The 144179-nt window shown below is 46.4% G+C and overlaps 1 protein-coding gene and 2 long non-coding RNA genes across 9 annotated transcripts; all 3 read right to left on the reverse strand.

The window, feature by feature from the left end:
• Nucleotides 23146-52110, reverse strand: LOC106502752. Of its 4 annotated transcripts, none has more exons than XR_001919010.1 (5): nt 50891-52110; nt 34696-34884; nt 33979-34025; nt 33341-33414; nt 23146-23754 (listed from the first exon to the last, which is right to left on the reverse strand). It is a non-coding gene; the product is annotated as an uncharacterized LOC106502752 (long non-coding RNA). The 4 variants fall into 4 exon arrangements; XR_001919011.1 differs by lacking the exon at nt 50891-52110 and adding an exon at nt 47794-48638; XR_001296398.2 differs by lacking the exon at nt 50891-52110 and adding an exon at nt 31526-31823 and having other exon boundaries at nt 34696-35439.
• LOC108637390 lies at nt 66129-76822 on the reverse strand. Of its 2 annotated transcripts, none has more exons than XR_001919013.1 (2): nt 76800-76822; nt 66129-66337 (listed from the first exon to the last, which is right to left on the reverse strand). It is a non-coding gene; the product is annotated as an uncharacterized LOC108637390 (long non-coding RNA). The 2 variants fall into 2 exon arrangements; XR_001919012.1 differs by lacking the exon at nt 76800-76822 and adding an exon at nt 66848-67010.
• FOXA2 (forkhead box A2) lies at nt 79582-83943 on the reverse strand. 3 transcript variants are annotated; one of them, XM_018057272.1, is made up of 3 exons: nt 83740-83943; nt 82679-82748; nt 79582-81582 (listed from the first exon to the last, which is right to left on the reverse strand). In XM_018057272.1, the coding sequence occupies exons 2-3, from the start codon at nt 82745-82747 to the stop codon at nt 80266-80268; spliced, it is 1386 nt and encodes a 461-aa protein (XP_017912761.1). In that variant the 5' UTR covers nt 82748; nt 83740-83943; the 3' UTR covers nt 79582-80265. The 3 variants fall into 3 exon arrangements, with proteins under 3 accessions (XP_017912761.1, XP_017912760.1, XP_017912762.1); XM_018057271.1 differs by lacking the exon at nt 83740-83943 and having other exon boundaries at nt 82679-83005; XM_018057273.1 differs by lacking the exons at nt 82679-82748; nt 83740-83943 and adding an exon at nt 82029-82303.

The raw sequence follows: 144179 nt of genomic DNA on the forward strand, positions 1-144179 counted from the left end.
TAGCTACAAATAAGTCTTGACATATGATAAACTGATGTCTCTGTTCTTCTTTTTCAAAGTCATTTAAACTATTTCAATTGCTTTGCCTTTTCATATACATTTTAAAATAATCTTGCTTATAGATGTAAAAATCCTTGCTGAAATTTTGGTAGGAATTTCATTAAACCTCTAAGTGAATTTGGGGAGAATTAATATCTTCACCATTTTGGTCTTCCAATTCATGAACACAATATGTATTCTCCATTTATTTATATCTTATTGGCTTTTTAAATCAGTATTATACAGTTGCCAGCATAGGAATCGTGTATATACTTTGTTAGATTTATGTCTAAGAATTTCTCTATTTTTGGATAATGATGAGTGATATTATATTTTAATTTTGGTATTCAGATGTTCATTGCTGTTATAGAGAAATACAATAAACTTTTGTGCATTTATCTTCATCCTGCAACTTGCTGAACTGACTTGTAAGTTCTAGGAGAATTTCTGTAAATTCCTCGGGATTTTCTATGTACCAATAGATAAATCATGTTGTCTGCAAATAGAGACAGTTTTATTTCTTCCTTTCTGATCCATATGCCTTTTGTTTACTTTTCTTGACTTATTGTACATGCTAGAAGTTTCAGCACCAGGTTGAATAAGAGCAGTTAAAGTAAGCATTCTTATCTTATTCTCAATCTTAGGGGAAAGTTTTCAGTTTTAATATTAAATATAATGATAGGTATAGATTTCTGTAAATGGTCTTTATCAAGTTGAAGACATGCTATCTATCCCTTTTTTTTCTGTGAGTTTTTACGTGAATGAATACTGAATTTTGTTAAGAACATTTTCTGTGTATATTTATATGGTCATGTGATTTTTCTCCAATGATCTGCTTGTGGCAAATTACACTGATTTTCAAACCTTGAACCAGCCTTGCATTTCTAGAATAAATCCCTTTTGGTTATGGTATACAATTCTTTCTGTGTTTCACTATATTCTATTTGCTAATATTTTGTGAAGAATTTTTGGTCTATATTCATTAAGGATACTGGCTTGTAGTTTTCTTTCTGAAATGTCTTTGTCTGGTTTTGGTATCATAAAATGAATAAGGGAATATGTTTCTTCTCTTCTGTTTTCCAGGTGAGATTAAGTAGAACTGATATTAATTTTTCTTTATATATTTTGTAGCATTCTCCAGTGAAACTATCTTGGACTGGAGATTTTTTTGAATGGGAGAGTTATTAAATTACAAATTCAGTTTCCTTCATAGGTATAGGGCTTTTCAAATTATTATAAATTGAATGAATCGTGGTAGTTTGTGTTTTTCAAGAAATTTGTTCATTTGGTTTAATCTGTCAAATTCGTGTGTTGTTTTTAGCATTTCTTTATTATTCTTCTGTTGCCTGCATGATCTATAGTGATATTGCCTGTTTCATCCTGACATTAGTGATTTATGTTCTTTTTCCTTTATCAGTATTGCTAGAATTTATCAGTTTTATTATCTTTTCAAAGAACACACTTTTTTCATTGGTTTTCTCTATTGTCTGCTTTCAGTTTCATTGATTTATCTTCATTATGTCTTTCTTTTGTTTGCATTGAATTTATTTTCTCTAAGTCCTTGAGGTAAAAGCTTATTTTATTGCTTTGAGACTAACGCTTTTCTAATGTGCACACTTAATGCTATAAATTTCCCTCTCAGAACTGCATTAGCTGTGTACCATGCATATTGATACGTTGTATTTCCTTTTTTATTCAATTCACTCTTTATGACTTGAGAATTCTTCTTTCAATACATTTTTGTTTGTATGAAAGTGAAAGTGAAGTCGCTCAGTTGTGTCTGACTCTTTAGTGACCCCATGGACTGTAGCCTGCCAGGCTCCTCTGGCCACGGGACTATCCAGGCAAGAACACTGGAGTGGGTTGCCATTTTCTTCTCCATGGGATCTTCCCAACCCAGGGGTTGAATCTAGGTCTCTTGCATTGCAGGCAGACTCTTTACCATCTGAACTACCAGGAAATCTCTCTGTATAAGATATCAATTTTTCTACAATTTTTGAGATTTGTTTCATGTCACAGGATATTGTTAAAATTAGCATATGTCTCATGAGCAGTTGAAAATAATGTGTCTCCTGTGTTAATTGGTAGAGGGTTCTCTAAATGTCGAAGTTGTCCCATGGATTGATAGTGCTGTTCAGTCTCTCTTTGTTTCTTCATCAGTCTAGCTGAAGGTTTGTTGATCATTACATAGCACCAACTTTGGATTTTGTTTCTTTCCTCTACTGTTTCTCTATTTCATTTATCTTCACTGTAACAATAATTGCTGTCTTCTTTCTGATTGCTTTTGACCTAGTTTCCTATCCTGTAAGTTATTGATTTGAGATCTTTCTCCTTTTACAACATAGAAAAACACTGACAATTTTCAATTTTTGCAAATATTTTAAGGGGAATAAAAAGGATTATGTACAGATAGATTTCCGCCTTTGACCAGAGATTTCATATGTCCCTTATAGCCTGGTTTCTCTAAATATGCTGGTCAAGAGTCCATTTTAACTGCTGAAGTAAGAAATAAATCATGTCCCTGCTTTTTAAAATGAATTATAAGTTTGAATAAAATTAGAGCAGTGAGAAGGGAAAGTTCCGTTTCTGTGGAACACTCCTGAACTTGGCCCTCTGAACGTGGCCTCCCTCAAGGAGGGACATTTCCTGAATGTGGGTGCCATCCCACCCAGTCTAGGATTTATGTTCTGTTCCACATCACCCATGTTTGTCTTGTCCTTTTCTTCCCTTCCTGATCCTCCATTGTTTACTTGTTCCCAGGAACATTCATTCATTCCTAAGTTCACTCAGTTATTCACTGAACCAAACTTACAAAGCGCCTCTGCAAGCAGGTCCTAGGGATTGAGGACACATGAAACAACCTGAATCTTGAACTTGAGAAGCTCACGGTCCATGAGGGTCCCACATGTTCCCTTGTCAGGAACCACCCAGGAGCAGAAACATCCCACCCTTAACAGTCTACTTATTCCTCAGCCACAGGTTCATATGCTTAAGGTTGCTGGACTACAGGACATAACAATAAGGGTCTTTTATTTTATATATATATATATATATGTGTGTGTGTGTATATATACATATATGTGTATATATATATATATTTTTTTGTTTGTTGTTGTTGTTTTTTTGCCACACCATGCAGCATGGGGAACTTATGCAACCACAGGTTGAATCCTCACCCTCCACAGTGGAAGCATGGAATCTTAGTCACTGGACCGCAGGGGAAGTCCTAAGAGTCATTTATTTAAAAAAGAAAAAAAAAAGAACCAAAGGATGTCTATTGAAGTGAATATAGAATTCTTCAGAACAGTCACTTGGAAAGGCTAAACTCTGTTGGTGTTTACAATGGTTTAGGAATTTGCAGTACACCCATCAGTACCTTGGCTCTCTCCCAGAGGTCACCTGCCAAAGGATCTAAGCATGCAGGAGGCTTCACCCTTCCTCTATCTGAAGGAATTCTCTGGTGTACTTGGGGCAGGCTGGATATGTGGAGGTGCCAACACCGTAGAAGCTGTCACTAGTTGAACAGAGCAGGGCAGGGTGGGTCTACACCCAGCTTCTCCCCCTTGGAAGGAGAAGGGGGAGGCATGTTCTACACAATCTCAGGAACTCCCCAGTTGATCTGAACCCTAAATTTGCAAATATTTGAAAACACAACTGCTTCATATTTTAGAATATTTATATACTTATCCATGCCTTATTATGAACTAGAAGGATATCCTGGTGAGCCCTCAGGGACTGGGTCACTGAGGTGGCAGGAAGAATATCTGTATTTTTGGGGGGCAACTTGATTGTCTGGATTTCAGTCTCAATTCTGTAACTAGCTGTGTGATCTTGGGAAAATTATTTAGTCTCTTTGTAAAGTGGGGATAATGACAGAACAGACTGTAGGGTTTACTGGGAGCAAACACATGACAAGTGCATAAAACAGTGTTTGAGGCACGGTAGCACATTCTAGAGTTGTTATCATTATTATCATTGTTCCTATGCCTTTTTTTTTGTCATTTTGAAATTTGTGCCATATTTATGTATGAAAAAAAATACATAACTTGAAAATTTCCGTAGACAAAACTACTTCTGAGTAGTTTTCTGACAAAAATCAGTCAGAAATTTTTATTTGCATTTGATCTGTGCATGCTAGAGGATACCTTATCTGTACCTTTAACTTCATAAAGAATTTTAAAATGCCATGATCATTAAATAACATAAAGAGAGGAAAAGCCTTTGGGAATAGGCCAATAGCTGGTTTTTCCATTCGGCTGCCATAAGAATCTGCCTCTGTGCCAGTATTACAAAGTGCTCCTTATAGTCATTTATTTCTGGTTTGACGACTGGAAGGTTTTTGTTTGACTATGATTCCTGGGTCCTGAGTAATTTAGGCAACAGCGATATCAACTGCATGCAAGCCTTTGTGAGGGAAAACCAATTATTTATCAGCTGAAAAAAAGGTGAACCATTTCCTAAAATTGTTTGCTGACTATGAAACCCACACTGGGTGCTTGCACCGAGTGGGGACCTGCAACCCTAACATTCTCTGAAAAAAAAAAAATCAAGTTTAGGAACAATGCGGAAGTATACAGAATAAACACCCCCCTGACTCCCAATAAACACCACCAACAAATGACAGTAGCCTGGTGGGGCCATGCAGGGACTATAGGCTGTTCCCATTCATTCTGTGGAAAGCAGCACCCCACACCCCACCCCACCCCACCCCACACCCTAGCACGGCAGCTGTGTTTGAGCTGGCATTCACCAACTCTGAACAGCATTCAAGTAGAAAAACCTCACATGGCTTTTTTTTCTCTCCCCCTAACTAGGAATCCGGCAGAGTGCTATATTGAAATATCAAACACTGGTAATCGTTTTAGCGGTACTGTTAGTTTGGATAAAATGTCTTTCCTATGGTAGCTAATTGCTTAAATATCTGCAAACTGATATCCTCTTTGTAGACATTTATGCTGTCCTCTTTTTATAACTTTATTTCATTTTCTGTTCATTTCTGATGTTGACTCAAAGGGCCTTTATCACCTCGCACTGATAATCTGTGCTTTATGGCCGCTAGTGTGATTGCGAGCAGTTGAAGCCGCGTGCAAAAATACACACATATAAATATTTGAACAGGAAAAAGAAAGTCTGATGTAGGCCAAGGAAGAAATGCATGCATTTCAACAAATAATGCCACTAGAAGGAACTTGACTCTAAACCAGGACCAGGCAAGGTCACCCTGTCCTTGTACCACCTGTCCAGTGGTTACAAGTGCCAGGGTCGATTCCAAAGAGCTGGGTCACTCCAGGTCCTGCGACCCAGGGTGCCCAGCCAGAGGCCACGCTGGCAGCCCTAGGACATCACTGTGGTGCCCTCTCTTGGGTAAGGATCACTCACGTCATTCCCTCTATGCAGAGCAAGTTCGCTCTTACAGGGAGTTAAAGACCTGGGAGGTTGGAACGAGTTTCTCGGGCCATGCCTCTGGCACCAAACCTTATGGGGGTTCAAAGGACATGTTGCATTGTGGCTGCCTTGCCCATTTTTGCGAGGGGAACTTCCCTGGTTTTTCATGCTTCTGAGCTGAAAATGAGCGCAAAGTGGCATTCGACTTGGAGAGGAAGAGCACCCAGGAAGCAAACGTGCAAGCAAACAGAGCAGCTAGTTGGGCAGCATAGCTGCCGCTGGCCGCCGTTGTCCCTGACAGCCGGGCGACACGCCACCACCTGTGTTTGCACACCAGCTTTCCCCGATCCGCGAGAAAATGGCCCGGCCGGTCACATGGCAGCCAGATCAGCCGGCACCATGGGAATACAAAAGCGGAGCTTTTAGCAGAGTTAATCATTAATGCGCCTCTCTTTGTCCAGCCCGGAGTGCTGACAGCGCTTTGATAGCCGTGTTTGCCATGGGGGGGCTGGGTCGCAGCCAGGTACTAAAGAGCCCAGCTCCCCTTGCCGTGCCCGCAGGCTTGAGACCAACCTGCACGCTGCCCTCCACCCCAACCCCCCAGCGCACCCCTTGGGCTGGTTCCTGGACACCCACCACGAGGCCCATGGGAGCCCCAAGGTTGGGAGAGGCATGATTAGAAACGACCGTGATCCTCCCCACCCCACGAGTCATCTCTCCCCTCAACCAGAAAAACACACAAGCACAAAACTAAACTGAGGATGTTTTTCATTTGCTTTAATGTTGGCCAGGGGTGGCCTATTTTGGTATAATGGCAAGGGGCATGATAGTCCCAAAACTTAGCTTAGAGACTCACCTGCAAGTATATTCTGGTATTTCCATTGCAGCAACTAAAATACAAGTGTCCTTGACAATTTTTTTTAAATGGAAAATCCCATTTTAACAACCGTGAAGGTAAGTAGCTTGTATACCAAAGGACTGGACTGGAGTTAGGGTAAATGCAAACCAGGTTAAGACCCCCTGGCTACCTGTTTTTTCCTGACTCTGTGAAGCTGCCCCTTCCCAGGTATAGAAATATCCAAACCTCCCCAGATTCCTGCTTTTGCCTTCAGCTTGCCGAGAATGTCCTTTGGATTCATGCGGTCAAGTCACTTTGCCAACCCCCTTGAAAACATGATATAAACCATGAATATCCCATTGTCCTTTATGAACAATTGAAAACAAGCAAATCAAAAGTCCATCTTTGAAGTTTGGCTTACAAAGGAGCAGAGATTTTTAAGGTTGGGGCCATTGAAAAGCAGAACTTTTTTCAAGGAATTTGAGCATATGAAAATCCTGCTGATGGCAGTTGATTGCGCATGAAGACATGCTCAGTGAAGAAATTAACCTCAAAAAGTGGTCCTGCTGTGTGTACCTGTGTCCCCCCTGGGCAGAGTTAAAATACCTTTAAAGATTTTATCCAATTGATCTTTACAACATCTAGGGCATACTGGAGAATGACAAATTTTATTGCCATCTTTTTTTTTTTTTTTTTTAGATGAGGAAGTGAAAGTTGACTGGCTTTTGCTTCATCACCTTGGAACTGTAACTACAGACGAATGATTGGAATGATTCAAATCCCAGAAGGATTAGATTGTGCAACCCATGTCTTAGGATAGACTAAGTGCTTGCTTTTTGTTGTTGTTTATTTATTTGTTTGTTTGTTTGTTTGCTTGCTTTTGCACTTTGCACTCTGCATTTTCAGCCTGGCTTTACTCAAGGAAATTGTTTAACCCTGCTCAAGCTTCTTGGTCATCTACTAGGTACTACAAAGTTCTTGGCTCTGGAGGGAATACAAGTGGATACAATGTGGTTCCAGTTGTGAAGAACCAACTCAGGAGGAGAGTCACACATCACAAATAAATCCAGCACCAGAGAAAAAAGTGGGCAACACTTAACTGCCACAGGATGAAACGCCCAAGTCCTGGGATCTTGGTGGAGTTTTGCCCCAGATCTGAGAACCCTCTACAGTGTGGAAAAGCAGGTGATTTCAGTACATGTGGATGTTAGAATGTGGAGAGCATCCAATTCAAATAGTGTTATCAGTTTTAACATAATGAGGAGGGACTGTGGTATTATTTAATCAGCCTTCCCTTTTAAAAATGCTCTTTGTCCAGCGAGCACAATCAAGATTCACATCCTACCTTGTTCATTTCATCCCAGGCTCATCAGCCAGCATTTTGTGGGTAAAGTTAGAGTTGACGTTATTATAAAAATCCATCTCTGTTCCTCTACTAAATACATGTGTGCATGCTAAGTTGCTTAAGTTGTGTCCGACTCTTTGTGATCCCATGGACTGTAACCTGCCAGGCTCCTCTGTCCATTGAATTCTCCAAGCAAAAATACTGGAGTGGGTTGCTGTGCTCTGCTCCAGAGATCTTCCCAACCCAGGAATTGAACCCACGTCTCCTGCATTGCAGGCAGATTCTTTACTGCTGAGACACAGGAGAAGCCCCTACTATATACAGTTGGTCTACAGTATAATCTCTGGTTTTGCAAGAGGCAAAGCTGTTATCTAGGCATGCATTCATTCAAATATATTTCAATGCATTCAAGGGGCAAAAGAGAAAAATATGCTATTATTTTAGAGGCCAAATTATTTGAATTAAGATGTTATCAGAAATTAAATGGTCATTTGGGGAAGATGGTGGAGGTCAAATGATGCCTTGATGTTGATATATTGATATTACCTGATACTGACATTTTGCAGTCAATGCTGAAGTGGATTCAATCCAGAGAGAAGGCTGGATCTGTAGCGTGTGTTGTTTCATCTCCTGTGGGGGTGGAGACAGAAATCCTAGTTCACCCTAAATGTGATGCAAGAGTACAGATAGTGGATTTGGAATGTGATTCCAGGAAACAGGGTGAGAAGAGAAGTGAAAGATAAGGGAGCATGTGTTAGTGATCCAGCCACCACCGTGAAGCCTGCATCTTAACCCAAGACGGTACCTGGTTATCTGTCCACCAACTCCTGCCTTTCATCGAATCCCGGTACAAACAACCTCTGAGAGGCCAAGGAGGGAGAGGCAGGAGTCTACAGCCAGGACAGACTTTGCTGAAGCTGAAGTAGAGAGAAGAGAAGGGAGGCTGACACTTGGAGCCGACTGAGGTCAACACAGCTTATCAGCAGAACCCTAGGTATGGACACCATTAAACATGGGGTAGACAGATGCCACTTCTTAGGGCAGCTACAGTTCTCTCTGGTGCCTTCTGTTTGTTATGCAAGCATACTTGAGTAGGGAGAGATAGTCTCCCAAAGACCCACATGTCCGATCTTATAAGTCTTATAACTGAAAGTCACTCAGTTGTGTCCAAGCTTTTGTGATCCCATGGACTGTAGCCTGCCGGGCTCCTCTGTCCATGGGATTCTCTAGACAAGAATACTGGAATGGGTAGCCATTCCTGATCCAGGGATTGAACCCGTATCTCCTGTGACTCCTGCATCGTAGGCAGATTCTTTACACTTGAGCAGGGAAGTCCAAGGTGGTGTCCAAGGAGATGTCCAAGAAATTGATTTTAAAGGTGCAGGAAAGCCATGGTCAGCTCTGGGAGAGTCCCCTGCCAAGGGTTTGCATGTGTCCATGTGGATGGTGAGCTTCTCCAGTAGAGTGATTTGCCCAGAATTTGGGGAGCTCTCCTGGCTTGGCCACACTTGTTTTGGAATGAAGATTCAGGAAGTGGCATAAATGCATTTATTTATTTGTGTTTGTAGCACGTTTAGAGTCCTGATGCTTCTCTTTGCAAGGTCACTTTTCTATGCTCTGCTCAATGAATCCAAGCCCCTTGCAACTCAAGCCTGCTCCCTGTCCTGCCCAGCAGAGTTGGGGGATTTTGGGGTCATCATGGGGAGAGGTTGGTGCAGCCAGTAGGGCTGAGTGAATGTGTGAGGTAGATAGTCTCAGAGTGTGGTCCCTGCTCAGGCAGCAGCAGCAGCATCACCTAAAACTTCTCAGGAATACAGGTTCCCAAAATCTACCCAAGACCTACTCACTCAGAAACTCTTGCAGGGGCCCAGGTATCTGCGTCTTAGCCCACCCACCAGGAGATCTTGAGAGTAAGAAAAGAACCATAGCTGGGGCTGCTCTGGGGGCTCCACTTTGATGACTTCTGTTTCTCCTTCCGCCCCCACTATTCTGTTTTATACACTCTTCCCTGTGTATTCCTCAGTTTTCAGTAATATTCAAAGTTACAATTGTTGTTCAATCACTCAGTCATGTCTGACTCTTTATGACCCCCATGTACTGCAGCACGCCAGGTTTCCCCATCCTTTACTATCTCCTGATGTTTGCTTAAACTCATGTCCATTGAGTTGGTGATGCCACCCAACCATCTCACCTTCTATTGTCCCCTTTTCCTCCTGCCTTCAGTCTGTCCCAGAATCAGAGTCTTAGCCAATAAGTTGGCTCTTCTCATCAGGTGGCCAAAGGATTGGAGCTTCAGCATCAATATCACATTACTAACAGCTTTGCAGAAAGAGAAATTATCCTGGTCCTATACATATCCCCATTAAAAACTGGGTGAATCAAAACCCACGGGAAACAGGAAATCCTAGGAAACATGAAATCCTAGGAAACACAGGTGCTTGGGTTGCCCCGCATTGGAATCTAACAGCCCGAAGGTGTTTGAAAAGCTGGCAGTCTGTCCCAGGAGAATATTTTCTTCCCTGTGTTCTCTCTGGACTGATCTTGAGCACAAGAGGAGAGTCAAAAAAAAAGTCCTTCTCCTCCTGGAGCAGCGTGGAAAAAAGCAGATTCAAGTGTGTATTTAGGGCAGTGAGGAGGGAGATGAGGACAAGCCTGCAACATTGCCCCACCTTCTACTCCCAAGATTATACTCTCTGCAAGTTGTGGGCGGGGAACTTGCATTTTCCTGCCTCCACCCCCAAGTCTGTGTGCCTCTTGGGATGTCCATATCTCATCCTGGGTTTTGGAAAGCCATCCTGAATATACAATGGCCTCGAAAGGCAAACCAATGTATCTTCCTGTGCTCCATGTCAGCTGAAGACCCCTTACCTATCACAAAGCCTGGCCCCTTGCAACCACCGAAAGGAACAATGTCAGTCTGCAGGGAGACCTCTTCTGATGGGATGGTCAGGGATAAATTTGGCTACAAAGACATCACAGGTTGGGTTCCTTGGGAAGCGGACACTGAGCTGGAAATTAGCAGGATGTTTATTAGGGAGTGAGCTCCACACTTGGGCAAAGAGATCATCCCAAAACCTTAGCTGTCCCCAAGGGTGGGCCTTCCACGTAGTTCCTACTGGGTACAAGGAGTGGCCTGCCCCTCCATGCTGAGACACTGAGTGGGAGATGCTTGGGCAGGGACACAACCTGAAGATAAGGTCTGCCCTGGAAGGACCCCCTGTGATGCCTCCCCAAATCTAGCACAGTGGAGTCTGCCTTGCCTGTGGACTTAAGGATGGACCCCCACAGCAGAGGGACCTGGCAACGTTCAGATCTCCACTCATGATTTTGGAAAATCATCTGATATTTTATTCTTATTGCCATAAAAAAAAAAAATCAACGAGGGCTTCTCTGGTGGCTCAATGATAAAAGTCTGATCTGCCTGCAAATGCAGGAGACACGAGTTCAATCCCTGGTCTAGGAAGATCCCACATGCGGTGGAGCAACTAAGCCAGTGGACTGCAAATATTGAGCCCATGCTCTAGAACCTATGCTCTGCAATAAGAGAAGTCACTGCAATGAGAAGCACATGTACTGCGACTAGAGTGGCCTCTGCTCTCCCCAACTAGAGAAAAGCCCACGCAGAAATGAAGAGTCAGTACAGCGAAAAATAAATTAATAAAATTATTTAAGAAATCAGGTAACAAGTAAGACTTCATTTTCCCTAGTTTAAAAAAAAAAAAAAAGCACAAAGAAAGCATACTTTCATGCCTTTTTTTGCAGGACTTCTTAGGGGCACTCATTTTCTCCCTCAACAGTTAAGTGGAGGATAATTTCTCATTCCCGATCTCACTTCCTCCCCAGAGTAATGTTTCAAATACAAAACATACATTTTGAATCATTTCATGCCACAACAAGATTTGAAAGTTTAACCTGTGGTGGGGTTTGGTGGGTGTTTATCAACCATTAGGATCCTTATGTTGTTGTTCAGTTGCTAAGTCGTGTCCAGCTGTTTGCAACCCCAAGGACTACAATATGCCAAGCCCCCCATCCCTCACCACTTCCCAGAGTTTGCCCAAGTTCTTGTCCATTGAATCAGTGATGCCATTCAGCCACCTCATCCTCTGTCATCTCCTTCTCCTCCTGCCTTCAATTTTCCCCATAATCCAGGTCTTTTCCAATGAGCTGGCTCTTCACATCAGGTGGCCAAAATATTAAAACTTCATCTTCAGTATCAGTCCTTCCAATGAATATTCAGTATTGATTTCCTTTAGGATTGGTTTGATCTCTTTGCTATCCAAGAGACTCTCAAGTCTTCTCCAGAGTCTTCTCTTAGGATCCTTAAGATAACCCTAAAACCATTAACCTGTTCATAACAGCAGACTGGGATAGCCTATGTTGTCCACCAGCAAATGACTTATTTCCTCCAGTGGTCATGTATGGATGTGAGAGTTGGACTATAAAGAAAGCTGAGCACAAAAGAATTGATGCCTTTGCACTGTGGTGTTGGGGAAGTCAAGGGACTCCTTGAGAGTCCCTTGGACTGCAAGGAGATCAAACCAGTCTATCCTAAAGATCAGTCCTGGGTATTCATTGGAAGGACTGATGTTGAAGCTGAAACTCCAATACTTTGGCCACCTGATGCAAAGAGTTGACTCATTTGAAAAGACCTGGATGCTAGGAAAGACTGAGGGCAGGAGGAGAAGGGGACGGCAGAGGATGACATGGTTGGATGGCATCACCGACTCAATGGACATAGGTTTGGGTGGACTCCAGGAGTTGATGATGGACAGGGAGGGCTGGCATGCTGAGGTTTACGGGGTTACAAAGAGTTGGACATGACTGAGTGACTGAACTGAACTGATTACTGAACCTACCCACCTGCTTGGTCATCACAATCCCCAAGCCATGATGGAAAAACCCTTTGCTTCTGCATGAGACTCTTGGAGGCTTTTACACGAGTGAGGGGAGAATGTCATGAACACTTCAGAAGCACATGATTACAGGCACAGCTTGGTGTGGACCAGAACCAAGTGATGCATCTGTTTAGAAGATGTTGAGTCACTCCCTCCAGCTAGGTCATTGAGAGCCCAGCATGGACAGGGAGGGTCTTCTATCATCTCTGCACTCGGCCAGAGTGTGCATTTCCATCTCCAGTGATGAGAATACCTCATGGAGCAAACCCATGAGCTATGTTCTGTGTCTTAAATGAAGATAATTCTTACTTATGAACTGGGTATTCATGCTCTGTTAAAACTCATCATTTGGTACCCTAATCCCCAAGATGATGGTATTTAGAGGGAGGGTTTTCCTGGTGGCTCAGACAATAAAGAATCTGCCTGCAATGCAGAAGACCTGGGTTTGATCCCTGGGTTGGGAAGATCCTCTGGCGAAGGGAACGGCCAGCCACTCCAATATTCTGGCCCGGATAATTTCATGGAAGGAGGAGCCTGGTGGGCTATAGTCCATGGGATCACAAGGAGTCGCGCAAGCCTGAGCGACTTTCACTTGGGGAAATAATTAGGTTTAGATGAGGTCATGAGGATGGGGGTCCCCATGATGGGATTAGCGTCCCTGTAAGAAGAGATTGGAGACCTTGCTTTCTCTCTCTCCTCTCTCTGCTTCTCTCCCACATGAGAATACTGAAAGCCAGGAAGTTAGCATTCAGACATAAAATCTGCCAACACCTTGATCTTGCACTTTCGAGCCTCCAGAGCTGTGAGAAATACCTGTCTGATGTTTAAACTACCAAGTCTCTGGCATTTTGTTTTGGCAGCTCAAGCAAAGACATCATCGCTCTGAACCTATTGCAAGATTCAGGTTCATTCTACAGACTAGGCTGTAGTAAATGGCCTTAAGATATCTCATTGTTTTACCCACAAGGTGTTGGTGGGAACACATGTCCCTAAGTGCATTCACTATGGACAAGGGAGGATCCAGGAGAACAGGGGTGGGAGGGACAAAGGATCTAGGTCTAGTGTTGTGAAGGAGACGTGGTTGGTTGTGGAAACCTCCAAACGCTGCGGCACATGAGGCCGAGCTGCTGTTGCCTAAGATACTGGTTTACAAAGGTGAGTAGGGGTGGTGGGCTCACAGTGGAGACCTTTGGAAAGCTTGACAGAGAAGGGCGAAAGGGACACGAGCAGTAAAAACTGCTAATATTTACTGGACTCTTACTGGTGCTAAGAACGACTCTACAAGCTTTACAATTAATTCTTAGAGCTCACAAAAATTCTATGAAGTAGGTGATTATCTCCTCCACCAGACAGCCCAGGAGACAGAGACTCACAGAGTTGAATAGGGCTCAGAGTCCCGTAGAGAGCACACTGAGGGATGGGAGTCTGCCAGGGGCCAGACCTGCTGGGCTTTCTCATGAGTTCTCGGTACAGCTCTGACCCTCGGCTTCTCCCATGGTCAGTAGGGCTCATGACAGCTGCCCAGGAGTGGGGCTGGGGGACTCCATGGAATGGGGTGAAAGCATGAACATGTTTTAGAAAATGAAAATCTCCCCAAACATCAGAAACTGTGATAGTTGTCCTTCCCATCTCTTCTACAGAAGAGAGGTCCCTCTTTGATCAGTTGAGGTAGCATCCCAGGCACTGAGCGATGGAAGCTTCTCTGTATCAAAAGGGACAAGCAGCCACCAGCACACGAGTGGAGTTGAAGCCTCAGATCCTCACTGGCATGAGTCATGGTTTTGCAGGCAGGTGGCCTTGGCAGTGAAAGGCTGGGAGTTTCTAGAGAACACCTGCCTACCGGGGAGGCCCCGGACACTCATCTTCCACAGGGGCCCTCAGCGGCCAGAAGGCCCAGGTGATGTTTGACAGCCTCGTTCATCTTCAGCAAGAGGGTCTGGTGCTGCACTGGCTCATTGATGGGCCCCTCGGCCTCTTGACAGCGGCAGCTGCCTTTCCCATGTGGCCTCTGTCCTCACTTGGAACGTGGGTGGTGAGGAGGGACCCCGAGTTCCCAGGCTGCTTGGGGCCACCTGCTCCATCCTTGTTTGCAGACCTACTTGTTCCCCACCCTGCAGGGCCTCTGCGTGCTCAGCAGATGTTTTTCTGTTTTCACCGGCAAAGCTTTTTTCCTTCCCTTTTTTAGTATCAAGGGCCCAGAAACAGCTGTCCATTTGACCACATGCTACTATGGACATAAACTATTAACTATGAACACCTTTCCTCTGCAAATAACTGCTTTATTTAGAGCTGTCCTCAGATGCCATCATCCCCTCCTGGGTGCCCCATCCCTGGCCTCTTCATTTGCCGAAAGTTTCCCCAGGAGGGTGCCTGAGGAAGTCAAGCTGAAGATGCATCTTTGGGCCAAGTTCTGCAGCCTCCTGCAGCTCGACAGGGACTTGGTGAAGCCCCTGCTCACCCAGCTTGGGGTGGCCTCTGCCTTCTCGCCACCTTACCGTGGCCCTGGTGCCTGAAAGAGTCATTCTTGCCATTGAAGAAACCAGAGGGAAATTTGAGGAAACTTGAATCACCTGAATGTAACCTCTCCATCCTATATAACAGATTTTTGTCCTATAACCTCTATACCTACAGCTGTCTTTTCTATGCACCCAAGTTCTGCCCGTCTCTAAGACCTTGGTATGAAAGTGTTTCCTCTGTGATCAGAGACGTCAGTAAAGCAAGAGGGCCTAGGATACCCAGGCAGGGAAAATTTCAGGGAAGGAGGAGTGTAAAGAGGCCAGGGAGGTGTGTGAAGATGATATTGAGAAGCCCAAAGCCATAGTTTTTATGTCAACTTTGGAATGGCCGCCATTTTCACCTGCACTGTGGACAAGCTCTGGAGTAGTGACCTTGGGCCTTGACCCTTCCTTCTTAGGGTCAGTCTGCCCTGGAGGCTGAGCTACAGGCTTGGACTTGACATCTCATTCAGCCCAAGGAAGCTTTCTTTTTCTCACAGGGATACTGTCATTGGCCTATTTGCAAAGGGCATAAAAAGAAAACTATGGATAAAAGCAGAGTAATCCATTCTCAACACAGGAAAACCAGTTTTAAACCTTGCTGAAATAACTGGAGTGACTCTTCTGTTGCTTAGGGAAGCAGCAGACAGAACATGACAACTTCTGTCACATTTGGACCTGGTGAAATGGACAGAGCCCTGGACTTTGAATAAGGACCTGTGGGTTTGGGTTCCGGCTTTGTCAGTGGACTGTGTCTTGGGAAAGTTATGGATCTGTCTCTTTAAGTGCCTCTAGAATAAGAGGTATGATTACGACAGCCACCACTGACACCACCTCTGCATCTTGATTAATCTTCCTAAGTTGGGAGGCAGGTGTCTAGGGTTCAGGTGTGAAAACCAAGGGCACAGAGTGGGGCAGGTGGGGATGGGATACTTAGGGAGTCTGACATTCCCTGGGGGTCCTCCTGGAGTCACCCCTCCAGGAAAGCATTGATCTGTCTGACAACAGAAACCACTAGTAGTCAACACGTGACACTTGCCTTCCAGCTGTCAGCCTGAACCGTAGCCCTCCATGAGCTCCATCACCAAAGGGGGAGACATGTCATGTCAAGACCCATGGTCTTGGCTTTGCTCCGCTGCCTCAGACCAGCGAACCCCCATCTCCATACTGACTTGCTGGTGCCCTTCTCTACACTCTTGTCTTCTCCGCTGGCTCCTGTCAGCAAAGCCCCTGTTCTCTGCCTGGGCTCTGCTATTTCATGCCGTGTCAGCTCGGTTTACCTTATAATTATCTCCAGAATGCCTTCCCCTACATTGTTCTGGGTTAGAGTTGGCCCAAACGGACATGCGCACAAGGTTAGAGCTGCAGAAGCAAAGCAATGGCCGTCACCAAGGGGTTGGATAAAACAGGCATGACAATGGACAGATCTACCTGGTGAGGCTCAGCTTGTCCTGGTTCTCTGCCTTTGTCCAGTGCATCTTCCAGATGCTCAGCCCTGCTGACCAAGAACCAGACTGGATGTCCAGAGCAGAGATGATACAGAGAAACAGCTTCCTCTAGATCTTTTCTGGAACTCCTCCATCACAATCACTCTTCAGTGACAGGATGTGCTTGTCTTTTCAGATTGACTGGTTAAAGCATCTCTGATCATCCAAGCCCCTTCCAAATCTTCACTCCTCCAGCTACTCCCAGAAGCATGAAAAGTCCAATCTTCTCCTTTAACATCCACTGTAGCCTTGCTTTCTGTCCACACAACATCCCCAAGTCTTCCCAGGACCACAAGACAGGACGAGTAAAGAAAATCATGAGATACCCTGGATGAAAAAGAGAATTTATTCCGCTGCACCATTTTTATAACAGAAAGCTCTATCATGAGTGACTCATCACTGCATTTTTCAAAATACAGGAATCCCCTCACAAGACCAGCAGACACATTGTTCAGTCCCTTACTTTCTGAAACCTTTGGGGTGATCCATCAGAACAAAATAGAACTGAGGGCTAAAGCCTAAATCAGGAACATTCCCAGAAGAGAGTAATGATTCCTGACACCTGCAGGGCTCCATAAATGTCCAACGACGTGGCAAAATTCTAAAATGATAATTACCTAAATTCACTTCTAACATAAAGGGCTGGGAAAAAAGAAGCCCGATGGGAAATGAAGAAAGAGAAATTACAAAATCAAATGAGCCAGAGGACACCTCCCTATAAGACAAGGAGGCAGGTTATGAGACGAGACAGTGGACCCTCTTGAAGTGTTCTAGAAGAAATGCCCATGGTCTGGGTGGCTGGTGCCCAGACTGTAGTGGCTGTAAGGAGAGCGTGTCAGGTGACAGATGGACTCCAACACTCCTGGGTGACCTTACCTGGGGCACAGGGTGGGGCCTGCGCTGAGGGGCCTTGAGGAGAAAGATCAGCAAACAGGAAGGAATTAAAATGTCTCCTACCAGCCCTGGAGATAAGCCTTTTATAGGGGCAGGCTGAGCAAGATTTTTTTTAAAAAAAGTTTGTCCCAGAAGAACAAAGAAGTCATTCTATTCCTTTGTTGCATGGTGGATGGGGGTGGGGCAGAGTGAGGAAACCTACTCAGAGCTTTCAGGAAACTAAGGCAGCCTTTGAAATTTCCATTTTGAATTTAACCACTGACATTTTTATCTGGTAGGTGTGATGCAGGGGACACAAAGAAACCCAAAAAGTGGCTGAGGGGACCGGGCTGCAAGCCACCCCACATGACACGTGTGAGGGCTGCTGAGGCCAAGTGGGGCTCAAACAGGGCTCTGAACCAGGGAAGGGGGCCCCGGCCTGGGGGTGACACTGGCGGAGGCACAGAAGTGAAGAGGGATATTTTGAGACAACAAGAGTTTGCCTTGCCCCGCGCATTCAGAAGAGTGAAAGGAGATGAGATGGATTTAGAAGACAGGGGTCATTTGGTGAGAGGCTCACAGGTCCAATGAGGATGGCAGGCTTGGTCCTGGGGACACGAGGCTCTGGACACCGACCATGGGCATCTTTTATGTGATTTGGCCTGCTTTGGGAGGCCAAATTTGCTCAAACGTAATACCACCACTGCTTCATCTTTGAGTTTTTAAAGCATTAAATTGAGATACCTGAAAATTTGAGGCTCCAAGTGTCATTCCTCTTTGGAATTAGCTAGTTGGTAGAGGTCCAGTCCTCACAAATTGATGGAGCTTCTCTCCCTGTGGGGGTCCAGCAGAGCAGAGGGGCTGGATGCCCCGGCTACAGAGAGAGGTCGCAGAGGTGAGGCAACATAGAAACGCTGGCCTGAGTCAGGGTCCTGGGGGGCCAGGGATGGTCCAGAACTCAGCTTGGATGAAGAGAGAAGAAATATGAGTAATCAACGATATAAAAGCCCACTTCCAGGTCTCCGGAACTCCAGCTCCCTTGGCCGCGCAGGACAAATGCAAATCATCTTCGCCAAGACAGGAGGGCCTACGGGACGAAATGGCCCTTTTTGCTAACCTCTCACAGCATCACAAACGATAGGAAACAAGTGTTTGATATCACCTCCCCACACCCCACATAGCCTGTTTTTCATTAAATAGGGAATTCTAGAATCATCCTGGTGCCTGGGGAGCCTCTTCTGATTGGCTGGTCTGATGTCTAGGAGTCCAGTGTCCTTTTCTCACCTTGTTCATATCGGTGTGTTCACGGTCTATACATGTCTTCTGTGTGCATGCCTACATGTGTAAAGCAGGGTTCACTTTCATGCTACATTCTAGGCAGAACTAAACCACATCCTTTAAACAGGCTGAAAAGTTTTTCATAATTTCCAGCGAAGAGGTTGAACTTGCTCACTGCCCAGGCAACACTTAGTGTTGAATACCCTGGCAATTTTTCTGGGGCCTCTCCAGACCATGTCTCATTTCTGTTCTGAACACAGTAGAGCTGCAGCTTGGGAATTCTTAAAGCAGGGGTGCAGGTCACAGGTAGGGCTCAAAGTAACCCCTGGAAAACCTCTGAAATGACCCCAGAACATAATGCTACATTGAGTCTGGCTATGTATATCCTCTCCTGTCCCTCTGCCAGCACCAGAAAATGGTCAGCTCTTCACAGAGCAGCTGGGAAAGGATAGGCTTAAGTCCGGGATCCATTTGTCCAAAGCACAAGAAGCTCCTTGATAGTTGGTGAAGCAGCTCCCGCCTGGAGAAACAGGTTGGGGTCGGAACCAAGGGAGAAGTAGGCGTGCAGGCCAGCAGCCAAGGCCCGGGGAGATCTCAGCCTAGAGGTGCTGGACTCAGGGAGGCTGAGGACACACAGGGTGGTGCGTCACCTGTTGCTGCCCTGCCAGCTGCCCAAGCAGAGCACAGTCACCCCCATGTTACACCCCCCACCTCTCAAAGCCAAACCCCGGCCAGGCCATTGGGCTGGACCTCCAGAGTCCGGGTTGCCAGGTGTCCACAATGGGTATCTTTAGCCCCACAGAGGTAACGAGCAGGCTAAGTCACTGCAGTCGTGTCCAACCCTTTGCAACCCCATAGACTGTAGCCCACCAGGCTCCTCTCTCCATGGGGATTCCCCAGGCAAGAATACTGGAGTGGGCTGCCATTTCCTTCTCCAGGGAATCTTCCCAACCCAGGGATCGAATCCAGGTCTCCTACATCTCCTGCATTGGCAGGCAGATTCTTTACTTCTTGTACCTCCTGGGAAACCCAATAAGACTTATGTTTGAACCAACTGCTTCTCACCCCTAAGAAGCTCAGAAATAAGCTAGGTTTTCAAATTCACTTCTGAAATAAAAGTACACGGGGTACTTTTCTGTAGCAGGCTAACCAAAAATGCATAATATCTTAACACAAAATAAAATAATTTTTTAAAGTGGTAAAGGCTAACTGAGATACCAGCCTTTAAAATGGCTTGTAGATAAGTGGCCAGGCCTCTACAGTACCCATGAGCCACTGTGGGGTCAGGCACCCTGCAGGCTCAGAGCCCACAGATCAGCAATCTTGGCCAGCAAGTGGGAGTCAACGTCCTCACCTGCTCATCACCTACCTAAGGCCACCCGAACACATTTTGACCTGGATAAAAACAGTAAAAGAAAAGAAAGGAAAGGAAGAGAAGAAAGGAGGAAGGAAGGAAAGCAGAGGAAAGAAAAAAAAAAGAAATGAAGGAAGTTTGGAGGGAAGGAGTAAGGAAGGAGAGAGAGTGGGAGGGAGGGCGGAAAGGAAGGAAGGAGAAAAAGAATGTTCTCTTTGAACAGGAGAGGAGGTTGCCTGGGACTGACAGAGGGAAATAAGAGGAGGAATTTAAATGGCACAGTGACTAACAAAGCCGCAGGTGTAAATGGCTGTTTGAGATCCTTGTACATGTCCAGCACCTACAGTCTACGGGCAGCTGCCTGCTTCCCACAGCTTGTGAGAGGCAGCAGAGGATTGTGACCACAGCCCAGAGGGGTCAGTATACCTGGCCTGTGAGCTGCTCTGTGACTGAGGGTCCTTCGGCCTCCCAGCCCTATACATGATGGAAGCGGAAAACACCTAAGCATGAAAAGGTGCCTTTAGGTCAGTAATTCAATGCTCCTGAATTTTGTCCAACCACCAGGCAAGAGAAGCAGGACAGAAACTGCCGTCTGTGTTGCAGGTCAAAGATATGGAACATTCCTAAAGTTGCACAGGGTGTTGACAATCAAAGAGACAAGCCCCCAGCTCTCCCCTGTCCTGTTCTCTCCATCACAATGACTAGAAGAAGCTCTAAGTGACAAGGAGCTCGTGTATCCGATCAACTTAATGTATCTGGAGGCTGGAGAGCTTGGGAAACTTATGTCAAACTAGCAAAGACTCAAGCCATCATCAGAATAACTCCACATCTGAGAGGCAGGGTTTTCTCCACTCTCTTTGGCCGTTCTGTGACCACCCAGGTGGGCTCTGGGTATCACTGGTGACCTGTCTCCGTGGTTTTTGCTCTGCTCCTGTTTACCTGTTTTATCAAGAAGGGGACAGTGTGTCTGTTTGTGCTTTGCCGGGCATTAATAAAGATAAGAGAGGCCGTAGCTACCAAACAGAGTTTTCAAAAACCCTCCCTGGTTTCCCTGGCTGCCAGGCTGCGTGCACAGACATACAGAGTCACTGATGCAGGAACTATTATCACCATCCGATTATTGTCATTGTAATGCCTATTCAACGGCCCCTTTGTAAGTTCCTAGAGGGCAGGGACCGTGTCTTGGGCTGCTTTTCATGAATTCATGCCTTCCTGCTCCCATTCACTGATTCTACAAACGTTTATTGAGTGCAGACCTCACCGTGCCTGCCACAGTGCTGGGGACACAGAGAATATATCATATGCTGGGTGTCCTCAGTGGCACAGCCCTGCCCTGGAGGCCAGCCCTCTTTCTGTCCACTCTTCCAGGAAAGAAGCCCCTCATCGGGCACGGGTTGGGCTGTCTACAGCTGCCTTCAGGCCACAAGACCTATCGATATCTTTATTCCATCTGAACTTCTACAGTGTGACCGTATTTCTTTTATGATAAAACCAAAAAAACCGAATGAAGTCTAGTTTTTAAACCTATCATTTCAAAACTAAACTTCTACTTCTCTCATCCTTGACCGCCCACTTGAATCTCCTTGGGGATGTTCAAAGACGCATGCCGGGCCCCATGTACAGCATGGGCGACCTCACTGGCCAGGGCACCAGGGATCTGCAGAACTCCTAGATGATTTGAACACGTGGCCAAGTTGAAAGACACCCGTCAAAGAAGGGACAGAGGAAAGAAAGCCTCAGGCTCACAGGTGGGGGCTGCTCTCTCTCAGATTTGTCTTTTGTGCCTCTGCCTGTGTATTGAGGTGAGGAGAGAATTCTGACTCCCTGTCCTGAGCCACTTGCTCCCCATACCCAAGATGTCCGTGACTTCCTAGCTGCCCTTGCCTCAGGATACCCTCCTCTGCCTGGGACATGCTCCTGTCACCTCTGGGCCAGATAAGGCTCTGGACTCTGGCCCAACAGGGAGTCATCCATCTCTTTCAATTCTGGCTTCCATACCCTGGACTCCAGGATCTCACCCTTCTGTTTTCTATGACTCACACGGTCGGATAAATCCTCTCCCTTTCCTGGTGGCAATGACGTCCTTTAGGAAGGGGTACCTCTTGGAGGCATCAATCCTTACACCAATATGGGGGCTTTGGGGGATGCTAGGAGGGAAGGGCCCCAGAGCCTTCCTGACACATGGTGGAGGAGCACACCCACACCTGTGTCCTTGAAGTTCATCCCCAAGGAAGTGCAGACCAAGAAGACTCCTGTATTTGTGAATGGGCAGTCCTGCCCACTCAGAGGGTGAGCTTTGTTTAGAAAAAGGAAACTGAGTTTTGGCAAGGATGTCGAGAAACGGGAACTCTGGTACCTGTGTGGCTGGTGGGAAAGTAAAATTGTGTAGCTTCTGTAGGGGTGAGCTCCTCAAAAAATTTCTATAGAATTCTCCTGCAGCTCTGAAATTTTACTGCAAGGTACGTGCCCAGGGAACTGAAAGCAGGGACTCAGAAACATGTGCACATGTGTCCATAGCAGCATCATTCACCACGAGCAAAAGGCGGGAATAGCCTGGATGTCAGATAAATGGATACATTGATGAATAAATTATATATATATATACACACACATGTATGTGCATGTATAAATGATTATCTAATGTGTAAATATATATTTATTCAATGAACAATACACATATTAGGAGACAACGTGTTAATACAATAGGCATTAAATATTAGATGATGTTACAAAACACATAATGTAATCAAAATTGAAACTTAAGGGTGAAATTAAGAATGCAAAGAAGACGACTTCTCTGGCAGTTCTGAGAATCTGCCTGCAATGCTGGAGACCCCAGTTTGATTCCTGGATCAGGAAGATTCCCTGGAGAAGGGATAGGCTACCCACTCCAGTATTCTTGGGCTTCCCTCGTGACTAGCTGGTAAAGAATCTGCCTGCAATGTGGGAAACCTGGGTTCAGTCTCTGGATTGGGAAGATCCCCTGGAGAAGGGAAAGGCTACCCACTCCAGCATTCTGGCCTAGAGAATTCCATGGACTTTATAGTCCATGGGGTTGCAAAGAGTCAGACACGACTGAGTGAATTTCACTTCACTGGTGGTCCGGTGGTTAAGAATCCACCTTCCAGTGCAAGGGGCATGGGTTTGATCCCTGGTCAGGAAACTAAGATCCTGCGTGCCACAAGGCACAGTCTTAAAAAGAAACGGAAGAATTCTTACTCAAGCTCCCAGTGGTGACCACCCATCTCTGAAAATTGCCCCCGATTGTTTCCCTTTTCCTTGCTCTTCTTGACTCCCATGAAAATTTAGATTTAAGGATAAAGTTCTTTGTGCAGCCATTTTTAAGGTGTCTGTTTTGTTGCTCTGGAAAGACACTGTGGGTATCTGAATTCCTTCCAGTGGGTCTGTCTGCCCTGAAGACAGGATTTGTTTGGGGTGAACCCATGAGGATGACATGAGGCTGGACCATCACCCAGATGCTGAGAGTCTCTAAACACAAAGTGTTTTCCACTTTATACCTGATGCTCTTGGGAGCCCTCGCATGCATCTAACTTGCTGTTTGTTTCTAATAAATCCAGTCCCTTGGATAGATAAGAGTCTAAGTGAGACCCAAAGATAACACAGCTGGGTGGTGACGGGGTTGAAGCCTCAGGTCTCAGGGCTGGAAGGGCGAGCTTCAAGAGCAGCTTCAAGGGAACTGATTCCTGAGATTGCCAACATGAAGACATGCCCGAGACAACCATCATTCCAGCAACATCATGATGCCTGTAAGACAAAGATGAGGACATGTTACTTTTGAGCAAGGAAGGCAGAGCAGGAGAAATCAATGTGAATTCACAATGAAATTTTTAAATCAGAGAATTTTAATAAAGCATAGTTTTTTTTTTAACAAAACAAAATCCGTGAATTGATTTCGTTATTGTCTCACATCTCTACTCCAACGTGGGCAGTTGTACAAGGATATCGATCTATTGAGTCACATGACAATGCCTAGATGTGAGTGTTACAGACCTCAGAAAACATGAAGCTCAAGTGGTTGAACCCAAGTCTTCAGTGACATAATGTGCAAACTCCTGAAACTGTGATATTTAAGGGGAAGATCTTTTCCAGGGGTATAAAAAAATATATCTGAAGGGGAGGGAGCTTCTAATTTCAAGGACAATAATGAAAAGAAAATCAGCAGTTAGTGACACTGGAGTGAATATTGGAATTCCCCTAAAAGAAGAAAAATTGGGGGGGAGAAATCAAATAAATGAATAAAGTTTTTATGCACATGCTGCTGCTACTGCTAAGTCGCTTCAGTTGTGTCTGAATCTGTGCAACCCCATACACATGAAGCCATGCAAAATGATCGATGGACAAATACAAAATCCATATGCCCCTTCCAAATGTCCTAGGGCACGACCACAACACATCATGGAGCGAGGTGTGAAATTCACGTGAGACAGGAAAGAGCTGAGGGTCTCCAGCCAGTGAGCAGCCAGTGGACGTGCTGGACGGGGCCAGGGTTCCAACAAAGGCTGCTGCACTGTGGAACAGGTACAAGACAGATGGCTCGTTAAACATTGCCAGCATACTTGAGTGGTGCCATTCCGCGGTCAGAGCCTGGATAATGGTCGCAAGGACATTGTGTAGCAGCAAGTTGGCTAATTTCAACCAGGCTAAAGCTCTTGCTTATCTTTGTTGGTTTTGCAAAGATTAAGGCCCTTTCTCTGCTTTGAATGCACCACAGCTGCCCAGCAAAGCATTCCTGAAGTTTTGTCTGAATTCCCGCTGTTAAGAGGGGGCCCTGCAGAACTTGGCACATGCAAAGACTTGTTTGCTTCGTCCTTGGAGTTGCTTCTCCCCAGAAGATCTGGGCCACTCTTTCCTCTGAATTCTGGGCGGAATGATCTGGAGTCATGGGGGTCTTTGCAAGAAAATCTCCCCCTTGGGGCTTCAAAATGCATCTGCTGTGGATTTCTATTTCAGATTAAGACTGATCCATTCACTACTTTTGTGGAAAAGGGTAAACACTGTCGTAAATTCCATCCAGTGAATCACGAGGAGATGGTGGTTCAAATTCAATGTGTTTGCTTTCGAAAGGGGGCCCTTGGCTTCTTATCTTTATGTACAAAAGAAAATCAGACTCAGCCTGGTCCTGCAGCCAATGGACATACACCTGGGCTGCTCAGCTGCTGTGGGGCCTCCAACCTGAAGCTCCTCTCCCCTGTTTGCAGACAAAGGCAGAGGGCGAGGGGCTGATGCAGAGGGGGCTGGGCCAGGGTCTGTGCCCACAGGCCCAGAACAGAGCTAGCTGTGGGCATTATCTGGGTACGTTATGAAAAGTGATGCCTTGACTGATTAGGTGTTTCTGGCAGCTCAGATGGCGTCTTCTCTTAGAGGTGGTGTGTGGCTATCCCACCTTGCTAAGTGCTATATTTGCCTGAAGCAGCCTCCTCTGCCCAATTGATCATTTCCAGCTATATGCACTTGAGAATTTGTGCCCAGTAGATAAGCTTTAAAATTAACCTTTTTGACTACATCTATAGAAGCAAAGAAGGAACCAAGAAAGTTGATTTTATCCTCCCTCCCTCTCTCTCCCTCTCTCTCTCTCTTGCTCTTTACACACACGCACACACATGCACCCTACATCGCAGTGTCTCTCTGCAGTGTCAAGTGTTGTCAGGATTAAGCAGTAGCTTCTGGTGAGCAACTAAGTTCTGAGGATGCACTTGAGAAAATGAAAGACATTTCATTCTAAAGAACTTTCCATTTGGAAACTTCAAATGGGAGAAACCAGTGAGAAGTGGGATGTTACATTTTGTGTTATTGTATGTTTGGAATTCAAGAAAAGAGAAAAGCATCAGCTTGGGAGGTCACCACAAATTTTTTATAACATTTAAAAGAACCTTCTATATCTCTTCAAATGCAAAAAATTAGAATTTTGGGGGGCTCAAAAATCACTGCAGATGGTGATTGCAGCCATGAAAGGACACTCGCTCCTTGGAAGGAAAGCTATGATACACCTAGACAGCGTATTAAAAAGCAGAGACATCATTTTGCTGACAAAGGTCTGTATAGTCAAAACTATTGTTTTTCCAACAGTCATGTATGGATGTGAGAGTTGGACCATAAAGAAGGCTGAGCGCCAAAGAATTGATGCTTTCAAATTGCAGTGCTGTAGAAGACTCTTGAGAGTCCCTTGAACAGAAACGCAATCAATCCACTCAATCCTAAAAGAAATAAGTCCTGAATATTCATTGGTAGGACTGATGCTGAAGCTGAAGCTCCAATACTTTGGCCACCTGATGTGAAGAGCCAATCCATTGGAAAAGACCCTGATCCTGGGAAAGATTGAAAGCAGGAAGAGAAAGAAGTGACAGAGGATGAGATGGTTGGATGGCATGATTGACTTGATAGAAGTGAATTTGAGCAAGCTTGGGGAGATGGCGAAGGATAGGGAAGCCTGGCGTGCTGCAGTTCATGGGGTCGCAGAGTCGAACACGACTTAGTAACAAAACAACAGCAAAGGGGCAAGGCATGTCCACCCAGGGCTCTTCTGTTGATTTATTCTGTTATTTTCCCACCGTCTCCCATCCGTGTTCTGGCTCCACAGCACACACTGGTGTTCCCCCTGCACCGTGGGGCATGAGCAGGTCCTCCAGATGGGAGGGGCTACCTGTGCTATAGTTATCTACTTGCTTCCCCGGTGGCTCAGAGGTTAAAGCGTCTGCCTCTAATGCGGAAGACCTGGGTTCAATCCCTGGGTCGGGCAGATCCCCTGGAGAAGGAAATGGCAACCCACTCCAGGATTCTTGCCTGGAGAATCCCATGGACGGAGGAGCCTGGTGGGTTACAGTCCATGGGGTTGCAAAGAGTCAGACACGACTGAGCAACTTAACTTAACTTAACTTAATCAAGTAGTTATCTACTTGATTCTAGGTAAGCCTTCTTTGATTCCTCTCGTCAAGAATCACTAGTTTCCCTTATGACATGGTCCATTTACCCTGGTTCAAATATGTATTGGTATATAGAATGTCATTCCCACCATTGTTCACTCACTTTTCAAAGAATCAGATTTTAGTGGAGATTTAGGCTGTTTTATTGATTTCTCTCCCTGTCTTCTTTATGTTCTTCTTTCTCACTACTCTGGTTTTATTCTAATTCTCTTTTTTCCCCTAGTATGTTTCATTTTGCTTTTAGGTCTTTGGTTTTCAATGTGTCTTGCTTATGATCATGTACTCAAAATGACACGAAACACGAAATGCCACCTAAGTATTGGCCACAGAGTTTGACGTGATATTTTCATTCTTGTTCCTTTATAAAAATTTTGCAATATCTTTTAATTTTGTCCCTTGAATACCATTGCCTATGTGTTATTTAATTTTTGAGCTCAAGAGATATTTGACACTTTCTTCTTATTATTTCTTATATCATTATGATCAAAGAGCATAATCTGTGTATACTGATAATTTGGCAATTGTTCTTTTGTTCCGTGAGAACTTATAAATGAATATTCTGTTTGCAGGTATATGTTTATGTATACCTATTAGATCAGCACTATCTAATAGAAATGATGCAAGTCATATATATGTGTGTGTGTCTCTGTGTGTGTGTATAATTATATATATATATTTTAGCAGCCATAGTAGCAAAGTAAAAATACACCTGAGTGTCAGTGACTCAGTCATGTCCAGCTCTTTGTGACTCCCATAGACTATAGTCCCCAGGCTCCTCGGTCCACAGGATTTCCCAGACACAGTTACTGAAATGGGATGACATTTCCTTCTCCAGGGGATCTTCCTGACCTAGGGATCAAATCCAAGTCTCAGGTATTATAGGCAGATTCTTTACTGCTGAGCCACCAGGCAAGCCAGAGAATACAAATACCAAGTTCCAATGAGAAGTTAAACAGAAGACAGTGGTTCGGAGACTCCAACATATTTGGCTAGTATTAGCATAAGACTTTTCAAAGTGGTTTCTTTTCCAGATACCCCATTCCCTGAGGACACCTCCACTTGTAAGTGTAATGGGCGTGTGCCCAGCTGGCCTGTCCCCAGCAGCAGTGACCTGGGTGAGGTTGGATTGATCTTGGGCACCAGCTCTCCTTCCTCAATAAAAATCTATTGGACCAGAAGCCAAGGGGTTTTATTCCTACATCCTCTGAGAGGGATGTTTTTCTAGGATTTTGCTTCTTAAAGGCAAGTTCACTTTCTTGGACAAGTGGGTGTCCCAGTGATAGAGCCCAGCTTTCCATGAGTGGACAACAAATTGCATCCTGGACCTGTGTTGCCAGGATTCCTGAATTTGAGTTGGAATTTTAGTGTTAGAAGCAAAGCTACAGAATTGATTGTAGAGAGAAAGAGTAAACGAACTTGGGAAATTCCCATGTCCTTCCTGGTGAGGATCAGCAGGACAGGAGGTTGGGAAGAGGACTGAGTGGAGGTGAGCTCTCCTGCAGGCATCTCCATCCAGCCCCAGCTATCAGCTGCTGCCCTGGAACTGGAAGCTTTCAAAGTATCTTAAGCAACTACATTAAATCCCCAGTCTGTCTTCTGTATCCATACGATCCCTTTTGTCTGAGAACTATCTTCTAAAGATTACGAACAGAGCCTCAGAACTATCTTGGACTCTGGGGTGACTGAAGCCATGATGTCAAAAGACGCTTGCTCCTTAGAAGGAAAGCTATGACAAACCTAGGCAGTGTATTAAAAAGCAGAGACATCACTTTGCCAACAAAAGTCCGTCTAGTCAAAGCTATGGTTTTTCCAGTAGTCATATATGGATGTGAGAGTTGGACTATAAAGAAAGCTGAGCGCCAAAAGGATTGAACTGTGGTGCTGGAGGAGACTCTTGAGGTCCCTTGGACAGCAAGGAGATACAACCAGTGAATCCTAGAGGAAATCAGTCCTGAATATTCACTGAAAGGACTGGTGCTGAAGCTGAAACTCCAAAACTTTGGCCACCTCATGCAAAGAGCCAACTCATTGGAAAAGACCCTGATGCTGGGAAAGATTGAAGGCAGGAGGAGAAGGGGACAACAGAGGATGAGATGGTTGGGTGGCATCACTGACTCAGTGGACATGAGTTTGAGCAAACTCCAGGAGATAGTGAAGGACAGGGAAGCCTGGCATGCTGCAGTCCACGGGGGTCACAAAGAATCAGATAAGACTTAGCAACTGAGCAAGAACAACAACAATGTTCAAACTCCATCCTTGTCCAGTTAACAGTGGGCTTTTGGATGGTTCAAAGAATGAAGATGATTCATTCTTCCTCTGTGTAGCAGTGATAGGACCCACCTCATAAATTTTTCAGAACTGGAAGATATAGGGACTGACAAACTGCCATGGACAGCTCTTGATAGTATTAAAGATTTGCTCTAGAATGGCTGCCATCATTATTGCTGCTATGGATCATTCTTAACTTTCCTGTGAGTCCAGTTGCTAAGTAAAAACTATGGCCCAAAGTGTGAAAGGCAGACATCTACCACTGGGGTCCCAGGGCAGGGGCTCAGAGTGACTCAAACGCCAGAGGCTCCACTGGCTTCTTTCAAGAAAAGTACTGGACCATTGAGAGACTTCTAGATCCATGTAGCCCTCTCCCAACCCTGTGACCCTAGATGGATGTGCAGGAAAAAAACGAATTAGATGGGTCCATCCAGTCCCTCTGGCTCAGTACTCTTGTGGTCCTAAACCTAAGACTCTGGCCTTGATTAACTAATCCTCCCAGTGTTCTGGTTGACTAAGAGAAGCGTAATGGGAGGTTCATGCACCATAATCTTCCTAAAGAATGCTAAGCATACCATCCCAGAAGAAATCCAGTTTTCTCAAACCCTGAGCAGCCCACTCTAAGACTCCTACCTCCAACATTGCCCTTTTGGCTCGCCTGCTTAGGAGGCTCTGAAGAGGTCAGGGGAAACAGGATGCCACCTCCCCATCTCAAGAACATCTTTTGGGGAATATCCCTGGTGGTCCAGTGGTTAACAATCTGCCTAGCAATACAGGGGATGCAGGTTCAATCCCTGGTTGGGGGAACAAAGAATCCCTCATGCTGGGGAGCAGCTAAGTCCAAGAGCTACAACTACTGAAACCTGGACACTCTGGAGCCCATGAGCCACAACTCTGGAGCCCATGCACCACAAAGAAGAGGCCACATGATGTAACGAAGATCCTCCATGCCACACCTAAGACCCAACACAGCCAAGTAAATAAATATTTTCTTAAAAAGGAGAGGACATCTTTCAACTGAACTAGGGTCAGCTTCATTTTCAACTTGGGGTACATTCCAGACTGATATAAAGAAAATGGATTAGGCTGGCAATTCCTTGATTCCATTCACAGACCCTGAGAGCCTGTGGTGGTGAGTGCTGTGCTGGCCCCTGGCTGAAGCTGAACGCTGTCTAGAAAAACAAAGCAGGTTTTAAAAAATAATAAACGTCATTTAGGATGTGACTAACCAATGCCCACTCCCTATGTGTGTCTCTATGTCTATAATCTTTCTGCTTGTAACTTTCAGGCAGCTTTCCTCTTACCCACCTTCCACCTGGGCCCAAGAAGGCATATGCCAGGAGAAGGACAGTGATTCCGGCCAACACAGTGAGTCAGGGACATATGGTGTCCTGAGCTCTCTGTTTACTCTTGTACCTGGGAGATTAGTCAGCCAGAAGCGCAGAATCAGCCTGAATGCCATCTGCTGTTCTTCAGTGCAGGCTGAAGGGGACAGGTCAGCCCTACATATCTTGATAGCTAGGGGAGGGCCTGGACCATCCAGAATGCAAAAGCCGCAGTCTGATGAAGGCAAGGCTTCTGTTCTTCCTACTGTTAGGCTGTCCTTTCTCACCAAACAAGGGAAGAGCTGCATCTGGGAAAGGAAGATGGACCTTGAGCTACTGTGGTCCTGGTTTGTCCCAGGCTCCTTGGTGGACTCTTCACAGCCCCAAGACACCAGGCAACTGTCCTCACTCCACTCTGGCTGGTCTACAGCCTTGGGAGTTGGTCTAAGAACTCAAGGTTTCCTGCACAGAAAGCTGCTGATTTGTCAGTGGAAAGATTCTAGTCTTTGGCCCCTGCTTCCGCCTACTTTTAAGGTCAGGTCTTGAGGTCTTGGGTAACTTTTTCAACCTCCCTAAGTCTCCCTTTCTTTGTCTGTTGAATGGCGATCTTCACAAGGCTGTTGCCTAGGATGAACTGATCTGAGATAATCTATGTAAAGCACCTGGATTTAGGAGGAGTGCAATAAAAGTGAGTGCCCTTCCCCCTCCCCTGGATTATGTGCCTTTTCCCCTCACTTCATGGAGATTCCTTGGTGAACAGAAAGCTGTTACGTCATTTGCTTGTAATCCTCATGATAAAATAAAATTCCCATCAAAATAATGTTAACGGCCCATTGGCATGTCTGGATCACAGAAATAATGATGTGGTGAAAATAAAACTGAAGCTATTGGCTCAAGGAAAGAGGTTAGCAAGTCACAGTGTGCAGAGAAAGAGAGAGAGAAAGAGTAACTGGCCCTGGGGGAGCCTGAATCATTCTCCATCAACAGCAAAATTGCACATACAGTGCAGGACTCCTGTGAGCTCTCAAGACATGCTTTGGACAAAATGCTCCGTAGTCTCCAGCATTCTAAGTTCACTTCTTGGGAGTCTTCTATTCCATCAACACTGACTCCAGTTCCCAGCCTACCAGCCCCGAAAGGAGGCTGATGTGGCTGTGGGTTTCATAAACTCCTTGTGGGAGATTTTCTCTCATTTGGCTGACAACAAGGTATGAAGTTGCAAGTCACAAAATTCCAAATTATGAAGGCATCTCCATCAGATTTCTGGGCTTCCCAGGTGGCTCAGTGGTAAAGAATCTGCCTGCAATGCAAGAGACACAGGAGACGAAGTTTGAGTTCCGGGGTCAGGAAGATCCTCTCTAGGAGGAAACCACAACCCACTCCAGTATTCTTGCCTGGAGAATCTCATGGACAGAGGAGCCTGGTGGACTACAGGGTTGCAAAGAGTTGGATACAACTGAGTACACACCACCGGATTTCTACTAGTGCTATGGGTTTTGTTATAAAAATTGTCCCATTTGCAGCCACCAGCTCCCAGGTGCAATTTTCAGCACAGAAATTCCCTGCGGCCAGTTATAAGGAAACTGTGACAACATCCGGCCAACTTCAGAGAAATTGATTTGGGCTGGGAGGGTGGACTTTGTTCACCCACGGTGTTCCAATGAATATTTTCAGGCTTAAGGAACAGACCGTCCAAAAATAAAATTCATTGATTTTTCCAAAGGGCAAGGACAAGCAGATGGCCCTAGTAAAGGAGGTCTCCGCCATGGCTTTCCTGCACTCACGCTGTATTCTTGATGTTGAACAGATGCTCTTCTGGAGGATGAAGAGAAATCAAGACAATCAGAGACAAAGTTACGGTTGGCTACCATGGAATACGCAGTGGGCATTTTTTGGTAGAAAAGCTGGAGAATCCCCACACCCCATGCCCTGAGCACATTCATCTCCAGCTCCAGGGACTGTTGGACCTCCGGTTCTGACTTCCGTTCTCCACACCAGCAAAAGATGGCTGGGACCAGGACAGCTCTGTTCATGCAAAATAAGATGGTCAGCAGAGTCCAGACAGCACAGGCAGGAGGGGAGCCCAACTGCACAAGCTTCTCCTTGTTGATGCAAAATGGTCCCCATGGTCTGGGTGAAAAATAACGGCCTTCAGGGTCCATGGGAATGGGCTCCAGCACCAGCGAGGTCACTTCTGAGATGAGCTGGTCTCTTCTGAGATGGTCGTGCTCTCGATTCTTCCTGGGCTCTATTGCTTCATCCATAAACGGAATAACAATGCCTGTGTTGAAATGGGTTCTCAGTGCACATTAAATATGTTTTTAGAGCAAATGTGGAGACAGTTGACTTGCACTGATGGAGGAATTTAAAAAAGGAAGCTAGAGAAGGGTAGGCTGAAGAGCCAGTGAGGATCCCTCCTGCCCCAGATCCCATGGGCACTTTGGCTGGTGGTGAGGCCCGGATCCCACTTCAGTGTCTTCTTTGAGCATTGAAGGCTGCTTTCCAGGTGGAACGTGGACACCAGAGTATGGGCCATTCTGGAGAAGCCACTGTTTCTGGAAATAATCCACATTTGAGCCGTAAACAGGGCCTGCCTTTGCTAGTGTCAGACGGAGACATGGAGAGGGTGGTGTTAGTGGTTACTTTTCAGAATCATCCAGAATCTTTCTGAATTCTCCAATGGAGACAAACTAGCTCGTGTACACAATTGCTTTTGGGGTCTAATTGTTGTCTAAATTAGCCTTGCTTCCACAGACAATGATAAATGGTATCTTGAGAAAAGCATAGGGATTCGATGGAGGTTCTGAAATCACTTACCAGCTGGTCTTTAATCCTCACATTGACATTTATGGTGGCTGGACTCCAGTGACGCATGCCCTTGCCTTCGATTGCTAAAAAGATCCAAAGTCACAGACAAGCAAAATCAGGGAGCTGAAAGCATTACAGAAAACCTGTCATTAATTACTACGTTGATAAATTAAGGGGAGACATTTCTGTAGGAGCATGGCTCAGCTGAGAGCTCAGCATTGGTATTGCAATGGCACCTGTATTGCTGTGTGGCCCTAGGCAGTCTCCTTAACCTCTCTGATCATGCATTTTCTCATCTGTAAATGGACAGAGGACACCTGATAACACCTGCCTCAACTATACCTTATGGATGTCCAGGATCCAGTAAGAAAATAGGCCTGAAGGCCTTTTGAAAAATCAGAAAGGCTATAAAATTTAATAACAGTACACTATCATGGTTATTATGTCCAAGGAACACCAGCTGGAAGATGACAGATCGTCCTCTATCTACTGGTTATTGCTGCTCAGCATCTTCTAAGATGTATGTTTGTGCTCAAAGGTCACCCTGACTCAGTCTGTGTGTGTCAATTATAAAATTCATCCAACTTTTCTGTACATTTGAAAATTGTTCTAATAAAAATGTTGGCATATGAAAAGAATCACCTTACCTGAACACAGTAGTCTTGCACAGGTCTAGAGGCAATGAGTTTGGAGTCTCCATTTTGAACAAAAAGAAAAAAAAATGGCAACATTATCAAAATGGGAAATAAAACAAGTCATAAATTCTGGCACAATGAAATGTGTCACAGTCTATGATATTCACCAGTCTTATATATAGGAGCACATCATTCTCTAAAAGGAAAAATGCTGAGTTTGTCATGGCACATGACTTTGAGCAAATGCCCTTTACCTGTTAAAACAATATGTAAGAAGATGGTACAGCAACTCTGTACCTGTAATAATGTTCAGTGAAAGAAGCAGCAGAGAGGCAGATTTTTATATACTTAATGGCAATTGTGTTCAATAAAAAAGAAAACAGAATGACTAGAGGTAGAGGTACCCAAAAGATCACAGCGGTTTGGAGTGAGAGGGTTAGGATCACAGGAGGACTTCTTCTTTTGTGTAAAATTGTCCTTTGATGTAGTTATACTCCATTTATTATAGAAAAGAAGAAATACGATTTTCATTGAGTGTAATTGTTTGATATTAAAAAATAAGTAAATGGCAATTTGTGTACACAGGTCCTCTGCCTGGCATGGCTGGCAACAGCAACTTTGCTTTGAAAGAGGACCTCGTGGGTGCCAGGAGCATTGTTCATCTGTGGCTGCCCCGTGACTTTGGACACAATAGTTGCCAGGTTAAGGAGTACCCGCTGGGAGCCCAACCTGGTTTAAGTCCATTGTTGCTTTGAACGCTCCTTGGAGGAGCCCACATCGCCAAGCTTTGAAGTTGTGTTCCCAGAGCCTGCTTATACTGGAAAGGCACAGACTTGGTGTCGGAGGTGGGGAGATGTTCGAGATGATCCCAAAGATCATGATGGTCCCCACATGTGGCCAGGGAGCGCTGAAGACCCCCTGCAAGAGGCCAGGATGTTACCAGTTAGAAAGCTGGACGCAGCTGGGGCATTTCTTTCAAAAATCTAGCCAGGGATCTGCCCAGCCTTTAGGGAAACAGCCCTCAGATAACACTAAGCTGCCTCTCACAAAGGAGCCCAACTCGTTCCTTGTTCTCAGGAGGCAAGAGGCAAGGTCACTTCTCAGAAGATCACATGGAAAAATCTTGGTTTCCCGACCAGGGCCAGCCAAGGCCAACAGGCTGCGGGGCACCAGGTCAAGACTGTGGAGTCCTACCTCTGCCCTGCTCCCAGTCTCCAGTGACCTCTATCTCCAGAGTCTCTGCTCCAGCCCCTACTTCCCTGGGGAGAGGTCCTCAGGGCCTTCTTTTGCTTTGGAAAACCTAAGATTCTTCCCAAGGCACTAAGCTCAACAAGTTAGCCGCAGTATTTTCTGAAGACCATCTATGTGTAAAGAGCTAAAGTGATAAATATAAATGCACCATGACCTTCACAGAGGCATCCACTGTGCAGTATTAACCACTAATAGTTCTTCCCTGATGGTCCAGTAGTTAAGATGCAGGGGACACAGGTTTGACTCCTGGTCCTGGAAGATCCCACGTGTCTTCAGGCGACTAAGCCCGAGCACCACAACTACTGAAGCCCGAGCACTCTGGAGCCTGTGCTACACAGCTAGAGAAGCCACTGAAGCGAGAAGCCCAGGAACCATAACTAGAGAGCAGCCCCTGATCGCTGCAACTACAGAAAGCCTGCACGCAGCAATGAAGATCCTGCCCCGCTCAAAATAAATAAATAAATAAATAAAATTTAAAAACAGGTGTCAGGGAAGATGAGGTTCTATAAGCAATAGAAAAATGCTACAAGTCGAATGCATTCAATTGCTTTAGTTGTGTCCAGCTCTTTGCGACCCCATGGGCTATAGCCCACCAGGCTCCTCTGTCCATAGGATTCTCCAGGCAAGAATACTGGAGTGGGTTACCATGCCCTTCTTCAGGGGATTTTCCTGACCCAGCTATTGAATCCGTGTCTCCTGTGGAAAAAATCACTGATATCTTCCAACCTCACCACTTGCAAAGCTTTTTTCTATGGACTTTCCCTGAATAAGCTCATTTAAGCCCCACCACAGCTCTTTGACATGGATATTATTTTTATGTGCATTTTACAGAGAAGGAAACTAAGGCACAGAGAAACAAAAGCACTCTGGCTGCAGTGCCTAGGGTCCTGATCACCCGCTGTAGCATGCCCCTGCCACCTCCCATGCAGTGACAGCTGTCATGAGGCCTTAGCCAGGCACTGGGGCAGGGAGGCAAGAGCACTTGTCCAGGTGTTATGGAAGCTTTCTACTCCAATTTGGGCTTTTTGACACCGTCGTAGAATAAAATTCTTCATCCATTTATTTCAAACTCTCAGAGTGACACTAAATAAAAATATTTGGTGTCCATGATAAAAACAATATAAACAAACTACAAAGAACTTTCCTTAATTGAAGACAGGACCAGAACAAATTCCTACAACCTCAGTGCCTGCCCTACCCCAATCGCAGTAACGGTGGGGTGTTTTTTCTTTACCGTTTCCCCGCGTGTTTTCCCCTGCCATAAGGCTGGATGCTTTGTCAATGCTTGATCCCTGGCACACAAAACTTAGAGAATGGGTGAAGGATGTGAAGACAAGCATATAGGAGAATCCAGGCAGAAGGAAGGGAGTTTTATTTTTATTATTAAAGATTTTTGATGTGGACCATTTTTAAAGTCTTTATTGAATTTGTTCCAATATCACTTCTCTTTTATGTTTCAATTTTATGGCCTCAGGGGATATGAGACCTTAGTTCCCTGACCCAAGTTCGAACCCATGCCCCCTACATTGGAAGGCAACATCTTAACCAATGGATCGCCAGAGAAGTCCCTGAAGGAAGGGAGGTTTTAAGCAAAGTCCCTGGAGCCCTGGGAGATGGGCCACTGAGAGGAGGTAGGGGAGGAAGACACCAATAGGAAGCGCATCTCGCACTCCGCGCCGCAGGACTAGAACTCAGCTGTGGAGGCAGGGGGGCCAGTGGGGTTGCTTGCTGCAGAGCCTGCGGGGTCTGACTTTCTTGTATGAAGGGTCCCCATGGAGGAAGCATAGGAGAGGAAGGACCAGAGGTGGTGACGAGGAGGCAGTTCTCCCAGGAACAGACAGAAGAGTGGGGGGTGATCTCCTGAGGATGAGGCCTAGGTAATGGGATGGAAATGGTCTGGCTGCGAGGGAGGAGTTCACTTGCCTCCCGGGTTGCTTGTATGATGTCACCCAACGTACAAAAGGCACATGAAAGAAGGGCATAGAAGGGATCCTGGCTGTGACTCTTCTGGACTTTACAGGACTCACATGCAAGTGAACTCCCGAGAGAGGGCCAAGGTGCTGCCCAAATATTCTGGCCAGAGGACACTTTCCACAGAGCACTTGGAAGGGTCAGTGCTTGCAAAGCCCACTTTGGGGAAGCTCACATTAGGTACCACAGCGTCTGCACTGGATACAACAGCGTCCATGTAACCAAGCTGGGGGTCAGTGAGCATTGATTCTTTCCTCACATCAGGTGATGAAAATGGAAGTCATTCTAAAAACCGAAGAAGCTCAAATGCATACAGAAGATCTCAGAAGGCAACTGGGACCCTACATCTGCAACCTCGTCTGAGAAATAGCTGGGATGTGGGCTCAAGTGCCAGATTTACAGCGTCCTGGCTGTGTGATCTGGCAAGGGTTACTTAACCTTTCTGAGAAGCGATACAGGGCACAAAGTCAGGTAATCTAGTGTGTACCACTAGTTACCTGCTGCTCAGTAATGAGCTACCCCAAATTCAGTGGCTTAATCAACTCATTTTTTGTCTCTCACGTATTATCTCCTACCTGTTGGTAGAAAACCAGGTAGGTTTAGCTGAAACCTTGGCTTCAGTCACAGCGTTGGCCAGGATGGGGTCTCATGTGAAAGCTTGACTGGAAGAAGATGGCTTCTCAGCTCAGCGTGGTGGTTTGTAGAATCAGGTTTCTTGAGGCTCAGTTCTTTACTGGCTATTGACTCACCCTCGTTCTTTCCCCTGGGGACCTCCCCAGCACAACTGGCAGCTTGTTCCGTCAGAGCGGCGAGACCCAGAGTTTGCCAGGGAGATGAAGGCCACAGTCTTTTGTAATTTAATCATGGAAGAGATGCCCCCTCACTGTGTTCATATATTTATCTATTTGTCAGAAGCAAGTTACTCAAGGGGAGGAGATGACATGAGGCCATGGTTCCAAGAGGTGGGAGCGCTGAGGATGGTCTTGGAGACTGCATGCCACATAGATGCATTGTCGTATGGGACCTTGTTTATACTTATGTTTATACTTATGTTGTTCCCGTACAGCGATTGGTTATTCTCAGTCTAAATGTTTAAAAACTTCCTGTGAAAATTGATCAGTCAGTAATATCAGCTGATCATCACCTTAGAGACAGCCAAAACATCTCAAAGAATGCCAGTGGGAGAAGGAAAAAAGAAACTCAAAATCAGAACAGTGGCTATGGTACTTAGCACCTTGAAATGATCTTAGGCCAGGAAGGATCCAGAAAGCCACTGTCCATATTTTTCACTCTCAGGGACCAACAGTCTTAGAATTATGCCATTAGCTACCTCTTTTTCAGAAAGCAAAAATAATGATAATTCATTGTTTTTAGGACTTTATACATAGGAACTTATTTAATCCTCAGAACAACCTTGTGAATTAGGTTCTATTATCCCCATTTACAGGTGAGAAAATGAGTAACAGAACAATCACAGGACAGAGCTGATTCCCTTGTCCCTAGTGAGTGGCAAGCAGAATCCTGACCCTTTTTGTGACTCCACTCTTCCACCTCAACCACTTCACGGTGTAACCTGTTAAGGGTGGGGGTACATGATCTCTGGTCACTATTAATTAGGAGAAACCAGAGACCAGACTCCAGAAAAACTCTAGAGATGTGAGGCAGGGAGAATGGGGTTGGGGGTGGGGACACCAGGAAGATTCACTCCCTTGTCAATTTGCTAAGATCCTCACCTCCATTCTGCATCTCTCTGGATGCCTGTTGGTCAAGGCTAGCTGAGTTCCTGCTGAAAGCTCTAAAGGATCAGGGTCCTAGCTACCCTCCTGGGAGCTTAGGTGAATTTCTTGGACTTTCTAAACTCTGAGGTAAAGAAGAAGATACTTTAAAACAACAGCAACAAAAAAAAAAAAAAAAAAAAAAAAAAAAAAAAACCTCTAAAAATTGCCTTTCCTGTGATCAAGAGCCCACAAACAAGCAGGCCTGGGTGACATTCAGAGGCAAATTTGGGCCCCAACCTATAAAGACCACAATGGCCCTCTTCACAGATGGATGGTCTATGTAAGTACAAAACAAAGCTTGGAAGTCTGACAGCACGTGTGCATGTTCTAAGCCTGGGCAAGCCAGGGTCACGGCATGCCACCTTCAGGGGGTGTTCTGGGAGAAAAAAATGTTACCACGGGGTGTCAGAGTGGTCCCCTGGCCTTCTTCTCCCTTACAGAGCAGAGCAGCAGTTTACCTCCAAGGAGAAAAGAAAAAAACTCCAACTTTCTCACAATTGGGTCCTGGTGGTGACAGGGATAACCATGGACATTCTAAAGATGCCACAGAGTGAACAGTTGAGTTTAGAAAGAGACAGAACTCACCGTATCATGTGACCATGGGAACAGATTGGAAGTGGGGCTGAGAAAGCAGGATGGTCTACCTCCCTTCCTCACCTCCTAAATAACTGAGAAGCCAGCTGAGAAGTCCAGGATTTTTGCCATTGTTCTGCTCCCCTCTGGGACTAATTAGCACCCCTCCTCCCCCAGGGCTAAATTAGCTCCACCAGAAATAAAGAAGGTTGGGGTAGAGGGTGGAGAACAAAGCCCTTCCCAAGGACTGGAGGTTATGCTCCTGGCCTGAGGCTGGGAAAGTGAACCAGGGGGCCATGTGACCTGCAGAACTGGGGTCCAGCTCTGGGAATCCTGCCCTGGGGAGCCTCGATGGGCTCCCCCACAGCATCCTCTGAGAAGAGCACCAGGAACCCGCACATGCACCTTGCCTTCACACAGCGCTGTCGGGGTGGACCACGTTCCCCTCGAGGACTCCACACACCCAGAGCCCCGTGAGGGGAGCCCTCCTCCAGAGACGAGGAACATGATCTGACAGATAGTTGCCTGCAAAAGTCCCCCAGCTCTAAAGAGCCTGCCTTGACTCTAAATCAACGTCTTATTATCTCTGGTCTTGATACCTTTGAGGAGAAAAGAACGCTTTTGAGAAGTCTGGGGACCTGAGAAGCTCTCTCCTCTTTCCCTAATCATGGGAGTCTGGGCCTCCCTCCAAGTTCCCCATTTCCTAGCTGTGTGGCCTAATGCAGGTGCTCGCCCTCTCTGGGCTTCAGTAGCATCCCATGAAGATCAGAAGCATCACAAACAAGATAGCTTAGCTTTGAGTGCTGAATCGTATAAAGTCCTTGATGACGTGCCTTGTGGTTGGCCCCTCACTTCTGAAGCATCTCTACAAAGATTTTCAAAGGCACTTATGTCTCAACTCACACAATCAGACATGGACAGGCTCAGGCCTCCCAAGGCTGCCCTTTTCACGTCCTTCCTAGCATCTCCTGATGACCGGCACTCAGGCTCACTCCAGACTCACGGGGGAACTGCCCACACGGTCCAGCCTCTTGGAGCGCAAGCTACCGGCCAACTCAGCCCATGGAGCAGGGCCTTAGGATTTGACTGGCAACACGAGAGAAGACAGGGTGGATGGGTTTAGAGGGAGAGGAAGTGAGTTCACATTGCACCCTAGGTCGCCGTGGGCTGGGGAGGACAGGGGTCCTGTGCACAGGTCACATTTACACCTGGAGTTTCAAGGAAGGGTCGTCCTTGGAGATGCTGAGTGGGCAGATGTCCGCAAGTAGCTTGAGGAAGCTTCAGTGGGGACGTTAGGAGTCACCAGACAGCTCATGTACATAGGCCTTATCCTGCTGCCTGACGTTGGTCACGTTGCTCAACCACTTGAGCCCCACTCAGTTTGCTCATCTGTTGAGGGAGAGTCAGGGCCCTTGTGACCTTATTCAGGAATGAAATGAATATAGACAGACCTAAAGGCTCATAGAAGGCAGGACAAGCACTCCAGAACCTTCCCTGCCACTAGGAAAGGGGTGGGGGGGGCGGTGCTAAGGGGAGGGGCCAGGAACAGCCCCTGGTGAGGGAAGAAGGGCTGAGGAAGGGTCTTCACAAAGGAGGGAATCTCTGGAACACAGTGGGGAGCCAAGTGAGGGGCCTCCGAAGCATGACCCTGGACCATTTCACAAGATCCAGGGGGGAGCCGAGGAGGGATCCACAGGTGAGACAACCCAGAGGCCACTGGCATCACTGGTAGGTGGGTGACTGCAGTGGGGAAAGAGAGACCAGAGGGGCCAAAGGAGATGATGGCTCAGCTGGAAAAGAGAGGAAGCAGGCCGTCCTGAGAACAGTTAAAGCAGCTGTGCCAGTGAAACCCATCAGCTCGTGTGATACAGTGCATCCAGGGGAGTCCTGTGCTTGTGGTACAGCTGAGCAAACCGAGGCTAGGAGAGGCTGGGAGACTCACTCAAGGTCTGCTCCCTCCTCTCTGTCCCCTGCACCATCGCTCAGTTTTGCGGCCCTCACTTCCTGCCTGGACTTGCCACGTCGCCTAACCACTCTCCCTGCCCCATTGGACCTCCTGCGATTTGTCTTCCGGCCAGATGTCCAGGTGCTTTTTCTAAAATTCTGCACTCCTCGCTTAAGCCCCTGCCCTGGTTAACCATTACCTTTGAGATAACAACCACATTCCTCACCACCCAATCCTGGCCCCTTTCTCATCCATCCCCCCCCCTCAAGTCTCCTCCTCCACCCTCTGCCCCAGACTAACTGGATTGCTCGTGTTGTCAGGGTAATTACAAAAACAGCGTAGACTCTTGGACTCTCACCAGGGACTGCACAAGCGTCTCTCTCCTTCCTTGCATCCACCTGAGATGGACAAATTATTCATCCCTCATAATTAAGGCAGCTGATGTTAAAGAGGCTGAGTCACTTGCCCAGAAACTGGTTTGTTCAAACCCAGGTCTCAGTAGCTCTAAGACCCATGCTCTTCACCATCAGGCTCCAGGAAACCGGCTGGCTGCCCCGTGAGGACCACCTTCTGTGTCCTTCCCCAGCCCCACCCAGGCAGATGCCTTCTGGTCTGAATGCAAGGCTCAGCCCTCTGGAAAGCCAGGTGGAGTTCTGGCTCCCAGGCTGGCTCCAGTGGCTCAGAAGACTTCCCTTTATCATACTCCTTTCAAGTGATGATCCCATCTTCTGTAGGATGCATCCTGGGCTTAATATTATCTCTTCAGGAAGAGAGAACTCCCACCATGGGAACTGGATACATCCTCAAGCCTGTCTCACACTACACACACACACACACACACACACACACACACACATACCAACTCGCATGCAAACAGCTAAGTCATTTTCTGGGAGCCTGTCTGCTTTGGTCCAATTCCTGATGCTACTAATCTGGGCCTATGGAGGGATTTTAATCCCATTTTGATACCCTTGATACATGGTAGAAGCTCCATGGATGAAACTTGAGGGAGTAAATAATGAAGAGCAAGAAAAACAGCTAGTCTTTTTTTGTTTTTCGAGAACTTACAAAACACCAGGCATCAAGCTAGGCATTTGGCATGGATTATCTTATTTTGATTGCTGACAATAAAAGCTATGAGATAGGGAGTTTTCTTATCTACAGTTTATTGACGTGGAAACAAAAAATCAGAGAGGTTAAGCATGTCACTTAAAGTCCCACAGCTACAGTGATAAAGGATTGAGATTTTTAAACCAGTTTGGCTGATGTCAGAGTTTGAGGTCTTAACCTTGGGCTGCCTTTTCAGAGAATGAAGAGTTTTACTGCTCCTAGAAAATGCCATTCAGCCCCCCACCTCCCTCCTTCCTGTCCCCACCCCTAGGTCAAACCCATCAAGATCATGTCATACTGCTTTCTTTTCTCAGTGTCTCTCTTAAAAAAAAAAAAAAATCACATACAACTAGGACAGTAATTTAAGCATGGGACTTCCCTGGTGGCTCAGCAGTAAAGAATCTGCCTGCAACATGGGTGATGTGGGTTCGATCCCTGGGTTGGGAAGATCCCTTGGAGAAGGGCATAGCAATCCAACTCCAATATTCTTGCCTGGAGAGTCCCATGGACAGAGGAGCCTGGAGGGCCACAGTCCATGGGGTAGCAAAGGAGTCGGACACAACCGAGCAACCGAACAACAGCAACATATACATAACTTGTCCAGTTTGCAAAATTAGTGTGTCCTTTGACCTGGATGCCTTGATTTCAACCTATTCAACAACTGAGACACACTGTTATGTCTTATGCATATGTCTTATGCTTCTTTCAACTGAAGATTCTATTATATGTGAAATGTAACCTTGACTTAATAGTGTCTTTGTAGGAAGACAAAAACCTCACGTGGTAAATGAACACATTAATCCCTCCCTCATGATATATATAAAAATAAACTCAAAGTGGATGACAGAACTAAACATAAGATTATAACACTTTCAGAAAAAAAGCAAGTCAGAAAGCATTTGGGATCTTGAATTAGACAAGTATTTCTTAAACATGACATCAAAAACACACAGGATAAAAACACATAAAAAAATTATAAATTGGACTTCACCAAAATTAAAAAGCAAAACTATTCTTAAAAAAACACTGTTCAGAATTCCTGGGCAGTCCAGTGGTTAGGACTCAGCTCTTTCACTGCTATGGCCTGGTTCAATCCCTACTCAGGGAGCTAAGATTTCACAAGCTGTGAGGCTCAGCTAAAAGATGGCACTGATAGGAAAATGGAAAGACAAGACCCAGACTTGGAGACAATGTTTGCAAAACATGTATCAGGTTAAGGACTTGTCCTGAATATGTTAAAAGATAAAACACACTTTAAATTCAAGAAAAAGAAAATAATGCAATAAAAAAATTTTGACCAGACATTTCACCAAAGAATGGACAAATCACCATATGAAGAAAAGTTCATCATCATTTGTCACTGCTGCTAAGTCACTTCAGTCGTGTCCAACTCTGTGCGACCCCATAGACAGCAGCCCACCAAGCTCCCCCGTCCCTGGGATTCTCCAGGCAAGAATACTGGAGTGGGTTGCCATTTCCTTCTCCAATGCGTGAAAGTGAAAAGTGAAAGTGAAGTCATGTCTGACTCTTAGCAACCCCACGGACTGTAGCCCACCAGGCTCCTCCATCCATGGGATTTTCCAGGCAAGAGTACTGGAGTAGGGTGCCATTGCCTTCTCCGTCATTTGTCACTAGGTAAATGCAAATTTAAACCACCATGACATACTAGTATACCCATATTAGAATTTCTATAGAATACTGACCTTCACGTATTGCTGGTGGGAGTGAAAACTGGTATAACAACTTTGGAAAACAGTTGGGGAGCTCCCTAAAAAGTTAAACATATACTTACCATACGACCCAGAAATCTTTCTCCTAACTATTTACCAAGGAGAAATGAACACCTATGTCCACACAGAAACCTGGACATGAATGTTTATAATGGCTTTATTCATAATAGTCCTAAACTGAAAACAACACAAATGTCCTTTAAATGAAGGCTAGGTAAACATCCTGTGGAGCATCCCCGCCATGGGTACCACTCAGCAGGAAAAGGAACTGATGACTAATCCACGTGAAAAAGGGTCTTCATTTCAAAGGCATGCACAGAGCAGAAGCCAGGCACAGCAAGGCTACACAGATCTAATTCCATCTCTGTGACATTCTGAAAAAGGCAAAGCTCTAAGGATAGAAAACAGATCATTTATTGCCAGTGACCAGGAGGGAAGGTTTGACTACAGAGAAGCACAAGGGCACTTTTTGTGGAATGTTCTGTATCTTGATTTTGGAGTTGGTTATATGACAATATGTGTGTGGGTGGTCAGTCGCTTAGTCATGTCTGACTCTTAAAAACTCTATGGACGGTAGCCCACTGGGCTCCTCTGTCCATGAGATTTTCCAGGCAGCAATACTGGAGTGGGTCACCATTTCCTCCTCCAGGGGAATCTTCCTGATCCAGGGATCAAACCTGCGTCTCCTGCATTGGCAGGCAGATTCTTTACCACTGAGCCACCTGGGAAGTCCACATGACATACATTTGTCAAAACTCTGGGAACTGTACGATAAGAAGGAGGCACTTTAGTGTATGGGAATGACACCCCAATAAAAAATGAATTCCTGTTCAGAGAAAACAGTGGTGGAGGAAAAACCAGGTGACAATGAGTTAAATATCTGCACTCGGGTAGATTTTCTATCAGGAGCTACTCTACCTGTGAAACAATTAGTTGCCTTTGACACAGACTTTAGGAGGCATCCAAAGTTCAGAAGCAATAGAAGGTAGAGAGTAGCCTCTTAAAATGAAGGAAATACAGTTTGTCATCTTGTGATTATTTAATGGAGAAGTAAATGGCAGCCCACTCCAGTATACTTGCCTGGGAAATCCCATGGACAGAGGAGTCAAGTGGGCTATAGTCCATGGGGTCACAAAAGAGTTGGACACAACTTAGCAGCTAAACAATAACAACAACAATGTACAATTGATGTTTAACCTCATGCAGGCCAGTTTATCCAGACCTTTTCTGACCCTGAGGCTATGTGTTAGCCACCCACCTCCAGTGTCCCTGAAAGTGGGGTGAGCATCCCTCCTATTTCTCTCCCCGGGGTGAATGTGGAAATAGACAGGACAGTAGCCATGTTGAAAGCAGGGACGTCCATCTATTGGGACAGCTTCCAGCCAGCCTCCTCTTTCAGGCATTTCGCAGTTGACGGAGAATAGATGCAGGGTCTGTGTTTCCATTTCCCAAAGCTTAGCCCCGGATGGAGGGTCCACCTTGAGATTTGAGCCCTCAACTTCAGCAGACATTGCCTGTGCAGGTGTCCTGGGCTCGTCTTCTGTCCCTGCCAAAGGCGTGGAGACTTAGCCACGCCCGCTAATCCAGCTGCACAAAAGCACAGTAGCTGCTAGGATATATCTGCCTGGCTTTCTTCCACCGTGAAAACATTCACACCCCTGGCTTCATTATTAGAAAGTCCACAGACTTTTTTACTGGGAAAATAGATTCCAGGAAATTATACCTTCAAAAGCCTTTTCCTTTAGAAGAATAAGTCATTTGCCCTTTGTGATCAAAATCAATACCAGCAATGGGGGGAGATGGACCACTGTGTTCCTGAAGAGATGCTCTGGGCAGGATTTGATATCACCTGTAGGTACCCGGCAGCTGAGCATAACCTGAATCTCATTATGAGGGAACAGGGGAAAATGAAAATAAGGATCTGTATTCTTCTAAACTGTCAATATCATGAAGCATAGAAAAGGTTCTAGAACTATTTCAGAGAAAGGAAATCACAGACACATAGTATCATGTGCTGGGGGTGGAGAATGCCAAAAAATACATTCTTGAGTGAAAATTAATGATTAAATCAGAAAACTAATGGTAAATTAGGAAAAAACACTGTCAACGTTAAATTTATGGAGATGGTCAACTGTGCTATGGTTATGCAAAAAATACTCCATTTCATAGAAAATAACACATGGAAATACTTAGCAGTAAACAGGAGACATTTGGTAGGGGAAAGTCATGCTGTGTGCAACTTACTCTCAAATGGTTTGGAAAAAAGTAATTCTTGAAATTATTTGCATTATTATTGCTGCTACCATTGGGATGAATATTATTGTCAAAATTATTAATAAAAAACTTTTAGGGACAGGGTCAGCCAGGCCAAGAAAAATAAAAGCTTTTGAAAACTTTAACACAATGACTTGTCCTTAACGCAAATCATTTTGAATATACATTTAACTCCGTGAGCTTGGTTAATTGCAGAAGGTGGGTGGAGGAAGGATGAGAAATGTGGTTTTTCTGGGCCCTACAAAAAGCCCCCGTAGACCAGATCCTTATGAAAATGTCAATTCTAAATATCACTTGACAGATGCTTTTCCCAGGCTTTTTACTGGGACAGGCGTCAGGCGCGCTATCTCCTTCAGACAATGTCTTGGACCGTGTGGGGAGGCCCCTGCAGACACCCGCCTGCCAATCATTTCCAGCACCACCATTTCCATTTTCCCCCTAAATCCTCCAAAGAAGGACTGAATATTTACAGCCGTCATGTTAACATTTTCCCTTTTCCGCTGTTTGGCTTGGCCGAGACATTTTTGGCTGCATCGATGACTGTGCTGGTCAGTGACCCAGGCAGTCCCACGAGGTCCTTCTTCTGGTGGTCATCGTATTGCTCCTTCTTAGGGTGGGGAAGGGCATAGATTATAAGGAGGAAGAAGAAATGAACACCAGTCCCTCACTTTCATCATACATTTGTGGTCTTGATAACATGTGTTATTAACAGAAGAGGGAGGAGACCTTGGCTTCAAGTTTGGGGGTATAGATAAAAAGCCTTATAGCAATCGCCAACTCTCAGATTAACACTCTAAAAGTGCAATTATTACACCCACCCGATCGTTAGGGACTGGATGGATCTTCCCCATGTGGGGACTCAAGGACCCAGGCTCCCCGATGCTGACGTCATCAGCATCTCCATATATCGTGCACCAGTGCCTGCTGGGGAAGGAGGGGGGCGCCAGGGGAGATTTATGAAGTCCAGTGGCCCACATCACTCTAGTCCACGTCACACGACCAATAATCTATCATCGATGTCCGCACTCCTCTCATGAGACACAGGATCTCCTTCCCTCCCCTAGAACCTGGGTGGGCCTTTATAATTAACACGGCAGATGTGATGGTAACAAGTGACTGTGAATGACTTCTAAGACTAGATGATAAAGTCAGCACGCCTTTGGCTTGCTTCACTCTCTGTGTCTCTTGGCCTCACCTCAGACACCAGCTGCCATGTTGGGAGGAAGTGCTGGCCACCAGGAGATGCCCTGTGCGTGCATTCCAGCTGAACAGTTCCCCAGCCACCAGTCGGGATCAGCTGCTAGACCAGTCAGCAAATGAGCCATCCATTGTCCTTTGCAGAATTTTGACCCGTGGGAAAAAAAATGAGACATAGAATCTTTTTGTTATTTCTTAAAGCCACTAATTTGGGGCGTTACTTGTCACACAACTGTAGATAACTAACACAATGAGCATGTTGCCAGTCTCTGCCATGATTCTCAAGCCTCTCTGCATAGTTACTCATCAGGACTCCCTGACTACCACCCAAGGGAAAAATTACTGCAACCACAGTAACCTCCACCACCATCACTATTGTGTCCATAGGGCCTTGATAAGAAGTGTAGATGTCAGACCAAAAAGAGGAAATTGTGGAGAGTTTTGCCAAGGCCGTTCAGGCAAGATTGAGGGAACTTACTGGTGACACACCCTGGGACTGGCAACCGCAGAATGGAGGTGGTATTATCATCCTAGTCCTGAAGGGACGATGTGGGGACCGGTTAGTGGAATCTGGTATAGCCTCTAAGTATAGGGGACAGATCAGCTGAGAGGGATTGAGACTTTCAGAATGCAACGACCGTCAAATGGAGGCAGGCCCAGCAAAGAGAGAGCGAGCTGGGGGAACAAACACCCAAATTCTCTCTCCTCTCATGCTCTGATTTTTCATTGATATTTCCTATTGGGTGAACTCAACAGAAAAACAAAGAACAGGCAACCTGGCTGAACAGTCTATAGGGTCAGCCTCCCAGGGGATGGAGCAGGATGAGAAGGTTAGGGAGTAGATCTGGAGGGGGAAATACAATGTCATGTATATACACCATCACCCCCACCCTCACCATCTTCCTCCCATCAGCCCCACCATCATCACCCCCAGCATCACTACCGTTACCACCATTACCCCCATCATCACCACCACCATCTTCATCATCATCTTTAGAGTACCTCATTTGCATACTACTTCTGGATTTACAAAAGAATTCCTCATACTTTCTCTTGTATCATTCCCAGAAGGTCACCCTTGCAGGATCCCCTGCATCTAGCAGAGGGTTTGGTCCATAACTGGTGCTTAGTTCGATCCTGCAAATACCAGCACATCCGCTCTACTGAAGGATCTCAGACTCACAGGCACAGAGAGTAACGTCCCAAGACGAATATGTCAAGTATCACGAGAAAGACACAAAGTGTTAGAAGGTTTGATTAGGAAAGACTCATGGGGGTGGTAGTGCCCGAGACTGGTCCTCGGTGTAAGCAGATCTCATCAGAAAGGGAGAGAGCTTCCATATCCTGACAGCCACATGAAGGAAAGAATTAAAGGTGAGGAAACAGAAATCGTGTTCTGGGAACAGGAAATACATCCATTTTGCTGGATCACGGAATCTACAGAGGTAAGACCTAAGTTACGAAATTGAAAAAAAGTGAAGTGATCATATTGGGATAAGTCACAAAAGCCAAGAAACACTTATACTGAGTACATCAGGTGCTGGGGAGTCAGGGATGGTTTTTGAGCAGAGAAAGAACTCGGTTTACAGCGGTGGGAGGCTAAGTGGAGCGAGTGCCTAAACGAGGTGGGGAGATGACCCACGGGGCTGCCCTCACTTCAGAAGCAAGCCTCTTGCTAAGGGAACAAGAGCCGAAATAGAAGAAAAGGTGCGACCGCATACTGACAGGCTGAGCAGGAGCAGGTGAACAGTGCTCTTCTACCTCAGGCACAAGGGACATCACAGTCCAACATCATGCTTTTCTATTGAGTGACTGCTCATGCCAGGCACTGCCCTTGACTCTGTGGACACAGCAGGAAGCCAGATACATAAGGCATCTCACTCCTCCCCTGGATTCAGTAAGAGAAAAATAATGCCCTCAGATCAAGCAGGAAATTCAGGACTAAGAGATGGCATATGTGCTCTCTTTTGCCTGGAATAGCCTTCATCTCTTCCCCTTTGCCTAGAAAACTCCTATACACCCTTCAAAACCACCTAGAACTCCCCAACAATTGAAACACTTGTCTCTGATTCTTTCCACTATACTTTAGTCTTTTGACATCTTCCTTCACAGATAACTAGTATTGCAAGGGTTTCAGAAAAGCTTTTATAATTACAATAGATTGTGAAAGGTCTCTTGGAAGTTGTGTTAAAACTCTAGTAAGTTTTAACGCGTAAGACATAAAAAGCGAGTTTGGAATTATTGTTTAGAGCATATTTGCAAAGGGAAAAGGCAGCTTCAGTGAGCTGTGTTGGGGAAAGAGGGGTAATGTGATAACTCACTCATCTTCTATACCACCTACCCAGTCCTCTCTACAATCCCTTACACTCCATCCCAAGGTACTTAAGCCAGCAAGAGGCACCATCGGCAGAGCTCTAGTCTAGGTAAACCACAGATGTGCTCTAGTGAGTGGTATTTTTAAAATCAAGAAATACAAGTGCATTTACTGGAGGGAAGGGGAAGGCAGAGCATTTGAAAGTGGGCATCTCCCAGGAATCTGCCAATGGGCACACAGCTACTCGGGCATCTCTACCCGTACGTGACAGGACGGGATGGGCTGGACTTAGGGTTGGGTGGGGGAGGTGGACACAGGCGTTTATTTCGCAATTGCTATTGGACACTTCCTGTTCTCAACTCTAGTCTGAGGGCTGCAAGCTATAAGGTGAGGGAGACAGCCCCAATTCTAAAATGCTCATGTTCTCATGCAAGAGAGAAAACACCTGTAAAAGAAGTTAACTTGTAGTTGTTACATGCCAACTGCCCAGAACAGCGCCCTCAGCTTTATCCAGCCAGGATGGGCCTCTGGCTTGGGTTTATCTCCATTCTACAATTGGCAGGATGAGCAACAAAGTCCTACTGTGTAGCACAAAGGACTATATTCCATACCCCATAATTAACTGTAGTGGAAAAGAATATATAGAAAAAGAATGTATGTCTATGTACAATTGAATCACTTTGCTGAATAGTAGAAATTAACACAATATTGCAGGTCAACTATACTTCAATAAAAAATAAATAATAAAAAAAAATTCAGCAGGAGAGGTGAGCCCTCACACCTGGCGGACTCAGAGTCGTGTTTCCACCAGATGCCCAGTGAAGGGTGGGTAAACCATGTTGATGATGCCAGGTGAAGCAGTCTGCGTCTGTGGCTACAAGTAAGCTGGGTCCTGGCTTGCAACAGGAAGGACCAGCCTCATCCTCCAGGAGAAAGGACCAGGAAGACCTAGAACTCAAAGGAAGGATGCTGTCATTAAGCAGGTTAGTGTGGAGTCTTCATGGTGGGAAATCAGGCTGAAAGAGTCATTTGAGATCAAATGGAGACTCGTGGAGAAATAGTTTAGAATTTCACCCTGCAAGAAGAAGGATGGCTGAGCTCAGGAGTGGGGAGGCTCAGTGGTACTTTCTGGATGCCAGTCCACAAAGCGAAAGATGCTGGGGATGCCAGCCCAGAGGTGAGATCCATCCAGAGGGCCTGGATGTATGTGTGGTGAGAATGGAGAAGCATATCAATGAGAGATGAGGCTTCATGAAAGGAGAGCAGGCAGGAAATACTGGGCCTCAGGAAACCTGAAACAGTGCATGCAAAGTGATGATGGAGCCTCCAGGTAAGGCTGTTTGGTAGCTGAAGAGGTGAGACTACAGAGGTCAGGAGGGAGGCAAGCTGGATCCTGAGAGGAGGGTCCTCTCTGGGGAGGTGATGGTTGGAATGAAGAGGAGAATGAGTGGATAGTTACGGATGTGGCTTCAAAACTAGAAGAAAGTCAGTAGCTGCATCATTATGGGAGCCAGAGGGAGAGAGAGTGTCAAAAAGTGAATGGTGTCTACTGCTGTCACAGACAGCATCTCAAGGGGGACAACCATCAGACTGGTGTTCAGGGGTCATCCCCTAAGGGCGCTCTGTTAGTAAATAGAGCAGCGGGGAATGAGGAAAAGCATGAGAAGCAAGCAGGTTGCTGCCTCCCCTACTGAGGACTTGAGCCAGATCAGCAGTCACCCCAAGGAGGGAAGTGGACGAGAATCCAGGAGGGTGTGGGGCCCAAATGGACAGGAAGATGACCAGCCTAGAACCAGTCTACCTGACATTAAACTCCCAGGAGATCTGGGGCACACGTCGTAATGAATGTGAGCTTCAATTTTTCCATTTTTATTAATATTTTGGAAATGTTCAAACACCTTAGGAAGAAAAATGTATTCCATCAGTTTGTTCCTACAGTCACTGGCCCACAACCAATCCCGATTTACCCTTACTTCATCCACTGCTGCTGCTGCTGCTGCTAAGTTATAGACGGCAGCCCATCAGGCTCCCCTGTCCCTGGGATTCTCCAGGCAAGAACGCTGGAGTGGGTTGCCATTTCCTTCTCCAATGCACGAAAGTGAAAAGTCAAAGTGAAGTCTCTCAGTTGTGGAGTCGCTCTGACTCCTAGCGACCCCATGGACTGCAGCCTGCACGGCTCCTCCGTCCATGGGATTTTCCAGGCAAGAATACTGGAGTGGGGTGCCATTGCCTTCTCCTACTTCATCCGCCTTCTTTCCCAGTTGGTTCATCTGGAGGTTAGGTCTAGATCGAACTCCTTCTAAATCACTCCCTTCCTTCATTAATTCTTTGAGTGCCACTTGAAAAGATAAAGGCTGTTGTTCAGTTGTATTCGACCCTGACCCTATGGAAACCATTGCTACATCTAAACAGTTAGCAGTAATTCCTGAACAGCCCAGAAGTGTTTGAATTTCCCCACTTATCTCATAGGATTGGAGGAGGAAGAGGTGCTTTATCCCAGTGAAAATCCAAACAAGATCCACCCATGGCGTTTTGCTAACATATGTTTTCATTCTCTTTTAAATGATAAGTTCACCCTTTTACTTTTTTTTTCTTTTTGATGGTTATTTTTTGCAGAAACGGGTAATGCGTCCTGTTTCCTGACACAGGGCTTCACTGACAGCACCCACATGGGGCCATGTAAGGGGCTTCTCTGTCCCCTGCTGTGTCTCCTGCCGGCTAGAAGTTAGACCCAGAGGCTCGATGGCTCACGTTAGACTTGTTCCTCTCCCATCACATCGATGTGGATCCGGCGTCCTGTGACCTATCTCTCCGTCATGCTCTGATTGCTGTGTGGATTAAGGCAGTCCACCCCATCCGTCCATTGTAAACCCCTGGTACTTTTCACCACATTAGCAGAAAAATACAAGTTCTTTCTTTCCTACAGAAGATCTAATTCTATTTTGATCAGCAGAAAAAATTAAAGACTCTAGATACAGTAGATCAGCACATATAAAACGTCGAGATTTCCTAAATATAAAAATTGTATTCATGACAAATTCAATTTTTCTAGAATGAAAGCAATATATAGAATGTGGCCTGTCACTGACATTGAAGCACTAGGTGTGAAATGCCTCATGAAAAGTATGATGGTGGTACTTCCCTGGGGGTCCAGTGTTAAGACTATGTGCTTCCAAGCCAGGGGGTGCAGGTTTCATCCCTGGCCAGAAAACTGAGATCCTGTATTCTGCAGGATGCAACCAAAAAAAAGAAAAAGTACAATGGTAACGAGGGGGAAAGCATCTGGTGCAAAACACCCCCCGCCGCTATGCAGTGACATAAATTCTAGGAACCGACTGCTGGTAACAACATCGGTGGTGCTGGAAGCCGGTTTTCTTCTCCACCAAGATTTTCCTCGTCATACAGGACCTAGACTAGGGTGCTGGCAGAGAGAATGGAAAAGTCATGAGAAATGTGACCTTAGGAAAGAAGAGCTAACAGGATTTGGTAAATAATTAGAAAGGGGGAGAGACGGGATACTGCTCATACCTTGACCAGTGAAATCTTAAGTAACAAAAGAATGTAAATTGGAAATTTCACAAGGACATGGAAACTGCTCCCTTGTTTAAACCAATGGACGTCCCCAGCTGGTGAGACTCTGACTTTGCAGATAACAGATCCTCAGATTGCCCCCAGAAATGTTCCTGGGCTATCAGAATCTACCTTTTCATCCCTGGATTCATCTTAGAAAACTGCTAATACATAACAAGGAGTTCCATCAGCTAGGGGATATTCTAAAACACTGGGCCATGTGCCAGACAGAATTTTAGGGGAGTTAAGTATTTACCTATTTATCTGAAAAGTACCCAAATGCTTCAGATCCTAAATAATGAATGGTTAAGGAAATATATGGGGGTTGGAAGAGCTGCTGACTTCCTTGCACATGTAAAGAGTTCTGTAGAATAAGTAAAAATTGTAGGTCCTTCTATGTAATCAGTGCTATCAGTGGTTTAGCAATGGGAGAGCCTGCAGGGCAGAAGCTTGAGGACAGACAGTGTTGAGGGCACACCCAGAAGCCCACATTTGGGCCCCCAAAATGAGGAAGAAATTACAGAGAGGAGACGTTGAAACGTAGAAAATAAAGGTGTGAAGGACTGCCCTGGCAGCCCAGTGGCTAAGACTCTGTGCTTCTCCTGCAGGGGGTGTGGGTTCAGTCCCTGGATGGGGAGCTATTAATAAGATCCCACAATCCCACGCACCTCACAGTGCAGCCACAAAAAGTGAAATGAAATAAAACGTCTGAGAGAAACCACTCAGCCCTGCATCTGGCCCCAGGACTTATTAGAAGCAACACGTCAAAATAAAGCATGTAGAAGTCAGCAGATTAGTGACAGTACCCCCCCCTCCGCCAAGCCTGTCACTAAACCTATTTATCAGTGGACATTCCCAGACCACAAAACCCCCATCAGCCAACCATTTCTCATCCATCAACGTGCAAAATGACCCTTGATCCAGGGCAAAGGTCTCACCCCTCCCAGCCATCTCCCTAAGATGAGACCTAACCACAGATGCTGGCATCAACAAGGGACAGCCCTTGTGGGCACACGGAAGCAAGTGTCCACCACAACAGCAGTCCAGGCAGGAGGCTGACGCCTGCAAAGAGCCAGCCCCAGATGACCTGGCCCTCTCAGGGGCCAGTCTGCTGTTGAGAGGTCGGAGCTCAGTCTAGAGGGTTCCTGGGCTCTGGCCCAGAAGGAGTCAGTAGTTCCTGTGAACATGCTGCAAAAGTGATGAGGAAAGCCTAGACACCTCTTCTCCATTTAAAAGGAAGTCGTGGAGGCCTCTGGGCCCAAAGCTGGTGGCTGAAAGATCATGGTCACTGTGGGAAAAGTAGCCATATAGGATGTGGGGGGGATGGTGATCCTGGGAGACTTGTTGGCCAATGGGATTTGAGCACTTGCCCCTCCTGGTCCTTGAACCTCACTTGAGACAAATTCTTAAGACAATCATAAAAACCATAGCAACCTGATGCTGGGAAAGATTGAGGATAAGAGGAGAATGGGAAGATAGAGGATGAGATGGTTGGATGGCATCACCGACTCGATGGACATGAGTTTGAGCAAGCTCCGGGAGACAGTGAAGGCCAGGGAAGCCTGGCGCGCTGCAGTCCATGGGGTCCCAGAGAGTCGGACACAACTGAGAGACTGAACAGCAACAAAAACCAACTTGCTGACATTGGGATTTGCACTGAAGGTGTGAACTGAGGGGCTGGGCAGGAAAAACAGAAGACCAGGAGCAGGTGAGAGGACAGGAGGGCTGCCCGGTGAATCTCCAGAGCTAACTGCTCCATCCTCTCCTGCCCTGTTTTTCTAGAACAAGAAACAGACCTGAAACATCAGCATCACTCATTTCGAGGAAATTTGTCTTTTAAACATCTGACTGTAAACTCGTTTTTGTTTTATCCTCTGACAGAGAGAGAGAAGCCGAGGCGAAAAGAGAGGAGTTGGCATTTCCAATCTTTTCAGGGCAGCGAGGCTGGATCTGGGAGCAGCTGGAATCAGTCCTGTGTCATGCAGCAGTGCAGAGATCAGTGTTGGGAGAGCACGTGACAGGCCACCCCCAAGGCAGGAAGACTCTGGGCTTGCGATGGAAGGGTGAAATGAAGGAAATAGTGAATGGTCTCCTGTGTTGTCCCTTGAACCCGACCAACTGGAGGGCACAAGCGAGCCCGGAGAGGGGCGTGAGGATCACGCTCTCTGCTGGAAGCAGGAGGCATGTGTATGTGTGTATGTGTGTGTCTGTGTACGTAGATCCCAGGAAGCGGGCAGAGTGAGGACCGGGAAGATGAAGCAGGGAGAAGCAACAGCCCCGGGCTGGTCATGGCCTCAGGCAGCAGGTGCTCTCTGCTGGAACCCTGCTCAGAGCAGAGTGGGGGCCTAAAGGGTTGTGCCTGGAGTAGCAGCAGGAGTCCCTATCCTTCGGGGGCTTGGAAATAGCCGTAGACAGAGATGGGGCCACCCTCCGACTTGCAGCTGGCCGGGCTAGGTCAGGTGGGCTTCCCAAGGGCAGAAATGCTATCTCAATGGCAGCTGTAGAGTGACCCTTGGGGACTGACCTCCCCGGTCACAGTGGGGGTCAGTGGGGTGGTAAAGAGACTGTGAAACAGGCCCCAGAGAAGCCCCATGCCTCCCAGACCTGACAAAAAGTTTCCGTTTCTCACTAGACATGGAAGCCGCTGACGGCCCGCATTGGCCTGTGCCCTGCCTCCTGCTACCCTGCCCTTGTCCACCAGGAAGGATAGCCTGGGAGCTGTGTCCAGGGCATAGCCTCTGCCCAGGAAGCCTGTGGCACCTCTCTGCCTGCCTGCCCCCATGTGAGGAGCCCGAGAGTCTGTCCTTCTTAGACACAGAGCACAGTGTGGACCCAGGGTTTTCAGAATTGATTCACACAGGCACATTTTCAAGTTGTTCCCTCTGACTCTGAGGGGTAAGGGTCATTGCTTCTCCCTTCCCCTCTCAGACAGGTTCCTTGGAAGGGACTTTGAGCCTGCAGTTTCCCTCCAGAAATACTCCTGAAGGAGAGTCCCCACCTGCCCCGCCCCAGATCAGTGCCCAGGGCGCCAGAGCCCCCAAAAGGAAGGGTGTGGATCGGGGAGAGGGCGTTCCTCTAGGCAGAGGGAAAGGGATTTGGGTCCTCCTCTCACTGTCCACCGCGCCTGGGGGACGTGATGGGGCCGCCGAGTTTCCGTTTCTTTGTTTGTGGGCCTGTGACCACGAAGATGGGGGTCGGGACCCAAAAAGTATAGAAGTCTCCAATTTCCTTCTCAGCTCCCCAGGTGTGACGAGTGAGAACGTCACTGCCTGGCTCATCTTCACTGCCTTGGACATTTCTTTTTCAAATAACTATTGGCCCTTTCTTCGGGATCTGTATGATAACACGTCATTGTAGAAAGTTCTTTCCCCAGAAGACACGCCATTGATGTGATCTACAATGGTCAGATCACAATTCAGAGATTTTAGGGTTCCCCCACCTGTGGCTCCCTTGTGGAGAGTCGAGTCAGAAGATCCTAAAGGACATGGCCAGATCTTCCCCTGTTTTTCCTTCCCAAGGCGATTACAGAATGAGTTGTTTATTTTGTTCCATTTCTCATATACAGGCTTTCCAAGCCTTGGACCTTGGGTTGCTGGCATTTTAATTAACCTGACCCCACCCCCACCCCCACTTCTTCCCCAGTGATTTCAGGAAGGGAAATAAAACAGCAACACTGCCTCCCCCCAACACAAGGCTGGGATGATTGTCTTACCTCTTACAAAGGGAGCACCAACCCTCAGGATGGCGCCCCCAGCTCCCTAACTGGCCTACCCCTCTCCCAGCACCTCCAGTCAATTCTGAAGTTTCCACTTCAGATAGAAATCTGTTGAGTGGGAGGAGGAGTATTTCTCCTTTTAATAAGTAAAATAAAATTTTCCTCTGGATGAGCTTAGAGCCTCTCTTTTCTCATTCCAAGGTCACTTTTATTCTGAGGTCAGTACTACCCATAAACCATCATTTCCCAATAAGAATGCAAGGCAAATACCTCCAGATTCCCAGAATCTGGCCTTGAAACCAACCTGATGTTTAAATCAGCATGGATATCCCTCTGTTGTGTCAAATCATAGTTTCCCCAGAGATACTGTGTTTCTTGTTTCTTTTCTAGTAAATTTTTATTTTTTGCCCCAATATTCACAGCTTAAGCATTTTTATCCAGTTTAAACGATGGGGATTTAAATTGCTATTTTAGTGGAAGAGGCTTGATTAAAACCTGTGTCCTCATCAAATTATTGGACAGTGGTTCTTGGGCTCTGTTTACATTAGTGTCAACCTTAATTTAAATTCTGCATAACTATATTTGCTTCGCTAAATGCATTCACCAGGAACATACCACAAATTACTTTGCATTATGAGCAGACTGTCTTTGTCTATTGCAAAGTGTTTTGAAATTAGCACCATAAGTAACTAGCTGTAAGTGTCACTCGATCTCCTTAATGCCTCATTAATCAAACCCTGTGGCAGCTGGTGTGATGTCCAAGCCCATCTCATAGAAGATCGGTATCACTTGCTTCTTGCTCCTGACCACAGTCTTTTAAACCTGATTCATGACTTGTGCATCTGCCCGCCCTCCTTGTGGCATTCCCCACACTCAGAGGTCCTCCAGTGAGGGCGGCTTTGCAAGGCAGACCAGTTCCTGAGTATTCTTTGCAGAAATGGGCAATAAAAAACCACTTCTCCTCTCGTGGAAACCCATGATCTCAAAAGGAGGAAGGTCATCTCCCTGTGTTATCCACAAAGATTCAACATAATTTTCATATCACTCTTAAAATGCCTTTCTGGAAAAAAATTCCCTGGACTAATTTTCCTTTAGAGCAGGAGTTAGAGAAACAAAACATATTCTCCCAGGAGACTGCAGTTTCCACCCTGGCCTCAGTTTTCAGAAAGATGATATACATTTAGTCGAAGCATTTAACCAGGAGAGAACAATATATTTGTTCCTTTAAACATGGGGTGATTTCTGTCCTAAATACAAAATTTTTAAATTTGTACTTGCAAAGGAAATAAAAAACAACTCAGATTTGATATTTTTATTATAGTCCTTAAAGAAAAAAGACTGTCATTCACATGTACATGTTTATACAAAGTCATACCAAAAACTACATATGTTACAAGATTCTTTTTTTTTTTTTTTTTGGTCTTTTGCTGGAGCCATCAAACATGCAAATACCTAAAAGAACACATCCCTGTTGTTCATCCCCTTTCCCTGCATTGCATACCGGCTGGAACACACACACACATACACACACAAACCCTTTTCACTAAATTTGATCTCCTTGGTGTTAAAACTACTTCGCAGCTCTACTGGACAAAGGCGTCCCACAGCATATCCTGAGCAAAGTGGGCAGTTGCTGAACATGTGGGTGGGCAGGGTCACACTGTCCCGCGTGGCCCTGGCCATGGCCGTGGGGGCTGGCACGAGGGACCCCGGTGTAGACACAGGTGCTCTGTTTCCTGGGGGCCACCTGTGAGGTCGGTCTTCAGGAGCTGCGTCTCTATGGACAGCCTTTGGTTTCGTGGCCTTCCCTTCTGACAATCCAGCAGGAAAAATCCACATCAGGGTTTTTTCCTATGGGTTTTGTCAGTGTGAAAACACACACACACACAAACAGGATTGAAACTTCGTACTTCCTGCAAGTGGCTTTCTGGTCTGGCATTTTGTGCAATTTAAGTAAACTATTAATTTTCTTTGGGGTTACACTTTTTGCCTTTTCGCCTTACAAAGCCTTTCAAACTAAATAAACCTTATTAGAATAGAATGCAGCCTTGTCGCCCAGCTCCCAAACCAATGTCCGTGGCAAAACCCACTGAGTTTGAACAGACGGATGGTTCAGATCTTAACTTTAAAATCAACCTAATGTAAGCCATACTTTATGCTTATTTTTATCACATCTACTTTCTCTTATGGCATTTAAAATAGGCTCTGACTTTAATAGAGCAGATGGGAAAGAACATTTCAATCATATCTTAGGAGACATTTACTTTGATTAAAGGAGTAATTTACAGAAATTACAAATATGTTTTATGTCCCATCACCAGCTCATCCTGTTCTCTCTCTGCTTATGGCAACCTCTATTCACTAGGACTCTGAAAAGATTAAATGTGGAAAGGAGGAGTCCAAAATGATTTTCAGAAGTGACGAAATCATCACTGAACAATTTCAAAATGGCTAATTCAAAACTTCCCCTTCTTTTCAGCAGCTGTAGGAGAGTGAGTGTTTAAACCAAAAATTTTACCTCCTCTCTCTTTCCCTGTTTTACACACTCACCTCCTCCCCTTTCGTTCCCCCAAAGGCAACATTTTGGCTTGGCAACCAATACAAGTCACTGAACCCTTCCATTGAAATACTCCACAAAGATCCTGCCTAATCACAGCTTGGATTTCAGAAAGAAAGAAAAAACTCAGGAATTCGGACGCTAGGCATGTCACAGTCCCCCGCTCCATTCTGCCCTTCCCTCCCTCACTGTCCCCGGTGAAAGAAAAGACAGCCACGCCTCACCCGTTACAGTAAAGACACCCCGAGATTTAGGGGGATGAGTGCAGCCTTACTTAGCTGCAAGGCTGCAGCTGTGCTCTTATCTGGCCAAAGGAGCCAAGGGACAACAAAAGACCGCAAAGAAGGGATGGTGGCTGCATGGGAAAGCCACCAGCCCCGCATTGTGGTGCCCTTCTGCTGAGCAAATAGTTCAAACTGTTCATTCCCATCTCCTATTCTCTCCCTGGTACATTGTTTGTGCCCCTGCATTTCATTCGGCAAGGAAGGTTGCTCTCTGGGCCTATAAGCAAACAGTCCAGAAAAGAGCTAGCCATCCCCTTCTCTTCCCCGGAGAACTAGCATTTTTATTTCGGCTCCAAGCTGTCAAAGACCTGGAGAGTTTATGTCAGTGTCCTGAATTAATTGCTTTAAGCTGTACCAGGCTCCACGGGCTACCAAATATCCAGGAGATGTTTATTAATAACTCTTCCTTCAGGATTCTGGCTCCAAGCCGTCCCTTGGTGGTGGCCTTTATCCAGCTGCCACCTTCTCCCCACTGGCCTCTTGGTGCTGGGGGTGGTGGCGTGGCCAGTGGTAGAAAGGCTTACCTCTTTTCCTGTCATCGTGACAAAATTTAGAAATGCCTGGAGGGAAAAAATATCCACCTGTGTATCAGGACATGTGTGATGGTTATCTTTGTCCTGGCCCCAGGAAGCTCCCAGAGTTACAGAAACTGCATGAGCACTTCGAAGAGGCCCAGTACAAGCTCATTTAGCCCATACAATTAACAGAAGCAGCCAGAGAAATTATCTCCCCCTGCCCCCTCCTCTCTTCCTCCCCCAAAAGAAAATTCAGTGAGGCTGACAACTTGATGTATTTTGAAGTTTTCCTGGTAATAAAAAAAAGAAAAAGCCTCTTTAATAGAATGAAATAATAAACCAATTTATATACCGATATAAGACCAGGATCGCGAGTGCCATTGTGTAATTTTCCACTTGACTTTTCATTATCTACCTGAACAAAATCAATCTATATGTATGGGATCAGCATACAATTCCGGAGATAAAAGCTGAAAATAAATGTGCTTTGCATATCCCAGAGATAAAAGACACAGTCCTTCGGACAGCCTTTTCTTCTCCAGCAGATGTATTTATAAAATAAATCGTCTGTCAAGGGGAAAACAAAATGAGACATAGTGGTGTATCTGCAGTGTGGACTCTTTTGCTGGAAATATTGATCCTGCAAATGAGCGCTGGTTAATAAGTGCCCTGCCGATGACAGCGGGTCTACCCGAGTGCCGGCTGGGTCAGCGCTGCTCCCAGCCAAACTGCCCCACCGCCAAAAAAAAAAAAAAGAGAGAGAGAGAGGAGAGACTTCCCCTATTAACACGGATTTAAGGCTGAGGACTTCAAGGGCCTTCTGAAGCCTCTCCACAGAGACAAAGCACACTGAAAAAATAACACTATGTTAGAAACCCCCCTTGAAGCTTGTGAGGGACCCTCAGTCTTCAAAAAAGAAGTTGAGTTCCATCCTTTTTTTGGGGATGGGGGAGACTTTCTTTACCCTAATACCTAGAAATGGAGCTAAGGGCAGTACAGCCCTGTCCACACTGGCCTCACCTGGGTCCTGACCAGTCCCTCCCTCTGGGGATGCATCCTCGTCAGCACTGCAAGTGTGTGCCATGCTGGGCAGATGGCAGAGGCATCCAGGCCTGTGCCCATCAGGTCTGGGCTCCTTGGGGCACAAACACCCCCCTGGGGGGAGTTCATGGGGCTTGTTCCCAGGCTGGCCACTCTTGTCCCTTCTGTGAGGCAGTGGCCAATTGCCCATGCTTTATTGGCCAGCAAAGAAACCCACAAGGCATGGGTCCTGGACCACTTTTGCCCCTAGACAATCGCTCTGAGCTCGTGGACTTTATCTGGTCATTGAGAAGTAATGATGCCTTTGGCCAAGGACTTAGACAACTTGCTGCTCATCGTTCTTCATTCATCAGAAGCTTTAGTAACTTTGGGGAGGTTAAGCGTCTACTTGGGCAACTTTAATGTTTTATGTTTTCGTATCTTGGTGCTTAGTTCTGGTGGTTGTTGGTCTGGTAGTTTGGCCCAAGTCTGCAAAACGTGATTTTCATGCATCGCTTCCCTCGTGCCGAGAGCTCATATTCACGTCCAGAACTCACCTCACTCCCCAGACCCTCATGGGGAACTATGGGGTAAGGTCCCCAGGAGCAGGCTGACGGCAGGGTTGTGGACTTTTAGGGACTCTCCTATAAAGGTCAGAGTTCAGCACCGGGAGAAGCTTGTGTGCTTTCAGGCATGTGGGCCTCTTAGGAGCACAAGCATCCTCCCTCCATCCCATCTTTTTGTCCCAGTATCTGTGAATAAGCAAATCTACAGAAAACAGAAGAATACAGTCAAAGAGGGTTAGGCTGTCATTCTCGTTTGAAAAGTAAACCGCATCCTGACAGCCTATTTTGAAAAGTCCCTGTATTTTCATTACAAAGTTGATGGCTTTTATGTCCAGAGTATTCAGCCTCCATGAACTCAAGGCGTGTTTTATCCACTGTTTAATTACTCCATGATCCACGCATTTAATCTGCATCCTGGAGAAGCTATACTGGTAGCATGTGAGCTTCATCCACCACGTGAAAAATCCTGTAGGAGTTTTGTAGCCCCCACCCCCCACAACCTCCCAGAAGAAAGAGGACATAAACAGCAGGGTGTTTCTACACCAAAAGGCACATTTACCCATCCTGCATAGCTGTCTCCCAGCATAAGCAGGGTCCTGACCCAGATCCAAGCTGCAGTCCCTGTTTATGAAACAAGTATTGGCTAAAGAGAAGAAACTGAGTTTTTCCAAAGGTATTTTTAGTCATCGTGTCAGTGGTATCCTGGTTTGATGTCATTCCCCAAGAAAGAAAAATGGACAGTCAGAAGTCCAGTAAATGTATTTGGGTGGACACATTCAGATAAATGGAACCAGATGGAAAGTTAGTGTCAAATGTCTCTAGTGCTGACATTAAAAACAAACAAACAAACATATATCAAGCAGTTAAAATATGTAAAGGAAATGAAGGATGTAAACCAAATTCAGGCAGAGGGTGAACACATGCCCCTCTTGGTCTTCTTGGGGGTCAGTTAACAGAGGAGGATGAGCCCCCAGCCCCCGGCTGCTGCTCAACTCCTCTGGAACCTAGGAAACTGAAGACATTATATGTGAAAAAACGCAAGCTGGCCTGATTGTATTTATCTGCCTAGGAATCCTAAGTTAACTCATTTTGTCCCTCAATAGTTGTCTCATTCTTCCCTTTCAGTGAGCGTACAGCATCTTGACAAAGAATCAAAGAGATCTCTTGGTTATCTCTTGAACTCCACCTAAACTAACAGACACAAATGCAAAGGCCCAGTGCAGCCCTTCCCACCAGGCTTGATGGAGAAATAAAGAGCCCATTTCCAAATGAAATCCCACAATGGCATCCTGCCCTGTGGATGAGGTACTTACCTTTTCAAGAACGGCCAAATGGGGAATATGTTTCAGCGTTGTTTTTTGTTTTCTTTCTTCTTCCTTCCTGCCTTCTGTTTTGGAGGGCAGGGGGAAACTGATGATGGGAACTGGATGAAACATGGCCCTAAATCAGAATTTCTTGCATACCCCTGTAGCACCTTCCATTTGAGTGCAATCAGGATAGAGTCCCTCCTCCAGGCTCTATGAATTATCAACACAGAAATCCATTCAGAAGGTGGTGAGACCCAAAAATGAGGCCAGGAGAGGGCTCTGCCATGCTCTAATGATGCCGCAAACTTTTCCACAGCACTTAAAATGCACTTCAAGTGGTCCCAGAGCAAGGGGGTTGCTTTTTGAAATGAGAAGAAAAATAACTATAACTTATCCATGGTGATAGTTTGAAAAATGAATGAAATTTTCATTTCTAGTACCTACTGTCATTGTGAAAAAAATTACTGGATTATGACACTACACAATGCTAAAGAGACATGTATAATTTCTTGCATGTCTCATAGTCTACAGCAAGTTGTTGGAAACATTTTTAAATGTGGAGAACCAGGTGAAAAATCTCTATAATTAAATTAACATCTGACCCAGAAAGTGTTGCCTTAATCACAGGAAATATTCAAGAAGATGGATTGACACTCTATATGTGTGACAACTTTTCTTGACTTGAAATGTTTTCTTTTCTTAAATTTAATTTTATTTTAATTGGAAGATAATTACAATGTTGTGATGGTTTCAAACATATTTCTCAAGTATGTCCTTATTATCTGAGAATAAGAACTATGTATCCTTATTCAATTTTTTTTCTGCCATGTTGCACACAAAGAAAGCATGATACCAAGGAAAGGAGGGAAACAGGTTTCTTTTTAAGAAATACAAAAACAGTTGCTCTATTATATGATTTGGGCAACAACAGCCTTATAACAAACTCCTTTTTAAAACAACACTTACTACTCCTGTACAGAGGAAGGCACGACAACCCACTCCAGTGTTCTTGTCTGGAGAATCTCACGGACAGAGGAGCCTGTCAGGCTATAGTCCATGCTGTCTCAAGGAGGCGGACACTACTCAGAGCCTAAGCACACACCCCCCTGTGCAGATGAAGGGCTGCGCTTCAGCCTGACTTCTGGCTGGCCCCAGCAGCGATTCCGTCCAGCTTGTTGACGTTACATGGGCTTCATTAGAACCAAGTTAAATGTTCAAACGCACCTCATATTCTTTTCCAGTGATGTTACGAGAGAAAGATGTGGATTTGCAGCCTCACGCAGAGGATATTTCGTCTCCATGAAACCAGAGTTCTGGCCATTCAGTCTAATTTTAAAAAGAACTGCCCACTCAATGCAGAAATGACAGTTCCTTGTCTCAGGCATTACTTTAAAAAGTTCAAAAGAAATATCTGCACCTAACACAGGAAAGTATTTTACTTCCTAACCCACTCAGACTTTATCACAGTTAATGCTGGCAGTGGAGTTAGATGAATCAGGAAAACCATCAAATCATCTTCATATACTCATCTGTGAATTTTTGAAGCCAGACAACATTGGTAGAAGTTTTCTCTCATTTTCTCTCACTTTTCTTTCCTCTGGGGGCTGGGGAAAGAGTGAAAGACCAGTAGGGAATACACTGGAACTCTTTTTATTTTGAGGAAAGATAAGCCTCCATTTTCAAGTAACTTGAAAAGTGACAATTCTGATACTGAAGAATTTCAGCACTGGCCTTCCTAAAAACTCAAGACTGATTTTCAAATAGCAAATATCAAGGTTCAATTTCTTTACAGTTGTGAGTTTCATTGCAAAAGGAAAGAAAGGGAGGAGGGGAGTAGATGATTATATATTTTGCTTGATATCACACAAAGTAATTTAACATTAATGAAGGACTAGCGGATTTTACAATTTTTACTGTTCCTGTCGTAGCTAAAAAGTCATGTCATGCCCCAAAACCAGGCCTGAGTTGATAAGCTTTTTTTTAATACAAATTTTAGGTTAGACTAGAGGATTTTGCAGAAGTCTAAGTCATGGTTTGGGGTGAAACTGAACAATATGTTTGAATCCAGTGTCCATCTGAAGCTCATTTCTGTTCACATCTTTCTCCTATTTTGCCAGCATCTTGCAGTTTCCCAGCTCTGGGGTCCGAATACAGATGGCTACATTCTCATACTGGGCACCCAGAGAAGGTCACATGCTTTACATCAATGGCAATTAGTTCCCCTTTTTAAAATGGAAAATGTCATTAAGTTCTTGAATAATTCAAGAGTAGAGGTCACAATACAGTGTCCCTTTTGGGGGTCTTTATGGTGCAAATGGCAAAACAAGGCGATCCTATCAGTAAGAGTAGATCTAAGGTTTACAATGTAGCTCTATTTAGTGTGACAGGAAAATTAAATTACACGAGGCACTCATTCATCGTCACCCGTTAACAGGCTTGGGAAAATTGTGGATCCCTGGGGACAAATCACTGACAACGTGCGAGGCAAATAAAAATATGTCATTTTAATCGGCCTCCCTTTTCCTCCGCTTGGTTTTGAAAATGACAAACATAAACTGGTCCCCCACAACTCTCCTTGGGTATATGGTCCCGAGTGGCCAGGGCACGACCACAACTTAAGGACGGGTTAAAAATTCTAGGGGACACGGGTCTGTTTCCATAGCCGTAGTTGAGCTGGTCTGGATCCAGGGGTCCCTGGAAAGGAAATACAGGGGAAGGTTTCACATATAAACCGGCGTCTGCGGCTCCCCAGCCCGCGCCCTGGGGGTGATCTGTACGGCAGCTACTGCGTTTCTGGAACCGGGGCTGCCCCTCAACCTGCAGGGTGTCAGGAAGAGGGGGACCAAACGACGCCGGGGCCACCAACCTCCCTCCCTCCCCAAGGGAGAGAAAACCCGCACGGGCCTCTGGAGTCCTGGCACCGGGCTCTCGGGCTGGGGTCCGATGGATGGGGTCGAACCAGAGGCAGCGCGTCCTCTGAGGTCACCGACCGAGAGGAAAGCTGTTCCCGGGCCGCGCCAGCACATCCTCTCCATACACGTTCCCTGCGACCCCCACGATCCCAGTTTGGGCTGGTGGGCGTGGCCGCCGGGGATCAGCTCGCACCCTTGACCACCCTCGAGGCTCGCAGAGCTCTGGGCCGCTCCACTCGCGCGTCCCGCCGCGCGCCCTGCGGTCTCCCGCCCACCGCGGCCGCCTGCGCACCTGCGGGGCCCCGGCCCTGCTTCCCGCTTCTCCCGTAGCAGAGCGTGGTGGGGGCGGGCCCCTCCCCGGGGGCGCCGGGGCGCCTGCGGGTGAGGTTGACCCTTCCAGTGCGTGGGGCGCCCAGGGGTCAGTCCCCTGCGACGTAGGACCTGGAAAAGGCAAGAAGGACCACCCGTCTGCCTGTTGCTTTTTTTTTTTTTTTTTCCAAGAAATATGTCTGGCGCTTCCCTTTTTCGGGCTCCCAGACCAAGACGCTGCGAAGTCCTGTGCTGGCCAAGTGAGCGCCGAGCGGGGCTAGGCGGACCGCCCTGCCCCGCACCTCGCGGTACTGCGCTCATCTCCGCCGCGGGCCCTTGGCCGCGCGGGGAGGCCCGGCTCGGATGCGCGCCCCAGGATGCGAGGACCGGGGAAGGGGGCGGCTGCCTGGCTTTGGCGGAGGGTCCAGGCTGCTGACGGGGAGCGGGAGGCCGTTTCAGAGACTGCAGTTCCTAGAGGAATGAGAACCGCGGGGCCGCTGGGTTTCTGAAGCAGTCCGACGTTAGTAACGCTTAGGTAAAGCAAGACACTTCATTTTAAAGAAAAAGTTCTATTTCAGCGTGACTGCTGCCTCGGGCGAATAATGGGTATCGGAGCCTCCGTATCTTTGTAGTTGAATTAAAAGTTGAATTAAGGAATACATTTCCTTCCTGGGGTAGGGGGTGGGCAAAGGGGTCAATTTAGAGGTTTTTCATTTTCTAAACGCTTCAATTTAAACAAACACTTGGGGGCTCCCGGCCGCTGTAATTCCAAAGACAATTTTCCCTGGTTTTAATTTGATTTGCATTTTTTCAACTTCGATAATATTCAATTTCATGGCTGAATACACAGGTAAACACTGTTAGGTCGTGTTTTTTCGCCCCCCTGCACCAAACACAATGTTGCTTGTCTCAGAATGCCAGGGGAGGTGACACCCGGTCCCAATAATATCTGCGGGTTTTTCCTGAATTATTTTACGAAATATCTCGGCTTCCTCTGGGCACCAGAAGCGTGACCTATAGCTGAAGGGCTCTGCAGGTGTAGGGAGAGCAACACAAACATGGCCCAAAGGAAGGAGGCAAAGCAAACAGGTTCTTATTCTGCATAGAATCTACTCTAATTTTACCCAGAAACATTTAAAAATATTTTATTAGTAGTTTTAACTAATCAAAAAATTATCAATATGTTTACCTCCCCCAGAAATACTTTCAGTGTAAATTTTGTCGCTAGAAAGATGAGCACTGAGAAATACAATGAGATAGTCTTTGCGAGAAGTTTAATTCGCAGCTTTGAGCTATTTTATCAAACATAAAATTTAGAGAAAATATGTCATGAAATTGGTTAATTAGCTTTAGTTATATTAAAGCTGATATTTAACAAAATGCCACTGTTAGTAACCTTGGGGCCAAACGCTCGGAGCTGTGTACAAACAGCTACACCAAAGGCTAACACAGGTGGACAGTAATCTTCGGACACGACGTCCACCGTGTACCTTGTAAAAGATAGTTGAGCATCATCAAATATACAGCTAGATTGGCACATAGTAAATCTATCACAACTCTAATGCATTTTATATTCCTTCACGAAACTGTGGCACAAGAGGTAAGTAGCAAAGAAACGACATACTTAATTGGTCGGTCCAGGGGTATTTATATAACAAAATAGCACTCTCAGGAACAATTCCTCATTTAAGGAATATATATTATATATGTGTGTGTGTGTGTGTGTAATTTGCTTAATGGTCATTACTCTGAATCACTATTTCTATTTTAAATCCTAAAATTTTACAGATTTGAATGTCTGTCTTATTTTGTGAGTTTTTTTTTAATGAAGAGCTCGTAGACTATATTAGTGACTTTAAACAATTATAAGATATTAGAGTTTTGGCATCTTGGAAAGAATAGATTCACTGGTTACAGTGGTGAGATGTTCAGAAATTTCTTTGCTTGAGGCTGGCTGATTTTGGCAAACATTATCATGCCGATCTCCTTGGCATTATCGTACGAAAGGGGTTTAAGCAAATGAGAAAGGAATTTCTTTTGAGATAGTATTGACTTTGAAAAAGAAAGTTCCTTAATTTTTTTAAAAACACCATCATCATAGAAGGCTTACTGTACCGAAAGCCTTCAGGAAAATTGACCTTTATCGTTTGACTTTTAATTTTTTTCAACAATTATTGAATTTTAAATGATCATTGTTTAGGATTCATCCTAATCCTCTGTATTGTGGGTGACTGGCAATTATGTCTTTCTGTTTATCTTACACAAATAGATGGTGGAGTTCGATGTCCACAGATGACAGCCGTGCAAACCTCCTCCTCGGAAAGAGCTCATGACAGGGACTCAGCTAAAACACACGGTCCGCTCAGAGGATGGCAAACTACGGGCAATAGGAACCTCTTTTTCTTTCTCTAGTCCTAATGGAGGAGGAAACAGGGATCTTGCTAAGAACCTAAAAGCATTGATCATCAGAGTAAGTTTGCCAATTTCATTTGCTTTTACCCCCAAAGAGCTCTGTGTGCAGGCAGGCGATCTAGAAGCAGCTGTCAGGCATACTGGACAGCAACTGTCCCCTCATCCCCAAATATTCAGCTGTGTCTGAGCAGCCAAAGATGGAAGAGGTTCGGCTGTCCTGGGGTGGGAAGGGGAAAGGAGGAAGGCCTAGGGGGATCCTGAGAAGTAGGTCTTTGGGGGGGGGCGGGGGGTAGAGGGAGGCTGGCAGGAGAGGGAGCCCAAGTCTCAGTAGGGAGCTTTTGATACAAACCTACGAACATGGGAGGCTGTGTCCTTTGGGGGAGACGTTGGTTCTCAGAGGAAGGAGTAGCACCGCCTGAAAGACCTAAATGCTTTAGGAAGGATAGCTGAGGGTGCTCCAGGTGGCTCAGTGGTAAAGAAAATGCCTGCCAATGCAGGAGACACAGGAGACTCGGGAGATGCAGGTTCAATCCCTGGGTCAGGAAGATTCCCTAGAGAAGGGAGTGGCAACCTACTCCAGTATTCTTGCCTGGAGAATCCCATGGACAGAGGGGCCTGGCGAGCTATAGTCTATGGGGTCGCAAAGAGTCGGACACGACTGAGCAACTGAGCATGCACAGATAAAGACTGTGGTCCCTCTGTCCCTTCATGATTAATAAGAGCAGGAGTCTAACGCTGGGGGTGGGGGGTGGAGTGTGTGTGTGTGTGTGTGTGTGTGTGTGTGTGAGAGAGAGAGAGAGAGAGAGAGAGAGAGAGAGAGAGAGAGAGATTCTGTTAAATGCAAGGGAGAAATCCTGCAGTTACTTTTAGTTGTTTACTGAGCAAGGGCAAAATCTAAACAGCGATTTCCAGGATCAATGAAGGGATCGTCTCAGGTTCCAGAGCTGAGCCCCCTAAATGAGTCTGGCATCCTGATAACTGCAGGTTAGCACCTGAGATCAACTCCTTCCTGCGGCTCGATGCTGGCAAGAGATACGGAGGCATCTTGTTCTGAGCTCTGGGAAGGGCGAGGCGAGAAGGGGATTTAATTGTCTGCCTGGGTGAATCGAAATGTCCTTCTAAAGCAAAGAAATCAAGAGAGATTGGCCTTTAATTGGCAAACTCGGCTGGTTGGAGGGGAGTGGTGATTAAATGGAGGAGGATAAAATGCAGATCAGACCCCCGCCCCTACCTTGCCACTACAGATTCCAAGTTTCCATTCTTCTCCTCCTGTCTAGAAGGCTAGGTGCTTGGGCTGGCCTGCTCGTGGTGGTCTGACCGTGGTGACTCTACCCTTCTCCCCATCTCAGTCTAATGCCTCCATTATCAGTTTGGAGTGGGGAGAATAGTTTAATCCAGAACTCTAATTATTTCCAAGGGCTGGTCATCCCCACACCTAAGACATCATTGTGTGCAGAGCGGGTCTTAGGACTCAGTTGTCCGGAACCTCCCCTGGAATCCCCAAAGGGGATTGGCCCTGTCTGCAAGAAGTCCTACCCCACTTAAAACAGTCTGGGAACTTATCTTCCAGTAAGTAGAAAAGAAAAGGAGACCTCCAGGCCAGGAGGGCCTGGCACAAGCAGGCAGCAGCCATCCTTGGCTTGCACACCCTTTTGCTTGTGTGCAGCTCCGCTGGGGTGGCACTCTGCCCCCAGACTGCAGGCTTACTGAGGCGGGGTCCCAGTCTCCTTCTGGGATGGAAGCAGGCCAGTACCCCTTTCACCCCCGCCACCCCTGCCCCCAGCATCCCATTCTGGGCCAAACCTAGCGGCAGGTGTTTACCAGATCTGCATTTGTATGTGTGTAGGGGGAGGTGGCTGTGGGGGCAGGGCCTTGCTGCCTGCACAGCTGCACTGGCAAAAGGGTGTGCAGGGGCCCAGCTGTGGTCAGAGTGTACATTCCAGCTGTGCTGTCACCTGGGCTGTTGGGCCACCAGGTGCGGGTCAGAGGGAGGTCAGAGGCCCCTGATCAAGATCCCTAGTAAGGAGTAGAACTGACAGGTGGCGCCTTGTCTGTGGATGATTTTAAGCCTATATGCAATCCCTTGTTTCTGCCCTTGACATTTTCCTCTTCTCTGGCATTTTTCTCTCCTGCTCCCACTGGAAGAGTCATCTGGCTGCCGATTCTCTTCTCCCTTCCAGCCTTAGCCTGTGGGCCCCCAAAGCTTGAATGGGGGAGGAGTCATGGTCCAGACCTGACTGATCCTCTGGTCAGCTTTGGGTCCATGGCGCATGGGAATTCTAACTCCAAGAAAGAAAAGGAGACCCTTTCTAGGACAGCGCTGGGAGGGTCTCTGCCATCCTTCCAAGAAGTGCTCAAGCCTGTTCTCCTTGAGATCTTCTTGTATCTTTCCAGCCTTCTTCTAACACTGGAGGCTCCTCCCCCAACCCCCTCCTTGCTTACCATCAGCAACTCACTTTGAAAACCTGGGGGTCCTAGTGAAAGCTGACCTCCTATTGCATTAGAATCAGAGAGTTTTGTGCCCAGATCACATGAAACCAGGAAAAGCTGAAAGAACACAGAGGCAAAAGACTTGGATTCAATGCTGAACTCTGAAATTGGAGTCCTTTCTCTAATTTCTCTCTGCCTGGGCCCATCACGCATAAATTCTGACAGCTGCTGGGGACAGGGGTTCTTAAATGAGGTCATGTTCATTGAAGACACTTAGCTTGGTGCATGGTACAGAAGGGGACTCCACTGAGAGATGGTGGATGGAGTACAGTTGTGATCAAGAAAAGAGGGGGAAGGGCTGGGGCAGGAATGAGAGAAACACTAAGATGGTAGAACATTTTGCCCCAAAATGCACTCATCTTTTTCGGGTAGACGGTAAATTTTCTCTGCTAGCAAGTTGTTGAAGTTGCAACTTCTTTCTGTGTGTAAACAGCTCAGTTTCATGTAGCTCAGAATCGCAGACTGAACAGAAGATGTATAGTGAAATTGGTGTCCTTTATTTTAAATTTATTAGACTGGGCTTTAAAAGGTAAGGTGAGCAGAAAGCTCAAGTGGAGGGTCATCTCTTTTCGAGAAGCGTGCACAGGTTGGCATTTTGATGTCTCTGCTAAAGAAGCCTCTGGCTTCGACACACAACCGCCTGTGACCCGGGTCCTGTCCTGGCCAACAATCTACCCTGGTCCTCTGCAAAAAATGTCATTCCCTTGTCATCTGCCCTCCCCAGCCCCTAGCTCCCACTTCACACCTTAGCTCCTCCCAAGTCCTCTCCGTCAAACACTTCCCAAGGTTGTTTTCTATTTTCCAGGAAGGCACTCTGAACACTCAAGTCTTCAGATTAAGAGTTGCATGCTTTTCTTTATGTGAGCCAACATTTCAAGAAAATCCATTATATAACCACATCTGCTTTGTGAAAAGAAATGGGATGATGAATTGAGACCGTATTTCTAATGAAATAAGTTGGGATTCACCCACATGCCCCTTATTTTGATTTGCTGGGGTCGTGAGCAACCTCGGTCCAAAAACGTTCCTGCTTGTTCTTGAAACCTGTGTTTCACCTTTTTTCCCCAAGAAGTGAAACCATGGAAAAGCTGTTTTGCCTAGGAAGAAAATCTAGTCCTCAACCATATAAGTGAGCAGAAGTGGAACCACTTAGCAAGTAGAACTAAAAATCAGCAGACAGTTCTGATTCCAAAGTTTTCATCTACATCATACCCCAGGGTTTCCCCCTCACGCACCTATCTTTATGATGCACAAGTTTTCCCTCTCAGTTCATTTGACATATTTAAGTTCAGTGAATATGGCCTTGCTGGCACGGCATCCTGGCATCGCGGGGAATATCAGTGCCTCCGAGTAGCTTAAAGAGTGTTTCAACACCAGGCACTTGCCCTATTGAGACGTGAGAACCTCTAGTTTTACATAAATGAAAGCAGCTTAATTTGTGTCGCTTTTATTTTTTCCAGCACCAGGACTATCGGTTGTGTTATCTGCCAGTGACATTGCCCACTTTTTTTTTTTTTTTGTTTGAGAAAGAGGTGTGTGTGAAGAGTGAGTCGATGCCTTCTCATGGGAACCTGGTGAGGATGGGGGGACATGTGTAACAGGGACATCTGACCAGTGTTTTGTTGGCAGTGAGCACAGAGCTCTGAGGATCAACCACTAAGGTAAAAAACTGAGGACACTGCTGTGCAGATGTGCGTAACACCATCCTGTGTCCTCAGCACCTTCCGCAGAGGATGAACAAAGACTCTGGAACACACCCCAAGGGTGCAGGGGCTGGGGGAGGGGAGAATAGGAATCACCTCCAGTCTGGCAATAGGGACCAGGGCGGAATGACAGCTTGTAAAATAAGCCTCCATCAGTCTCCCAGGAGACAGCCGGCCTCAACTTGGGTGTTCCCCGCTTGTTAGCCTCACTCATAATTGGTCTCCCCTCCCATCCCACGTTGTTGGTTTTCTGTGTGTGGCTTTTGGTGTGAGCGTGTTAGGTCATCAACAAATACAATGGCGGGAGGTGGCGAGGGGGGGGGGACACACACGATTGTTTTAAAGAAGAAAGGAGAGAAAGGATGAGAGAGGGAGCAGGAAGGCTGTGAACAGAATGCGGAAGATGCCCCAGGATTTAGGCTTCCAAGGCAGCCCTTGGAGTGCCAGGGGCAGCACATTCCCTGGGAGTTTTATGTAAGGGAGGAGCAGCCCGCCAGGAGCTGGGGACCCCACTGAGCTGGGGACCCCACTGAGCACCACTGGGGGCACCATCTACTCCCAGCAGTTTTTGTTTGCTTGTCTCCGTAGGTGCCTGTAACACATTGCTCATATCCAGTGCATTGCATCAAAAAGGAATTTCTAAAAAAAAAAAAAAAAAAATCCCAATTCTTGTGTCTGCTCAGAGAAAAGATGTGGTCTCAGGAGCAGCCAAGGACCCGCAGAGATGGGTGGGTTGAGTGGCTGGACACACAGGCCTGTGCCAACTGGCCTTTTCCCCCATCCATGGTGAAATAGTTTCTCCCACCCTCCTCAGGATCTTTCCCTCCAGCCCACATTCTCTTTTCTCCTCTTCTCAGAGGAAGCCAAGTCCTGGGAGTAGTGGCCATGAGAAACCTGTGGGCTGACCTCTGTAAAGTGGAGAGCCAGCTGGCTGTCCAGTCAAGGGGTGGTCGGCCCGGGGGGTGGGGGTTGCTGTGGACACACTGTATTGTTTTCACCCCAAAAGGGCCTGGGACCCTCAGATATCTGTTTACTGCAAAAAGAACATTTGATGGGGAAAGGAAGCAACTGATAAGCAATTAAACAGAGTAGTAAACTTTTGGAGAGTTTTTCCTTGTGTTTTTATTTGTGTAATTTCGCTCCACCAACCATTGGGCGGCCTGGGTTGCCATGGTGCTATAGCCGAGGCTGGTGTCCACTGGGTCTCTGGCCGGACAGAGGCTTCTAGAGTCTGAAATCTTGCTCTTCTGTGGGGTTGGTGGCTCTCAGAGGGGTTGATATGAGGGAGTCTCTTCTATTGGGTGGGATTCAGTGCCTGTAAGTCTGCAGACACTGGCCACAGTTAGGTTAGGTCCATGGCAGGGGTGGATTGCAGGCTCAGATTTTTCCTCCTCCCTCCTAGCACAAAGGGGACATTCCCACCCCCCGAGGCCCTGCCACGTTCTCTGGAGTGTTCTGGACAACATAGTTCAGAAGATCCCGGCCCCAAGTGGAGAGGCTCTGCAGAGCCCAGATCTCAGAAGTGTGTGCTGTCCCAGAAAAAAACAGTTACCCCGAGGTACCGCCAGGTGCCTTGTTGAGCAAACACACCCTCTCCCTACTCACCGCCCCGACCCCATTGAGCTTTCTCTCTAGCGTCTCCCTGCCCCACGCCTCCCCACATTAAAAGGCCCCCGAAGTACCGACGACCAGCTTCTCTGTATAAAGCCGGGAGAAGGCGCGCGATAAACATCAGGCGTTTAAATTGGCCATTTGGAAGATTACATCTCTTCAGCGAGGGTCTTTCTTTCAAAACACTGAATTAAGGGCCGCGGCTACTCCGCACCGGCTCTCAGAGGCCAGGCACCTTTTTTCTTCGGCCGTGGAATGGGCCGGGCGCGGTGACCCGGCGCCATCAGAGGCCCGGGCAAAGACGTGGGGCGACACCGTCTAATGACAAGTAATTGACGGATTCGAGGCCGCGCATTACCAGCGGAACGGGGAGGCATTAATTATTTAAAAACGATTAGCCTCGCGTGTGTCCCGCAGCAGAGCCGTCTCGTTCAGGGAAGATAACTAGCCACGCGAACCGAAGCTGGGCTGGGAGCGCGGCAGGGCAGGCGCGCACCCCAGCCGGCCTTGGGCGCGGTGGACAAAGGCGCACGCCACCCCGCGGGGACGGGGGAAGGAGGTGACGGGCGCCCAGGCTCCCTACACAGGGACGTGTCCACAGAACTGACCCTGCCAATTATCAAGACCGATTTCTGGCCTTTTGGGTTTGAGATGTGGGTGAGTGCGGCGGGAAGGGAAGAAACTTTCCAGTTACGGTGGCGGGTAATTTCAGTGGTCCGAGACCTAGCGAGACCTACGTCCTGGCGAAATATCAAACTGATCAAGCCGGCGCGAGCCTCCAACGAGCCAGACACCCAGCCCTAGAAAGCAAACCCCCAGGCGGAATGCAAATTTGGAGTGGGGAGGAACACCTGGTAGACCCCAGGGGAAAGACACCTTTTCTACCCTGCTCTCCAAAGTCGAGGGTCCTGCGGTGTCCACTGGCAGCCTCGGAGCCACTAGTTTCCCTAGCGGGCGCTTTCCCGTAGGCGGGGGACAGGTGCCGGGCGCGGTGACCCGGCGCCATCAGAGGCCCGGGGAAGGGACGTGGGGCGACACCGTCTGTCCGATCCCTCCAAACCCGATGTCCTGGGCCAGCGCGGGGGGGAGGGCAGTGGTCGAGGAACCGCCCCGCGGCCGGGTTCAGCATTTCCCTCCTGGAACCGGCTAGTGGCCCCGAGGCTCCCGGACCTTCCTGCGGTTCTGCGCGCTCATGGCGAGAATCCGGGTTTCCCTGGCCGCTGGGAAAGGCGCTGCCCCTCCTCGGCTCCCGGACGGCGGGGCCCCCACCGCCGCTGGGCCTCCGCGTCCCTGGAACCCACGCTCGGGCCTCGCTCTGCAGCCTCCCAGGACTAGCGCGCCATCCCCCGCCGCCCCGATCCCAGCTTCTGAGGCCCAGACCGGCTCCCACCCCCGCCTCCCCACTGTCCCAGGGCGCCAGGAGGCCCTCGGATCGAATCCCCGGCCCAGAGAAGCTGCGGGAGCCTGCGGTGGCTTCCCGGCGCTTCGGGACCCCGCCAAACTTTCCAACTGTGCGCAGGACCCAGGTTCACTCTGGGTCCCCCAACACCTAGCATCCTCAGAATTCCCCGCAAAAAGGCCACCTTCCCAACTTCGGATTCTCTCCGACTTGGCTTCTCCCTCCTTCCCCGCCCCTCAGGCCTCGGAGCCCCGGGTAGGGCTAGGGTCTGGCTGGGGGCGGGGAGGCGCGCGGAGGGGAGTGGGGGGCGCACTCCCTACCTGCGGTGCGGCGGGCGGGCGGGCGGGTGGACCGACGCGCGGCGGCAGCAGAGCGTCCAGCGCGCGGAGGGAGGCGGCCGACTGCTCCTAGCCGAGGCATCCCCGCATTTATTTGAGCTCAAACCGAGCGACTGTTGACTTTAGCACACAAAGCAAAGATTTCACTGCCCGCTAGTTTAAAAATGAATATTTTACCAAGATATCGATCAGCGTTATAAAATTCAGTTAAGTACAATGGGATCCTGCAAAAAAAAAAAAATAATAAAGGGGGGGCAATATAATATCTGTGCAAATTTGCTGAAGTGTGACGTGGCCTGGAAAGTTTACCCTCCTGGAATTCGGATCTAGAATGTTTTTTTCGGTTGTTTACTGACTGTTTATTCACAGATCACGGTTGCTTAAACCCGCGCGCGGAAAAGGAAGAAAAAGAGAGAGAGAGGGAGGAAAAAAGAGACACTGCACCCTACTACGCAGAGTTGGGGGACGCGGGCGGAGGGCAGTGTGAGCGCCAGTTAAGCTGGGGGCCTTGGCGGGAGGAGGGGCTGGGGCGAGAGGGTAGGGGGCCGAAAGCCTCAGGATGCGCCGAAAAGCCTCCGGAGCGGCCAACTCCCCGACATCCTTTTTAAGTATTCCTACAGAACTATATCTTATCGGCCGGGATCAGTGGAGGGGGGCGCGCTAAGTAGTTTAAAACGACCCTCGCACAATGGGCGTGCGATAGGAAACATAGCAGGTTAGGGCAGCGCTTTCAGCCCTCATTGTCCCGCACTCGGCCCCCGGCCCTGCCTCTCGGCTCCTTCGCCGCAGGAGCCTTTTATGTGATAATGAAACACATTTCAGGCTGGGCTCACGACGTGTGTGTCCCTGCCAGGGGCAGAGACGGCCCTGATTGCTGGCTGCGGCCTCCGGATCGCCTACCCCCCTATCCCCTCCCCCTCCCCTTCCCCTTCCCCTTCCCCTTCCCCCTCCCCAATTTCTCTTCCTTGTGTTCTTCGGGACAATGTGGCATGTTAAAAAGGGATTTGGAGGCGGGAGGCGGAGGCGAGTACAAACCCCCCTCAAGCGCCTGGGAAGGCCAGGATTTGAGGGGCAGAGAGATCCTGCGGCGAGTTGGCAGAGGGTGATCTGACAGGCGGTGTCCAGGCTTCGGGCGACTGCCAGGGACACTCCAAGTTTGGGTGGTCAAGAAGCCCAAAGCCCAAAGTCCGGACACGGGAGCCTGGGCTTAGAAACCCAAGGCCTAAAGTTTTGGCTTCTCACTCCAGAAATTTTCACCCTATGCAAGCTAGCTGTGCCCTGGATGACCCCAAGTCTCGGGGGGGGGGCGGTGCCTAGAGCCCACTGGCTCCTGCCCTAGCCTGGCCAGCTGGCAGGCCAGCAGATGCCTCCGGCAAAACCAAAGCGGAGCCCACTCTGCCCACACAACACCCATTTGGCCTCTGAGGTTTCCGCTCTTATTGGCCCTGATTTTACTCCTGCTAGACTATTTTTGAAAGGAGGCAGTGTGATTTGTAAGAATTTATTCTGGGTCTTCCTTTATGCTTTGGGGTTTTCCTTTAAGGATCACAGCATACCCACTCATCCCCTTGGCCCCATAATCCTGGCTTGCTAACCTGGCCTAACAGGTCACTTGGCAAGGTTCCAGAAGTTTGGAGGGTAGGGCGCAAACCTGCAGACCCCTGGAATCCAACCCCTGGCAGGGGCCACCTGGCCAGACATGCTGGCTTTTACCTCTGCCTCATTCCCCAATATACCTATATTTAAAGATTTCCATCAGAACTCCAAGATCCCTTTAAAATCACTTCCAGGAGAAAGTCCTTTGTTTCTCCAGACCAAATGTTCAAATGCATGATTCCAGAAGCCTCACTACCTCTGGGCTGCAGCAAGTTCTACTGAGGTTGTGCAGAACATCTAAATGAAGGTAGAGGGTGGGATGGGGGTGGTGGCGGATCGTAAACAGAGGCCTGTTGTCGAATGCAGGTAGAGGCCCAATTCCAGGAAAAGGTGAAGAGAGAGGCAATGATGAAAAGGAAAAGGGCTGCACCAGGAATTTGCAAATCCAATCTGGACTCACTGTGAAGGTAGGCCAAGGATTGGGAATACAGCAAAAAAAAAAAAAAAAAAAAAAAAAAAAACCAACCCAAAACAAAAAACCCACAAAATCCAGGATTTTTTTTTTTTCCTCCAAGAGAAACCAGCCCCAGGGTGCAAGAGATGTCAACAACATTTCACCTTCACGTGGTTCAGCTGGAAAATATGGATATGGAGTGTGGTTTTTGCCAGGCTTTGGAGATGAACCTGTATCAGCCCCATAACCCCCAGAATGGTTCACCTGGGATCTTTGAGTTTCATTTTGTATAAAGTTAAACTCAAAATTCAAAAAGTAACCTTGAACAATGTTGAGTTCCATTAATGATGTCCTTGCTGGAGTGTTAGGGTGAAGTGTACTGAAGTCTGAAATTTACTCTGAAATGCATCTAGGAACGTAAGTAGACTGATGGAGGTGTGGATAGATGGGTCAGACATCCAGTATAACAAGTATACTGAGCTGAGAACTATAGGATCTGAGCAATGGGTATGTGTCTGTTTACTGTAAAATTCATTCAACTTTAAGTTTGTCTGAAAATGTTAACAATAAAATGTTGATAAAGCAGCAACCATCTCGCCTCCCCCAAATAAAATAAAACCTGCAACCAGTCAGGGTCTCCCTCCCTCAATTTTAAAATATATCTCAGATATGTTTATTTTTTTAAATCAGGCAAAGGAAAAAAAATCTTGAAGATTCAAAGCAAAAAACTGGCAATAACACTTTAATATAGATTTGTGGAACTCTGGTCCTTGCAGTCAGAACACACATTTATAAGCCATAAATAAAGCACGCAGAAACCATAAATTAATCAGACTTGAGACCTGGATTTCACCGTATCAAGAATGTGAATGCTTTTTTCTTTTCTTGGGCATTTACAACAGACCCTTACATTATTTTTTTTGTCTCTCTCTCTTTTTAAAACAATAGTACAACTCTGTTTTCTGTTAAAACTACATAGTTTTACACTGAGTCACTCACAAAAGTTTGTGTTTTTTTCCTTTTCCTTTTTTAATAAAGTAAGACTTCCCTGCAACAACAGCAATGAAGAGGAACCACAACAACAAAAAGTCAAGAATTGGCAGGTTCTTAAAGAAGCAGGCGTCTACACAGTAGTGGAAACTGAGGCTTTTCTTCTTCTTTTTCAACAGGTTAGCTTTTTCTTTTCCCCTCTTTATATAGGATGGTAGACATCAGTGTGGCCCACGCGAGGGAGGGAAGGGCTGCAGAGGGTGAGGGGAGACCTCTGTGGGGGGGGCGGGGCAGGGTGTGAAGGGTCCTTCTCCCTTGCACCTTTCCAGCAGCCCTCCCTCAGAGTCTCCACCCCACTTCCTGTCTCTCCCATCTGGGTCCCGGGCTATCCGGGTCGCCGCTGTCTTCTTACGAGGAGTTCATAATGGGCCGGGAGTACACGCCCTGGTAGTAGGAGGTGTCTGAGGCCAGGGGCGAGGCATCCAGGCCCGCTTTGTTCGTGACCGGGCCCATGGCCAGGCTTCCCGGCATGGGGGACCCGTAGCCGGGGTAGTGCATCACCTGTTCGTAGGCCTTGAGGTCCATTTTGTGGGGCTGGTGGTGGTGATGGCTGTGATGGTGCTGCTGCTCTGACGACATGAGGTTGTTGATGGAGAAGGGGTGGTTGAAGGCGTAGTGGTGCTCCGGCTTCAGGTGGGCCTCGGGCGGCAGGCCCGGGTGATGCGGAGGGCCCAGCAGGTGGGCCGCGGCCTGCTGCTGCTGCTGCCCGGGCGAGGGCGCCGGCTCCGGGGGGCTCAGCGCCGAGGCCGGCGTCCCCTTCAGCTCCCCGAGGCCCCCTCGCTTGTGCTCTTGGCACGGGGAGGCGCTTGAGTGGGGCGACTCGGTGCCCGCCGGAGTCTCGGGAGCCGGCCCGGCGGCCGCCTCTCCAAGCGGACCCTGCGAGGCCTGGGCCCCGGCGGCGGCGGCCGCCTTCTTGCCGCCGCCCGCGGCGCCCGCGGCCTCCTTCAGGGCCAGCTGCTTCTCGCACTTGAAGCGCTTCTGGCGGCGCAGGTAGCAGCCGTTCTCGAACATGTTGCCCGAGTCGGGGTGCAGGGTCCAGAAGGAGCCCTTGCCGGGCTTGTCGGGCGAGCGGGGCACCTTGAGGAAGCAGTCGTTGAAGGACAGCGAGTGGCGGATGGAGTTCTGCCAGCGCTGCTGGTTCTGCCGGTAGAAGGGGAAGAGGTCCATGATCCACTGGTAGATCTCGCTCAGCGTCAGCATCTTGTTGGGGCTCTGCTGGATGGCCATGGTGATGAGCGAGATGTATGAGTAGGGCGGCTTGGCGTGCGTGTAGCTGCGCCGGTACGTCTTGGGGTCGCGCGCGCGGCTCAGGCCCGCCTGCCCGTACATGGGGCTCATGGAGTTCATGTTCGCGTAGGGCGCCAGGCCGCCCATGGCCCCAGCCGCCTGCCCCCCTAGCGGGCTCAGGCTCGGGCTCAGGTGCGGCCCCATGCCCGCCACGCCGGCCGCCCCGGCCGAGCCGCTCATCCCGGCCATGGCGCCCGCCCCGGGGGACATGCCCGCCAGGGACGGGCTCATGCCCGCGCCCACGTACGACGACATGTTCATGGAGCCGGCGCTCATGTTGCCCGAGCCGCTGCCCATGGCGGCCGCCGACATGCTCATGTACGTGTTCATGCCGTTCATCCCCAGGCCGGCGTTCATGTTGCTCACCGAGGAGTAGCCCTGAGAACAGAGCCCGAAGGGAGGCGCAGAGCGTTAGCACCGCGGCTGGAGAGCGCCCGGCCGCCTGGCCGGACCCCCGCCCCACGCTCCACGCCCCACGCCCCACGCCCGGCCGTCGGGCCAGCCCAGGCCCCCGCCTCCAGGGAGGCCTCCAGGGAGTCCTGCCTTCTCGCGGCCTCGGCCCGGGCCCCGACCCAGCGTTCGTGTCACCCGGAGCGCGCCGCGATCGCCCTCGGAGAGGGGGCGCGGGGGCTGCGGCTCTGCGCTCGTGGCCACCCCTCAGCCCTCCTTCGCCCGGTTCAGATTCTACAGCAGGGGTCTCCAGGAGCGCGCTGAGCCAGGCAACCCAAATGCAGCTCCCCTCTGTAGAATCTCCCCGACTCTCAAGCCAGTACACCGAGCAGGCGCCGCTGCCTCGGAAGCCTCCTCCGACCCTGGCCAGCGACCTGTGGGACACGACGCCGGGTGGTCTCCAGCGGAGACGATCCCAGGGTCCTCTCCGTTCAGCCTTCCGCCCGGACCCCATCCTGGTCCCCGGGGGAACCTAGACGCGGTTCCCGCGTGGAGCCTTTGGCCACCCTGAGACATTGAGTGGCGGGACCGGGAGGGGACCGCGAAGTGAACTGGTCGCGGCTGGGCTCTGCAGCCACCGACTTTCTTCCTCTTTGTCGTCTCGTCCTCGACCCTTTTTTTCTCTACCCCAGCCCCCGACTCCTGCCCACCTTCTCCTCTCCAGCTCCCCACCCCCTCGCCGGCCGACCTCCCACCCCTCCCCAGCCGCGCGCTGCCAAACACAACTCTGTTAGGATAGTGCGTGGCTCGGCCACGGAGAGGATTTGGAGGCGCCGCAAGTCAATATTTGATCACAAAGTTAATATTATCTCAAGGCTAACAGTGTGTCGTATAAAAAAAAAAAAGAGACCCATTTGAGTCGAAGGAGGGTGGGAAAGGCGGCTGCCCCGAGCGGCTGGGGTGGTGTTGGGGTGGTGTTGGGGTGGGGGTGGGGGGTCGGGATCCGGCCAGTGAAGCGGTCCCGAGGTTGGGACCGAGGGCAGACGCCGCCACCCAGCTTTCCCCGGCAAAGCCGACTGCCTACCTCGGGCTCGGTGTAGTAGCTGCTCCAGTCGGACGGCTCGTGCCCTTCCATCTTCACCGCTCCCAGCATACTGGAAGCCGAGTGCATGGCAGTTTAAAATTTAACAGCCACAACAAACGACCGGCAATCACCCCCCCCACCCCCACCCTCCTTTAAAAAAAAAAAGTCGGCCAAGGCACGGTCCCCTCCCTCCCTCTCGCTCTCCCTGTCTCTCGGCCCTGCTCCTTCGGCCGGCCAGAGGCGGTGGTGGGAAGTGGGCGGGAGGTATGGGTCGCGGGAGGAGGGGGCCGGGGGTAGGAGGAGGCCCGGAGCCGAGCCCCGCCGCCGGAGCACCCGCCGCCGCCGCGCTCGCGGGCTGCCCGGTGGAGGCCGAGGCTGGCAGTGCCGAGCTGCCCGGAGGCGGCGGGAAGCGCGCGGCGCGGGGGAGGGTGGGGGGGGCGGAGAGGAGGAGGAGGAGGAGGAGGAAGGGGTGGAGGAGGGAGGGGGAGGAAGTGTGGACCGCGCAGCGGACAAGTGCCGCAGTGACGTGGGCGGCTGGTGATATAGCGCGGCGCGCCGGCGCGGGCCTCCAATCCCCAGACCCCGGGCAGCCCATTTGAATAATCAGCTCACACCTGGGTGAGAGGGAGCCCCGGCCTGCGCCCCGCACCTGCTCGCCCCCCCCTCCCACTCAGCCGCCCTGAACCCCTGCACGCGGAGCCGCGACGGGCGAGCCAAGAGGGTGGACGCGGGCCTCTGGGGGGGAGTCCAGCCCCCCTTTCGTCTGCGGGGCGTCCCCGCGGGAGGAGGGACCCGGGAGGAGGCCTCCCGGTGGAGCAGCCCAGGGCTCTGACCCCCACCACCAACCCACCCCCGCCCGCCGAGTCTCATTGCGCCCGGCGCCTGGTACGTTGGTCCGAGGGCGCGTCCGGCCTCCGCTCAGGCTCCGCAGAGCCTTATCACAGGCGCATTTATTTATCCTGGTTTCTGCGCTCACAGGGCTCATTCCCTGTCAAAACAGCCAGCCAGTGACAGAGCCAGTTTGCAAAGCGCTGTCCTATGTAACAAAACTGTGTACACACCTTGAACTCCCCGGCCGCTGCTGCTGGGAGGCCTCTCCCGTTACAGTTAAGACCCAGAGCGGCTACGGAAGGCCTGCGGTCCCGCCGCCCCGGCTTTTTGCCTCCTCCTCGCCCGGCTTCCAGGGCCCGACCGGGCGGCTGGCGGGGACGAGTCCAGTCCCACTGTCCCGGCGCCCGGCGCAAGCGGCCCCGCCAGCAGCTGCGACGGTTAGGAGACTATTTGTCTCTGACAGGAGGGAGTGTTTCAAGGTTACTTTTCAGCCACAACCAGGTACCCACAGAGTTTCGTAACTAAAACAAACAAGGCCTGAGGTGAGGGGTGAAGCGAGAGGAAAGAGGGGAATTAAGGAATCAATACTGGGGCAAAAAGAGTCCGCCCGAGGAGGGCCTCTGTGGTCTTCGGTTTCCCGAGGAACTGTTTCATGAGAATTTGCAACCCTAGCACCATATTCGTCCTTTTATTTTCGATCCAACTTCCAGTTCAAATGATCATCTGTTCTGGGTTAGCTACGGAGACCTCAGTGAGCCAGATTTGGGGTTAGGGTGGTAGGGAATACTACTACAGGTGTTTGGAGGTGGACACCTTTTCTTGATTCTAAAAACCCAGCTGGGTCGTGAGGATGCAGCCTTGAGCTCTCAACCCCAGAGAGAGAGAGAGAGAGAGAGACAGAGACAGAGAGAGAGAGAGAGACAGAGAGACAGAGAGAGAGAGAGAGAGAGAGGAAACAGTGGGTATCTGCCCCACCTGTCCAGAGTTGTGGGGAGTGGTGGCCGAAGACAGAAGCGAGGTGGCAGGCGCGGAACAGAGCATCTAGAGCGGAAGGCCGGGTAAGGGTCAGGCCAGAGGGCAGGGGCGGAGCAGTGGGCTGGGGCAACTCCCACCCCTTCCCTCTACTCCAGGGCGCTAGGGCCTGCAACGCTTTGAGCTAAAGGTGCAGGCGATGCTGGTCTAATTCATAAGGAGGGCGTTAATGCACCCGTTGAGCAAGGGCCGGGGAAGGGTTCCCCACAGCCAAGGTTTGCGTCTGCCCGAAAGCGAGGACCCTCAAGAGGGACAGGGCAGTCCTGGGTACAGCCTGGGTGTCGGTGTGTGCGGGGGAGCCGAAGGGACCAGACCCTGGGCATCTCTCACCGGTCCCCAAGCATGGGTGGAAACGACTTGACCACTCTCCAGAGGCCTGGGGAGAGACCGACGGTGCGCACTGCCCTGTTTTTAGCGTTCTGCGCAGGCCCAGGGCAGAAACACAGACACAAACGCGCACGCACGCACGCACGCACCCTTCCTCCTCCCCGCGGGGCCCTTATCACATTCATCAGTGAGTGTGCTTAATCACTCAGTCGTGTTCGACTCTTTGCGACCCCATGGACTGTAGCCCGCCAGGCTCCTCTGTCCATGGGATTTCCCAGGCAAGAATACTGAAGTGGGTTGCCATTTCCTTCTCCGGGGGATCTTCCAGAACTAGGGATCGAACCCACGTCTCCCGCATTGCAGGCTAATTCTTTACCGTTTGAGCCAGTAAATCAGACAGTAAAACCGGAGAAATGACAGACAGCTTTCGGGGGATGCAGAAGATGGAAAGCTCGAGCGTCCTGGTTAACATAGTATGGGCGTCTATGTATGTGCACTCCTCTCTTTTCGCTCTTGGTTCTGGAAACCTCTCCGCCAGCAGAAGAAAGCACGGCCCCGGGGAGGAGGGAGCGCCCCTGGGTGGCCCGGCCCCGGGTCCCCGGCTTCCGCAGTGACAGGGCTCCCCCTGTCGGTCACGCGGCCCCGGGATAGACCACAGCCCTACGGACGCCCGCGGCCCTAACCCAGCGACCCGGGCGCTCGAGCCGTCCGACGGCGTCTCCCAGTCTCCCGGAAAAGGCTTCCGGCGGGGAGGAGGGTGCTGGCGTTTCTTACGGGTCCCCGAAGTTCTGCACAAACCCAGATCGACCTCCGCCGCCTGTGGCGACGCCGCGGAGCTCGGGCGACGCGACCGCGAGGACCCTCCCCGGGAAACGCGAGCGCGGCCGGCTGATGCTGCGGGGAGCGAGCGCTCACGCCGCGGGCCCGCCGCTGGTCTCCGCGCCGAGGCCCGAGGGGGCGCTCCCACCCCTGCGACTCTGGCTCCTTCCCTTCCCGGCAGCTCGAGTTTCTAAAGGTTGATTCAGAGCGTCTGGCACGAGAGCCTCAGGCTGGAATGCTGTAAATTGCTCCAGGAGCTTCTCTCCAGGAAAAAAGTTCGCGGGTAACTCGGGCTGAAAACAGATGTTTCTCCAGATCTACCCCCACCCTCTTATCTGAAGGAGGACTGAAATCTGCAAAACTTTCCTTTGCTCGTGTCCCCTGTTACCCCCCGGTCTTATCTGGCGCTGCCGGCTTTGCGTAAAAGTCGCCTTATAATCGACGACTATGCTAGGGGTTAGCGCGCACTGATTTTATTCCGGGTGCTGCCCCAGGGCATAGGCTCAGACTCAAATCTGGGCCTCCTCCGGGCTCCCTGCAATTTCCAGTAACACTGCTTCATCCCCGTGGCCCTCCATCATGTGAAACTAGCCAGTGGGGAAGGGACATCAACAAATAGAGCTCAACTTCCCAAAGCGATGACCCATAAAATGCCAAAGGGTGGTGGTGGGGCAGGCGCTTCTGGCTGATCAAGATCGGTTCTGGAAGCCTTTTGGAGAATACAAAATGGGACAAGATTTGCTTTAGGGAAGCTGTCCCCAAACTTTTTGGCACCAAGGACCTGGTTTCATGGACAATTTTTCCAGGGACCAGGGTGAGGGGAGATGGTTTCCAAATTACATTTACTGTGCACTTTATTTCTATTATTATTATTATTATTACATCAACCCCACCTCAGATCACCAGGTATTAGATCTCAGAGGTTGAGGACCCTTGCTTTATTTAGCGCATTACCAGACAGGTCTGCAGTTGAGGTTAAAACAGAAGAGACAGAGAAAGGTGACTTTAGCAAAATCTTGTGAAAATATACGTTTTACCTCCAAAAAACCTTTGGTTTGGGGGAAATCAGACACCCACCTCTCCGTTATTCATTCACGGTGGCATTTTCAGGATGAGTCCCAAGTCTTAATAAAGAAGAGGCATATAGTTAAAGGTTGTAGTTAACATTTCCCTTTCTGTGGGTTGTTATTTCTGAAATTTCATTTAGAAAAATCAGACTATCAAAATTAGTCTACTTGGCATTGAACACTCAGATACTTTTTTTGCTGGCTTTCATAGTTCTTTGATGGCCAAAATCCCAGTTGTTTACAGAGAGGGCAATTGAAACGATAATTAGCGAAGAATATCTTTCAAAGGAGATTTATGTGGAAACACACACACACAAGAAAGTGGTTTTCAAAGTGAGAGAAAAGCAAGATATGACACTGTAGGTTTATACACAGTAAGTTTATTCACATGCACACAATCTACCTCTCTTGGGCAAGATTCACAGGAAAAGATGGGAAATAAGTCCTAATAAATAATGATTAAGTAAGATAAATATGTTGCCAGAAACCCTGGTTGTGTTTGGTGGTAGGATTATCTCTTCAATCTATGTTTTTCCTGCAGTATAGTTGTATCATTTTATATAATAAACTATTATTTTATGATGACATTATTTTTTATTATTTTAAGTGAAATATATAATAAGAATATTAGATTTGATGTCATGGAAACTTTACCAAAATAACTTACACTATATTCACTCAGTTCTCACCTGTGCAAGAAGTCACCGCTCCAAGGGAACAAGGATTTGAGTTCAGAAAACAAACCAGTATTATGTTCTCTGACCTGTGTTGGTACCCTTCTTGAGTTAAGGGAGGAAGAGAAGCTATTTGCATGCCAACCCCAGGCGATGACTTCCTAGCCTGGTACCAGGGAGGGGTGAGGCTCTGTCCACAGGTCCCATTGGCTGAATTTGGTACTCACATCTCTTTCTCTGATGCATGTAGAATTTGATGGCTGTTTGGATGGTTGGGTGCAGTTATGCATTGTGCATTTTTGTGAGCTTCCTTGATGGTCAGGTTGAGCAGCTGTCGACCCCATTGGCATCTTTGTAGGCCTGTGGAGAAGATCAATGATCTGCTCATTCGGTTCCAGGGTCTGATGAATATTCCTAGTATCTTCTTGGCATCCTGTCTACCATTGTTGAGGCTTTAGCACATTTCTGTACGTGGGACTCTTAAGCAGGTAATTCATCTAATTGGAAGAGATAAAAATAAAGCAATCACAATTTTGAGTAGCAGTAACAACACGTCAGTGTGAGTGAGAATAAGTTTTTCTTAAGGGATGCCTAAATTAGATGTATCTGTATTGGTGGCCCTGTGGGCTCTTTCGTACATTTAGATGTTATTCTTGGAGGTAATCTGTTATTCCTGCCCCAAAGGCCAGCAATAGACCTAACTGAGGATGGGGGTCATGGAGAATCTATCACGCACCTAAAGAATCAGACCCGGACATTCCTTCTTAGGAAAGTGGAAATCAGAAGGAGGTTGGCAAGGCCTGGATTTGGTGGCCTTAGGCTGCCTCTGCCTTCCATATCAGAGTGATATAGGGGCTTTGGATAAACAGAAAAAAATTAGAACCAACTTGCTCTCATTTTAAGCAGTGATGATGAAGAGGAGTTTATAGAGTTCTTTCTGGTCCCTCCAGCAACTACTTTAATGAGTAATTCCTATACTACATATGGCGAGACTGCAGCCCTGAGCATTGTAGATAAAGCCATGTGCTTCTAGAGGTCATTTTCTTCTACTTGCTCCTCTTCTTCTTCTCTTCTGACATGGGTTCCAGCAGACCTTACTCTGCTTATGTTTTTAAGTTTCCTTTCAGCAATGACCCGGGGATTTTTCCCGAGGTCCAGAACCCCATTCCAAAGGGGAGTCTACCTGTCGCCATTCAGAATTAACAGACCTGTTGGCAGGGATGCATGCAAACCTCAGGTGAAGTACGCTGCCTGTGGTTGACCCAGAATTGATGGGGGAACCAAGGGTTGGGTCCTCTGAAGCCAGCCTGATGGCATGATGCCAGCAGAAAGTAGCCAGTCAGGGGCATGTGGCAGGCCCCTCCACTGCCGCTACCATTTGTAATCTCTCTCGAGTGCCAGCTTTCCATCCTACAGGTACTAGGGGGATTCTGGCTCTGGGAAGAAGGCAGAAGGAGCACCTACTGTCTTGAGCAGTGCCCTGTGTCTGTGTGTGTGTTCGTATGTGTATGTGTGTGTATGTGAGAGGGAGAACATGCAAGTGTATAATACACGAGTCTGTATTCACTTCTCATCTACTTTATTTCCAAGAGTCCTTCCCGAGGAAGGATTGCAGAGCTTCCTGAAAAGTGAGAGCTTCGTTTGACAGGGAGCGTTGGCATATTACAGCCACTGTGACCCACTGGGGCCCGGGGAATTAAGCAGGGCTGGGACCACCCCTCAAATTTTTATGTGCATAACCTTCCCCTGGGGATCTTGTTAAAATGCAGATTCTGATTCAGCTGGTCAGGGGAAGGGCTTGAGAGTTTGCATTCTAACAGACTTCCAGGTGGTGCGGTGGAGGCTGGTCCTAAGATCATGGCTGGAAGAGCCCCGCTTCCCTAGGTCATCTTGCCGTCTGTCCTGAGCAGGGTGGTAGTTTGGACATTGATGAAACGTGAAGTGTTAAGTCCATCGTCACCTTCAGTGGGTTCTCCCTTCCCACTCCCTCCGGCCACACGGACCATCTCCGCAGCCAGGATGCACCATCCCAGGGTTCAGAACGTGTTCTCAGCTTGGGGCGTGGAGGACGTGCTCTCCCCGGCGCCCCTCCCTGTCCCCACCTGGCATTGTCTGAGGCCCGCACCTCCCGCAGCGCTTCTCCGGGGACCTCCCTGGTTGACAAGGCATAAGTGGGAACCTACAGCAATGATCAGTTTGTGATTTGGAAGCTGTCATTTTCCGAGCACAGAAAAGTGGTCTAAACAAAGTGTCACCTGCGATCACGCTGCATCACAAAATTCCCCCTTCGCTGTTCTCGGAAAGCGAGAGAATCCAGAGGACTCTCTGGTCCTGCCTCCCGGTGAATCTGGCGCTGGACTCGTTGACCTTTTCCTAAACATCCCCCGACCTCATCACTGATCCCAGTGTGTATTTTAAAGTAGCGAAATAGATTCAAGGAAAGTGACAAGGAGATTCCTGTTTATCGAGTTTGGAATGAGTTTTCACGTCCTCCTCTTAGGGAAGACCTGGGTTTCCTGTGGAAGCGACCGGGACTGGGAATTTTCTTCCACAGACGCTGACCCGATGCTGAACTAGCACCGCCTGGCCGATGCTCCAGAAAAAGAACAAGAGCAGGAGTAATGAATGCAGTCTGAACCCGCAGACACGCCAGAATTAAACGCCTCCCCCCGCCCCCGCCCCCGCTCCCGCCCCCGCCCCGCCAGGAAATACACTGTTTCTCTTGCTCCCACCCAAATATTTTCCAACATTTATAATAGGAAACGTTTAGAAACTAAAGTGTGAGTCTTTAAGGTGAGAAGAATGTAAAAACTCAAGCTGTTCCTTTAAAGCTTATTCTATTTGCAATGTGCACCCATAATTAGCACTCAGATCATCTTCCCCTTGTGGGAATTTAAATAAATCATTCCTTCTGAAAAGGACTCCTTCTTTCCAGGTAAGAACTGCTAAAAAGGAGTAAATGTATTTCTTTACTCCTATGGGCAGATTCTTCTTATTTCTACTATACTTATAAAAGCACATGGAAAGATCAATGTAAACATAGTAAGAATTTTAGACCAAGTCCTTAATATGTTTGATTTTAAAAGCAGTGAGGGCTGGAGGTGAAAAAGCTGCGGAGGACATTACTGCTTTGAGATCCCTGGATGGAGCTGGATATAGCAAACTTACTATGTAGTTTCTTTCACCCCTGCTGGCTACATCACTCTGTAAGTTGCCTCTGTCATACTAAAGGGATAGAGATTCGAGATGCTGTTTTGGTGTGTATTGTTTTGCGTCATATAACAAATGATCACTGCTGTTTAATATTCTCCAGAAAACTCTACATGAATAGATCTGTACCTTCCCAAATCCTGAGAATTTAGCTCTCCCCTTTAAGAGGAAACCTGGCAAGATCATCCCTCTAAGTCTTCAAAATAAAGTGCTAAGTGGATGCTAAGGATGAGGACCATCTGGTCCTGGTGGGAGTTCTGTGCTGCTCCCACCTCCTCAGGCTTTGTGGTCACACAGGAATTGGAAGAAGCCTTTTTTTCTTCTTACCTGTTTCTTTTTTATTATTTTCTCCTTTTTATGCTTAATTTAGAACTACAGGTAAAAAATTTTTTCTTTATGTTTATTCCTCAGGTTTACTGGCCCGAAAGTGACCAGGATGTTCATGGTAATATTTGCATCAGTTCCCCAAACTCCAGGGTTCCTTAAACTCCAAGGTTCCCTCTGGAAGGTTGGAGTTCCCTTTGTCCCGGGGGAACTGGAGTGAGATGTTGAGGGCTTGTCTCAGACCACCCAGCCCTTCTGTCCCAACCTGGGACATTTGATCCAAACCTTGAACTGTTTCCGTATCACCATATATTCTGAGGGAGAAGTCATCAGAAGCACGGGAAAGAGAAAACGCTCACGGGTAGAGATTTCAGTTATTGGTACTCAGTGTGTGCGTGTGTGTGACTGTTCTACAATATGTCCACGATTGTAACTCTCAAAGAATAGGGCTAAATAAGCCATTTATTGTTGTTGTTTAGTCCCTAAGTCATGTCCAACTCTTTTGCAACCCCACGGACTGTAACCTGCCAGGCTCCTCTGTCCACGGGATTCTCCAGGCAGGAATACTGGAGTGGGTTGCCATTTCCTTCTCCAAAAATCTTCCTGACCCAGGGATCAAACCTGCTTATCCTGCATTGCAGGCAGATTCTTACCCAACTTAATTGTGGAATTAAGAAACTGTTAAAAGAATGATATAAATCTCTCTGAAATTATATAAAAAGTATATCTACTTTATGATGAAAGGTTAAATACTCCTTGGACTGGGGTAATTTTATTTAATTTTTGTAAAGATAATTCTGACTCTATGCACAGAAAAGGTTTGAAAGTTGCGCACAAGGCTGTTACGACTTGGAAGGCTTGTGAGAAGACTTGCCATTTTCACTTTATATTTTCCTCTATTTTTTAACAATTATTTCTTCTCTTTTTGTCATTAAATAATGTTAAGTAAACAAACATTGAAAAGTGCAGTCTTTGCCACTGGGTAGATGACAGGCTGCACATGGTATTTCTGCTTCTCTGCTCAAACATATATTTTTTTGCCTCTTGGTTTGGAGAAAATGAGTGAGTCTGCTGAAGACACAAAGATCATATTTGCAAGAAAAGGATCAAACTGGGAACACCCATGGCCCAGGAGTGTTAGGTAAGAAAAATAAGCTGCTAAGACTCAAGAAATCTGTCCTAACTTAAAAAATAAAAAGCGAATGTCCCAGGGCAGATCTTAAAGAACTGGGCAGTACTTAAATTGCTGTGGGTCTTAATCGCTGATGGTTCTCAGGAAGGGAAAGGATTGAAATGGAGTTCTCTGTGGTTCAGCTTAATTAATATTTATGGCTGCAGAAGAAAATTAAATAAGGCAAATGGTGTAATTTTAAACAGTCTGTGGTGCTGGTAGCAGGACTCACAATAAATTCAGAAGCAGGAAGAGAGTGCTGAGGAACCGTTCCTGATTTCAGGCTTCTTCCCCTCCCCTGCCTCCCAGGCAACCTTTTATTTTATTTTATTTTATTTTTTTGGTACTGCAGCATACTTCAGTACTGACAGCTCTGAACACTACTGCCTGGTTCACTTCTGTTTTTTGTATGTTTTTGTCTTTGTGACCAATTATCTGCAGGAAGATTTTCTTTCATGGGGCATGCAGATGGGAGGAATTATGTCCTAGGATGTTAGCTCTGGCACCATCTCTAATGGCCCGACTGAGTGTTTCTGGGGTGTGTATCTGCCACTTACTGATTCTTTCCATGGTTTGATGAGTTGAGCTTTTCTATCTTGGGGGCAGAGAGCTGATGAGATAGCACAGTTTCCCTATCATGCAGAATCCTGACCTTAGAACTGCTTCTGCACACTAACAAACATTTATTGGATGAATGGATGGAAGGAGGGATGGATAGAAGAACAGAAGACAGTTGCTATGCAACTCTAATGGTAAAACTCATAGTTTACCCACGAGGACTGGTATTGGAGGGATAAAATCAGATTAGGACAAGTTGTGGGTGAATGCTTTTCAAACTTCAATTGATGGCTCATCAGTGTGTTGGGGCGGTAATCTACTTCACTGAAATGATCATTAATTAAAGGAAGGGAGTAGAATAGAATCTCTCTGTGCATCGCACATAGAAAAGGCATGTGTAGTTCTGAAAAAATTATTTTTGTTATAAACATGTGTGTATCTGCAGCAGTATGGAAAATGCATTCTCTACTGGGTTAAGTGTTAGTCATGTCCAACGCTTTGCTACCCTATGGGGTGTAGCCTGCCAGGCTCCCCTGTCTTTGGAATTCCCCTGGCAAGAACACTGGAGTGGGTTGCCATTCCCTTCTCTAGAGGATCTTGACCCAAAAATCAAACCTGGGTCCCTTTCACTGCAGGCCGACTCTTTACCTTCTGAGCCACCACTTCAAAAAACCTGAAAGACCAGGTCCACTGGGAGCTCAGGGATTCTTAGCAAAAAAGCTTCAGATTTCCCATCTGGAGTGGAGATAACAGTAAAAGTCACAGAGTGGGTGAGGATGAAATGAATTGAGGATTTGATGGGTACCTGGTATTTTGAGAACATCTGATCACTCTTACTCCCCCCACCCCCCCTGACCCCGCCCCCCCGCTCCCTAGCGTTGCACCAGGGGGAGTTCCAACCCTGCCCAGAGAGACGCGTCATGCCACATCTTACAGTTTGTCCTCTCAAATCTAACCAAATCAGCCTTCTTAAAAGACAATTAAACTTGCTCAAAATGATGCCACATATTTGATAAGATCATTTTCATTTCTCTGGATGAGGTCAGAGCTGTGCTGAGCCCTGGGTCAAGGACCACTCCAGAAAGAGCAGAAGCATTCTACCCACTTGCAACTCTTAGCAAGAGTTCAATTTGGTTTCAATTCCATGGCTTTCTCTTCCTTGGAAGGTTAAATTCAGTGCTGACTGTCCCAACCTCTCCCTATTTCCAATTCTTTCTAAACCCTCTACCATGTGCTAAACCATTCCTCTTCCTCCCTCCAACCCCATCCTCTTCTGAAGTCATTTCGTCCAGAAAACCCCTGCATCCCAATGTTTTTGTAACTCCCCTCTTCACCCTTCCCAGCTCACCACTTCTTTTTCTGATTCCCATTCTATTCTCCTAACATTCTTCACATTCCCCTTCTTCCCCATTCACCAAGCCATCTTCCACCCAGTCATATTCTCCTGGTGACCGAAAGCTGGCAGAAGCCCCATTCATCTTTCTAGAAGGTCCCTCAGCTGACAGAGCCAACCTGCTGCCCTTTTCCTGCTGGCTGCTTCAGATCAACCTTGGCACCTGCACTAGGGAGGAATGTTTGCTAACTTTCAACCATTAGATTGAAAAAAAAAAAACAACAAACTTCCACTTTGACTTATTTCAGGTAACTTCAATGTTTCATTCTCTCAACTGAGAGGACCAACATAGCCACCTGTTTTGTAAGAAAATGAAAACTTTGCTCTTAGTGATGGAAAACTCTTCCTTTTTCCATGGGACCTGGTGAGTCTGCATACTTTGCTCTTACAATGAGTACTGCAGTGAATCTTCTTGTCCGTGAATTCATATGCACGTGCCCATGTTCCTCTAGTGCCTGGAGGTTCTGGAGAGATCCACATATTACCCTGTAGAGGTCATTTCTGCAGATGAAAGGGGGTGTGCTGGAGTGAGGGCATAATAAAGGAGACTGTCTTTATCTGTCATGTTTTAATTTCTTTGCAAAGAGGATGCGTCCACATGTTATTTTTGTATTTAAGTTATGTTGAAATATTTCCAACAGCACCGACAAATTCCAACATTAGCAGTTCTCATCAAGAGGTTAGTCAAGCACCTCCTTGCTCTGTGCCTCTTTCCTCTGGGTTACGGCCAGTGGTCACGGTGATGGGACTGATCCTCCCTTGCATGGGTCCTCAAGGATTAGAAATTCTGTTCTGAAGCTTCCTTCTTTTCAGTTCCTGCCACACTTGTGACAGGATGTGTAAACCAACCTTGGCCTTAACTCTCATTTAAAGACACTTTTGTTCATATTCTTGGAGCAGGTCGGTCAATGTGAATCTGATAAACGTATGCAAATCCCCAGCCATGCCCTGTGGGTTCAGGGCTCATGGATATCTTCAAGGAGTTTCCAGGGTCAGGAGTGGACCAGAAATCAGCACAATGCGGTGTGTTAGTGCATCCCAGGGGACAGCAACCGGATCTTCCCTGGATGGGAGGAAGTCCTACCTGGGGGAAGGAGATGAGTTCCCCAGGCTGAATGGGACCCAGAGCTCCCCTAGTGGAGGGATGCGGCAGCACAAGGGAGTGCCCCAGACCCAGCCCGGGAAGCCACAGCCTGGAAGAGACCATGAGCTGCAGGGGGACAGAGGATGGGCGTTACCTAGGGTTTGGGATGGCTGTTCCCCTGACAGTGTGGAGGGAAGTGAGGCTGGACCCAGGACCACCTCTCATCTGGCTCTGGCCCAGCAGGCTGATTGCTGGGAGTGACAATAGGCCATTTCAGCTTCTCGGGGTTCCTGGGCTGCAGAGGTCATGGCCCTTCCTGGGATGGTCCATATTCCATCCTGATGGAGGAGATCTCAGGCCCACTCCAGACATCTCTATGGGCTGCACTAGCTCTGAGGTACCCCATCGGGTTCTGCAAGGCTACTTTGGGGCTACATGGAAGCTTAGCTTGCCCCTCTGCCCACAGCTACCTCCACCCCCACCCTCCTGCTCTGCTATATGTTGATCCCATCGGTCCCCCATGAACATGGCACAGGCTAAACCCCACCGAGAAGCTGTCTTGTGGAGTCCAGATGAACAGCCAGTTTGGAGCTGCAGCACCAGTCCAGGTGGGGAGACTCCCCAGTGATGGAGACATCCTAGTTCTATCTCTGGCCTCTGAGAGTGTCTCCAGAAAACTCCAAGCTGTCAGATGGGAAAGTATTGGGTGACATAAAAATACAGAACTGGAGGTCAAAATTCTCTTAGTTCCTGTTTCCCCATGAAGTAGAGCCAAGGAATTAAGTGCAAACTGGCACTTGACTCAGCAAACACTGGGAAAGCACTGGGGAACTGAGAGCAGGAAGGGAAGGCAGCTGATAAGGGGCTGGTGATGAAGCCAGTTCCTACTGTGGGCATCTGGAGCTTCACCTACAGTGGCTTCTTAAGGCAGAGGAGAAACTGTACTGTGGACATATCCCTGGGAGTAGGAGGGAGCGGGGGGCCGGGGCGGGGGGGGGGGTGTCTGTTCCTCAATCCTGCACTGCTGATTGACAGCTGCTGTTGGGGGTCTTAAACCTCCAGACACTTCCAGTCCTAAGCAGGGAGGGTAAAACCCTTTTGCTAGAAAACTGCCTAGGGAATCTGGCAAATGCACGGAGGGTTTAGGGGGAAAAATATTCAGGGCCCTGCCAACATCTCTGTATGTTCCAGGGTCTCCATTTCTTAATAGCTCAGCCCACCTGAGCCTCAGCTCCTGAATCATTAAACAAGGATAATGCTTATGAGGGCTTCTCAGGGGTGAGAACTTTAAATGTGATTTTGCTTTAGTTCTCAAATAATATGGTTAAGGATGGGTGACATGGTGGGGAGATGGCCATGTCATAATATTATTCTTTGTCATCACACACTCTGGCTCAGCACTTCCCTTCCTAAGTGTAGCGAGGCCATGAGTCCCCTCCAAGATCTCCAGGATGGAATCCACCTTCCAAATGTGAATTTCCAGAGTCACATGCAGTTGGTCCCCTGCATTCACCAAATGTAATGCTCTGCCAGCTCCCTCTGGCACTGTCAAAGGCACCACTCAGAAGAGTGTTGCAGAATCCATGCACCATGTTCTTTCCACACTTTGTAGGGCTAACATCTGAGGACAGTGAGGTCAGTGTCCACCCAGGGGCTGAACAGGGTTGAAGGTCCTCCTATCTCCATGGCAGTGCTTACTGCACCACAAGGAAGGCAGATAGAAATGCCCATTTTGAAGAGAAACCTTCTAAAAGTGTGTATTTTCAACTCAGTGGCAAAAGAGTCAGCTGAAGTATTGAGTAAAGGTGAACTTTGTTCCTTATTAAATAGAAGGTAAACTGTTGCCTTGCTCCCAGTTTCCTGGTGAGATGATTCACTTGCAGTGAATGGGGACTCACGATAACATTATATCATCATGGAAAATCCTCTCTGTAAAGGCCGGATCTCTAACTGCTCCTTAAGCCCCAGAGGCCAGAGAGTACAATACACTGGGCTCAAACAGAGCAGAGATCACAGAGGAAAGCTCTTATAAATCGACCCAACACTTTTGTACAAAAAAATCCAAGACTGTTGTAATTCCCACCATGTGTGAGAAGGGATATCCCATTTTCAGGGCTCTTTCTACAAAGTACTGATGGAATTTCTCCCATCCTTGTAAGAACTCTCACTCCCTGAGTCCCAGATTACTTTTAAGAGAAAGCCTTTGATTAGATCCCCATGAGGTTAATGAGACCTTTAATCAGTCACAAACCCTTCAAAATTTATCTGGAAATTGCACCCGCTCTTTATTTTTATCACTGTTCCAATGGTCCTTTCTATAATTGAGTTTTACGTTCTAGACATTAATCATTGTAATTTTTAAATCTAGATAACATCTGAAGGACAAATTCCCATTTCCTAATCTTGTTTAAGGCAGTCCGGAATAATAAGCTTTCAATTCAAGATTTAAAAAAAAAAATTCACACATGCACATAAACTTGAGATGTTTCAGACTTTATGATCTGAGCATAAAAAAGAAAGGGTTGAGCCTTTGATTCATATTCTATTCAATCACAGGTACACCAGTACTGGAGGGATTTGCATGTTTAAAGGAGTGCGCAGAACAGCAGCCCACATAATGAATTCTGCGGGGTCTTGGCGGAGGAATTGGTATTCATCTTTGGCGCTCCTGTCTGCGGCAGGGTCTGTGTTCTTCGCGTGCGCTGATTGGGCACCAATGCCGCAGCGACCAATCATATGGCGTCGGAGGGAGGACTCCATCTCAGCAGGACTTGGACTTGGGAGAAGGGATGAGTTGAGTGGCTACCGGGTCCACAGATTGGTTTGCAGGGTGTGTGTGCGGCAAGAGTCGAGGCGTGGGTGGTGGGGTTGATTCCTTTCCCCGGACAATCTCTTGATTAGGAAGCATCTCCTTCTTGGGGGTTTGAAGAGCCAGAGGCATCCCTTTCTCCATTTTCTGCTCGCAGTTGCATCAGTTAAGGTCAGTTCAGTCGCTCAGTCGCGTCCGACTCTTTGCGACCCCATGAATTGCAGCACGCCAGACCTCCCTGTCCATCACCAACTCCTGGAGTTCACCTAAACTCATGTCCATCGAGTCGGTGATGCTATCCAGCCATCTCATCCTCTGTCGTCCCCTTCTCCTCCTGCCCCCAGTCCCTCCCAGCGTCACAGTCTTTTCCAATGAGTCAACTCTTCGCATGAGGTGGCCAAAGTACTGGAGTTTCAGCTTTAGCATCAGTCCTTCCAAAGAACACCCAGGACTGATCTCCTTTAGAATGGACTGGTTGGATCTCCTTGCAGTCCAAGGGACTCTCAAGAGTCTTCATGGCTCACCTCTTTTTTTCCGGTGGGAGAATGTGCTGGAAAATGGTCTGAGAATGAGCTAAATAGTCTTTAGCTCTCAGACTGGTCAGAACTTCGACATTCAAGTGTTCCACAGGCTGTGCTAAAACTGCTGCGGATCCTCAGGACCTGGAAATAGCTAGCTATGGTTGAGGGTATTTAAAATTTTACAAGAAAAGGTGAAGGCACACCACTAGGGCACATTGAAACCACTGTTTCTGAAAGGGTTGTGTGAGAAGGAGCCGGAATGGGGGCCGGGGAAAAACCTCAGTTTTCCTTTAGCTCAGGCTTACTCATCACCTTTTCTCTCCAACTGTGTCAACATAGGGGCAGGACCTCCTGTCAGTCAGCAACTCTGATGTCTGGGAATCCCTCCTCTCTGTCCTCATCATCCACTGACTCTGCCAGGGGCTGCTGCTTCCCTGGAGCTTATCATCCAGTCGAACAAGTGGTCTAGCCCAAAAGTTTTCACTGCATGAGATAAATGGATGCTCGTACTTAGAGCATGACTTTTAGAATCAAGACTTTTGACTTGAGTCTGATTCTGTCACTTCCGAGCTGGGTAACCTTGATGAGAATCCAGAGCCTCTTAAGTCACAATTTCTTCATCTTTCAAGGAAGGTAATGATTGTTTCTTCCTCTCAGGATGGTGGGTACCATGCCCGTCAGGCACCCATTGGTGGCTCCCAGAGAGGGATTATTCATGGCCTCTGAAAATACAGAACAGTTTATCCCCCCTAGTGGCTGCAGCTTGCTGTGGGAAGAGCCAAATGGATTTTCACTGAATTTGGAAGTGGCCTGACTTCCAACACTATGAATCTTCTCTGGGGGGCTCTGGGAGGTGATGTTCTCCAGGACAGCTCGGGCCCTGCCTTTCATCCCCCACTCTGCCAGGTGGGGGAAACGGGGGCATATTTCTTTTGAGGATGCTTAATACTTCCTCCCGGAGAAGGCAATGGCACCCCACTCCAGTACTGTTGCCTGGAAAATCTATGGACGGAGGAGCCTGGTAGGCTGCAATCCATGGGGTCGCTAAGAGTCAGACACGACTGAGCGACTTCACTTTCACTTTTTACTTTCATGCCTTGGAGAAGGAAACGGCAGCCCACTCCAGTGTTCTTGCCTGGAGAATCCCAGGGACAGGGGAGCCTGGTGGGGCTGCCGTCTAGGGAGTGGCACAGAGTCAGACACGACTGAAGCGGCTTAGCAGAAGTAGCAGCAGCAATGCTTCCTCCGGTCAGATTGAAGTTCTGACCAGTTGTTATGATGGCTGGCTCCTTGTCCTCATCGTTATAGGAGAAAATTCTGGTGTTTGAGACTGACACCTTGGAGAGCATCCTATTCTTCCACAGAAGGAGACATAGAAGACAGAAATGTTCTGACCCAAGGCAAACATTTCTAACTTTTTATCATGGTTATTTCTAAAATCCGAGAAATAAACATCTTACTGGCACTGTTCTCCCCAAATTCGTGGGAAAGATGGTGGGCAGAGAGTCAAACGATCCAGCTTTGCCCAGAGTTTTGTCTCTTGGAAGCTGGGTGACCCAGAGTAAGCTGGTTAAGCCTGGGAGCTTAACCTTTAAACCAAGCAAGGACATGCACATGAGCAGACACTATGAAGGCGACCAAAGATCATGGTGGGGCGGGATGGGGGGGGGGTGCGGGGAGGGCTCAGTCCTATGACCTGGTGTCCAGGGACTCAGAGCTGAAAGGGTCTGAGAACTCCTCTTATGAACCAGTTACTTGTTTGGGGGGACATGAAGTGGGTTTGGCTCCTCCTAAGAGATTACTTGTTTTTTTTTTTTTTTTTTTTACAAGTGTTCACAACTACTCATGATAACTAGGATAAACCCTTGATGTTGCAAATATTGAACCAAAGCCTTCTTTGGTCCCTTGCCAATCACGCTCTCTTTTGTTCCATTCACTATGAAAGTGAACCCATGAGAAAAGGGTTTGGAGTGTTTTCTAGACTCTTGCTACTTTACTTGACTGTGCACCTGATTCATGGGGTTTGGGGCGGGGCTGTTTCCTATTCAAAGGGAGATTCTGCTTTTGAAGGTCCCTGGGGGCTTGAAGATCTTCGTTTCTGACAGGCTCCCAGGCAAAGACAATCTGCCACCCCAGATTTGAGAATGAAGTAGTCATTGACCTGCTCAGAGGCGCAAAGTTCTCTTTCCTGAGTCCATAGCAAGGAAATCATTTTGAAAGCTAATTTTGGGAGAAGAGAAAAAAATGTTTGAAGCTCCAGAATCTTCCTTCATATGTCAAGAAAGAGGATGGTCAGATTCAGACCCTAGAGCTCTACAAGAGTCTGAGGAATTAGGGAGGGGTGCATATGCAGAGTACATCATGAGAAACGCTGGACTGGAAGAAACACAAGCTGGAATCAAGATTGCCGGGAGAAATATCAGTAACCTCAGATATGCAGATGACACCACCATTATGGCAGAAAGTGAAGAGGAGCTAAAAAGCCTCTTGATGAAAGTGAAAGAGGAGAGCAAAAATGTTGGCTTAAAGCTCAACATTCAGAAAATGAAGATCATGGCATCCGGTCCCATGACTTCATGGGAAATAGATGGGGAAACAGTGGAAACAGTGTCAGACTTTATTTTTTTTGAGCTCCAAAATCACTGCAGATGGTGATTGCAGCCATGAAATTAAAAGACGCTTACTCCTTGGAAGAAAAGTTATGAGCAACCTAGATAGCATATTGAAAAGCAGAGACATTACTTTGCCGACTAAGGTCCGTCTAGTCAAGGCTATGGTTTTTCCTGTGGTCACGTATGGATGTGAGATTTGGACTGTGAAGAAGGCTGAGCGCCGAAGAATTGATGCTTTTGAACTGTGGTGTTGGAGAAGACTCTTGAGAGTCCCTTGGACTGCAAGGAGATCCAACCAGTCCATTCTGAAGGAGATCAGCCCTGGGATTTCTTTGGAAGGAATGATGCTAAAGCTGAAACTCCAGTACTTTGGTCACTTCATGTGAAGAGTTGACTCATTGGAAAAGACTGTGATGCTGGGAGGGATTGGGGACAGGAGGAGAAGGGGACGACCGAGGATGAGATGGCTGGATGGCATCATGGACTTGATGGATGTGAGTCTGAGTGAACTCTGGGAGTTGGTGATGGACAGGGAGGCCTGGCGTGCTGCGATTCATGGGGTCGCAAAGAGTTGGACACGACTGAGACTGAACTGATGGAAATAGCTGGGAGGGGTTTGTCTGAGACTCAGGACATCAGGGCTCATGTTCTCTTTTTCCACCTAGGAGGGAAGCAAGGGAGGAAGTGAGTCTGGGGTGGAGGGTCTGGAGCTGGTGTTTGAGTCTTCCTCACCTGCCTTTGTTGGAGGGGGGGAGCCAGGCACTCCTGTAGGCTGGAGGGTGGGTAGTGAGACTGCTCAGAGTCACTGATGGACCAATCCATCAGGCCCTGTGGGCTGCCAGGTGAGTGATGGGGAACTGAAGCTAGCGTTGAAGATGAGCGTGGCCGGGACTCAGACTCTGCAGCCCCAGAGGTGAGAGTCAGCCGTGTGTGGACCCAACCCTGATCCAGGTGCCTGCTGTGCAACCCCTGCCCTGGCACAGCTCCCCCTAAGAGCCATGTGAAGCCAGCCCTGGGCAGTGGCAACAAAGAAGTGGAGTAGACTTCACCTGGGGTCAGTCAGACCGAGAAGAGGTCCTGCCTGGGACCAGGGGCCTCCCACCACCTGAGGATGTGGGAGCACTTCATGAAACTGGGCACATCTCGAGGAGGACTGCCCATCACCCGAGGGTGTGGGAGCACTTCCTGAAACTGGGCACATCTTGAGGAGGACTCCCCATCACCCGAGGATGTGGGAGCACTTCCTGAAACTGGGCACATCTTGAGAAGGACTTCCCATCACCTGAGAATGTGGGAGAACTTCCTAAAACTGGGCACATCTTGAGGAGGACTCCCCATCACCTGAGGATGTGGGAGCACTTCCTGAAACTGGACACATCACGAGGAGGACTCCCCACCACCTGAGGATGTAGGAGCACTTCCTGAAACTGGGCACATCTTGAGGAGGACTCCCTATCACCCAAGGATGTGGGGGCACTTCCTGAAACTGGGCACATCTCGAGGAGGACTCCTTACCATCTGAGGATGTAGGAGCACCCCCTGAAACTGGGCACATCTTGAGGAGGACTCCCCACTACCTGAAGCTGTGGGAGCACTTCCTGAAACTGGGCACATCTTGAGGAGGACAGCAGTCTACAGCTCTGGTGGGAAGGTGCTTTTCCAACAGATAGGATAATGAGCTGACAGAGGCTGCTAAATGGGAGGAGGAGACTGTGTGATGTTTAATTAGCAACCGTGCTCAGCACCCTGCGACAACCCCCCTCACCCAAGTTTTTAGAAGGAATGCAGGTGGGAAGGACTTCAAAATTGAGTCCAAGCACGGGAAATAAAGAAACCCTTTTCTCTTGGCATGTGGGAATAACTGTGTGTCATTTCCTGCTACAGTGTCGGGAGCAATAAACTAAATCTCACTCTCCCAACACAAAACCATTTCATTCCTCAAACTTGTATCCATTGAGTTGGTGATGCCATCCAACCATCTCATCTTCTGTCACCCCCTTTACCTCCTGCCCTCCATCTTGCCCACCATGGGCTCCCATGGGCTTGCCCAGGCCAACAGTTCAGAACCTGAGTGGGGACACAGCAGGGGACATAGGGCCCTCCTTACTTGGTCTACTTTTTTTTTTTTTTTAATATTTATTTGTGTGGCTGTGCCAGGTCTTAGCTGTGGCACCAGGATCTTCTGTCTTCGTTGTAGTATGCTGGATTTTTAGTTCCCTGACCAGGGATTGAACCTGAGTCCACTGCATTGGAAGTGTGGAGTCTTAGCCACTGGACAGCCAGGCAAGTCCCCACTTAATCTATTTCTACTTTGATGTTTATGCCATCAAAACTCACTGGACCACTCAGGATTATTTTTCAGCTGTAGGTTACAGAATCAGAAACCCATAGGTTATGCTGATTGTTGGGAATACTGTGTTTAAGGTACACATATTGGAAAACCTTTGTTTACTCTGTTTTTCCTAGTAATCCTTCATAACACCCCAGTCTGTAGTGCCATATAGTGAATTCACTGTGAGCTGCTCAAAGTTACCTACTTGGCCAGATTTGACTCCTGTTTAAGTGCTGCCTGATCCAAGTTTACACGAGTGACTCCTGCTGAGCAGTTGCATACAAAGCAGGGGCTGTCATTGGGCAGCTTTGCAAGCCCCACTGTTTTCACTGGTCTGGGTGTGTGTTTTAAGAGGAACATGGCCAAAAATCTGCAGTTGGCTCTGCTGTCGTTACATGAGGACGCCAGCGCCCTGTGAGGGCCGCACAAGGAATAGATGCTGAAAGGGTCTAGGTGTAGGTGGCAGGGTGGGAGGAGTCTCTAAAGTTTCCCTCCAGAGCCCATAGTTCATGGATACAGGGCATCATATCCCTGACTTGGTCTGGGATGCTGGGAGTGATGTGGAAAATTCAGCAGGCACCGTGCATCTGGGCTGGATGGGGAGGGGAGGGGAGGTGGACAAAGAGGGAAAATGCAGGCAGAGGGAGACAGAGTCTAAGATCTCCCATGACTCCCAACCCCTGGTATTCACAGCCCCCGGGGGTCTGCTCCTCTGGAGCATAGCCGAGACTTGCTTCCAGCCAAAAGACTAGGGCAAAGGGGAAGGGACTTTGTAGATGGGACTAAGTCCCCAGTCAGCTGACTTGGCCTTAATTAAAAGGAGAGGATCCCAGCTGAGCCTGACTTTATCAGGGGAGCTCTCAATACCGGGGACAGAGGCTGTCCCTTGCTGGTTTGGGGAAGTGAGCTACCAAAGTGAGCCTACCGATGAAGAGGGCCATGTGCCAAGGGCTTGTGGTTCCTTGTACAGGTTTGGACTAAGCTGAGGCGGGGGGTGGGGTGTGGGGCGGGGGGGATGTTGGATCAGAGTGGACGGGGTGAGTGGGAGACTTTGGGGAGGCCTCTTTCTGAAGTGGCTCTCACCTTCCTGGCCACCCCAGAAGTCAGCTGGCCAGGCTGGGGCCTGCCCGGGTTTGGGAAGACCAGCGGGTATTAGAAGACCTGACCCACCCGAGGACTCCTCAGGCCTGTTCTTTCTAGATAAGTGGGCCCCACGACATCCATTTCCTGGCCAATTCTTGGTAGCTCTATAGCGTATGTATTCATACCCTTTCCATGTGGTCTTACATTTGGGGATAGTTGTACCTGCCTTAGGCTCTGTTGAGGGTCTTGGGGCTCTGGCCTGAGCTAATTAATTCCACTTTATGCCCAGACACAGGTACCAGTTCAGGGGTGAGCTCTGAATCCATGAGACCCTCAGGAGACACGTGCTGGGAGCAACTGGAAAAAGAGCTGCTTTGCTCTTCTGAGACGCAATCTCCACCTTCCCTCCAGGATGCGAGGGAAGAATGATCATCGTGAGAGTCTCCAGGAGCTGTTGGCAGCCCTGAATGAAGCTGCCCACTCAGCGTAAGCTGAGGAAAGCAGGATGAACCCAGGGTCTTGCTGTTCTTGCTGTACCCCTGAATCACACAAACCGGAAGCTTGTCTCTCTCTGGACCTCAAGGGATGTGATTCCTGCAGTCCATTCTGGTATGAGCCAGAGGGCTTCTGCTTGGGGATGGCTTCTCCTAGTCAGGGTTTAGTTAGGTTTCCTACACTTCTAGCAAAGTAGAACCTTATTGGCAGAAAGAATGGCCCTTTGCTGTGTTTGCACCATTCAAAGACCTCACTGCCCAGCGGATCTCGCCAATGCTGGTAAATTTCCCTCAAACTATTGTCAAATAAAAACCATCATTTCCGATTTGCAAAATGTCTCTAAAAGCCTTGGAGGCTTGCACCAAAGTAGCATTTTCCTCTTAAACATATCTACACCAGGATTCTAAAAATTATCAAGATTACTATTAAAAAGAAAAATTCCCAAAACTTTGGGGACTGGGTTTTGCATTTGCAAAATGATTTGCAACCAGACCTGTCAGGTAGCACTTCATGGAAATCAAGAAGTTAGGTTTTGAATATCTAGGTCATTTTCTTCTCAGCATCCAAATCCATAGTAAAATCAACTTTCTAGCTGTCTAGATTCAGTGGGGCTAGATAATCAGCGCTAAGCTCCATCAGGTGCTGAGTAACTGTGATAAAGTAGTCAGAGCTGGGGGCTTCCCTGGTGGCTTGGTGGTAAAGAACCCACTTGCCACTGCAGGAGACACTGGTTTGATTCCTGATCCAGGAAGATCCCATGTGCTGAGGAGAAACTAAGGCCACGTGTCACAACTATCGAGCCTGTGCTTAAGAGCCAGGAGTCTCAGCTGCGGAGCCCATGAGCCACAGCATCTGAAACCCTTGTGCTTTAAAACCTGTGCTCCGCAACAAGGGAGGCCATTGCAATGAAATCCTGCACACCCCAACTAGAGAGTAGCCCCTGCTCTCCAAAACTAGAGAAAAGCCGGTGTGGCCGTGAAGACCCAGCACAGCCAAAAATACATACATACATGAAATTATTTTTTTTTAAGTAGATGTAGCTGGGAAGCAGTCCTATTGAATTAACTTAATTCTTTAAATCCATCAATTTTTTTTGCTCCAGAAACTCCTCAGTTTGGTTGTTCTGTCCTGCGGCCACCTTCTGTAGTTGGCAAACCTGGCCCCTCCACCCTAAATAACTCTGAACCTGTGGCATTGGATCTGGGCTGGTTTGAAATGGCAGTATTTTCCCACTCATTTCTTCATTCAGGATTTCTTTCCTTCAAAGGATGCTTGTGTTTTCCGTGTCTGCATCCCTGCTTGTATGAATCTAAAATGAATCTGAACTAAAAGTACTTGTTGAGTGGTTATGCTCCCAACTGTAATTTGGAGTCAAGGTATGAATATTTTATACTCAAAGAGTCACTGAAAATTTGTAGGAGGCTTTTTTTTTTTTTTAAGTAAATGAATACACTCATTTTTGTTGGCACAGGTAGACGATAGCTGGGGGAAAACAAAAATACAGGACAAGTCCTCAGTCATCAGTCTTTCAAAAATGAATCTGGAACTGTGTTTGGGGATGATCAGGAGTAAGTGTGGTGAGGACACAGTGTCCTTGGGAGGATAGAAATCCCAGGATGAAGGGGAGCTGAGTAGGAAACAAACACAAAAGCCACCCACATGCTCCGATCTCAGCTTGAACCCACCCAGATTCCCAAGGTGCCTTTCCAGAAGGTTGTCTTCATGCCCTGGCAGAAACTAGGTGTCGGGCAGGGGAGCCAGTATTCAGATGTCTGTGGCTTCCTTTCACTGCAAAAATAGATTTACAAAATAATCCAGTCTTTGGTCAGGCCTCTTCCAAGACGGGGAGACCTGACAGCCTCTGTGTGTAGGGTGTTCCAGCTGCCCTGAGCCCACATTTCTGTGAGCTCATGGGTTGCTTCAAAGCTGTTGAACACAGTTGAAACAGAATATTAATACATGTGAACTGAGTCTATGCGGTTTATTCTCTTAATAACGTCTCCAGGTTTACAGGGAGGGTCCTGTTAAGTGATTTTCTTTAGCTTTAAAGAACTAAAAAGTAGAGAGAAAGTGTTTGGGCTCTTTTAACCTTCAAACATGACCACACTGAGGACAGAGATTACCCAAGAAATGCCAGTCTCTTTCCTGAGACTTCTGAAGGGCCGTCGTCACAAGTCCTTTCTGACACCCATCGAGGGCTCAAAACGCGTTTTCATTGTGCCTGATGCATAGTGCTTCTCTGATCACAATTCTGGTCTCACTAAGCAAAGTATGGGGCAATTTAGAGGGGAAAAGGGACCTTTTTAAACTTTGACGGGGCAATTGCCAAGATCATGACTGCTTGTGGGTATTGGGCACACTGCCCTTTAGTAAATCTTAAAAGGCCACACCTCTCTCTTCTTTCCCTCCATCCCTAAGGGTTTCATTCCTAATGTCTGACCTTTATTCTGAACTCAGGATTCTGGATTCTTTAAGTAGATTCAACCTGGGAGGAGCTGGTAAAGATTCAGATCTCTGCAGTGTAAAAAGCCCAGATAACATTTTTATTTATTAAATTGGACAAAGTTTTACATTTGTTAGTGAGCAGCGTTGGCCAAAGTGTAGCTAAAAATTCTAATTCTTAGGTTGGCTGTGAGAATAAAATGGCTGCAACCTCTAAGGATGGATTGGTGGCGCTATCTACCCTACGATTTGTCTTTTAGTTCTTTATCCTCCAGCGCTAAAAGTGAGCAGAGGTTTACAGATTGCATTTGTGTTGATAGCAAAACAACTTCTATGCTAATCAACAGGGGCTCCAATGCATATAGACACACAAAGGAATATTATGCAACTGTGCAAAAGGAAAAGCTGATTGGACTGTGGTATTGTTAAGAGCTCTCCAAGACACAGTGCTTGAAAAAAGGCAAGGAGCAGAACAGGATAGTTTAACCCCATTTGTGTTAAAAAGAAGATGTATCTGTGCACTATACATCTGCAGAAAATTTCTGAAGGGACAGACATCAGTTGTAATGATTACTATTCTCTTTGTTTTAGAACTGGGGACCTGAGAGGAGAAAAGGGAGAATTTACCTTTTGTGTTATATACTTTTGTGTTACTTTAAAAAATTCTGATGGAGACAATCCTGGTGGTCCAGTGGTAAGGAATCAACCTTCCAATGCAGGGGATGCAGATTTGAGCCCTGATCAGGGAACTAAGATCCCACATGCTGTGGGGCAATGAAGCCCATGCGCCTCAGCTAGAGAGAAGCCTGAGTGCCACAAGTAAGACCTGACACAGCCAATAAATAAAAATCTAAAAATCATAATGTCTGTATTGTTTTATTGTGATTAGCTTGTTAGTTTTTAAAATAAGCACATAAATCCAGCTGCGGTTATGAATTTACATCACCTGTGTCAATCCAGACTGCCTTCTGTTTAACACCACCGATCCTCCCACTCTTATCCCAGCTCCTTGCCAGCCTCTTTGTGGCCACATCCATGCTCAGCTTTTCCTGGTCTGAATACAGGAGTGCAGTAAACCCTCCAGAAAATGCCAGGGGGCTGGTTGTGCCCCTGATGTCTTTATTCCCAAGTGGTGATCTGATTTCTCTCAATCCAGGTCCTAATAACCTCTGTGAATGCCATGGTATTTGTGTTCATAATAAATATTTGCAAAGGCAGTAGCCCAACATGACACACACTTATTATCTCACTATTTCTGTGGTCAGCAGTCCAGCACAGCTCAGCTGACCCTGTGCCTTGGCTGAGTTCCCACAAGGCTGAGTTCAGGCTGTTGGCTGTGTCTGTGATCTCATCTGAACACTCAGCTGGGGAAGTCTCTCCTTCTAAGCTCCAAGGTTGTTAGCAGGAGTCAGTTCTTTGTGACTTATTGGTCTGGGGTGGTGGTGGGGCCTCGGTTTCTGGCTGGTCGTTGGCTGAGGCTGTCTTGGATCCCTTGCTTCACTCAAGCCAGTGAGGGAGACTTGATAGACCTGCCGTTCTTGTTAGGAAATCATGGCTGTGATAAATCATTGCTCATCTGTTGGCCAGAAGCCAGTCACAGGTTCTGCTCACACTCGGGGAGAGGGATTGGTTGGGCAAGGGCACAGACACTAGGAGGTGGGGCCATTGGGAACCACTGTAGAATAGTCCCTTCCCATCATGAACTTGTATGAGTGATGTTCAGACAGCCAGATAGAACTCCATCAGAAGCATCTTACTGCCTCAGATGGTTTTTCCTTGTGGGCTCTTTACCTTTCCAGTGACTCACAACTTCCCAGGGTCTTTCTAGACCACTTTCCATGTCTCCTGTGTTCATTCCTATATTTCCTTTATGCCTGGCTTTAGCCAGTGATGTCAGCCTATGTTGAAAGATTAATACCCCTCTTTCTTCATTTGTGTCCACCCCTCTAGTCCTGAGCATTGGAGGAAAGTGACTTGGGATCAACGAGGGCTCGGATATATAGCAACTAAGTGATTCTGGTTCCTCTGGGCTCCGGTTCTTGGCCACCTAGTCATGGTGCGAGAACCTCTGCTGCACGCCTGCTCTGTCACTCACTCCATGTCACTTTCTTGTTGATTGCCTTCAGGAGCAATCACTGCCTGATGCTCTCTGGTTGGTTATCTGTTTCCTTGTCTAGGATCTGCTTCCCTCCTACTTAGTGAGAAGCAGGGATGCAGGGAATCTTGTTTTGTCTTGTTCATGCAGTATCTCTGGAATCTAGCACATGCTAAACATTTAACAGGTATATGTAGAATTAATAATTGATTTAGTCAGTGCCTAATCAATGTGCTCTGTGAATCTTTTATGTGGAAGTAAGCACTATTGCTGCCCTGGCCTTGGCAGTCATTTCTCACAGTGATTTCAGAGGTGCCTGATGACTATGAACCTAAACCTTCTGATCCTAGTGTTATTGACTTTGGCCTTGGTGATGTCTAAGCATTTCCTACTCTTCACTCTCTCCCCACATTGCAACCTGCTCCAGTGACCCACAGCATCTAGGAGTTGTTTTCAGTCTCCACGTTGGCCATTGGCTTCCCCCAAACAGGCTATAACTACAAAACAGTGCAACATTTGGAGCCTAACAACTGTTCCTCTTTACCTGAATATTTGTTGGCATAGATGGCCTAATTAAAGACAGGGATTGATAGCAGTAATAATAATAAGAATTATTACAATAAAATATTACTCAACCATCAAAAGAATGAAATAATGCCACTTGCAGCAATATGGATAGACCTAGAGATTATTATACTAAGTGAAGTAAGTCAGAAAAAGAAAGACCAGTGTTGTAAATTAAAGCATATAGATGGAATCTAGACACAGTACTGATGATTCTATGTGCAGGGCAGTAGAGGAGACACAGACATAGAGAACAGACTTTGGGACACAGTGGGAGAGTGTGGGATGACTCGAGAGAATAGCCCTGAAACGTATACGTTACCACATGTAAAATAGATAGCCAGTGGGAGTTTGATGTATGATGAAGGGCACCCAAAGCTGGTGCTCTGTGACAACCTGGAGGGGAAAGGGAGGTAGGAAGGAGGTTCAGGAGGGAGGGGACACATGTATGCCTATGGTTGATTCATGTTGAAGCATGACAAAGGCCATCACAATGTTGTAAAGTAATTATCCTCCAATTAGATAGATGTTTTTGTTTAAAAAGAGAAAGACAAATACCATAGGATATCACTTGTATGTGGAATCTAAAATACAGTACAAATCAAAATTATCTATGAAACAAAAACAGACTCACAGATGTAGAGAATAGATTTGCAGTTGCCAAAGGAATGAGGGGGAGGGGAAGGTAGGAATGAGAGTTTGGGATTAGCAGAAGCAAACTATTGTATATAGATTGGGCTAAACAAGGTCTGACTCTATAGTGCAGGGAACTATATTCAATATCTTGTGATAAACCATAATGGAAGAGAACATAAAAAAATAATATATCTGTGTAACTAAATCACTTTGCTATGCAGAAGAAATTAACATGACATTGAATATCAACTATACTTTGGAACACTTTTTTTAATAAAGTTGTTATTATTTTGAAAGTGCTTGCTGTGTCAGGCTCTCAGTTGTGCACTCTATCTGTAGTAGTGTCTCCTTCCACACTCACAGCAATCTCATCAAGAATGGGAGACGAGGGGCTTCCCTGGTGGTCCAGTGGTTAAGACTCTGTGCATCAAGTGCTTTCTGCAGGCGGCGCACGTTCCATCCCTGGCTGGGGACTAATATCCCACATACTATGTAACGCATGCTGAGTCATTTCAGTCGTGTCTGACCCTTTGCGACCCCATGGACTGTAACCTGCCAGGCTCCTCTAATCATGGGATTCTCCAGACAAGACTACTGGAGTGGGCAGCCATTCCCTTCTCCAGGGGATCTTCCCGACCCAGGGGTTGAACCTGCAACTCTAACTGTGACAAGGCCAAAAACAAAACCAAAGTAAAGGGAGATGAGATTCCTGCTCACTGGGCCAGTCACACTTCTAGAAACAACTACCCGATCCAGTGGAAATGTAGTCTCTAAGCCATCTTATTAGGCAAATGTCAATGAAAATAATTTTAATGGCATTCTTGCATTAGGAAGAAGCCTTAATGGAAACACAATTTTGCCATAATTAGATTGAAATAGTTCAGCACTGTATACATAATCTGAACTGATCTTACTTAAGCTCAGCTAGTACATTGACAAGTCACTACTGTAAGCTTTTAAGAAATGGATTTCTAATATTTGATTTTTCATAGTGTTTATTCAAAATTTAATTTTACCATTAAAATTTGCACTATATGAGTCATTAAGGCTACACCTTTCTCATTACTGTAACAGGAAGACACATTCAAACAAAGGCATTTCAGAGTACTCAAGGCTGACTAATGAAAGTCGACACCTAGAGGCTTTCTTTGAACTGGTCAGGACTTTCTGTTCTTGATGAAGGGCACCCTCTTTTCCAGGGATAGGAATGGTCATTTTACATCCATTTTAAAGGCTTGCTTTTCTATTATATCTTTTTCTTGGCCTCCTTTCCAGAGTCTGTCTCTGAAAAACAGGCTTAGAAGCCCTTCTAATGAAGGGGAGAATGTCCCTGCTCAATGCCATTCCCAGAGAGACTTGACCTAAAGTACGTGGGGGCAGGGACAGTGAGTAAACAGCTGGGAAATTTTTTCCACTGGACTGGGACATCTCCTATATTCTGTAGATGTGCAATTAGACTCTGGCTCAGATGACTTAATTGTAGCATTTTCAAGGGCTTTGCAGGGTCTAAGAGGCAGTGAGCCATGCGCCAGGACTCTGGAATGAGATGAGACACTCAGGTTAGTCCTTCTGGACCACATAACAAAGGCTTCTCAGCTTTTTTGCAACACCAATTTCCTTGTCTCTGAATCAAAAGTAAACTGAGATGGTATCTTCGTGCAGTCTTTGGAGGCTTAGTATTGGATTAACACACTCATATACAATACAATTCCTCGGCACAAAATAAGCAATGAAGTCGTGGTCCTTCTTGTCCTGTCCTCATGACCTGCCACCAATTACCAGCACAGACCAGTGCCCCTTCTCAGGACTCAAATAAAGGTGGAGTTCTGGTGGTGAGGAAGGGGAGCAACCCCAATTATCTCCTCAACACACCAGCAAAAAAGAGATGAAGAATCATCTTGGGAGAAAGCCTCACCCAAAGAAGGAAAGAGAATTCCCTGAAATGAGTCCTTCATGTCATCCTTCTTCTCATTTATGTGTAAGAGAACTCTTGCTTTCTGATTCCATTCACCCCGTGTCCTATTTTCCTTTTAAAAAGATTTTTATTGGAATACAGCTGATTTACAATGTTGTGCTGTTCCCTGCTGTACAGCAAAGTGGATCAGTTATACACATACATAGATCCACTCTTCTTTTAGATTCTTTTCCCATAAGGTCATTATGGAGTACTGAGTAGAGTTCCCTGTGCAGGTCCTTTTTAGCTCTTTATTTTATGTATACAAATGACCTTCTTCCTCAAGTTGTGTTTTTATTAAATGTCCCTCCATTCATGCTGATGTTCATCCTCTCAGCCTTCCCTTCTCACTTCCCCACACTCCCCACATCTTTTGCACAAGCAAGACCTATCAGCCCAACCCCCAAGCCCTGTCTCCACCTCCACTGTTGCCCTCAGCGCCCAAACCACCGTGATTGCCTTGTCGTGTTAGTTCTCAGGACCCTTTTAGGTCCTGCTCGGCGGGCTTTCTCATTCTGTGTTTGCCCCCAACCCACAGCAAACAGGGCAATGCTTTAAATGCGTAAATCTGATCACCTGCCTTCCACCGCAAAACCAATAACTCCCCGTTGACCTTAGAGTAAAATTCTCTGCAGAAACGTAGACAGGCTGCAGGCCTCAGTTCTTAAACGGTAACTTGAAGGGGAGGACAGTCCGGATTTAAATAAAAGTGGGAAAGACTTCAAGGACAATTTAGTCACGCACTGTCAGAGAAAGTACAACGTCTGGACAGAACTGTTCACCTGAAGCACGAACAGGATTGTTGTTGAGTCATGTCTGACTCTTTTCAACCCCAGATGGTGACTAGTGGCAAAGCTACGAGGCAGTGAACTTGAACAGAGAAGAAAAACTAAGGAGATGCAGCATGCTCTATTAGAGCAGATCTAGCAGCAGCTCTCAGGACATTTGCTAGGGATGCCTTAGATAAGCAGGGAATTCCCCCCGTCACATCCCAAGCTGAGAAGTGGGTGGCTGCTTGGCTTGGTTTAGGGCTCATTGACTTCAGGGCTACAGGTCCACAGCTCTGCAATTCTTGCAGCCTCTCTCTCACAAAAGCGAAACGACAGGAGCTCCAGCTTCATGACCACCCAGTACAGTCAGAGGCAGGGGACAGAGGGCAATGCAGGTCAGGCTCTTTTCCTCACCGACCATCCTCCTGTTACAGAGAATCACTCCTTCCCAGAATTTCCCCAGCTGGTCCAGACTTTACCTTGAGTCTCTTTGGCCAAGACTGTGTCATAAAACCACTCCAGCCCTCTGGTCTGGCACATCATGTCTGAGATTAAGAATCTCTGCTCAAGACATGAATGAGGTTGAGGTTTTGTAAGAGAGCCAAGAAAAAGGAGGGTATTGCCCAAACGGGTGGGCAGTCACCATGTCTGCACAACATGCCAGAAAGGGAGACGGAGAATCCAGTTTGGAAGAAGGCAGGATCCCCAAAGAAGAAAATTCCTTACAAGGGAACGAATGCTTCGTTATGTCCTAATAAACAGTCCTTCCTCTTATGGAAGGACTCATTAAGAACATGAATCAGGACAAAGAGAAACAGGCAGCAACCCAGTGCAGTGTGGAAGCCCGAAAGAGCTCTTAAGCTAGATAAAGGGTATTAGTGAGAAAAAAAAAAAAAAGAGATTGGAAGCTTAACTAATAATACTGTGTTAATATTACTTTCCTGATTATCATCATTGTACTGTGATTATGTAAGACATTAACATTTGGGTAAGCAGGGTCTGTGGAAATTCCTTGTATTATTTCTGTAACTTTTTAGTGAGTCTAAAATTATTTCAAAATGAAAACTGAAAAATAAAACAAATGTTCAGAACCAAGAAAATGAAAAGAGTAATATGAGATGGTGGGATGTTTCCTTGCTTTAGCTAAGAACATAAATTGTTAAAATACTCCTATTTGTAGCTTAATAAACAAAATAGGAATGACAAAAAATGGGATGGATAGGGCTAAAAATTTTGAGTGATACTAGAAAAAAAGTTCACTATAATCACAATGAACCATAATTAGAAAATGATTGCAAATGTTTTAGATATAGAGAGCAAAAACTCACATATAAAAACTTAATTTCCTCCTCTTTCAAAGCAGGAGTCAGATATTGTACATAGTGGAAATATGATCATAAAAATAATATCCATAACGAAAGCTTTTATATTCATTTTCACTTTAGAAAAATTGTTTAGAAATGATCTGCTCTATCAGATCATATGAATTTCAGCATTTCTTCATATTTTAATTCATCCTCTTTTTCTTCGATTAAATAAATAATTAAATAAATGATCAAAATGCTTTAATCCAATTAAAATGTCATAAATACTATGAGGCAATTTTTCTAAAGGCCTCTGTTTCTCTCTGTCTGGCTATCTATCTTTTTTCTGTCTACCTATCTATTTGTCTATCTGCCTATTTGTCTGTCTATCGATCTTGCTGTCAATCTTTCTGTCTGTCTGTGTATATGCAAAGATGGATGCTTTGAGTAGTGTTTACTGACTGCTTGGAACCATGCTTGTTTGAGTTTGGTGGATTTCTCTTACCTTTTTGTGCCACTCTGAATTTTTAAAATTCACAGTTTTTGAAGTGAGTGTGTGTTTTGTTCCTAAAAACATTTAAAAGACTAGATGATTAAAAAAATAAAACAAGTTACATAGTTGGAGATGTGATAAATAATATTTCTGTGTGTTGCATGTTCCAACAAGAATAAAGCATTAGGATTTGAAGCAGTGACTGTTCCCACTGCCCACTGCCTGGAATTCCTTCTTATTGCCTTTCTTATTGTTCTGCCTCATTCTTTTCTCTGTTTAGCTTCTCTTCTTTTTAGACCCAGTTCAAACAAGGATCTCTCTCTCTCTCTGTCTCTCTCTCAACTGCTGTGACATTTCATATTATTAACTATCTGACATGATTGTAGTGGAACCTGTGTTGATGACCCATCTTCCCATTTTCACACTGTTAGGGCCAGGGCCACGTTCTTTGTAATTCCCATGCTCATCGCCATGCTTTGGGTGTATTCTAAGCTTCATAATTGATCATCCCGCATTTGAATAGGTGATTAGAAAGCTGGGAATGTCACCAAGGAGAACAGAAGATGCAAAATGAATTTGAACTGAAACATCAATAAGTATAAACATTTGGAGTTTATGGGATTCTGGTGACAAAATTTCCTCATGTGATTTCACCTGGAGGATGGATTAGACAAAAGAAAGTCCACAGACACACACCCTCAGGACTGAAAGGGTGCGCACAGTCTCAGGCACAGCAGGTGGGCATCCAAGGTTGGTGTATTTCCTCCAGGTCTTGTGGAAAAGCCTTGCTTGGAGGCACAGCGTGTTGGTCCATCAACACAGGAATCCATGGTCAGCAAGTGAACCTTCACATGCTCTCTGTTTTTAGCAAGTGGTCCTTAGGAGCAGAAACTGCAGCTGGGCAAACCAGAGTTTAAACCTCACTTTCCTCACTTCCTATTGAGCTGTTGTTTCCATGTACTATGGGGCCAGCCCTCTTAGGACTCACCTTGTAGGCATATTGTGAGGACAAAAACAAGATAATAGCTGAAAGGCAATCACTCCAAGTCTGCACTAAGTAACATCAGGTTACAGAAGATTACAGCCCAATAGTTACTGTTGTGACTAGCTCTTCATTGTTGCACTGTTCTTGCGTTTGGGCATGCTCAGTTGTGTCCAACTCTTGGCGACCCCATGAACTGTGGCCCACCAGGCTCCTCTGTCCATGGGATTTTCTAGGCAAGAATACTAGAATGGGTTTTGATTTCCTCTTCCAGTGAACTTTCTGACCCAGGGATTGAATTCAAGTTTCCTGAGGCTCCTGCATTGGCAGGCAAGTTCTTGACCACTAGTGCCACCTGGGAAGCATTTCTGTTCCTTTTGCTTTAGGTTAAATTCATGAATCCTTTTGTGCCTCTGTTTCTCCAGGAATGAACTTGGAAATGACCTGGTCTTGTAGATATCAGGTGGCAGGAGTGCACAAACATTTCGTACCAGGAAGCTGCAGTCAGCTCCAGGCCGATGATGGCGGGACAGCTGACCCTCTTTCCTGCAGAGTCTTGGCTCCTTATCTCTACAACGAGCACCAAGGAGTTGGCCTTTCTTCCAGGGCTGCTTCTTGGTGGAGCTCATAGCTGATGATAAAGCGCTTGACAAACATGGAGTGCTGAATGGTATCTGGTTGGAACCAGAGGTGAGGCATTGATAAGGAAGAGGATGGCGACAGGTTTCTGATACCCACCATAGTCCCTTATGAACACAGTCTTTCCTGGATATTGTCATACAGTGCAATGCACCAGCAAGATTAATCACAAGAATAACTAGCATTTACTGAGAGCTTATTCTGATCCAGACAGTGGAATGCCTGGTGGCTTTGGGGCCATGAGCAGGTCATTTTTTTTTTTAAACAATCCACCTTCTGATATAATTATTATTTCAAGTATAATCTTGAAATAAAGCAAGGTGTATTAGTGGTCATAAAATACACACGGGCCTGGGAAACTTTTTGTTTATTGAAGTAGAGTTGATTGGCAATATTGCGTTAGCTTCAAGAATTTGGAAAGTGATTTAGCTATATATATATTTTTTTAATTTTTCAGATTATTTCATTGAAAACTTTTGATCAAACGTTGTATCTATAATCATGCCTGTAAAAGTAACAATAATACAGAGACTTCCCTGGCAGCCAGGTAGTTAAAACTTTGCTTTCAAATGCAGGGAGTGGTGATTCCATCCCTGGTCTGAGAGCTAAGATCCCACATGCCTTGTGGCCAAAAAAATCAAAACATAAAGTAGAAGCAATATTGTAAACAAATTCAATAAAGACTTTTTAAATGGCCTGCATAAAAAAAATCATTAAAACTAAGTAAAAGTAACAATAGTTTAGTTCAGCTCACTCACTCAGTTGTGTCTGACTCTTTGCGACCCCATTGACTGCAGCACGCCAGGCTTCTCTGTCCATCACCAACTCCTGGAGCCTACTTAAACTCATGTCCATTCAATCAGTGATGCCATCCAACCATCTCATCCTCTGTTGTCCCCTTCTCCTCCTGCCTTCTATCTTTCCCAGCATCAGGGTCTTTTCAAATGAGTCAGTTCTTCAAATCAGTTGGCCAAAGTATTGGAGTTTTAGCTTCAGCATCAATCCTTCCAATAAATATTCAGGACTGATTTCCTTTAGGAATGACTGGTTAGACCTTCTTGCAGTCCAAGGGACTCTCAAGAGTCTTCTTCAACACCACAGTTCAAAAGCATCAATTCTTCTGTGCTCAGCTTTCTTTATAGTTCAATTCTCACATCCATATATGACTACCGGAAAAACCATAGCTTTGACTAGATGGACCTTTGTTGGCAAAATAATGTCTCTGCTTTTCTTCTGAGAAATCTGTATGCAGGTCAAGAAGCAACAGTTAGAACTGGACATGAAAAAACAGACTGTTTCCAAATCAGAAAAGGAGTATTTCAAGGCTGTATAGTGTCACTGCTTATTTAACTTATATTCAAGGTACATCATGCGAAATGCTGGACCAGATGAAGCACAAGCTGGAATCAAGATGGCCAGGAGAAATATCAATAACCTCAGACATGCAGATGACACCACCTTTATAGCAGAAAGTGAGGAGGGAAGAGCCTCCTGATGAAAGTGAAAGAGGAGAGTGAAAAGGCTGGCTTAAAACTCAACATTCAAAAAACAAAGATCATGGCATTCGGTCCCATCACTTCATGGAAAATAGATGGGGAAACAATGGAAACAGTGACAGACTTTATTTTGGGGGGGCTCCAAAATCACTGCAGATGGTGACTGTAGCCATGAAATTGAAAGACACTTGCTCCTTGGAAGAAAAGCTACAACCAACCTAGATAGCATATTAAAAAGCAGAGACATTACTTTGCCAACAAAGGTCTGTCTAGTCAAAGCCATGGTTTTTCCAGTAGTCATGTATGCATGTGAGAGTTGGACTATAAAGAAAGCTGAGTGCTGAAGAATTGATGCTTTTGAGCTGTGGTGTTGGAGAAGACTCTTGAGAGTCCCTTGGACTGCAAGGAGATCCAACCAGTCAATCCTAAAGGAAAATCAGTCCTGAATAACTCCAATACTTTGGCCACCTGATGTGAAGAGCTGACTTAGCAAAGACCCTGATGTTGGGAAAGATAGAAGGCAGGAGGAGAAGGGGATGACAGAGGATAAAATGGTTGGATGGCATCACTGACATCGATCAATGGACATGAGTTTGAACAAGTTCTGGGAGTTGGTGATGGACAGGGAAGCCTGGTATGCCTCAGTCCATTGGGTCGCAAAGAGTTGGACACGACTGAGTGAGTGAACTGAACCGAGTCTCTCCTCTCTGAGACTTCACTCGTGACCAGGGTTGCTGCAATGTCTCCAGAATACACACATTACCATTGTGTAGCAATAACTCACATTTTCATTGTTTGTGTCGGTCTTCTCTTCTTCCTCCTTTTTTTTTCTCTTTTTTCATTTTAAAATAAATTTAGTGGTTTTGTTATTTTATCATCTTTATTTGAAAAATGTTTCATAACTGCAATTAATCAAGCTTATAGAAAAAGTACAGAAATCAGTTAAATGAAAGCATGTGCTCACTATCCAGGTCTTCATTTGTATGTATGGATTAAATAAGTAGTATAAAATCTCAATTTTCATCTCCACCTTTCTTCCAAGATGCAATTATATCAGTATCTTTCTAATTAAGTCTAAATTATTTAACATCTTTGTACATTTTCTAAGTGAAAAAAAATACCTGAGGATGTCTTAAGTAACTATTACAAATTACTCTGTCTTTATTACAGTTTTCTAGAAATAGATTATATATGATAAAAACAAAGTCATGCTTATTATTTTCAGAGGATGTAGTAAATGTATCAGCTTATTTTATCCATTTTTTAATTTTGGCTGTTCAGAGTGCATTTGGGGAGGTACAAATGATCTGAATTCCTGGTTCCCTGAGAGATGCTGTAGGATTTAAGATGGCAGGCATCTCAATCCACATTTGAGAAGATGTGTTTCAGTGAAGAACCTGAATGTCCCAGCCAGACTGTAAAAGAAGCATGTCAACTGCTTCCTCTGTAAAGACTATTAAAAGCACAGAAAGTAGGGGACACTAATAGAAAAGTTCCAGAAAGGCTTAAGAGCACAGCTTAGAAAATATCACATAAATGACTACTTTGGATTCTCTGTGGAGTCTCTTGCAAGTAAGGGAAGCCATTGAGCTGTTCATATGTTTTTGTTTTTACTGCTGTAACCTAGTCATTAAAATTTCCCAGGGAGCCTCTGCTCAGTGGCACATGAACTGAGAGCAGAAAAGGCCCTCTTGTCTATCAGCCCCACATGGCAGTGTTTGGGAGCTATAAATCAGGATGTTCTAAAAGCTTTGCTTTCCCTGACATAATCCCAAGTGTATCCATTATACCTGTGGAATCATCTTCCAGGGATGTAGTGCCGTCTTGCTCATATAACTCAAGGTAAACTTCTTCCAGGAATCCAGTCCCTTCCTCAAAATAGAGGGGTAAAACTCCATTTTGTCTAAATCTCTTTAAATCATCACAGTCTTTGTCTGTTGCCCTGATGTTCCATTATTCTTTCTAGCTTAGATTTTAAGACCCTACAAGAGGTAACGTCAGCTGGTCGACTATCACGTATATAAAATATCAGTGACACACAGGACAGGTTGGGTAGGTTTAGTCCCATAAAAAACAACAGAAAATCACTGGTGTTCAAGTGGAGGTTTATTCCATTCACGTTGAATGATTCTGATACAAAACAATTTTTTTTTTCAGTGACCAATATTAGGCTCCCCAGTTCTCTCAAGTAACTGACAAACGTAAATTTCACTTTTCAGTTATTTTTCTGCGGCTGAGCCACAACGCTGAAGGCTTTACAGCAAAGGCGACACATGGAGCCATTACTCACTGGGCAAATAACCCTATCACAGGGCAAGAGAGTAACCTTCACATCCGCCACTCCCAGAGCTGCCCCGCCTCCCAAACAGAAATGCTGCGTCAAAGACATTGGTTCTTGGTGTTTGCGTAATTTTTTTATGTGTTAGTTTTTGCAATAAATGTCAAGCTCTGGTTGAGTTGAACATGTGCAAGTAGATAGCAGGGGTACAAGGGAGATGAGAAAAAGACAAAGACACACAGAGTAGCTGGAGTTGATCCTGAATTAAGGACAAAATCAAATTTTAAAGGAGTGTGTGTGTGTGGGGGTGTGTGTGTGTAAGTTTGCTTGGATCTCAACAGAAGCAGAATATCAGATTTTCTTCATTTCCACCAAAGACAAAACAACAAGGAATTGACAAATCATTTCTCAAAGGATTAGGGTTCATGACAAAGGGTCACCCTGATGGTGGATATATTGCAAACACTCCTGAGGTGGTTACCCAGGAGAGTTGGGGAATTTCTCTTCCTGGGGCCAGATTCGGGGTTGGGGGAGGGATAGAGAGATACCCCTAGATGATTGGTGCAATCTTGGCCTTGAGGGCACGACAAAGCATTCCATCTACTCCCTCCTAGGGTCCCAACCTCACAAAGCAGAACAAACCTCTGGTGCCCGGATAGGTGACATTGTGGACAGTGTTTATCTTTCTAGGAGGCCTCCAGCTGATGTCGTAACCAGGGCAGAGTTGAAGTGACAGAAAGTCCTCTTGAAGGAGGCTAGGGTTGAGCATCCACCCAATGTCACTCTTCAGAGAAGCCCGTCTGCCCTTCCAAAGGCTCTCCATCATCTTGACAGCATTCTTGGTCAGCAGGTATTATTATGATAATACCTTGAGTTTATTTAGCACCCAGCACCCTTTCAGGAGAGGTCAAAGCCAGTTGGGCAGTCAGTCAACAACAGTGATTGAAGTCTCTTGGTGTTTAGAGCTGTGTATTAAATCACTGTCAAGCCCCCACCAGCCCCATCCTCACCACACACCAAATGTACCTCGGGGGCTGCCGGCCTGAGCCCACATGGCCGCCTGCCCCCCAGGCTTCACCCCGTCTCATTCTCACTCATCGGCTTTTATTGACTCACGTTTACTTAGCATTTGTACAGACCTCTCTACATACACACTTGGAGATTTCTCCCCTGCCCATTCTCTCTGTGTCTGACAAGCCACAAATATCCTCTCTAGCTGCCTACGCTGCCCACGTAGTTAAAAGCAGGAAGCACAGAATGCCCAGAAACGAAAAAGAGCAAACTGGCAAAGAAGTTAACTTGATGTTTTAAGCCAAGAAAAGGAGAAGGCTGCTTTCTGAGAGCCTGTCTGTCCACCCGTGAGTGCATGGTGGACTTTGGCCCACATGCTCTATCTTTCACTGCTTCTTTCACGGGATAACAGGAAAGGGCCGGTCTGTGGGGGAAGGAATGTAGGTTGTGAGACTTTTCAAATGACACAGGAAATACAATTGCCTCAAAATGAGACAACTGAGCTTGGCAAAAAAAAAAAAGTCACCAATCATATATAGTCCAAGGACATCTGTTTCCACTTTTATGAACTTCATCCATTCTTCCTCCATGTGTGTTTCCTATGTTTTTAATTATTTTTTTATATGTACAGTGAAGTTATCTTCACATATTAACTTCATTATTCCTTTGTTTTTTTTTTAAATTTTAAATTTTAAAATCTTTAATTCTTACATGCGTTCCCTATGTTTTTAATTATTTTTTATTGGGGATAATTGCTTTACAATGCTGTGTTAGTTTCTACTGTACAGCAAAGTGAATCAGCTGTACATATATATATATTTCCTCCTTTTTGGATTTCCTTCCCATTAAGGTCACTGCACAGCACTGAGTAGAGTACCCTGAGCAATACATAGGTTCTCATTTGTTATCTATGTTATGTATAATAGCAATAGTGCGCATTTTTTGGTGTAACTAAAAGTGTGTTGTTCAAAATAAACTATTTTATGTACATATCATAACATGAAGCAAATGGTCAAATTTTGGATGGCCCTTTGAACTTCTGTATTTTTCCACATGGATAGGATGCCTGTTACATTTTTAAAGATGTGCTCCAAGAAACATTGGTGTTAACTGAGCAATACTCAAGTGCCATGTTGAAAAAGCATTCCGTTTTATGACAAATCACGAAATGGCATATAGAAATTGATTTCATTTCGTGAGAGGCATGCATTACTTTTGGTTTTTTTGTGTTACTTTTCTAAGTGAGTTGTCATTCATTTTCACATAAAGAATATTGTTTTTCTGGAGTTCTGAGATTAGTCTTTGCCATGAACTGTGAGTGGCCAAGACTGGCCTCAATCTCAGGTTTTGAGTTTCTCAGGTAAAACACCATCTGAATCCAGACAGTTCTGGGCTGGAGAGGGAATGTTGCAAAGTCTTCCAGGACAAAGTTTCTCTGTCCTCATGAGCCTTTGTTGTTCCAGACAGCAGGAATTGGCAAGAAGAAGGAGGGACAGACAGGCTGGTCCCTGCCAGAAAAAATCAGATTTAAAAACCATTATTGATCGAAATCATTAGAAAATTCCAAGACCTCATTCTAATCAGTCTGCATTTATTTTTCTATCTTCCATTAACAGAATTGTCAAGGGTGGGGGTGCTCCATCTCTATGTCTCATTATTTTAATACTTGGGATGTGAGAGGCCCCCAAGGAGTGGAGAGGGTGCCAGGAGCTCCAGGCTGGGGATGAGAGGATCAAGTCGGATGCATGAGAACTTGGACGGTGATGAGCTCTCCTTTCTCTTTGACCCCTGAAAATGGCAAGAAAAAAACCATTCTTGGAAATAGTTTTGTCAAAATAAAAGGAACATACAAATAGTCCTTGTTGTTTATTAACACTAATGTGGCTTTCCCACTTTGGGATACTTAATACTAAATTTGAAGAACTAACTTGGAATTTTATTTGTTATACACCAACCTTTAAAGAGATCCAAAGCCTTAAAATTTACTTCAGATAGCCCCTGTTGTTAGAAATAAGTAATCAGGACTACCCTCACCATCCAGTGGTTAAGACTCCGTCTTCCAAGGCAGGTTGTGCAGGTATGTTCCCTGGTCAGACAGCTGAGGTCCCGTATGCTGCAAGGTGTGGTCAAAAGTTATAAGAAAGGGAAGAAAGAAGTAATTAGCATTCTCACTGTATAGTACACTTTCTCTGTGATGCAGTGTAAATCCCAGGCCTGCCTACTTTAGTTATCAATGTGTTTTTTCACTGGACAGATATTTATTGAACACCTACTGTGGGTTATAGATTGCTTTCTTTATATATATATATATATTCTATTTTATTTAAATTAATTGATTTATCTTAATTGGAGGATAATTACTTTATGATATTGCGACAGTTTTTGCTTCTTGGGAGACAGATCTGAGACGGAGTTTATTGTGAATAATGCTTATTAGGGAGCAGGCTCAGGACTGATCCCCCGTGGCAGGAAGGAAATGGGGCAGGCAGAAGGAGGAGCTGAGGTCGGTGCAGGCTCAGCCAACCCCAGGGGGACCGGGGGGCTAGAGTGGCCATTCAGATTGGTCTCTGAATGGCTTTGTACTCCCATGAGCGTCAGTTACTGGGTCTCCCTGGGAATGACTATGACCTTGGACTGGGCAGCTCCCTGCAGGGTCCCCTGGGTGTATTTATTAGGGTAGCTTAGTGAGCTGACCAGAAGTGCATTTCTCTTGCCTATAACTGTCCTCAGGGGGTTAGCCTATGTGGTAGGACCAGGTTCTTTCTGTCTGGTTCTCATGTCATTCCAAGGTCATTGTCAAGAGCAGCATGGTCAAAGCTCCACTGCTGCTATGGCCAGCTTTCAACAGTGTAAAGGCAGAGCGCAGAGTGTGCAGCCCGAGGCCAAGACCCAGCACCATGCTCATCCCTTCTGCTCTGGACACACATAGCTGCAAGGTATCCTGGAAACGTAATTCAGCAGGAGCCCTTGAGTCCAGTCACAGCTCCATCACTGTGGAAGAAAGGCAAATGGCACTACTGACAGCAGGAGTCTTGGTGACAGGGCTCAGAGCAGCCTCCAGAGTTGCTGTGAATGGATCCTGTGAGGATTTCCATCTCACAGATGGTGTGCTTCCTGCAGGTCACAGTGGTTCAGCCGTGCCTAGACCCTGCTTATCCTGGTACTAACTGCTCAGCTTTGAACTTTCTCTTGCTTGGTTCCACCCTAGAGTTTCTGATTTTGTTGGTCTGGGTTCTAATCGGAACACTGGGGTTTTTTAAGCTTTCCAAATAATTTTTGGTACCATCAAGATTAATGGCAGCTAGTTTAGCAGAAGTTAAATTCTGGATCAATTAGGTGTGTGTGTGTGTGTGTGTGTGTGTGTGTGTTTGTGTGCATGTGTGAGTATAAACAACTTTCTCCTCATATTTTGGTTAATGGCTCAGGTGAAATGGACATGAAGGTGGATCTGGCTCTAGATAAGACTTGATTCAGAAACAGAAATAAAGTCATCCAAACACAGTCCCTCTCACTCTCCCTCCCTCCCCCTCTATCCCTGGCCTCAACCCCTTTGTCTCTCCTCCATGTTTGTCCCCTTCCAGCCTGGCTATGACAGTAAGATGCTATCAGCCAACCTCCTCTTCAGATCTAATCCAGCAGGAACATAGAAGGGCTTTCCTTTTATCCTGGTTTGTTTGCAATCAGAGATGCCATATATACAAAAGAATGAATGTGATGCATGTGTATAATTGAAAGTGCACTAATAAAACTGAGTCCTATCCTTCCAGCACACAGGGAAGGAGACAGAACATCATTCACACTTTAGAGACCCCTCTCTGCAACCATTCTCCCATCCCATCCCCGACTCAGAGCACACAAGAGACACAACTAATCTGTTGCCTACTTATGTGCTGTTTTGACTTTATGTAGATGGACTCATTGACTACATCGACTAGGCTAAAATCTGTGAGTGTGTGGATCACAACAAACTGTGGAAAATTCTGAAAGAGATGGGAAAACCAGACCACTTTACCTGCCTCCTGAGAAACCTGTACGCAAGTCAAGAAGCAACAGTTAGAACTGGACATGGAAAAACAGACTGGTTCCAAATTAAGAAAGGAGTATGTCAAGGCTGTATATTGTCACCCTGCTTATTTAACTTATATGCAGAGTACAGCATGAAAAATGCTAGGTGGGATGAAGCACAAGCTGAAATCAAACTTGCTAGGAGAAATATCAATAACCTCAGATATGCAGATGACACCACCCTTATAGCAGAAAGTGAAGAGGAACTAAAGAGCCTCTTGATGAAAGTGAAAGAGGAGAGTGAAAGGGCTGGCTTAAAGCTACACGTTCAAAAAACTATGATCATGGCAGCCGGTCCCATTACTTCATGGCAAATAGGTGGAGAAACAATGGAAACAGCAACAGACTTTGTTTACTTGGGCTCCAGAATCACTGTGTATGGTGATTGCTGTCACAAAATTAAAAGATGCTTGCTCCTTGGACGAAAAGTTGTGACCAACCTAGACAGCATATTAAAAAACAGAGATATCACTTTGCCACCAAAGGTCCATATAGTCAAAGCTATGGTTTTTCCAGTATTCAGGTGTGGATGTGAGAGTTATACCATTAAGAAGGCTGAGTGCCAAAGAGTTGATGCTTTCAAACTGTTGCACTGGAGAAAACTCTTTTAGAGTCCTTTGGACAACAAGGAGATCAAACCAGTCAATTCTACAAGAAACCATCCCTGAATATTCATTGGAAGGACTGATGCTAAAGCTGAAGCTCCAATACTTTGGCCACCTGATGTGAAGAGCAGACTCACTGGAAAAGACCCTGATGCTGGGAGAGATTGAGAGCAGGAGGAGAAGGGGATGACAGAGGATGAGATGGTTAGATGGCATCACTGATTCCATGGACATGAGTCTGAGCAAACTGCAGGAGATTGTGAAGAATGTAGGAAGCCTGGTGTGCTGCAGTTCATGGAGTTGCAGGGAGTTGGACATGAGTAAGCAACTGAACAACAAAAGATGGACTCATGCACATTCTTTTATAAGTGATTCCTTAACACAAAAGGGTGCTTCTCAAATTCACCCACACTGATCCATCTCTCTGCAGTTTCTTTTCATTATTATATACTATTATATTGTCTGAATTTACCTCAATTTGTTATCCATTCTCTATTCCGTGGACATTTGGGTTTCATATTTTTTCACTATTATTATTAATGCCACTTGGAAATATTCTGATATGAATTTCTCCAAGGCACTTTACAAAAAGTGGACTTACTGGGATGTAGGAAAGCAATAGACATATGACTGCCAGTCATTTTTGGAAGGACATAAACCTTCAAAAAATGCATAGTGACTTAGGAGAATCTTAGATTTTCAACAAATGTATGTAATAGTAGGGACAGTTCCAGTGGAGCTTTGTGTGGGAAGAGGTGGATACACCTCCCAACAGCCTAGGAATGGTATTTAAAGAAAAGATGCTCTTTGTTTTGAACCAGATGTTCTCCAGCCTGTGAAGTAACTCCTCGGCACTCACCATGTATGAGAAGGCATAATAGGGAATTACCACAATGACACTGGGTCATATTTACTCAGCTATTTGAAGAACGCTATAGCTGAATCTTTGCTAATTAGATTCTTAATTCATGAAAAATATTTTCAGAGGATTTAATGATCTGGATAAAGCAGAAGTGCAATGTGTGGCTCACACATTTAAATGGCTCCTTAAAAATTGAGGGGGATGGGTCTGGGACATTTGTGTTACCCCAACCCATTTGGCCTTCCAAAATCAGAACTGTGCCCTCGACTTCTATATTTCCATCCTATCACGTACTAGGGACTCCACTTGAAATAAGTAATTTGGAAAAAAAGAAACTCTCTGTGCTGTTTTATGGTTTAATGGAGTTGTATCAGCCCAAATAACTTTCCTTTAATTGGATTTGCTGGAGAAAACCAAAAGGAGGGAAAGGAAGAGAGAAGAGATGAATTATTACAAGTGATTTTTTATTTCATTATTAAGGCAGGTTTTCCCTTGAATATTTGGAATCCTGCCTCTAGTTGTTCTTATAGGGAAAAAGAAAGAAACCAGGGAATTTCAGACAAGGGTGAAATTTGCCACCTCTCTGTGGACAGTGACCTCTCTGGGGTCAGCAATTGTATCTTGTGTGTCCCTGTCTCTCCAGGGGGTGGACAGAAAGAGTCAAGGAGGAACTGGTCCATCTGGGCTGTGCTTCATTTGATGGCTCTTGGATGCTCTTCAGAGGAGACAGACTTCGAGCATGTTTCCAAAGGAAAATGAGCCCAGAGAAATGGGGTTTAATTAGAACAAAAGAGCTTTGGACGGGGATAAGACCTCCGTTTGTCAGAGGATGGAATGTTGGAATGAGTACGTGACTGAGTTGCCATTGTTAGCCACAGAAAGGAACCGGGCTGTCTGTCCCTTCGTCCAGAGGGTGACAGGAAGGAGTGATCTGCATGTGGCTGTCCCGGCCAGGGTGGTGTGGTCCCTCCAGAAGGTTTCATTTCCTGAGGCATCTAAGAGTGTCCGGCATGAACTCCCTATTGATTCACTGCAGAAGCAATAATGTTTTTCTGCCTCTTGACCTTCTAAACACCGTCCTCTTCCCAGTTCTCCTGCATCTATAAAATGTGTCACCCCCAGGCATTTTTATGCTAATGCAGTTGTTAATGGTGCTAGACAGGAAATATTTCCTTCTCCTTCACAGACTGTTTAGAGCTCCCTCCAAGATAAAAAGCTACCAATGAGATACACACACACACTCCTACATCTATATGTTTATTTTAGGTAATGTGTGTGTGTGTGTGTGTGTTAGTTGCTTATTTGTGTGTCTGATTCTTTGTGAACCCATGGACTGTAGCTGGCCAGGCTGCTCTGTCCATAGAATGTTCCAAGCAGGAATATTGGAGAGGGTTGCCATGCCTTTTTCTGGGGGATCTTCCAGACCCAGGAATTAGAACCCAGGCCTCCTGCATTGCAGGCAAATTCTTTACCATCTGAGCCACAAAGGAAGCCCCTTGTGTGTGTGTGTGTGTGTGTGTGTGTGTGTATGTGTGTATATCTTTGATATCAAACATCTACCTATCTTTAGATTTCTAAGATTGACGAGCCTATAGTTACTAGGTTGTAATTTAGGAGTCAACTGGGCTAAATGTGGTTAACTCAGGTGTTTTGTTTTGTTTTGTTTTTGTGGGCATGAGAAATGATTTCTTTCATCCTCTGTCATGTAGTTTAATGAATCACACTTGTTGATTAAACTTTCTGTCTGAATGATTAAACTGATAAGCTAGCCATTCATTTCAATCTTATTATCAGCTGAAAGAGCATAAGGAAACAGCATCGTTTGATGATCTGAGGCGATGCTGACTAGCACGCAGCGGTGGCCTGGAGGTGACAGGAGGCCGCTCTGGGATTTTCTTGCTTACTGATCCAGGAGATGTCCTTTCCTCCTATGCATTTATATGTGAATATATGAAGATGGGAAAGTGAAGTCGCTCAGTCATGTCCTACTCTTTGTGGCCCCATGGACTGTAGCCCACCAGGCTCCCCTATCCATAGGATTTTCCAGGCATGAATGCTGGAGTGGGTTGTCATTTCTTTCTCTGGGGGATCTTCTTGACTTGAACCTGGTTCTCTTGCATTGCAGGCAGACTCTTTATTGTCTGAGTGTGAGGATGGAGAAGAAAAATTAAATAAAATTATCGTTTGGAGTTAGGTCTTCTGTGTTAATTCCAGTCCTCTCTAAGGAAGCATCCTCGGGAAGACAGGCTGATGTGTGCCAGCCTCTTCTTGCCACAAATCCTCATCATAATTACTTGTTGTCCTACAGCTCTGCAGGCTGGAATCGGGGCTGGCAGGGGACCATCAAACAAAGTGCGGGCGTGTTTGGCAGGGACTGGGATGTGAGTACACATGCCGCACAGAGGCCAGCTGGGCACTGCCACCTGTCACTCCTGGTGGCGTTATTTGCTTGGGGCACCCTCAGCTTTGAGGGTGACTAGATGCTGCTGCAGAGAAAAATGAAGCCTGGCAGAATGTTCTGACATCATGAAGGTTTTAGCAATTTGCCTGGTTATTTTGCTTCTTTGGTGACCTTTTGCACTTGAATATTTTCTCTTTCTCAAACATTCATTTTCAACTCTCCATAAACACTATGATTTTTAAAGTACATTATTAATCTTAAGGTAGAACATTCAACTTTAAGGCTGGGGGTAGGTTTCACTAAGGAAATGGCAATCCACTCTAGCACTCTTGCCTGGAAAATCTCATGAATGGAGGAGCCTGATAGGCTACAGTCCATGGGGTCGCAAAGAGTCGGACACGACTGAGCGACTTCACCTTCACTTTCACTTACAAAGGAATCTTCACTTCAGTCAATGGAAAGACAGAAAGTTCTGAGTGTGAGATTTCTGAAATCGTGCCCTCTTCTTGTAAAGCTTCCTTGAAATTCCTGCTCTGGAACTCTTTATTTTCTTTAGTTTATCCAGGAAGACCTTTATCAGGGAAGATTAAAACTACGGTCCAGGAGGGAGACTTCCCTGGTGACCCAGTTGTTAAGAGTCTGTGCTTCTAATGCAGGGGGTGAGAGTTTGATCCCTGGTCAGGGAAATAAGAGCCCACATGCAGCATGGTGCAGCCAATAAAGGAAATAAAGCAAAGAACTGTGAGCCAGGAAATGAGGTTTGAGTGCGGGAGCCATGGAAGTTTGAGGCTTATCTGACTTGATTCGTGGTCACTGCTGAGTTGAGAACTCAAATATGAGAAATGTGAGGAGGCTCATGTCTCCATTCATATTTCCCACCTTCTAGTTGGCGAACACGTGTAATCAGAAGCTCAGGTACCCTCCTCGAGGATTAGATACAAGATGTCACCTACACAATTCTTTCTTTTTAATACAAAGTGTTTTGAACTGGCACAATAATATGCTCTTTCAGCATAAGTTTAGAAACCATCACCACCATTCTTGACACTTAAAGGTTAAAATGTGAAATCCAGGTGTGTCTTCTATTGTTCTTTCTCTTTAGTCATCGAGAAGTTCTTAAACAAGACAGTTTCCCTTATTTTACTGGGAGTTTTATTTAAGGTGTGTGTGTGCATGTGGGCATGCTCAGTTGTGTCCAGCTCTTTGTGGCCCATGGACTGTAGTCCACCAGGCTGCTCTGTCCATGGAATTTTCCAGACAAGAATATGGAGTGGGTTGCCATTTTCTTCTCCAAGGATCTTCCCAACCCAGGGATCAAATCTGAGTCTCTTGCATCTCCTGGACTGGCAGGTGGATTCTTTACCACTGAGCCACCTGGGAAGCCCCCTTTATTTAAGGTGAAAAAGGCCAAAGGATGAATTGGATCATCTGCACTGCAAGGGTGTGAAATAAACCCAGTTTTGCTTGAAGGTACTCAGTTTCAACTGAATTTTTTTAACATTCTGTTTTTGCTTAACATAATCATTTATTCCTGGAAGGAAACAGAAGTGAAAATGTGCCTTGCTCTCAAAATGGATGTGACATGTAAATGATTAAGGAGAAATCCTGAAGCTCTCTATGACCGTGGATCCCAAAGAATGATTTTTACGACACTCATTCCTGAGTTGTAAATTACCTATTACTTAAAGAAGGATTCTATGGTTGAATATCAACCAAGATTAAAGAGTTTCCTTGCTGCCCTGGAATTTCTGGGGACCAGGGTGTGTAAGTGTGTCTGTGACTGCCCAGAAGGGGCCACAGCATCCCCCACGCACATGCCAAATAATGTGACCACCCCTGCCCCCAGGTTATGTGGTACCACTTCAGAGAACACACTTTGGGGAAAATCAATTTGTAAGTATTGTGGCTCCTTTGGTAAAGAATCTGCCTGCAATTCAAGAGACCTGGGTCTGATCCCTAGGCCGGGAAGATCCACTGGAGCAGGAAATGACTACCCACTCCAGTATTCTTGCCCAAGAAATCCCATGGACAGAGGAGCAGGTGGGCTCCAGTCCATGCGGTTGCAAGAGCTGGACACTACTAAGGGACTAACACTTTCTCTTTCACTAAACCACAATGCAATTTTATTTCCAAAGACATAACTTCTACTTTACTTTTATTTTCACACTTTTACTCTTTCATGGTCTTCTTCACATTCAAAACTAAATTTCCCCAGAACTACTGGTAGGCTGTAGCAGGGTCAGGCAGAAGTCTGCACTTTGATCACTAAGGGTGTAGGTCAGGACTCTCAGATGGAGGATCCACCCATGCATCTGGGATTCGGAATGTGAAGGAAGCCTCAGTTTAGATGAAAACTGGCTCTCTCACTAAAGACATGTCTTTATTAAATCCCTTGTCTTCAAGTCTTGCGTGCACTGTATTATTAAGCAGATATTTTTCTTTTAAAAAAACTATTTATTTGACTGTGTCAGGTCTTTGTTGTGGCATGCAGGCTTAATTGCTCCATGCTGCATGCGGGATCTTAGTTCGCCGATCAGGGATTGAACCTGCAGCCCTTGCATTCCAAGTCAGATTCTTAACCTCGAGGGAGGTCTCCATAGCAGATGTTACTCTTAGGGCTTGAACAGAGAGGGAAACAAAGCAGAGGGCATTTAAACTATAACTGTAACTCACCAAAGAGATGTCAGAAGAATTTGGTAGAGAACAAACTTATGGTTGGCAAGGGGGAAAGATGGGGGAAGGGATAGTTAGGGAGTTTGGGATGAACATGTACATATTGCTACATTCAAAGTGGATAACCACCAAGGACCTGCTGTATAGCACAAGGAACTCTGCGCAATGTAATGTGGCAGCCTGGATGGGAGAGGAGTTTGGGGGAGAATGGTTACATGTGTATGTATGGCTGAGTCTCTTCGCTGTTCACCTGAAACTATCACAACATTGTTAATCAGCTATGCCCTAATACAGAATAAAAAGATTTTTAAAAAAGAAGTGGGGGTAGCATAACTGGGGATTTCAGGGAGAACCAGAGGAAGCAGCGTGAAGATACAGGGGATGCAGGAGGCTGTGACCTAGTAAAGATGCTCGCCTGTATTGAGTGCACCTCGCCTTACCCTGACACAGGAAACATGCCTCAGTGAAGATGGATTTGGAATAAACTATAAGCAAAATGACTGTGTGGTTTATGAAAAAATATGGAAAAACTGAAAAACAAAATAAATAGCATGCATCTGTTGACTGTTTGCTGTAGCTCACGTGACCTCCTCAGCGTGGGTACCACAGCCTCACACATTTAGTTAGGTAAATACGAGATACATGGGGGCCAAAGACATCTCTGGAAGAGGACCTCTGGCATCAAAACCCAAAGATCACATCATTCCTAACTTGAGTACCAAAGGCTCTGGTTTCATTTCTAAGCTTTCCTTGTTGTCTGTAAATGGGTTCATTGGGTATTTCACAGACATTTAATCTCAATAGGCTGGTTTATATCCCCAGTGTGTTTCCAGGAAAGGCTGCTCAATGCACACTCTGCCTCGCTCACGCACAGCACCTAAAGTTGGTCCCAGGAGCAGGGACAGAGAGAGATGCTGGGATGCCTAGGATTCATGGAGCGGGGGGGAGGTCATGAAGAAGTGATGCTGCCTCAGGAAGGGAAGGAGTAGGCACAGGTGTGGTCTCACAGCAGGTCTAAGCCAAAGAGTAAAGCAGCTGAAAGGGATGGAGAACACCAAGGTTAGGATCTCTTTGAGGAGGTGTCAGATAAGCAGGGACCAGATGATGTGAAAATCTGGGCAGAGAGCATTCCAGACCAAAGAGGCAGCATGTGCAAAGGCCCTGAGGTGAGCACCTCCTTGGTATGTCCGAAGGTCAGCAAGGAGACCAGTGGGGCTGGGAGAGAAGGAAGCAGAGAAGAGCACAGGGGACGGGACAGAACAGTATCCAGGGCGCAGAGACAGCAGGGCGAGCTGGGTCTTGGTGGGGAAGGAGCCCCACTCCAGTCACTGAAGGGTACACGTCGCCTGAGGGGCCCTTGACTTCTCCAAGTGCCAGTGCTGTCGTCTATAAAATAAAAGAATTCTGTGATTCCAAAATGATGGCCCTGCGTTTCATGCCTCATTTCCTCACCTGTCAGGTGAGAACAGGCTGCTTTTAATCCTTAAGAACAATTTGTGGGCCCTGCGCATTGCCCCAGAAGATCCACAATACTGTCATAGAAGGAGGGGGATGGGTTTTAAGAGGGTAGGATCTTGAGGAAGCAAGCGGAGGGGCTCGGCATCACAGGGACTGTGCTGGAGCCACAAGGCCATCACAGGAGGCCAGCCTTCCTGCCTTTACATCTGAGCATAAATGGAGGCCCTATTGATTTTAAGGTCCTGGAGTAGCAGAGAGGTAAGCCAAGGCAGAGAACATTTTGGGTTGCCATGTACAGAATGCACAGTCTAGCAAAGAGTATAGAAGAAATGCATTATTGATCTTTCAATAGTGCAAGAGGAATTCCTCCCGCTGGAAGAAAGAGTTATTGAAACCCCTTCAAGTGTGCACTAGGGTAGAACTGGAGAGGAAGCAAAGATAAAACAGGCCACAAAGTTCCCACCTTTTAATGTAAGATTGCAGCTGAGGGTCAAGAGTGGGACAATGAAGTGTTTTTGTAACATGATCATTTTTACTGAGATATAATTCACATACTATTAGGTTTATCTTTTAAAATCCAGATTTTTGAATAAAATTTATTTTCATGTATTTTATTCTTTGGGGTCTTATAAAAGAAACTATTTTCTTAATTTCATTTTCAGATCATTCATTGATGTATGTGGACATACAATTGATTTTTGTATATTGATCTTATATTCTATAAACTTGCTAACTTATTTATTTGCTCTGGTCAAATTTTTGTATATTTCTCTGGAAGTTTTGTATGCAAGATAATGGTCTCTTCAAATAGCTAGTTTTATTTCTTCTTTTCCAAATTGATTATCTGTTATTTCTTTCTCTTGCCTTATTTCCCCAGTCAAAACTTCCAGTACATTATTAAATAGAAGTGGTGAGATCAGGCATCCTTGTCTTGTTCTTGATCTTAGGGGAAAAAAAAAGCTTTCTGTCTTTTCATATTAAATATGAGACAGTTTGTTTTTTGTGGGAAGTGTTAGCCACTCAGTTGGGACCCCATGGACCAGTAGTCAGTTTTCAACCCCAGTCTGCCAGTCTCCTCTGTCCATGGGATTCCCCAGCAACAATACGGGAGTGGGTTGCCCTTCCCTTTTCCATTCCCTTTTCCAAGGATGGAAATTTCCTGCATTGCAAGCAGATTCTTTACCATCTGAGCCCCCAGGGAAGCCCGGTTTTTTGTAGTTTTTTTGTAGATGCCTTTTATCATGTAGAGAAAGTACCATTATTAAGGCTTTTTAAGATTTGTTTGTTTTAATCTGAAAGGTTGTTCAGGCTTTTTAAAAAAGGCTTTTTCTGTATCTGGTGAGATGGTTATGTAGTTTTTATCCTTTATTCAATTACTAAAGTGTATTACATTGCTTGATTTTTTTCTGTTGAACCGTCTTTGCATTCTTGGGATAAATCTCAATTGGTCATGATTCATGATTCTTTTTATATTTTGCTAAATTTGGTTTACTACTATTTTGTTGAAGCTTTTTTTTTATTCGGTCATTAGGTAAATTGACTTGTAGTTTTATTTTTCTTGTGATATTTTTCTAAGGCTTTGCAATCAGGGTAATGGTGACCCCAAGAATAAGATGGGCATTATTCTTTCCACTGAGAAGAGTTTTTGAAGAATTGATGTTAACTTTTCTTCACTCATTTGGTAGAATTCATCAGCAAAGAAATCTTGTTCTGGGCTTTTCTTCATGCTGCTGCTGCTGCTAAGTCGCTTCAGTCGTGTCCGACTCTGTGTGACCCCATAGACGGCAGCCCACCAGGCTCCCCCTTCCCGGGGATTCTCTAGGCGAGAACACTGGAGTGGGTTGCCATTTCCTTCTCCAATGCATGAAAGTGAAAAGTGGAAGTGAAGTCATTCAGTCGTGTCCGACCCTCAGTGACCCCATGGACTGCAGCCTACCAGGCTCCCTCGTTCATGAGATTTTCCAGGCAAGAGTACCGGAGTGGGGTGCCATTGCCTTTCTTCATAGGTAGTTATTATTATTATTATTATTTCAATCTTTTTAGTTTTTATAGGTCTGTTCAGGTTTCCACTTCTCATTTGGGCATTTTTAACAGTTTGTATCTTTTTAAGAATTTCACTTAGGTTACCTAAATAATGACTTGCAATTATTCAGAGTATTTCCTTATAACCCTTTTTAACTTCAGTGAGGTTGGTAGTAGCGGCCCCTGTTTGATTTCTGACTTTAGTAATTTTTTATTGGCCAGTTTAGCCAAAAGCTAGTTTATTTTTGGTTGATCTTCTTAGATAACCAAGTTTTAGTTTAATTGACTTTCTATTCTCTGATTTACTTATTTCTGCTTTAGTATTCCCTTCCTTCTGCTTGCTTTGGGTTTAATTTGCTCTATCATTTTTGTATTTTTAAGGTGGAAGATTATTAGCTTGAGATTTTGCTCTAACCCTATCTTCTAAAAACAACTGTTTACTGGCAATCTTTTCAGATTAAAAATGAGATCATTTATGTAAGTGAATTGAATATTTTTTTAAATTGAACAATTAACATATTTTCATGTTGACATTTTGTGTAGACTTCACTCTCTCCAATAACATTTTATTGTGTGGAATTTACTATAATTTTCTTAAACAGCTTAGGACTCCTCAACTCTTTTGTATTTTCTCAAATGTAGTCATCTGATCTGTCTGTCTTTGCTGGACTATGGTGAGCAGGCAGGGGAAAGATGTTTTAAGATAAGAACTAGGAACAAAAGTCACAACTTTCTCCATCCTCCCATTTCCCTGGAGTAGCAGTGACAGAGAGCAGAGGTGTCTCAGATGTACGAGCAGAGTCAGGAAGACATGATTCATTTAGCCACATGCCTGGTTAAACCATGAGACCTTTACTGGTTCTCTGGGCCTTTCCTTGGATACTAGAGATTTAGATTCACATTTCCCAAACCTTTCCCTTTCATAAGAGAGTCTGTGGAAAAGATGGAAATCTGAAGCAGCTCTTCACAGGTTTTCTGTGAAGTTTCTGTAGTTTCCCTAGTGAGGTGGTTGAGTTGTTCTCGTTTAGTCGCTCAGTCGCTCAGTTGCTCAGTTATCTGACTCTTTGTGACCCCATGGATTGCAGCACACCAGGCTTCTCTGTCCATCATCTCCCGGAGCTTACTCAAACTCACTTCCATTGAGTCGATGATGCCATCTAACCATCTTGTCCTCTGTCATCCCCTTCTCCTGCCTTCAGTCTTTCCCAGCATCAAGGTCTTTTTCAATGAGCCACCTCTTTGCATCAGATAGCCAAAGTATTGGAGCTTCAGCTTCAGCATCAGTCTTTCTATGGGTGATTGAGTACAGACCCATTTTTTTCTTTCTTTCTTTCTTTCTTTTTTTTTTTTTTTTTCTGCATGCTTTCACTGTATGACTCTGGAGGGCCAGTACATGCTCAAGTTTGAGAAGCAAAAGCCTGGATACTTTTAGTGGGTCAAAATTCGCCCATTTTAGTTGGAACAATGTGCATGTTTCAGAGACACAATCTTCACATTTTCAGAGACAAAACAACCATTCTTTAAAACAAGGCTTCATGTCAGCACAGGTGACGAAACTGAAGCTGGTACAAGGCCAGGGGCTCCCACACTTATACAGAGAGATCTGGTCTCCTGGTGTTCAGGAGAGGAGGCATAATTTCAAGTCTGTTTTGAAAATTTCACCTGTCACCAAGATCATGACATAGTTGGGAGGTTGTAGCTGAGTAACTAATTCATCTTATATAGATTGTCTGGCAGGTGAAATCTCATTTAGCATATACATTTAAGGCAACATTTCTCCAGGCTGGTGTCAAAGAACAGCAGTAGTGTGAGATGTTCAGTAGGAAATGGTTTTCCTGGTCGAATAAGTTTCTGCAGTGCTGATTTCTCAGGGTTCACCTCGGAGTGTCTCCATGGCTTTAGTATATCTCTCTCTGAACAACTGTGCAGAGCACAGATGTAGAGAACAAACACAGGAATACCAGTCGGGAAGAGGAGTGATGTGGGAGATTGGGATTGACATATATACACTATTATGTGTAAAACAGAAAACTAATGCTAACCTACTGCACAACACAGGGAGCTCTTCTCAATGCTCTGTGGTGACCTAAATGGAAGGGAAATCCAGGGAAGAGAGGATATTTGTATATTGAAAGCTGATTGACTTTGTTGTACAGCAGAAACTAATACAATATTGTAAAGCAACTATACTTCAATGAAAATAAGGAATTGTGCAGAAAAGCTAGGAAAATAGTGTCTGGGTCTTGAGAAACAGACCAAGAAATAAGGTTTCACCTGCAAATGGTGGTTGGGGGGTGATGCTAGGAAGCTGCTGGGGAGTCAGGAGGGGAGACAGGACAGGGAGGAACCACAGACCACTGTGACTGACAGGCTGGCTAAGCCTCCAGGGGACGGTGCAGGAGACCTCAGTGGGGGAGGAAGGTGTGCCGATTGTCCTCCCATCCGGTCCATCACTACCCATAATGCTCCAGTGCTGTCACTCCCCGGATCTTCTGACCTGGGCAGCACAAGCTGCGCACCTCAGGCACTGAGGTGCAGGCACTGCAGAAGAAGCTGTGAGGTGCCCTGGACAAAGGGGTGCTGCATGGATGTGGGGGTCACGACATCTCCTTGACACCTAGGATTTCTCCAGTTTCACCATTTCCCTCTCTTTCCTTGCCCTTTCCCTGTCTCTTCCCTGGGGATTTTTTCCCTTTTTTTCTTTCTTTTAAGATTTTTTTTTCCTTTTTTGATGTGGACCATTTTAAGTCTGTATTCAATTTGTTACAATATTGCTTTTATTGTGTCTTTTTGGCTTTTTGGCTGAGAGGCATGTGGGATCTTAGCTCCCAGACCAGATCAAACCCACACCCTCGGCACTGGAAGGCAAGGTCTTAAGCACTTTACTGCCAGGGAAGTCCCTTTCCTTCTTTTCATAACAACTACTAACTTCACTGGAGCTTCCCAGGTGGCTCAGCAGTAAAGAGCCAGCCCCGTGGATCTTTATTTCAAACCCTGGCTCTCTGATCTTCTCCAACGAGTGTTCCAGAGACAGCAGGGATGCTGGCTCACCCCCTCCATGCCCCTCAGCGCTGCGAGGAGCCCTCCTGTCCTGTGTGGCCAACTCCCGCTCTCCTCTGCGCACCCTGCATGTTCTAACCATTCAGCCAAACGTGAGGGAACTTGGCTTCATTTTTCATGTTTTGCTCAGGCAACAAATTCACTTCCCTGGAGCTACAACGACTTGTCCTACCAAGGTGTCTCAGTGTCCCCAGGACACAAGGAAAGACCACCCCTTCAGCGCGTGTGGCCAGGGGCCTGGCAACAGCTGTGGAAAATCTGGATGCCCCTTGACCTACTTCAGCTGAAGGCCTCCTCTGTCCCTGTGACGAACTGCTACTATTTTAAGATTGAAAGAGTTTTACGAGATTTCAGAAATTTACAGTTTTAGATTAGAATTCAATCTAATGTTTTCAAGGGAATTCTTATACGAGGCCCGTAAATTCTAGAACAAAACAGCCACAGATTCCGACGGAACTGATCTGCATGGAACTCCCTCTGAAACCTTCTCCCTGGTGAGCTCTGGAAAATATTGGCTGCCCACAACCCGGGGGCACGGCCAACAGCACCCCCTTCCCCATGGCCGTGGGCCTGGTGCCGGGCGCCGCGGGCGGGCACAGCTGCGGCCACGCCGGTTGGCCCCGGCCTGCTGCCTGTCACAGGCTGTTTACCTGAGGATGTATTTCGAGGCCACAGGGCCCGACTCCGTCTCAAGGGCAGAGGAAAATGTGTGCAGCTATTTTAAAGCCGGGGGCTGGACATCTTGCCACAGTCTGCCTTTCAAAGGGACACACAGGCTTAACTAGGGAGGAGATACTCTCCAAACAAGCCCCGTGACACTTGAGGGGCCACTTTCAGACAGAAAAGGAGAAGGGCCCAAGGGTCTCCCATGTGCCTGCGGGGAGGGGTGCACACAGGCCTGGGGGTGGTGCCGGGAGAGCCTTGTGGGGCTGCTTGGGGCACACTCACGCCCATGGCACCTGTGCATACACACACACACATGAGTGTGTGCTCACATTCATATACACAGACAGGCACAGGCACGCAGTCACATCCATCGCACACCTACACTCACATATGTGCACACAAATGTGAATGCACATGCAGTGAGGTGTGCAGACACACATATACTTCCACAGACAACTCACTACCACACACTCATGCTCCTCTTAGCTCACACGCTCATAAACATATACCCACACTCACTCCTACACACAGGGACACCCACACAGACACCCACACACACACATCTTCACACTCAGCACACACACACAAACTCACACACTCACACAGTACCCCTCACACTCAAACACACGAGGGCAGGGTCTTCAGGTCTCTGAGCCTTCTCGGAAGGCTTGGCATCTTCGACCGTGGGCGCCTCCCTGAGCCCAGGGGGCCTGTGGTCCCTGTGACCCCAGATGCCAAGTGGGGTTTGTGTGGAAGTAGATTTGTACTCTTTCTCTCCTCCATCCTCTGCCTGGAAGACAATGGGCTTCTGTGGTGTCTCTGAAGCCGGCTGGGGGCTGTGGTGAGTTCTCCTTGGCCAGCTGAACCATCATGACCAGGTTCATGGACTCCAGAAGTTCACGAGCAATTTGCCTCTTCCTGTTTGATTACCTGTATTTTGTCAGCTGAAGTTTGTTCTATGCAAACTGCTCACCCTCTCAGCATCATTCCCTCCTTCCCAGGTGTTCTCCTGCAGCTGTGGGGGATGAAGTCACCTGCTCGTCTCTAACTTCTAGTTGTCTTGAAAAAGGCAAGACAAGCAAACGTACACGAGATGTTCCAGGGAGCTTTGGGTACAGAAGGTGAGTCAAGACCCTCTTCCTATATTATCTAGAAAACAAATGTAGTTTTGGGCATTTAAATTATTAGTATTGCAGAGACTACTACAAAAATTTTTGTTAAAATTAAAGGTTATTAATACTTCTTTTTCAACCAATCAAATCATTTTCATGTTCACATGATTCCTTGGAGGCCTTATTCATACAACCAAACAATAAAGTTCCTGGAGTTTTGTAAATAATTTGCCCTCAAATTCTCTGAATCCCTGGATCCTAATCCTTATTCTCCAGGATAATCAGACATCCTTCTAGGTAGATGTTGATACCTTCTAGGTAGATGTCGATGCCTTCTAGGTAGATGCAGATATTATTGGAGAAGGTAGTAAAACAAAGAAATTAGAAAGAAGGACCACACAAGAGTCAGTCTCTTTTTGCGTGTGTGATAAAACATATGCCTTATTGTTGTTGTTCAGTCTCCCAGTCGTGTCTGATGCTTTGTGACCTCATGGACTGTGTCACGCCAGGCATCCCTGTCCCTAACCATCTTCTGAAGCTTGCCCAAGTTCATGTTTATTGCATTGGTGATGCCATCTCACCATCTCATCCTCTGATGCTCTCTTCTCCTTCTGCCCTCAATCTTTTCCAGCATTAGGGACTTTCCCAATGAACTGACTGTTCCCATCAGGTGACCAAAATACTGGAGCTTCAGCTTCAGCATCAGTCCTTCCAGTGCCTTATAATCATAGTCATTTTTAAGTGTACAGCTGAGTGGCGCTGAGTATATTCACATTATTGTACAACCACCACCAGCATCCAATTCTGGAACTCTTACATGTTGCAAAACCGAAACTCTGTTCCCATCAACCACTGACTCCTTATTTGTCCCTCTCCCAGCTCCTGGCAACCATGATTTTACTTTCTGTTGCTGTGAATTGGACTATTCTAGATACTACTGTAAGTGAGACTGTGCATGTCTGTTCCCTGTGACCAGCCTGTTTCACTTGGCATAATGTCTTTATGCCTTCCCTTGTGGCTCAGCTGGTAAAGAATCCACCTGCAATGCCAGAGACCTGGGCTCAATCCCTGGGTTGGGAAGATCCCCTGGATAAAGGAAAGGCTACCCACTCCAGTATTCTGGCCTGGAGAATTCCATGGACTGTATAGTCCATGGGGTCGCAAGGAGCTGGACACAACGGAGCGACTTTCACTTTCACTTTCAGTGCCTTTAAGGTACATACACATGGTAACATGCTTAGAGTTTCTTCACCTTCAGCTGACAAAAGTCTTATTTGTAGTCTTATTAAAAGACCTAGTAACTACAGATTTCTTGTTCAGTTGACTCTCACTTGGCAGTTTAGAGTCTTGGTTTCCTTATCTGTAAAGAGACTTGACAAAGGCCACACAGTAAATGAAGTGGGGACAGCCATAAGCCAGAAATGACACCAAGTTCTACCTGAGACTCAGAAAAGCAGTTCAGAGTGGCCCCAGCAGGACCCAGGGGCACATGGGGTGGTTTTCAGGATTATGAGCTCCTTATAGCAAAATTCAGACTTAAAAGGAAGAAAGTAGGGAACACCACTAGATCATTAAGGTATGACCTAAATCAAATTCCTTATGATCATACAGTAGAAGTGACAAATAGATTCAAGGGATTAGAGAGGATAGTCTCTGAAGAACTTTGGATGGAGGTTCGTGACATTGTATAGGAGGCAGTGATCAAGACCATCCCCAAGAAAAAGAAATGCAAAAAGGCAATATGGTTGTCTGAGGAAGCCTTACAAATAGCTGAGAAAAGAAGAGAAGTGAAAGGCAAAGGAGGAAAGGAAAGATATACCCATTTGAATGCAGAGTTCCAAAGAATAGCAAGGAGAAATAAGAAAGCCTTCCTCAGTGATCAGTGCGAAGAAATAGAGGAAAACAACAGAATGGGAAAGACTAGAGATCTCTTCAAGAAAATTAAAGATACCAAGGGAACGTTTCATGCAAAGATGGGCACAATAAAGGACAGAAATGGTATGGACCTAACAGAAGCAGACAATATTAAGAAGAGATGGCAAGAATACACAGAAGAACTATACAAAAAAGATCTTCATGACCCAGATAACCATGATGGTGTGATCACTCACCTAGAGCCAGACATCTTGGAATGGGAAGTCAAGTGGGCCTTAGGAAGCATCACTACGAACAAAGCTAGTGGAGGTGATGGAATTCCAGTTGAGGTATTTCAAATCCTAAAAGATGATGCTGTGAAAGTGCTGCACTCAATATGCCAGCAAATTTGGAAAACTCAGCAGTGGCCACAAGACTGGAAAAGGTCAGTTTTCATTCCAATCCCAAAGAAAGGCAATGCCAAAGAATACTCAAACTACCGCACAATTGCACTCATCTCACGCTAGTAAAGTAATACTCAAAATTCTCCAAGCCAGGCTTCAATAGTACATGAACTGTGAACTTCCAGATGTTTAAGCTAGATTTAGAAAAGGCAGAGGAACCAGAGTCAAATTGCCAACATCAGTTGGATCATCAAAAAACTAAGAGAGTTCCAGAAAAACATCTACTTCTGCTTTATTGACTATGCCAAAGCCTTTGACTGTGTGGACCACAACAAACCATGGAAAACTCTTCAAGCGATGGGAATACCAGGCCACCTGAACTGATTCCTGAGAAATCTGTATGCAGGTCAAGAATCAACAGTTAGAACTGGACATGGAACTATAGACTGGTTCTAAATTGGGAAAGGAGTATGTCAAGGCTATATATTGTCACCCTGCTCATTTAACTTATATGCAGAGTACATCATGGAAAATGCCAGGCTGGATGAAGTGCAAGCTGGAATCAAGACTGCCAGGAGAAATATCAATAACCTTAGATATGCAGATGATAGCACCCTTATGGCAGAAAGCAAAGAGGAACTAAAGAGCCTCTTTATGAAAGTGAAAGAGGAGAGTGAAAAAGCTGGCTTAAAACTCAACATTCAAAAAACTATGATCATGGCAGCAGGTCCCATCACTTTATGGCAAATAGATGGGGAAACAGTGGAAAGAGTGAGAGGCTTTATTTCTGGGGGCTCCAAAATCACTGCAGATGGTGACTGCAGGCATGAAATTAAAAGATGCTTGCTCCTTGAATGAAAAGTTATGATCAACATAGACAGCTGTTAAAAAATAGAGACATTACTTGGCCAACAAAGGTCCATCTAGTCAAAGCTATGGTTTTTCCAGTAGTCATGTATGGATGTGAGAGTTGGACCATAAAGAAAGTTGAGCCCTGAAAAACTGATGCTTTTGAACTGTGGTGTTGGAGAAGACTCTAGAATACTTTGGACTGCAAGGAAATTCAACCAGTCAATCCTAAAGGAAATCAATCCTGAATATTCCTTGGAGGACTGATGCAGAAGCTGAAACGCCAATACTTTGGCCACCTAATGTGAAGAACTGACTCATTGGAAAGGACCCTGATGCTGGGAAGGATTGAAGGCGGGAGGAGAAGGGGACGACAGAGGATGAGATGGTTGGATAGCATCACTGACTCGATGGACTTGAGTTTGAGCAAGCTCTGGGAGTTGGCAATAGACAGGGAAACCTGG

The sequence above is a fragment of the Capra hircus genome, chromosome 13, assembly GCF_001704415.2.
Source record: "Capra hircus breed San Clemente chromosome 13, ASM170441v1, whole genome shotgun sequence".
NCBI classification, from domain to species: Eukaryota; Metazoa; Chordata; class Mammalia; order Artiodactyla; family Bovidae; genus Capra; species Capra hircus.

Coding starts and splice junctions, on each gene's coding strand:
- FOXA2 (XM_018057271.1), bottom strand. CDS start 82,765: ATGCACTCGGCTTCCAGTATGCTGGGAGCGGTGAAGATGGAAGGGCAC. Junction 81,583..82,678: donor GCTACTACACCGAGCCCGAG/GTAGGCAGTCGG, acceptor CTCTGTTCTCAG/GGCTACTCCTCGGTGAGCAA.